The following is a 130643-nucleotide window of genomic DNA, read 5'->3' on the forward strand; positions in this document are numbered from 1 at the left end:
GCGGGTCTCCGCACCCACCTCCCACCCCGGGATGAGACCTCGGGGAGCATCTGCCCCCCTCGCACCCCCGGCCCCCTCCCCTACGTCTTCTAGGCGCCAAAGCCCTGACTTCCATCACTTGGGGGTGGGGAGGGGAGGAGGAGGGAGCGGTGGGGAAGGGAGGGAAGAGGCGGGATCTGGGCCCCTTTCCCCCGCCGCCGGTCGCGTCCCCGCGTCGCGTGACCGCAGCGCTGCGGCTGCAGCGGGGCCCTCCGCGGCCCGCGCCAGATCCCCGGGAGGGGCCGGGGCTCGGGGTAGGGGGCCGCTGAGCGCCGCTGCGAGACCCGGAGGTGCGGAGCCCGACCTCGGCGGACCCACGGGGCGGACGCGGGCCGCTGGGAGGGGGTGACGGCGCCCCCGCTGCCTCCCCTCGTTCCTTATTTCCCGGAGTTTCTCCGCCCGCGAGCGTGTCGCTGAGTCACCTTTCCGGAACGCGCGCGGGACGCTCGGGCCCCAGCCGGGGCTGACCAGGGGCTGCGCACAGCCCAGACAGCGCCGCGTGCCAGGGGGCCCCCGCACCCCGCCAGTCCAGCTCCCCAAATATTGGGAAACGGGGCCGAGCCGCCTGGGTCCTTCCGAAGAGGAGATACCCCGGAGGCGTGCCCGAGATAAGGGCGCCACCCGGCCGAACCTGCCTCTTCTCGGGCTTTAAGAGGTGATGCGCAGAGAGGGGTGCGCGGGGACGGGGCGGGGGGACGTGTGAGCCCTCTGCAGCCCGGGCCACCCCGGCCCTCCACCGGACTCCGGTTTCTCCCAAGAGGGCCCCATGTCGGCCTTGCCAACTTTCTTCACCCCGTCTGCGCAAATAAACCTCCAGGAATTTAACTCCTGGTGTTGGCTGCGGACACTTCGAGGCAGACACTTGCCTGTGATGTGTACGTTACACAAACACTGACTCCACACGCCCACTTTTGCCTGTATTAGAGCGCGAGCCCCGGGCGCCTTTCACCTTACCGCGGAGCCGGTGGGGGCGGGGGCCGGCCCGAGGCTGTGCTCTCCAGTCCCGCCCCGGCCCCTGGGCCTCTCCACACCACCAGGCTCCTCTCTGGGGCTGGGGCCGAGGGGTGCAGACCTGGATCGCCCGCCGCCAGGCGCCTTGTCTGGCCCAGGTGAGCCTCGATGGTGTCCCCTGCCTGAGTGAAGGTGCAAACTTTTGAGGTTCCTGACACGGGCCCCTTCGTCCCGCCCGCACGCGCCTGGCGGCTTCTCGGGCTGGGTAGCCCCACAGCCGAGCTGCAGGCTCAAGACGCTAAAAATAACTCTCTGCGGGATTAGCCCGGGAGCAGTAAGGAAGGCGCCGCGAGGGCCGCGGGCGAGGCGCCCCAGCCCGGGGGAAGGGTCCCGGCCTCGAATTCCCGGTGGGCAAGGGCAGGAGGCGCGGGGCATCCCGGCCGCGGGCGCCGCGGACAGCCGTGGCGGAAGTGCGGGGCGGTGAGGTCGCGGCGGCGCGGGGCGGCGGAGGGGGCTGCGGGGAGGCTGAGCCCGGCGCTGGTACCCGGCGCCCCCACCACCACAGGACGCTGCCATCGCAGCGCGCCCCTCCCGGCTGGCCAGCCGCCGTCCTCCGCCGCTTCTCCGGCTCCACCCGCCCGCGCGCCACCTCCTCGGAGCAGCCGGGGTCCGAGGCTTACGCCGTGGGCTCACGCGTGGACGAGCCGCGGGCGCGGGCTGTGCGGGGGGACCGCGCGGTGAGGCCGGGACCGCGCGGTGAGGCCGGGAGCCGATGGGCGGGGTCCAGGTCTGGAGTGCGGGGCGGGGCCTGGCCTGGCGCCACCGAGTCCCAGCGCCCTCCTCGCGGGGCGGCGCCCGGTGGCCAAGTTGAGCGAAAAGTTTGCGGCGGGCGGGAGGGAGTGCGGCCGAGGGGTCAGCGCCAGCCGGGCACTCCCGTTGTCCGGATGCGGGGCTGAAGCCGGGACTAGGTGCGTCCGCCCCAGGTCACGAAAGGGAAGGGCGGCGGCGCTTCCCCAGCGAAACGGGCCCTGTCCTCCCGCCGCTCGTGGCTCCTGGGAACTGGGACACACCACTCGCGCCGCCCGCACCCATTCCGCGCTCGGGCGAGGGCAGGCGGCGGCTGGCGACCTGAGCCGGGCTCGGCCCGCGCGACCCCCGGCGCTGCCCGCATGGGTGCGGGGCGACCCCGGAGCTCCAGACCCGGCACGCGGTGACCGGACGCAAGGCACGGGATTGCTCACCCCGAACTCGCTGCCCGGCGATGTCCGCGCCGGTTCTGGGGTGCTTTACGCAACTGGCGGGGCGAGAAGCTGTCCAGACGGAGAGAGGCACGGGGCTTTGATTCATCCCGAGGAAGGGACCCTTCGCCTCTGGGGGTGGGGAGCTCGGTCCCAGCACGGAGACGCCCTTGGTGGCACCCGACTCGGCCCCCTGTACTTCCCGGAAAACTGGGGCCGCGGTTGCAGCGATGCCGGAGCTCGCAGCGCCCAGCGCGCGGTCGCGGGAAGCCGCGGTCTCGGACCCCGCCAGCGCTGTCTCCTTTCCCTCAGATCTGGCGGCCGCAGGGAATGACGCTGGTGTCCCCACAGTCCCAGCTCGGGGCGGGGAGGGCGAGACCCACACCCGGCCCCGCGACGCCCGCCTGGGCAGCACCGATAAGGAGCTGAAGGCCGGAGCCAGCGGCAGCGCCTCGGCAGCGCCCGGGTCCCCCTGGCGGAGGGAACCGCGGGTTGAGGTTATGGATCCAGGTTTGTGGGGGGCCTGCGGGAAAGGAAGGCGGGGGTCAACTGAGCGAAGGAGAGGGGCTGGGGACTCTCCAGAGAAACGGTTTTCCCGAGGAAGCCAGAAGCCGACCGGTCCTGAGCCCAGGGCCCGGTGGCAGGGGCAACGCACTCTGCTGGGGCTGCTTCGTCCCGCCAGGCCCCTAGTGGGTCCGCCACGGAGAATTTCAGGCACCAGTTTTGCACCCCAGGGCCCCTGTCGTCATCCTCAGCCCCCCCTGGCAGGGTGGGGACAAGACCGTTTGGCGTGTTTCCCCAGCCGGCGATCCCCAGGGCCCCAGGGCACGGCTCCCGCGGCCCTGCCACGTGCTGGTGCTGCTGAACCCGAGGGGCGGCAAGGGCAAGGGCTTGCAGCTCTTCCGCAGCCACGTGCAGCCCCTGCTGGCCCAGGCGGATGTCTCCTTCACACTGGTGCTCACTGGTGAGTTGCCTCCCCCAGCAGGTTCTGGAAGGGCCCCAGCCCGGGAAGGCCGGCCCTGACAGCCACCCAACTCCCTGCAGAGCGGCGGAACCACGCACGGGAGCTGGTGCGGGCCGGGGAGCTGGACCGCTGGGACGCGCTGGTGGTGATGTCTGGGGATGGCCTGATGCATGAGGTGAGGCCTGCATGGCCAGGCTGGGACCAGGTCGTGGCAGGGACCCAGTTGGCAGGGGCGGTGGCCAGGTGCCTCCCAGGCTGAGGCGGCGAATATGTGCTCCAACAGGTGGTAAATGGGCTCATGGAGAGGCCCGACTGGGAGACCGCCATCCGCAAGCCCCTGTGTAGCCTCCCGGCTGGCTCTGGCAACGCGTTGGCGTCTTCACTGAACTATTATGCCGGGTGAGAGCCCAGGGCCAGAGACGACCTTGGATTCCCCTCTGTGCCGCTCTGCTGCCAGCCTTTCTCTTCTGTGTTCCCTCTTCTCCCACCCAAGGTTCCAGGGCCCAGTACAGGTGACCCCAATGGGGCTGCCTTCCCCACTCCGTTCCACCTATCCTCCTGGGGACCAGATGTCACTTTGCCTGCCCTCACTCCCCTGTCCCATCTGACTTGTTCCCTGCAGTTTTGAGCAGGTGACTAACGAAGGCCTCCTGACCAACTGCACGGTGCTGCTGTGCCGCAGGCTGCTGGCGCCCATGAACCTGCTGTCCCTGCACACCGCCTCAGGGCTGCGGCGCTTCTCCGTGCTGAGCCTGGCTTGGGGCTTCATTGCTGATGTGGACCTGGAGAGTGAGAAGTATCGGTGCCTGGGCGAGAAGCGCTTCACCCTGGGCACCTTCCTGCGCCTGGCAACCCTGCGCATCTACCAGGGCAGACTGGCCTACCTCCCTGCGGGAAGGGCTGTCTGCCCCGCGCCCGCCCTGGATGGGCAGGGCCCAGTGGACGAGCACCTTGTGCCTCTGGAGAAGCCGGTGCCATCTCACTGGACTGTGGTGCCCGACCAGGACTTCGTGCTGGTGCTGCTGCTGCTGCACTCGCACCTGGGCAGCGAGATGCTGGCGGCGCCCATGGGCCACTGTGCGGCCGGTGTCATGCACCTGTTCTACGTGCGGGCAGGCGTGTCTCGGGCCTCACTGCTGCGCCTTTTTCTGGCCATGGAGAAGGGCAGGCACATGGAGTACAACTGCCCCCACTTGGTCTACGTGCCCGTGGCAGCTTTCCGCCTGGAGCCCAAGGATGGCAGAGGGGCCTTTGCTGTGGACGGGGAATTGATGGCCAGCGAGGCTGTGCAGGGCCAGGTGCAACCTGACCTCTTACAGATGGTCAGTGGCTGTGTGGAGCCCCCACCTGGTGGCCACTCTCCCCAAGGAGAGCCCTCCTGATTCTGTGGGGCTCTCTGTGCCTTAGTCTCCTGGGAGAGGGAGTCAGGACCTTCCCTCCTTCCCTTGGAAGGTGGGGAGGGGTGGGAAGGGTTTCTGGAAAAGGGCTGTGCCTTGGAAGGTCAGATTTTGCCCACCAGAATGTGGCCCTGGGCCAACAGCCCAGCTGCCCATGGAAGCCACTTCATCTTGTTCTGGGAGCCCCACCCGATGAATCAAATCCAAATAAAGTGACATTCCCAGCCTGCAGGTCTTGTCATAGGAAGGGAGCAAGGGAAGTTTGGTTTTGCTCCAGCCAAGGTATTCAATGGTAGTGATGCCTGATGGTGCCCACGGACTGGTCAGTGTCTGGTACTGGCTTCTGGGAATGGCCATTTTGGAGGTGGGCACAGGACCAGAGCTGGAGTGGTAGACAGGGCTCTCCTGCAACTTTGCTTATGCCACCCGGGGACTGAAGGAACCTTAGCACTTGGCCAGCTGCCTCATTCCATACATGGGCAGTGAGGCTCAGGGCCAGCTAATCTCAACAAATCTGACTGGAGTACCAACATGGACTCTAATTCAGCAGGAAAGGGAAACCATCTCTGAGTCAGGGTATTGGGGGCAACTGGCAAGGACCAAGGGGTATGGATTTCAGAAGTCAAAATGTCAGGTAGCCACTCCCTTTTAAAAGGAGTCTGTTGTCCCCCTTGGTGAGTTCCAGGGTCCCTTCAGGCTGCCAACTCTGGTCCCCCACCTCTGTCCCCAGAGTGTTGGGTGGGAGTTACAATGGAAGCAGCCGATGCCAACCCCGCCCACTCCCCGCTCCCATCCCCACAACCTGGCAACCAAGTCCAGGAGGGTAGCACCTGTCCACAGCCAGGTACCAGGATGTCAGCTACTCCAGCAGGTGGAAGAAGCTGAACTGGTATAACTAGTCAAAAATAGGCCTCTGGTGACCTGGTGACCAGAACTGCCAGATAGTGGGCATTGCTGAAAACCGGCCCTTGAGCAATGGAACACAAACCTGCCCAAGGGAAGAACCTTGAGATCCTTATTGTCCAGCCCCAATAAGTCCCGCAAATGGAAATGCAAAAGAGGTTTCAGTGGGTTGGGCAGGAGGAAGGAAAGTTTGCAGTGGTCCCTCATCTGGCCCTAGAGACCAGGACTGGTGACATGTGGCCACAGGCCTTCCCTGGCAGCAGGGCCTTTTCTTTCCCTAGGGAGGGTGGTGTCTGAGAGAGACTTAACACAGGGTGCCCCACACGGGAAGAAAGGCAGCGGAGCCGAGGTGAATGGCAGAGGCAGGTTTAATGGTGTCACCTTGTCTTTTTTGTACATTGTAATGAGCCAACCCCCAAAAAAATGCAAGTAAAAAAAAGTTTAATCACAGCACTTTATACAGATATTGTTAAGCAATAGGCTTTCACATCTCCACATGAACAACGCACTTGGAAGCACAGCCCCTGTCACTTGGGGTGTTTCTCCGACAAGGTTCAGTCTGGGGTCCAGTGCCGCGTGGTCCGTGCGTGGTCCGGCCTGTCGTCCTGCCACGCTGCCGCCGGCCAGGTGGGGGTGGCACCGCACAGGTGTGGAGCCAGCTTAAGGCTAACAAGACGCATCATGCTTTGGCTTTTTTTTTTTTTTGTCTTTTTTTCTTAATAAGTGTTAAGATTTTTGCTTTTGAGATTTTATTTTTTTTCAACCTTAAATATTACATACATACACCCAAAGTTACATAGCTGTGGTGTGCTCAACAGCAACCTCTTAACCTGGAGCTTCACATTATCAAAAGCTTAGAAAACTTGTAAACCTCTGGGCCAGTCTCTGGGAGGGAGGAGAGGTCCTGCCAGCTACCCCTCTCTCCCCGGCAGCTTGCAGAGTTTGGAAGCAAAGGGCTGGCTGGACGCTCTGTTCTCACCGGAGGCAGGGGCCAAGCCCCAGGGTTATCATTCGATAAAGGGAGGGGCTGGTCTACGGGAGGGGCCCTAGCACTGGCCCTGGTGCTGCTGCCCCCACCCCCTTGGGCCCTGAGATGAGGCTCAGCAGGGAACAGCCATTCGCTTCCCTCCAAACAGGCGAGGCCCTTACAGCTGGAGCTGCCGACTCCCCAACCCAGGACAGGAAGAGCAAGGAACCTGCAGCTGTTTCTTTCCCGGCAGTTCCCTGGCCCTCAACTCTATGTGAGTGCATGGGGGCTTCCACTCGTCACACCCAGGGCCCAGGCCTAGCTGGTCCTGGCATTCTCGGAAAACAAGGCCAACAGGCCCCAGGAGTCAGAGAGCAGCACCAACTCCCGAGGGACCACGTCGATGCCAGAGACTAGGGGAGTCTGGGATGTCAGCAGGGGGGCCTGGGATACAGGGAGCCAAGTTGAGCTGAAGGGGTTGAAAGGGACCAGAGGAACTGCTGGAGCCACCCACACTTCATGCAAGGCACAGCCACCTGCTGCTGCTGATGTGCAGAGCACCTGGGCCACACAGAGCCCAGTGCCCGGCCCTAGGAAGACTCCATCTGAGCTGAGAGGGAGAGGGCAAGGACATGCCGGGACATTTTGCCTGGGGTGACAAATGGACAATCAGCAACACAGTTCAGATTTTCTTTGCCATGGGGACCCGCCTGTCCAAAGATTGCTTCAGAATAGAAACAGCAGCATCTCAAGAAACTTCTGGCACTTCAGCATCAAACTCACCTTGGGAGAAAAGAGGACAGTGGGGGCTTGCTTCAGGGTAGAGGAAGCAGGGAAGAGAGATTCCAGGGGAGGGAGTGAGCAGGCAGCAGCTGGCCTCTCCCGCTGTGTTGCTCTTTCTTTAGGACTGGCGGCTATTTGTCCTCTGTGCTCTCGGGCATGCCTGCCTCTACCAGAGCTGCCCGGAATTGTGTCAGGACACCCCGGATGCTCTTGATGAAACCTTTAGAAAGTGGGAAGAGGGGGAAGCCGATGTCAGGGTAGCCACTCTTCTCAGGCAAGAAGCTCCGGTAGCTCTTTCTCCGCTTCTTTGGTTTGACACTGGGTGGCACTGATGCATCCGGTGCTGCCTCCGAGGTCTGGTCCATGTGGTCCCTGCTGGCTGAGGCCGAGCCCTGGGCACCGCCCTCCGAGTCTGAGCCCTGGGAGGCCTCGCCAGGGGCCAGCCCTCCGTCCTCAGGTTCTTCTCGGCTGGAGTCTGAGAGCTCGGCCCCGGCTGGTGGCTCAGGTGAGCTGCCGTCCTTGGGGACCCCGTTGGGCAGCGCGTGGGCCCTCTCCAGCAGGGAATGGGTTTCCAGCCAGGACTCGATGCGGTTCACCAGCCGCCAGCCACCGGCACTGAAGTGCTGCCGGATCTCCTGCTCAAAGACCTCGGGGGGTCGCCGCACCAGCTGGGTCATGGACTGCACCACGCGGATCAGCGCCATCTCGTTGTAGCAGCGGCTGTTCTCATAGCCCTCCTGCAGACCCCGGTCGCTGTCAAAGCCAGCTTCGTTGTAGTACGGCTCGTTCACCAGGATGAGACCTGCCGGGTGGAAGCAGGCCCCTCTCAGAGGGTGGGAGAAGCCCACCGGGTAGGCCTGACCTTGACACCCACGAGGGTGGCCAGGGCTGCTGTGTTCCCCAAGCCCTCCCTATTACCACCCCTCTGGCTTTTGGCCCAAGTGTACCTTGGATAGAGATGAGCACCTGGAGAAGGCTAGATTTGCTCGTCCACCTCTCTGTTCCCTGAAACAAGCAGGCAGCACAGTCAGCTCTGCCCAAGCCTGGCCTGCGCCTGGCTCCCCGTTCCCAGCGGCACAGCTGGTGCCGAGCTCACCTTTCCAATCCAGGTGCCCAGGAGGCTGACGCACACTTTCCCATTGTCATACAGATTGGGGTTCAGGCGGCCACTGCACTGGGAGAGGTAGCAAAAGTGGGGGGGCACGGCTGGGTAGATGTTGGGGAGCTGAATGTCAAACAGGTAGAGGCCGTCCTCATAGGGAGTCCGAGTGGGGCCCTTAATTAGGGCCGAGAAGAGGTCCTAGAGGAGGGAGGAAGGGAAGGCTAAGGCTTGGGGGAGGCTTGGGGTGCCTGGGTTTGGCTCCTTCCCAGGGTAAGGTGCCAATCAAGCGGAAGCAGCAGCAGCATCCTGGGACTCTGGGAACTGCTGGCAGCAGAGAAACTAAGCGCAATATCTCTGTGCAGACCTACTTGGTACCTTCTGACCCTGGCATAAAAGGAATTTTCCAAACTGTTTTTTATCACATCAGTTTTTTTCCCTCATAAATCATTATACATATTCCATTCCTTGAAACACCTGCCCTGACCTCAGTGCCAACAAGGCCACAACTACAACAAGGAAAATGATGAACGACAGTTGTATGGCGAGGCTATCCTTGCTTTGGGAGGGCCGGGGGCGTGGGTGGTCTCCCCACCAGAGGGAAGACTGTCAAGGAGCAGAGTCAGAGGAGGAGCCATCAACCCCCAGGGCAACGTGTGTGTGGGTAAGCAAGGAGCTGGGAATGCGGCAGAGGGCAGAGGGAAGATGGTAGAGGGCAGAGGGCAGGGCACTAGCTGGATGCACAGGATCGTCTCGTGCTCATCCTACCGGCACCAGCCTGTGAGCCCCGAGATACATACTGCTTCCCTCGCCCTCTGAGTGAGATCCGGATAAAACAAAACCAAAAATACTGCTCCCTTCTTTCCTCAGCAGAGCTAGACAGGTTGGGAGTTTTGAAAGGAAGTTTACTAAAACCCAAGGTAAACCAGAAGCAGTATTAAGACACGTGAGCTCATTGGACTCCACGGATCCCGAGCCCCGGTTTGCTCCCCGCCGCCTAGGCTGGGCCCCTGTTGTGCCGACAGTCGGGGTCTAGCACGGTGCCTGGGTCTCCCTGGACACTAGGGAGAGGCATGGAGCAGGTACCCTCTCGTGGGATGGGAAGGAGGTGCTCACATCTCAGCCACGCTGAGCCTGGCCCACGGACCGAAGAAAACGAACAGGGCGTGCCACACGAGGGCACACTCCTCTCTGCAGCTGCAAAGGAATGAACGAGACCAACGGGACCCACTGTGGGTAGGTCTCAACACTATTCGGCTGAATGAAGAAAGCGAGCTGCAGTGCAGTGTGGACACTGGCATGCTGCTCATGTGAAGCAAATGACACAGAATATGCAGTGCTTATGGTGACAGGTGAGAACGTAAAGTAGACAGGTCTGGAAGGAGAGCTGTGCGACTTCTGACCGTCCTGACCCCTGGGACCTAGGACTGGGGGACTGAGGAGGGGGTCAAGGGCCACTTCAGCTTTTCCTGTAAGGTTCTAAGTTTTCAAAAAGAAAAGTGGTGGTTTCAAGCAAATGATATTTTTCAATAGTGCCTGGCACAGAAATCCAACCCCAGAGACCAGGAGCCAGCGATGAGGATGAATTAGACCATCATTCCGGAAGTGGGCAGTTGAAGCCTGGGCACAGCCAGGCCGTCCAGGGTGAGAGTCAGGGCCCACCTACACTTCGCTGGAAGGAAAAGGGGGGAAACATTGTCTGACAATCCCAGAAAATAATACAAAATATCGTGCATCATGACAATTTCCCCAACTACCTCTGTAGAGATAGTGAATTGGGCAACAAGAGCAAAAGAGACCTAAGCTTGGTTAAACAAACTGTTGAATAAAGTTCCTGAACTTTCCTATTTGTGGGCTTTTCAGTCTGATTAGAGAATTGGCCAGCAAATCTGTGCTCCAGTCCCTGCACAGAACTGGACTGTTAGGGGAGGAGGGCATCGTGGCTGAGGGCAGACTCTGGAGTCAGGCTGCCTGGCTTCCAATTCCAATCCTTTGCCCTACGACAGACTGACTTTGTGATGTTGAGACTTAATCTCTGTGCCTCGACTTCTTCCTTTGTAAAATGAATAATAAAAGTCTACACGTCAAAAAAAAAAAAAGGACTCAGGTAACAATATTATAATTTAAAACTAATTTTCAAGGGGGAGGGAAGAAAGAGCTGCTTGGCCCAGACACCCTGGGGGGACCTTTACCAGCCCTGAGACTGTAGGGCCTGGGGCCCTGGGTCAGCCCTCACCTGTCTGGGTTTTGCTACAGCATCTGGGAAGGGGTGGACAGCCTCTCAGGTGCCTTCCAATCCAGGGGCCCTGGACCCCGAGGCTGGTGGCCTCTTCGCACCAAGGACCCCCACGGCCCACCTGCATTTGCCCAGGCCACGCTCATGCCAGTCTACTTGCCATTCGATCTTCGAAAGTCTTGACCATTATGCCATCGGGCAGTGAGGTAGCCAGCAGCGCCATCTCCTTCCGTACTGTGCTGAAGAACTTCTTGGCTTCTGGAGGCTGGAACTCAATTTTCTTAAAAGAGTGATTTGCTGGAGGGGGAAGAAAAGGGTCCGTTAGTTTGCAGAGAGGTCCTGGGAGCCACCCTGGGGCAGATGGGCTCAGAGGAAGCAGTGGCTTGGTATGACCCCTGGCAGGTGAGGAACCCACATGCTTCCCACCGACCTCTGGGTGTCAGGCCCACCCTGGGAGGGAGGTCTGGCCACCCGGCCTCCAGGTCTGTGAGAGGGGCACACTCACAGGGCGCAGACTCCAGCACCGAGAAGACCTCGCCCTTGGCGCTGGTGAAGGTGACGCCCGGCTTGCCACCACACTGCTGGCAGAGAACCGGGGTCTCACTGGGCCACTCGGCCTTCGCAGAAGGCTGCACCTCAGGCTTGTCCTCCTTGCGCTCTGTGTCAGGCATTGCCTCCATCTTCTCTTCCTCTGCGATGGCCACGTTGTCCAGCGTCTTCTTTAGGTTTTCCTGCAGCTTCTTGATGTCGTCCAGAAATTTCTTCTCCCGTGTTGGCTTCTCGGGCTCTGCGGTGGGGGAGGTGGGCGAGCCCGTCAGAAGCTGCTCCACTGTCATGTTCTTCAGGCTCTCCAGGATCTTGATGGCCTCCTTCAACTCCCGGAAGCTCTTCGGGGGCCCGTCTTTGCCAGCCTTCTCCATCAGCCCAGCCATGGGGGCAGCCATGGCCACCGCTCCCTGGATGGCCGCCGTAGCTGCCTCTTCACTGATCACCACCCCCTTGTCTTCCTCAGGGAGGGCTGGCTGCTCGGCGGGTGGGACTGGGGGCTCCTCTATCTTGGGGTGTTCGTCCTCCACCAGCCCATTGTCCGTCTCCCAGCTGTCACTATCATCCTCCCACTCATCTGAGGAGGCCCCACTGGTGCTGCCTTCCACCGAGTCATAGTCCGACTCCTCGATCTCAGACTCGATGTTATACAAGTGCTGCATGCAGAGGAAACACAACGCAATGCAGATGGAGCGCTGGTCAGGGAGGATACCTCCCCATTACGGGGAAGGAGCTCTGCTGGAGGGGGCTCTGGGGGCACCTGATTCTCACTGCTGAGGCCTTCCAGCCCTACTCCCTTGCTCTGGACCTTGAAGCTGCCTTCACCTGCCACCCCTGTCCCCCCACCCCCCAAAGACCGAAGCCCCAGCCTGACGAGCCTATATCCTGTTCCAGCCTAGCCACCCCTCTGTACTGGGCATTTGGTCAGCATCTGCCCAATCCAGGGAAATCTTGGCAAACACAGCTCCCCCACCTCTAGGACTAAGACTCTGTGGCAGGCGCAGCCTCTGGGCCCCACCAGGGTGTGAGGATGTGTGGGTGAGAAAAGGCCTGTGTCACATCCTGTTCTCTGTCCCCGGAATAGCCGCAGGGACAAGGGGAGTGTCCCCACCCGCACCCCCACACTGGCACCAGGAGCAGGGAACCGAGTGGTGGAACAGCCAGAACAAGTGGGAGCTCTCTCGGGGCCAGCTGTTTTCTCCATTCTCTTTCTTATCTGTTAATTTTTCCCAGAAATGGAAGGAAAGGTTCAGTATTCTTTAGGAAATAACTTGCATTTTCTCAGCATAGTGAAATAAGAATCACACTCAGGCAAATTCTGGAAGTTTGTAAAAATCTCCACGCCCCTGGGGATGTAGCGCACCTGCTAGGTGAGGCCAGATGAAAGGTGGGGCTGGGGACATGTGATGCCCGATGCCCCTCACCTGGCCTTAGGCGTCACACCTACCCAAGATCGCCAATCCCCAAAAGAAACTCTTGCCAGTAAGAGTGGAGAGCTGGTCCTTTCCATCCCTTGGGGCAGGTACAGGAGATTGGCCCTGGCTCCCTGCACAGGCCTCCACTGCCATGGGTGAGAGTTTTGGCTCTGGGCAGTCTCACCTGGGGCAGGATGATGGTCTTGGAGTTGTCAGCCCACACCACCTCCACCTTGCTGCTGACGTCCACACGGGCCACCTGGCCCACTGACGGCTGCAGAGCAAGCAGGACAGAATCAAGAGCGCAGCTCCTCGGTAGGCCCAAGGGCCAGGAAGCTGGAGAAGAGCCCCAGCAGTGGGCAGTGTGGGACAGGGCTACCGGGAGTGAGGAGACGGGGGTAGAGAATAACTCACACAGAGGCGTCCCTGCCCCTTCAAGGCTCACTGCCCACGGGGTCCCTGCCAGGTGCCTACACTCTTACTCTAACAAGCCCCTGCTAACTCACAGACGCTGGTCTCTCTGGGCTACCTGCCACTTCCAGGAAGAAGTTTCCTCCCTCAATATCTTTGTGTCCACTTTTTCTCTGCATGGCAACTGCCCCTCCTCTACTCCATGCTCCTACTTGTTCTTTAAGGCCTAGCTCTACCCCCTCCCAAGCCCCAAGCCCTCCTGCAACCCTAGAGGATATTACACCACTTTGGCAGCACTTCTGACAAGGAATTTAGTCCTGGCTGCAGGAATGCTGACCCCAGCGGGGAGGCAGACCCTTCTGTCCGGGTGCTGTGAGTGGGGCTCCGGGCCTGGGGGAGGGGCAGCAGTCCCTGTGGGAGGCAGGGAGGACACGCAGGTCTTGTCTCCCGGAGCCACCTGGTGGCAACACCCGGAACTGCAGTTGCTGCAGAACCTGCACTTAGAGGTGAAGGAGAGCCAGGTGTGTGTACCTCGTCCTCCCTGGGTGGTGCCCCATCCTCAGTGTTGCCGATGCGGATGACAATGTCGGTTGTGCGGAACCGGAAGTCGGGGTGGTCAGCGATGTCGTAGACGCTCACGTCTTCCTCCTCGCCAATCAGCTGGGGCACAGGGTGGGTAGTCCTAAGCGCAGGGCCCAACACCTTCCCCACCCCAGCCCACGCTGAGGACAGAAGGGACTGCACGTGCTCACCTCCACATCGTCCCCACTGGGCCGAAGCTTGAACCACTTCACCATGCAGGTGCGGCCGGTGTGGTCCCCGGACTGTACCACACCGTAGACGGCAGGGTCCGCGCAGCCCTGGACTGGGATAAGCAGGGAGAGACGTGGCTGGCCCCTCCTGCCCCAACCCCCTCAAACCACAGCAGGGCCCAGAACCCAGTCTTTCCAGGAGCCCATAAAAGGCCTTGCCCCAGGCCTTGAAAGAGCAAGACAGCTTTAAAAGGGGCACCCCCAAACTGACCCCAGTGTAGTTTTGACCCTGACCCTCTACTCTGTTAAAACAACTTCTCTCCCCTCCTGCCTGCCCCCTCTGCTGGGCTCTCAATCTCCCGGAGCTGGCACTACCTCGCTTGTCGACCACGAAATCTCCAGGGCAGAACTCGTTGTTGTCCAGGTGGTGCACAGGGAAGAGGTCATTGGAGCGGATGTTGCGCTCCACAGAGCCGTCCTGCCACGCCACGTCTGCCGAGGTCATTGTGGTCACCACCTCCACGGCTACCCTGCAGGGACCAGGGGTCAGGCTGTGCCAGGGGCCTCTGGGAGGAAAGGCAGACCTTTCTCTTCTTGCCCCACCCCACCTCCCCTGGGCCAGGCCACGTGAAACTCCTGAATCCTCAGACAACACGGTCAGCAAAGTGGGTGGTGGCGTGAGCATTCCACAGGCACAGTTTTCAGGCACCTGCGTTCTCAGAGAATGCAGTTTGGGAGAGCCCAGGTGAATGTGGTCCCAGAAGGCCAGGCCTGGGCCAATCCCACTACCCCACCCTCCACAACACCCGCTCACCAGGGCCCCTGAGCACCTCCACACTACCTCGAGGGGCACCCCTGAGCCACTGCAAGGCTGGCAGCCGGCGTGCTCTTGTGTGTGTTAAGGGGGTGAGCTCTGCTCCGCCTTGGGTGGGACGCTTAGCCAGGGAGGGGCACCTGCTGCATCTACCTGTCCCCGGGCTTCAGGTCACGAGTTATTTTATTCTTCTTTCTCTTGTGTTTCCGCTTTAAGTTCTTGATGGACAAGGGGATGCTCTTCTTGCGGCTGGCGCCACTCCCGCTCTGAGAGGAGGTGGTGGAGCTGGCAGAGGAAGTCACCGAGCTGGTGTCGTCCGTGTCATCAGCAGCCTCGTCGTCTGCATCCTGCTCTGCCGAGTGCAGCCTGTCGTCTGTGCCTTCCTTTAGCAGGAAAGGGGGCAGCTGCTCACTGGCGTCGTGGGGCTCCTCTGGACCCTCATCCTGCAGCTCCACGGGACTGGCAGAACCTTCAGGTGTCTCCTCGGGGCTGGCTGACCCCGGATCGCTCTTGGTTTTGGCTTCCCCTTTCTTGTCTGGATCCTCCATGGAATGGTCCCTGGAGCACTGGGTGTCCGGGGAGCAAGACATGATCCTCACAACCTGCTTCTTCAGGAGGCGCTTCACCTGAGCGAGGGACACAGAGGGACAGCTGTGGGCTGGGCAGCAGGGCAGCTTCGCCCAGGCACCCTGGTCTGGGTGGGTGACAGCTATTTGCACCTAAGTGGCCAGCAAGGGTCATCACAGCTGCCCACTGGGAAGCACAGACCGTCCTTCCTGGCTGTGGAAATGGTTGAAGGCCAGTTCCTCAAATGCCCACCGACTCCCAACCCCAAGGACATACCTTCTTGGCCATAGAGCCCTCCCCCTGGGCGCAGTTTTTTTCTGGACATTCACAGGCAATCTTGGCCGGCTCTACCTTGGCTGGGAAGACATACAGACAGCGCTCCCCAAGCTGCCGCTGAGCATGGTCAAAGCATCCGAGACGCTTCACCCTAGGAGGGGAAGAAGCAGGGCTGGGCCAGGCTGGACTTCTGGGAGGCAAGCACCAAGACCTGGAGGGCCTGCCACGGGGACAGGGGGTCCGGGGGACATGCTGGAGAACTCACCTGCCTAGATTTTCCTGGGTGATGACAGAAGGTGGGGGGCTGACGCTGTCCGTGCCCCCTGGACAGAAACTCTTGGTAATCCATGTGACTTTCAGCTCTACCACCTGCACCTGGAGACAGTGGGGATGGTGGGTGAGCCAAGACAGGTTCTAACTCAACCTCTCAATCAGCTGGGTGGGAGATCTGCTGCCCACAGCCCACCAGACAGCAGGGCAGGCCTCTGAGGTGTAGCACCACACCTGGAACATGCCCTGTAACTACAGCCTCCTGCCTTGAGCTTTGGCCAACCCCCCTACACAGGAGTACACAACTCTTATTGTCCCCAGAGCCAGTCACCTCCTCAGCAGCAGTTGGGGCCCAGAAGGACTGTCACTCTCTGTCCTTCTGGCTCAGTCTCTGTCCTTCTGGCTCAGTCTGTGCATGTCAGGGTAGGGGGTAGCTGACTATTGGTCACCCCATGGCTAAGGTCTGGGTTCCCTTCATCCTTTCAGGTCAACAGAGCCCAGAGGCTGAGGAACAGGGCTGGGCAGAGCTCGGCTCTGGGGCATGGAAGCTGAGGACTGCATCCCTGTCCCCAGGGCCCTACCTCTTCTACCACCACGCGGAACTTGCTCTTGGTGCTGAGCACGGGCTTGACCCCCGACAGCCACTGGACACTGGAGAAGATCTTGGCAGGGCCAATGAGCACCTGGCCTGGGTAGAAGCCATAGGAGTCGTCGAAGAAGAGGCCCTGAAAGATTGGGGCAGGAGGAGAGGCCTTTCGAGTGGTGCCTCCTCTGCAAGATGTACTCCTGCCTGCCCTCTGCCACCGTGCCCATGCCCCGGACCACCCCCTACACTCCTGCCTGCCCTTTGCCACCTCCCCCGCACCACCCCCAAAACTCCTGCCTGTTTTCTGCCCACCCTAACCCACCCCTGCACAACCCCACCCTCCACTCCTAAAACAAGTCCTAAGGTTCTAGAACAGCAGTTTTCAAACCTTTATGTGCATACAAATCACCCAGGGGTCTTGTTAGGATGCAGATTCTTATTCATGCTACATCTCTAACCAGCTTTCACCGATGTCAGTGCTGCTGGTTGAGTAAAACTCTGGAGGGCTGTAGTCCCCAAACATGTTTGATCATATATCGTGCACCCCCGAAGTACATTCATTCATTTGCAAGTTGTGCACAGGTTCTACTGTGCTAATATACTGTCCTGTACTAAGACACTGTATACTCTCTAAGACAGAAGGATTGAGATTTGAAAAGGATGAAATAAAAGCAAGCTAAATGCAAATTAAACTCCTGAGTCTCTGTTTAGAGAATCCCTGGCACTCACCGACCCCTTTTCTAGGAAACCGCCTGGCCTAGAAGGACCACTTAGCGAGGGACAACTGCTAGCTACTTGCTAGGCAGTGTTCCTTCCCCTGTAGCCCAGAGCGCTGAAAAATGAGAGGGGGGTACATCTGAACCCTGGGAGGCCTTCCTGGGTAGGATAAACGTACTGAGTCACTGACGTGGGGGCAGACATCGTAGAGCTTGGCACCATCTTCAGTGTTCATGGAGCACCTAAAACAGTGAGCAGAGGCTAAGTCTCCACCAGGGGCCCAGGCACTGGAGCCAAGAGAGCTGACAGCAGGGACACAGTGTTTTGCTGATCACTATCCAACAGTAGTTAGCCAGAGGAGCCAAAAGGGTGACATGATTCAGACGGCACAATGCATCCTCCATCAACAGCTCAGCCTCTCAGCTGGTGAAGTAGCAACTCTCTTAAAACGTACGAGACCCTAACCCCAGATCTGAGGGCCCACTGCCATTCAAGCATCTGAAATAAAGCACTAGTCCCTAGCAGATACCCTACACTTCTCTCCCTAAGCCAAGACAGAGCTGAGCCCAGGAACTGAGCAAGATAATTAGATGAGATGGAGGGCCCGGCACCAGGTCAGGTCCTGAAAGCGAGGCCCTGAGAGGCCACCACACTCGCCCACAGGCCCATTAGACAACACTCTCTTTTCTCCCGATGGGCGCCCTTCCCAAGCCTGGGGACCACCCTGTGGTGTGCTCTCTACCTGGCACCGTTGGACAGCTTCAGGACGATCTGGTTCTTCAAGTCGTAGACCTTGCCAAGCCAGCAGTCATAGGCGATGTAGTCCCCATACATGAAGGGCTGCAGGCCGAGGGATGGGCAGTGAGGGATGGCAGAAGAGGCCGGTTGCTCAGGGCAGGCATTCCTCTGGGGCCCACCAGGACAGGGAGGAAGGCTCTAGACAGCTTACTGCCAGGACAGGCCAACCACTGTGGACCTAAGTAACTGCAGCAGCAGGTTTCCCCTAAGAATTCCAAGCTCTCCTGGTGGGCAAGAGGCTGCAGCAGCCCGCTGTCTGGGGGGTGGGGGGTAGAGAGGACGGCTATGTGGTCTGGAGGCTGGTTACACTGACAAATAAGAGTTATTTGAGTAAATGGGTGAATATATTAAGGATAACGAAAGCCAAGTGAGAAGGTCCTCAGGAACACGGAAAGTGGGAAGAGAGAGAAAACCTGAGGTGTTGAGTGCGATCGGAAATAGCAGGATGAAGTCACGTATTTTAGTGCAGAAGCAGAACAGGTGCTGACATATTCAGACCTGTGTCACATGTACATATGAACGCCTAGTCCTAGTGCTGTCCTAAAAGGGCTGAGCAGCAATCAGTACTTAGACTCTAGGTCTCGTGCTCCTAATCCCACTCTCCTCTGAAAGGAACCAGGGCTCTTTGGAGAAATGGCCACGTCCAGGGCTGGGGAAGAGAAAATAAAAGATGAGACTGGAACATCCCTGAGCTGGAAAGTAAGAAAGTGCTCAATAAGGGGGACGTTGTAAAAAGAGACAGTGGCCACTTGAAGGGGCTCTCACTGGTCAAAGATGGGGTACTGTGAGCAACAAAACAAACAATGGTACTGACAGATTTCAAACAACTGAATAAAATAGGAATCCATGAGTCCATAATGTGGTGATCTTTTTTTTTTGGCATGGGCAGGCTCCAGGAATCAAACCCAACTCCCTGGCATGGCAGGCGAGAATTCTGCCATTGAGCCACCGTTGCACCGCCCAGATAACAATATTAAAGAAGGACTAGATAAATGGGAAAGAAGACAAAGCTCTCCTAACAATAGAATGCTAACTTCTAAAAATGAAGACAGCATGATGGGGTCACAAATCGCCATTTCAGCAGCCATCAGACAGGGGCTGTTCAGCTGAGAACAGTCCATGGAGGCTGCAGCTGGTGGAGAGGGGGTTGACATGGAGCAGGATATGACAGTCTTGGAATATCTGCCTGCAAAATATAATCAACGACAAAGGGGGAAATGGCGACTTTATGCTGTAAAAACCTGGCAGACACCAATGGGACCAGGGATCAAAGTGAACAGCCCCAGAGGGGGGCCCCAGGCTGACCAAGATGGAAGGTGGGATCATCCTACTGATGTGACAGTGTCCAGGACATGGAAGAAAGGGAACAACTGTGGGGACTGAAAACTGACAACTAAAGGCAGGCAGTGTTCCTAAAGGGGGCTCTGAATCCATGAGGAAAAAGGATGTTGCTGGGACAGCTGAGTGAGGTCTGTGCATGCAGCAGTCACGGACTCGTGTTGATTTCCTGATGTGGAGGCTTGTCTGCTGGTATAGGAGAGGGTCCTTGGTTTGGAGAAATACATGCTGGAGCATGCAGAGGTCCTGGGGCATCACATCTGAAGCCTGGTCTCAAATCTGAAGTCCAGAAAAAAGGCTAAAGAGAGGGAGAGGAATAAAGAGTGGAAGAGGAAGAGAGAGGAGGAGGGCGGGGGAACAAAGGGAGTTGGGAAACCTGGATGAGGGGATATCGGGATTGTCTGTACTACATTTACAACTCTTCTATAAGTTTGGAATCATTTGAAAAAGTGTCAGAAGAGGATGAAAAATAGATGGAGAAAAGCAGGTCCGCACTCCAGGCTGGGGCTGGAAAAGGAAGGGGGCCAAGCCAACGTCTACCACGGCCCTGCACCAGGCGAGCTCGGGCAGGAAAGGGGCAGCGGGGAGACTGTGCCACTGAGCGCGCCACGGGCCAAGGGCGGGAGGCCAGGAGCGCGGCTCACCCAGATGTGCTGGAGGTCCTTGCTGTTGACGGGGTAGATGATGCAGTTGGTGCCAATCAGCTTCACAGCGCAGTCGATGTTGACATCTATCACGGTCCCACACTGACTGTCCTGGGGGCAGAGGAACACAGTGTCTGGACACGGCCCAAAGGCTAAATCTCAGGCCCAGAGCCTGGGTGGGTATGGACATGGGTGGGAGACCCAGCTCCTGCTCCCGCCCCCGCGGGCCAGCCAGCTCTCCCACAGAAGACAAGGACACAGATACCAGTCCCTGGGGGCTACCATGGGGCAGGGGGCTGGGGGCTGGGGTGGGAATGCAGAACTCACCGTGGACCGCATGTGTCGGACCACATCCCGGGGCACCACTGAGCGGTCCTCTAGCTTCAACTGAAAGAGGAAATGGCTGTGAGAGAACAGCCCCCAGGTCACTGTGGGGGACCCCTGTCTTTCAGCTTCTTCCCAAGAGTCACAGACATACGGCAGAGTACACAAATCCTGAGTGCTCAGCTCAGTGCATTTTTATGAATGGCACAGGCCCTTTTCACCAGCAGAGCATTATCAGCTCTCCAGGAAGTCTGCTGGTGACCCCCCTCCCTGTCCCTGCCTCCTCCCACCAAAGGTAAACCATGTGTTTACTCGAGGTAGTTTTGATCACGCTGAGAAGTGTGGCTAAAAGTGATCACCCAAGGCCTCATTTCAGCTAAAGATTTAACAGTCTGTTCTAAAGAGAGCAAAACGCTTTGCTGTAAGTTGAATCCTTTTATCGCCTTCTGCAAGTGCAGTACTACAGATGACCCAGATGACAAGTGCTGAGAGAGGAGGGGCTGGGGCAGAGCAGGACCAGGCCAAGACGGGTCACCCTGAAGTCCTGGCGTCTAATCTGGGTCATCCTTCCTGCCCAGCTGTAGTCGCGCCCCTATCTGCAGCCCCGCAGGCCCGGCGGCTGCTGAGTAACACTCAGGATGGCTCACTTCTGAAGCCAAATGTGCCCGAGCACCTGACCTGTCCTGTCACTTCACAACCACCCAGCCACTAGTGGCAGCAGCTTCTGAGCGGAGAGCTGGGGCCTCCTCCCTCTGCGGGCACTGCCTGGTGCCCCTCCACCTCGGCCTGGGCGTCTTCTTTTCTGCTGCTTCCCCTGACTGGCCTGCTCCTCCGTGGCTCCATTCTCATGTCATGGTAACGGGTGGGTCTCTCTGACTGCCCACTGCCTCTGGGTGCCAAGACTCCAAACGCTGGGTTGCAAGAACTGTTTCCTCAAACAGCACCCAACCGAACACTCCTCAACTGCACATTCTCCCCTCTCAACCCCTGGCTCGGGAAGGCAACATCCACAAAAGAAGTGAAACACTGAAGGAGGAGATGTGGCTCAAGGTCCCCGAGGTTTTGACAATGAAGATGAAACTCTCTTAGTAGGATGTGATGCAAAAAGTTAAAGAGGGAAACAGTGGACTCCACGACCACACAAGCAGTGGCAAATCTCCTATGGGGAACACAGCTCGCTGCCGATAAGAACCAGCCTCATTATCAGATGTGTGGGTTCTGGAGGCGGATGCTTGGATGGGGCAGCCAGGGCACCTCAGGCAAAGTGCTGGCGCCACTAGGCCCTAGTTCCTACGTGGATGAAATCTCAGAGTGGCCAAGAGGATTTTTTTTTTTTTAATGTTTTTTACTGTGAAAGGTATATACAAAGAAAAAACAATAATTTTCAAAGTACACTTCAACAAATTGTTACAAAACAGTTTAGAATTTGTTATGGGTTACCATTCCACTAGTTCAGAGTTTTCCTTCTAGCTGCTCCAAAACACTGGAGGCTAGAAGAAATATCAATATAATGATTCGGCAGTCACACTCGTTTGTTAATCCTATTTTCTCTGTTATACCTCCTCCTCCTCCTCCTCCTTTGATCCTTCTCCCAATCTACAGGGAACTTTAGGTAATGCCTGCTCTGACTTTTCCATGTTGAGAAGGGGTGTCCACAATAAAGAGCATGTGTAATTAGTTGATAACCTCGGAGACGCTGGTCCCTCTGGGTTTCAGGACTTATCTGTTTTAGGAATCCTCTGGAAATGATAGGTTCCAAGAATGGAAACTCAGTGCATTACAGAGTCTCAGTTTGAGCCCTACGTGTTCTTAAGAGTTAAAAGGAGTGATGCTGGTTGGGAATAGGCAAACCATGGCAATTAGCACTATCTAACTGAAGCTTGTATCAGGGTAGCCTCCGGTATAGCCTCCTGCCTCTGTGTGAACTCTCTTAGCCACTGATACCTTATTTTGTTAAATTCCTTTTCCTCCTTTTGGTCAGGAAGGCACTGTCAATCCCACGGTGCCAGGGCTAGACTCATCCCTAGGATTCATGCCTCATGCTGTTAGGGAGACTTTCATCCCTGAATGTCCTGTCCCACATAGGTGGGAGGGAACAGATTTTTCTTGCAGAGTTGGACTTAGAGAGGGGTCACATCTGAGCAACAAAAGAGACTTCCTGGAAGCAATTCTTAGGCCTTGTTATAGGTAGTCTCAGCTTCTCTGCTATAGAAATAAGTCTCATAGGGCAAGCCTCAAAATCAAGGGCTTGTCTATTTTCTTGGGAGTCCCCAATGGTTGAGAGGGAACCCAGGGCTTAACAGATAGGAAAATTTAATAGTTCTCTCTCTATATATTTTCCTTTGGCCCCTCAAGGGACTTTTTAACTATCAGCACACCACAGTCTGAGGTGTATCCTGATATTACATTAAGCTATACAGAACTCCAAGGCCTCGTTCCTGTACTGGATTCCAGGAGCTTGGATCGTTTAAATGAGCTGTCCAGACAGGTTGATTTAGACTGTGTGTTACAGAAGATTTAGGTCCTAGACATGACACACCTCTCTGCTTTTGGTCTCATACAGCAGGTGAAGGTCTGGAGCACACACTGTTATCTTTCACCCTGTGTCCTGATTCACCTCAGTCCCAGCCGGACTGGCTTCATTTTCATCTCTAATAGAGTCCTGATCTTATTTTTGGTTACTTTAACTGTTATTGTATGTAGAGATGCTAGCTTTCAGGGCTGCAACACTCCATTTCTGGGTCTTAGGTGCCACAGAGTTATTCAAAGTTCCAGGAATATACCAGCTGATACACATACAGCTCAGGGTCTCAGAATCTAGACACATACTTACAATTTCAGAGGAAGCATGGCTGCTATAAAGGTTTACAATCTTGGCTCCAATTTTCTTGTAAGTATTTTCTGAGAGAGGACTCAGCATACTTATACTTTTGTTTCTGGCTTATTTTGCGCAATTATTTTTACATGGTTCTTTGCGTGCCTCCTGATGCCATATTCCATTGTGTAACTGTATCACAGTTCGCAGTTCTGCTTCTCAGTCATTGTACCCTTTGGCTCCCTCCATCTATTGAGCACCACGGATAATGTCCAAAATAAACAAACCATGTCTTACAGTGTCCTCACTTGGTTGTACCATCAGCAGCACTCTCAATTTTAGACAACGTTCACTGGTTCAGAGACAACTGACAAACACAGCATCACCAAATATCAAATCAAAACTACCCCTTATCACTTGTCCCTCCCTGCCAATTAGTTATCCCTGGTAGTGCTGTGGTACTGCTGATGTCTTCCTGTTAACTACTGGCCACAGCATGCAATTTTAGTTTCCCCTATACCCCACTACCATTGACTCTTTCATCCAACATCAAACCTTTGAAATAGTTCATGAGAACTTATTTATGACTGTAGATTTATTCAGGGGGATACATGGCACTATACATCCCCTTTCAGTCATATGCGCCTCCAGTATGGCAATGTTACTTATAATACCATTAATTAGTTACCATCACTTCTATCTGTTCCCTTGCATTTCAAACTCATTGGGTAGACTTTCCCATCTCTAGCTTCTGTGTTCCTCTAGGTCTGCTATATTCTACAGTATAACATCTGAGATTACCTTTACCTGAATCATAAGAGCAAAATCATATAGTATCTGTTCTTTTGTGTCTGGCTTATTTCACTCAGCATTAAGTCCTCAAGCTTCATCCATGTTGCCATATGCTTCGAAACCTCATTTCATCTTACTGCTGCATAACATACTATTGTATATATTTATGGCTGAGAGGATTTAACTGGGCCTGGAAAGCAGACACAGGCATGACAGTAATAAGGCCCCTGCAAACATCATCACCACTGGACCTCACCACCCCCAGGTTGTGTACACTGAGGACCCTCTGAAAGCTCAGACTCTCCTTACCTCTTGTGCAAAGATCCTAGGAGGCTGTGGGAGCCACGTGGTACTCTACTGAGGGTGTTCACTTTTCTGTAACTCCAGGAACTTTCTATCCTGTAACCCCCAGTGCCCAATTCCCTGGTTTGGGACATGGTATTTTCTGTGCTGTCCAACCCTCTCCCAAAGCCCTGCTCTCATTTTAGACTTCAAAAAACCACAATTGCTGAGCTTTCCAAATTGCAGTACTAGGAAATCCAATGAAAGGGGTGGGATATGTGGGGTGGAAGGAGAAGCCATCCTTGGTCCTAAACCAGAGCAATCATGGAGGGGACTCCCCACCCGCCACACTGTATCCTGAGAGCACAGGGGCAACTGAAGGTCCGGCTCTGGGGCAGGGACAGGCACCTCCTTAACGCTCCCAGGGGAGGGAGCCTCTTTAGCACAGTGGTCTACTGGGCAACCCTCCCACCCTGCACCTGGCACTGGGGCCAAGAAGACAAAGGTCCTTAGCATCACCTGCCCTGTGGGGCGTGGCCTTTTGGAGGTGGGTTGGGTGGGGGGCTCCAATCTTCCCATGACATGAAATTGCTCTTCATTTCTCCAAGCCTTGGCGGTACTAGGAACAGAGTGGGAATGACTGGGAGAAGCTGGCTCCATTCCCTTTCCACTGGAATTCCAGAAAAAGGGGAAAAGGGTGCCGTCTGGAAGGGTACAGAATGACTTGCAAGGCTCTCCATTCTTTCATGGCTTTCCCTCAAAATTTCATATGTTTCACCCATGCTGGGCACTGCCTCTCTCCTCTCCCTACCCACCTCATGTGCTAGCCATATCACGGAGCTCCGTGGTCTGCCCCCAAGCTGGAAGGAACCCCGTGCTCTGGGACCCTGAGGCTTACAGTCAGTCCTCTGCCTCACAGGAATGGCACAGTTGGGGCTTAGTACGTGTTGGGCAGTTACTAAATATCTTACATGCTTTAACTTAGGAAATCCTCAACCACCCTATGAGGAAGGTATTGTCATCATCACCCCCATTTCATAGATAAGTAAATAGGCAAAAAGAAATGAAGTAACTCACTCCAGGTCACTTAGCTGGTAAGTGGAGGAGCTGGGACCTAAACCTGGCAGTCTGGCCCCAGTCCATTCTCATAATCACATAAAAAGATTATTCCTCGCGAAAACTGCAGAGATAAGAACAGAGCAAACCATGCTTCTGGCAGGCCCACACAATACAAAGCCTCGAGTGACTCTTCCCAATCATCACTCCTCTGAACACATGGAAGATAGCAATGATCCATGGTGACATCAGTGCAGGCCCTGAGCTCGGGCCGAGGCCTCTGTGGGCAGGGCCATGCACCACTGTGGGGCTCCGGGGTCAGCAGCCACCCTCCACTCCCACCCCCTTTGTAGAACCCAATTACGAGCACCCGAGTGCCCTGGGAAGGCCAACACTGGAGGGCGCTGGCCGACTCTGGAATCAAACTGACCCACGAAGCAAAATCCATGTCCCAGTTACGACCCCCACCCCTCCCGTGCACCCTAAAGGTAGGGGGGTTTTTATACCATTGTCAGGTAGGTGGGATCTGAGGTGGGGGGACAGGCAGGGTCCATTACCATTACAGGTTCTAGGATTCAGAGCTGCCTTGGAGTCAGTGCTCTAACCTTTAGTTTGTCTTAAGAACAGCTGTCAGTTATTCTGATCAGAAATAAAGGATGAGAAAGACAACACACCAAGATGTTAAGTGTTTCTGAGTGAGGAGCTGCTGTGGATGATTTTTTAAGAATTTTGCATGCCTGTGTTTTCTAAAATGAACATATATTACTTTTGATACTTTTGTAACAGGCCATGTGCCTTGCATGATGGAACCCCAGAACCCACTCCTTTGTTCTCACTGCCCTTGTGGGAGACAGGAACAAGCAACAGACCTGCCCTGCATGGTGAGGAGCCCTTGGTCCCTGCCACGGGGCAGGAGTTACTCATCTGATGGCCATCACGTGCGCCTTCCACGGACTGGGTGCTGGGTGGGGCGAGCAGGCTGACCGGCACCCACAAAGATTGGGAGGTGCTACGTGTCTTACAGAAAAACAACACAATATTGGGGGGGGGGGGGCATGAGTGAGTGATTTCAAATGTGTGGTCAGGAGGCCAGTCGGAGGTGACATTTGACCAGAGGGAATGAAATAAGGGAAGAGCTTTCCCAGCAGAGCGAGAACTAACCACGAAGCCTGGGGACAGACTTGCCCAACACTCAAAGCAGCAAGGAGGCCAGTCCAGGCCATTCAGGCCTTATTAACCATCAGGAGGAATCAGCCAGAGGAAAGCCCCTGCAGGGCTCTGAGTGGAGTAAGCTGAGCTCGGCCATGATGTTTAAAGGATCATTCTGGCTGCTGGGTAGAGAACAGGCTGCAGAGAGAGCAGCAGGGGACCGGTTCTGGGGGCAATGCTGTCCCCTCAGGGACATGTGGAAATGTCTGGAGACATATTGGTTGGAGACATTTCTGGCTGGCACAACTGGAGTGTGTGGTGTGCGTGGTATGTGCGTGTGTGTGTGCGCACATGCACTTGCACACTTTTGGCACCTAATAGGTAGAGACCAGGGATGCTGCTACCCCATGAATAAGAAGGATCCCACCCAAAGCGTCAGAGTGTGGAGGTCGGGAAGTTTTGCACTGGGCTGTTCCGAGATGGTGCGGCCAAGTTCAGAGCCCTGGTGGAGAAGGGGAGGAAGGACCACCCTCTGGGTACATCTTGAAGGTAGTGCTAGCAAGGGCTTCAAAGTCGGAAAGCAACACAACAGCCCCGAAGGACAACCCCAGGGTGAAGGCAGTGTGGCAGGGAGGCTGGGCTCTTGCACCTTGCCCACTTTGGCACTCAAGGAGCTTAGCTAAGGCCGCTCCTCCATGTCCAGCCCTGTCCTGGCCAGGAGGACATTCTGTTCCTGGCTGCCCTCGGGGTGCCTGAGGCACAGAACAAGCAGCATAGCAGAAGCAATTGGCTCGTCCCACATTCTTGGTCCAGAGTAACATCCCTCCTGACTGACCCTGGAAAACACAAATCACTGTAGGAAATATCCCAACAAGAGAAAAAGGGAAACTGAGGCTGGTAAACAGACTGAGAATACAACGAAGCTGCTTTCGACTTTCAAGTGGTTTTGCATGTCTCATCACTGCACATCAGGGTGGTCCCTACAGGCTGGCCTGCTTGGCAGAGGCCGGCAGGGAAAAGGCAACTTTATGTCTGGTCACCAGCACCATGACGGGGCTCGTGACATGAGAGCAGATGCTGCAGGAGGCCCAACAAAAGGCAAAGGCACGGCCCTAATGACAGCTGGGCACTGACGTCACCAGGCTGCAGGCCGCCAGCCACACTACTGTCGTCTCCTGCCCAACATCAGAGTAGGCCAAAACGCAGAGGAGGAGACGTGGGTGTTCTCCTCCAGCTTCACGGGAAGGAAGCCACCCTGGTCTTTTCTGGGGTCAGTGATGTTATTAATACCAGACTGTCAACCCATAACTGGGAGTAGTTCGAACATGAAAGGCTTGGCACCACACTAAGCACACACTGAAGCTTACTACACGGTCTTGGAGCTCAAAGACAAGCTGACTGACAGCCCCAATCTGTGTCAAGAGAAGGGAAACTGGGGGCCTGCTCTCAGTGGTCCCGGCTGGGTTTCTGTTCAGAGTGAGGCCTCTTCGCTGAATCCAACCAGGCCCAAGGCCTCTGGAAGCCTTAGAGCTCTCAGCAAGGAAAACAGAATCCTTTGGAAAAGGAAAACAAGCCACCCCTGCTTCTTTGCTTGGTGAGGGAGGGAGGGAGCGGAAAGTGGCAGACAGGGCCCAAGTGGTTTACCTGGGCTACGGCTCAAAGAACAGATTCCTGGAAACGATGTGAGGTCACACCAGCTTTGGAAATTTCGAAGGCCTCTTTACTTCCCAAGGGGAAAGACAATGTGAGAAACAACAACCTCTTCCCCCTAAGAACTCCCGCACCCCACCCCTTAGGCTGATTTCTAGATATACTGAAAAAGGGGGAAATAGAAGAGCAGTCAGCAAAGCAGGGGTAGGGGTGGAGGTGGGGGACCGACCTCAGGCCTCCTGGCCAGCCCCTCCCACCTCAGCTGAGGTCTCAGGCACTAAAGGAGGCCCCTGCAGTTCTCACAACCTCATCCTCAAGCTTCGCCCTGCCTTGGGCCCACACCTCGCTGCACCATCCGGCCCAGAGGGACTGGGTGTGGCTGAGGCTGGAGGGTGTGGGGGGCAGTATGTAAGGCACAGATAGTTGCTTTTCTGGCTGAGAAATCCAACTCATTGGTCAGGAGTGGGAAGAGAGGAAACCATTCAATAGGAACTTTGCTTAAACCCATGATTGAGGTCAATCAAATATTTTTTGAGTGCTTCCTATAGATTCAAGCCTAGGCAAGAATACAAATTGAAAATAAGACATGTTGTCTGAAGAATTTACAAGGATCTGGCACAGAGATGAGTGGGGAGGGAGTGGAGCAGGCCCAGCAATCTTCACCCTCCCCTACGTGCTCTTGGCCCCCCCAGTGATAACATACCTTTGGTGGCCAGATTCAAAAGTTGACCCCATAGTGTGGAGTTCAGAAAGCAGTGTTTTCAAAACTGGGTCGTGACCCATTAGTGTGTTATGGAATCATTTTAGTGGGTCATGGCCAATATTAATGGAAAAAATAAGAAAAACACCAGAGTGCACTGCAGGTAGTAAGGGTAAGCACTGATCTGAGCAAACTTTCTCAGCTGCACATATAACATGTCCTGAGTCACAGCGTAAATGCAAATCTTACTCTGGGTCATGGCCAGAGAGCTTGGAGCTGTCAGAAGGTTAAGCCCCTGCCCACCCCGAGGTGTCTGTGCAGTCCCTGACCCGGCTCTGTGGGTCCTGTCTGGCGAGGGTTTTGGCCAGTTACGTCAGACCCCTTCTCATCAGAAGCTGGAGCCAAGAAACGAGAAAACAAATAAAAAAACTCAGTACCAATATATTCACATGGCGACACTTTTTTTGGAGGGGACGGGGGGCTTTGAACTCCTCCTGACGTTACTTAACATGTCGACAGGGTGGCTGTGACAGTACACCGGGAGGACGGAGAGTGGTGCTGACTGTGGCTTGAGACTCGGTTCCTCCACCAGCTTCTTCCCATTGGTCTCCAGCCCATACTGGACTTGGGGAGGTGCCTGTCAGCAGATCCAGTCCGAGCCAGCCTACTGAATTTTCTCTGAGCGCCTGACAACCCAGCCATCAGCTGCTTACCAGGGAATGGAGGTTTAACCCGAGTGGGGAGGATGACAGCCAGGAATATCAGCAGTGTGGAAGTAAAAGATGCATGCTGGTGCACCTAATTAGAGATTCTGTCAGTCATGTGCTACTGAAACCACTCAGTAGGAGCTCTGCTAAAACCAAAGAGTGAGACTGTCAACTCGATAGTTTTTTAATGTTTTCAATAGATTCAAGGCTAGACAAGTATGCACATATAAGGAATGTGCACAGCTTTAAAGAGCTTACATTCAGATGGGAAAGCAAAATAAAAATCTCTCAAAACAACTACACACAAGGGGCTCTAATGCTGAGCCTTCTGCATGATGGGTGGGAGGGGCGTGAAGGGCCAGGCTGCACAGGAACCTGCACACAGACATGCAGTGGAGCGGCAGCGATGGAACGCAGCCCACCCCCTTGGCTTCGTACCTTCCACCCCCAGAGGCTACTCTCCCTGAACTCACTGCAGACCAGACAGAACCTGCAATCGGGGCCAGACACTGTAGCACCGTCACCGTCGCATTAATACCTGGAAACTGCCATTGAACTCTGAACTTGTGAGCTTCGGGTAACGGTCTGCCTGGAGGCACAGCCTGTTGTCAGGGTAGAGTAAGGGGACTGTGGCCAGCTGCCTGCTACAGGAGAGGAGGGATCGGAGCTCTGCAGATGCCGCAGTGGCTGGAACGCAGCATGTGCACCCCTTTATCTTGGCCCTGGGCTTGTTGACCTGGCTTAAAAAGGACAAGAACGGCTTGAGATGCCAGGGCTTGAAGGGAGGGGACAAACGGGCATTGTGAGGAGGTCTCTCTCCTGAAGAAGTACGTATAAAAGGCAGGAACGAACTCATGGTCTTGTGGTCTGTTCTTGTCTGGTCTGACCAGAAGGCCTGGGCTGGACCATACCACATGGGCTGGGTATCCTGGGGTCGCTAGGCATCCCTGAGTCTGAGCAGCAGGGAGAGCCACCCAAGGTCATCCAGGCGCTACTGGACGGCTGCGCCCTAACGCTGCTGTCTGTGCCCAGGGGGCTGGCGGCTGATCCAGCACAGCCCCCGCGCCCTGCAGCAATGCAAAGCCGCACAGCTGTGCAGCACCAGCCTCACCTGGGAGCGCCTTGGAAACAGTCTCAGGATACACCCTGGACCTACTGAGCGGGAAGGTGAGTAACCCTAACCCTGGCTATTCCTAAACCCTGGCTATTCTCACAGATGTTTTACAAGCAGCAGAGGAGGAGGAGGAGAAACAGTAAAAGGGGACTTTATCTTCCTCGAAGTTACGTCTGGGAAAATTCTAGTTTGGGGGGAAACACTGGAGTTCTGTTGCCCCACAGGGATATGGCCCCCAAGAGATGGGGCCCTGGGAGGGGCTTGGGTCTGAGCCCAGTAGGTCAGGCCAAGCCCACTCAGCTTAAGCAACCCCAGTCGGGGAGAAACACATGGGTAGGACCTCCCTGAATCCAAACCAACTGCCCAGGTATCTATCAAACACCTGCAGTTACTATTTCAAATCAGATGAAACAAATACCACACTGGGACCTTGGCACCACTGGGCCACCAACTGGCCTGGCAACTCAGGCACAGACCTGGTGGCTCCTGGGAGGTGGTGTACCTCGCGGTTTGACCTTCATGCCCTATAGGCAGGGACCATCCACCTCTTCCATCCCATTTTTCCTAAGACTCAAGCAATTTCTCATCTCAGGACACTGAGCCAGAATTAAAATACTGAATAAATAAAAAGCAGAATCACTGAGACAGTCCAATTCTACAGCCACCAGTGAGACAAGGCTGAAGCCAGCACTTTTGGGGAGAGACGCGCAAGTCCCAGGGCGAGGGTACCACAGCCAGGGGTCTGCAGGGTGTGGCCACTTTCCAGCTGCAAGCCTGAGTGAGTCACATGGCGGTCCTGGGTCCCCGATGCCTCAGAGGACCAGGAGTGCTGGACTGACGAGTTCCAGCCCCTTCCAACTCCAACTCCAGAGCTCACCTCACACACGGTCTTTACCTGCCATTCTTCTCCCGGCCGAGGCCAAAAACCTCTGCTCTGCCCGCGCTGGGTCAGCTGCAATGCAAACACCCCCCACCCCAAGGATCCCTGGTCAGCAGGGCCTGAGGAAGCTCCCATGGGGAGCACCAAGCCAGGGCCTGGACAAGGCTCACGTGGCTTCTCTCCTGAGAAACTACGGCTCAGCCAGTGAAGACACTCACACGAGAAGTAACATTTACACATGGTAAAACCAAGCAAAAATTAAATTCAGGGGTACCTCGTTTAGATGCACTGCTAAAAGTGCTATGTAAATATATATTGAAAAAATGTATAGTTCAATATAAATATACAAAAACACAGTAAAATAAATCTTACAGCATGTAAATAACCACCTGTTTATATAGCAAAAAGGCTGCCCCTTTTCCCACGTCTGGAGTCATCTGGGCACAGCCACACCAAGTGAGGAGGACGCACGAGTGAGGGGAGAGGGCAGGGGGTCCGGGCTGCGTCTTGAGAGGTGCTTACTAACAGGTCACTGACAGAAGGTACCGGAAGGGCCTTAGGCTGAGGACGAAGCAGCCCAAGAGCAAGTCAGCCAGGGACTCAGCCAGGCTGGGTCAGACCCAGGCCAAGGAGGAGGGAAGGATGAGAGACAGGAAACCAGCGCCACTGAGGTGAGAAGGGGCAAGTAGGACACAGGTTTAAGATCCAGGGGCCTGGCTTTCTTATTTTTTCTACATTGAAGCATGAACTTTCTTTCCTCACCGCGAGAGACAGAATTTCAACTCAGCTACACCTCAACCCGGCCTTACTCATCCCGACCCCATACTCCACAGCTGCTCCCGCAGCCCCGTACGCGGGGGGTCAGAAAGAACATGAAACCAAGTCACTTGGCAGCGATGTGAGTGTCACCCCTTCTCAGGAAGTGGGGAAAGAGGCCAAGGCTTAGCATAACACCGTCCATGGCTTGGAGACGGCTGGGAGAAGCTCATGCTGAGGGGCCCCACTGGGCTGCCATGGCGGGCTGAGTCCACAGTCGCAGGGGCCCCAGTGGCCCTCACGTAGGGGGGCTGCCAGCCTGAACCCATTTCATCACCAGCCTGAAGGACACGTCTCCTGAGAACAATAGGAAGTTGAACGACTGGGCACCCCATTTCTAGGTGCCATGCCTTCAAGCAGCAACAGCAGGTGCTGCAAGGCTGACTCACACTGACAGAAACCAACGAACAGCCCCATAACACAGGAAAGGAGGAACTGTGGACGCTTAAAGAAGCCTCGTGGAAAATGCAGAGAAATAGCGGAGCCAATCTTGACAGACCATGGAAGGAGGACTGGGCTTTAAATGTGTGTTCTATTGGAACTTCCAGGAGTGCCCTTTAAAAATACAGAGTCCTGATTTTCTACCCCAAATCCACTGTAAGAGACTCTGGCTGATGCTCACTGGGTGGTTCTAATAACCAGCCTGATTAAAATGGTCCTACTTAACTACTTTCAACATTTCTTTTAAAACAAAATATAGCCTGATGCTCCTTTTATCTACCTTGTCAACAAACTAGTAGAACACATGGAATAAAAATAAATAATAGGGGGAACAAATGTTAAAATAAATTTAGTTTGAAATGCTATTGATCAGCGAAAGCGAGGGGTAAGGGGTATGGTAGCTATAATCTTTTATTTTTTTGTGTCTTCGCTTTATTTCTTTTTCTATTGTCTTTTTATTCCTTTTTCTGAATGGATGCAAATGTTCTAAGAAATGATGAATATGTAACTAAGTGATGATATTGTGAATTACTGATTATGTTAGTGTTATAATTCGTTTGTTAATTTTTTTAAATTAATAAATAAACAAAAACAAAAAACAAAACACAACTTACTTAGGGACATTTGTTTTTAATTGTAAAATATTAAGATACAAATCTGGAGGTCACAACTCTGCAAGTAAAATCATCACTCTCCCCACTATATGGGACATGACATTCAGGGGTGAGAAGCCTCCCTAGTAATGTGGGACATGACTCTCAGGGATGAGCCTGACCCCAGCACCCTGGAATTGACAATGCCTTCCTGACAAAAAGGAGGAAAAGAAATTTTGTTAGATACTTAAGAAAATAAGGTATCAGTGGTTGAGAAAATTCAAATAGAGCAAGAGGCTACTCTGGAGGCCACTCTTACCAGCTTCAGCTAGATATTGCTAATTATCAGGATTTGCCAAACCCCAACCAAAACCATTCTAGTCAACCTTAAAGAACACCAAGGACTCAATCCGAGATTCTACAAGTTTCACACACTAGGGTTACTTTCCAGAAACCTACAATCTCCAGATGGTTCCTAGGCCAGATAAGACCTGAAATCCAGAGGGGCCAGCCTCTCCAAGAGCATCAACCCCCATCCCATATCACCAACAGCCCTTTCCAACATGAAAAAGTTAGAATGAGCATAGCCCAAATACCCCGAAAGACTGGGGGTAAGATCCAAGGACTAGGAGGAGCTATAATGGAGAAGATAGGATTTAACAAATGATTACGAACTGCTGAATCATTACACTGAAATTTATTTTAGTTTCCAGTGTCTTGGAGCAGACAGAAGGAAAAACCTGAAATTGTGGAACTGTAACCCATACCAAACTCTGAAATCTGTTCTATAACTACTTGTTACAACATACTTTGAAATGTATTGCTTTTTGTATATATATTTCATAATAAAAAATGTAAAGAAATTAAATCTGGGGGTTAAGGTCTAAAAGCAAAGTGGCTTAAAACAATTCACAGAGCTAGCTATGATTGAGGCCCACAGCCTCCTCTGACATGACCCTGACATAATCAAGTCTTTGGGACAGACACACAGGCTCCATGTCCTCAGAGTGATGTGGTCCCAATTCTGACCCAACCTCTATCTCAGGTTATCTAGGCTGAGAACAAAGTCCCAGCTCTGGGATAGCCCTGGCACGTGGCCCTATTGCCCCAGGGAGGCAGCCCCTCACCCTCAGCTGCGCCCAGTGGCACAGGCCAGGTTGTGGCAGCACGCTTCCTGGGGAACGGGAGAGAGTATGTTTGTCTCCTTAAAGAATTCCAGGCAGGAAGGGGGCGTCCTAGGCCCACATTGGGTGATTGAGAGGAAACAAGCTGGTGTATAAACACGGCTCTCCCAGAGCGTGAGAACTCACATTCTGGGCAGAGAACACACCTGCCTCGGGCTCTGCTGGGTCCAGATCCTCCAAGGTGGCAGGACCCCACTCACAGAGGCTCCCTGCGCCCCTCTGTCCACTGCCCCCACTGCTCACCCACAGAAAAATGATGTCATCTTCAATCAGCCAAGAGCTGACGCCTCACTGCTGCAGTGGCTGGTGACAGGGAGCCTCACCTCCACCCAGGACATCTGTGGCTGGCTTTGGCCCACACTCCCCAGGGCTAAAGAATCAGCTAATCAATAGCCACACTCTGCAAAATGCCTTCCACCTTCCCAAGCAGACTCAGACTGCAAGGGAATTCGCTCAGCACTACTATTTTTAAAAATGCAAATATGGCAGTAAATGGCAGTAAAAATAAGACAGGAGAGCCCTGATTCAAAGCTGATTCTTTCTTTAGGGGCCAGGTGCTCACTGCGGTTGGGGAGCAGGGGATCTGGTCTTCCTGTAGAGATCTTGGTTTCTTCCACTGTTCTGTTTTTGTATCTGTGAGCTCAGACCAATCTCAGTGACCAGAGAAGACTATACACACTCACCCAAGTCTTTGCACAGACACGTGGCTAAGCAACCCGACAGGCAAAGAGAATTCACATAGCAGAGTGACTGGCAGATTTCATGACCCACCTGGGAATGACTACGGAAAAGCAAGGCCAGTTCTTCAATTTTTTATAATTCTGAACCATGTCTTCTCAGACAAACTGAGATGGGGTGCTGTTTAACCATCTTTTTCACAGGGAAGCAGGAGACCGATAAAGGCACGGATGCCATGGGGAAAAAGACAGACTGCTGGGATGGGAAGAAAGTGAATGAGGTCTCGCAACTCGGTCATGCTGGCAGACTTCAAAGGCACAACATCCACGTGTCCGTGACCGTGACTCCAGGGACTGCACAGACAGGTTGATCCAGACCTCACCACTCACCCTCTGGGCTCCCAGGGCCAGTCTCGATCCCAAGTCCCCAGAATTAGATCGGCACAGGATCAGTGGCCTTCCTTCTAAGCAAAGATCTCTAACAGGAGTGAACACAAATATTTAGCAGTTTCCCACGGGCAGAGCATGTGGTAAGCGGCATGGCTGGGAGCAGAGAAGGACTCACCACCTCCGTGTGGGAAAGGAGGTGCGAAGAACGCCAACAGGCATGGCAGAAGACTCTCCAACAGGCCCTATGGGCTTTCTCTGACAGGAAGTGGGGTCAATCACAGCAACAACCAGCCCCCCACTGCTGGGTACAACTGTACACTAAGAACATGCCACCAACTGATGTGTCAGCTGCCAGCAGCTTGTGGCTGACACCACACAGTCCCCACCTGAGCCAGGAACGCTAGCCTTCCTCACCAGCCACCCCAGCACAGAACCAGACTTGGGCGACTACTTCCTGTTCTCCAAGGCTGGCGGTAACGTGCACGACTGGACTCGCGGGAACACGGCGGTGGTGCACTGGGCCTAGGGACCCCCGGCTGAGAAGGGCTGATAGGCTTCCAGGCACATGTGACACCGTACAGGGACTGAACAGAGGCCATTTCCTGCTCCCCTTTGGACTCGTTCAGGCTCCCTTTATTCCTGGATCCCAGGAGCCTGAGGAAGAACCAGAGGCAACCCCAGATTAGGCTCGGGAAGGACCCTCCCATCTCAGAATGAGAGGTGTTCCTATGTTCTCAAGGACTACAAATCCTAACTGGACAAAGATAAGGGCAAATGAGGACCTCTCGAGGGCTATGCTAGAGTCCTTCCTTTAAGGGACACACAAGGTGAGGGAAGGCCTGAGGCAGGTGGTCTTTAAATCTCTATTTTGGGTGCAAGAAGCCAGGAACACCCACAATTTCTCAAATAAAGGAAAGAAAAATAGCCGCAGAACACATCAAGACATGGAGGCCCAGGGAGGTTATGGAAAAGCAGCTGTCCTTGTCCTCCCGCGTCCCCAAGCCTCCTTCAGGTATTTTCAACTGCTGCAGCGCCGTGTCCTGAGCAGGCATTTGAATTGTCCTGAAATGGGAGCTGACGCCCAGCAGCCCAAGGACGAGGGTGTGAGAAGGCAGCTCACAGGAATTCGGCTCTTCTCAAGCTTGAGCTCAACCCCCACTTCTCCATCTAGGAGGAGCCTGTGCTGGAAGGAAGTCTGAGCTCCCAACAGTTTGCTTCCTTTGGCAATTACTTCATCTACTGTAGCACATTCATTCATTCATTCAACACACTGAATACCTACTGGGCTCCATGCTAAACAACGGCAGGAAAGAAGGCAGACTTAGCCCTCCCAAAGCCGAGGGTGGGATGGGCAGACCAGGAAGTCCAACAGGTCATTAGTATTGGAGTACCAGGCTGCGGCATGACACCACAGGAAACAGACTGCCACGGCCTTCACACCTGCCCTTCTCTGCCCATTAGACGTCACCATCTCAGAAAGGCCTTCCTGTCTATTAGAATGTCAGCTCCACGAGGGCAGGGGTGGGCCCTAGCACAGTCTGGGGAACAAGGAGGTGGTTAAACGTGTGCTGATGGAGGGAAGAAAAGGAGTGGTCCACAAGGCCTGGCGCTGCTGAGAGACCCACTGCCACAGGGCAGGCTGGCTCCAGAGGCCTAGTTGTGTGAGGAGGGGGCTGCAGGGCGGACCGCTCGCTCAGGAACTATGAACTAGGAGATGAGGGGGACAACAGGGAGGAAGTAGGTGGGGAGACGTAGGGCCAAGGAAGGTCAGGGTCGGCAGGAAGCCGCAGAAGCAGTGGTGAGGACCGATGCCCAAGAGGTGACTGGCAGAGGTAGCCGGCAGAAGATGCTGCTGCGAAGGAGCTGGAGCACAGGAGGGAGGGCCTGGCCGTTCGGAGAGCCCTCTACATCAGTGGGCTGGGTTTTCAAAGGGCCCTTTGATGGATAAGCCCCAAGCCCTTTTCACGCACAACCTCCTCTGCCATCTGTTGGTGGCAGGTGGCGCCGAGGGGCCTCTGCACTGGTTTCCTTCGCCTTGCTTTAGCCTCATTCGCTTATGAGCCACCAGCTCCCAGCAAAAGACCGTCTGCCTGTAGCTACCTGTGAATGCACACACCGTCCTCCCAGACTGACCACACACGGCTTTAGGGGAGGGGTCCCGCCCACCTCTTCAGTCCCTAAGGGCTGGCTCTAAGTCCACAAATGGGGGCGCACACAAATATTCTCACACCACCCATGGCCATTATCCCGGCCCAAGCCCTCTGCTCCCAGACCACAGCAAGGGCGGCTGGGTGCTTCAGCATGGCGTGCGGTCTGGGGCCCAGAGGTGCGTGCACTGCATGTGCTGTCGTATTCGGGGCCCAGGGGCAGCCTCACCCGGGGCCCAGAGGGGTGGGCCTGAGAACAAGCAGTGGGGACGCACCTACCCTGCCATGCTCTCGTGCACCCTGATGCCTTTCCTTTATCCCGAGCTTCCAGGTGAGAAGGTCCTTACACAGTTTTTATGAAACCAGGTTTTTATGGGAAAGAGTGGAAGGGAGAAAGAAAAATGAAAAAGGTGCCTAAGGAGGGATTATTTCCACTGTGTGTATGTGTATATATGTGTGGTGACTGATTATGTGGAGCCACGGCTTTCCTGATTCACAGAAGATATGTAAAAAACAGGGTAATGAGAAAAAAAAGGGGGATTACACACAGCTTTAAAACACAAAGCAATGTTAGCAACCATAAAGCATGATAAAAACTTCATAGCTTTCCACTGATTTAAATCTGAGAGCTGAGTTTCAGGAATCTAAGTAGAATTACAGTTTAAGAAGGGGATTTTTAAATATTAATACTCGACTTTACCCTTAATATTGCAAACTCAACTTTATGCTAGCACAGCCAAGAAAAGATCATTATCTCTGGAGGCTCTGAAGGCAGCTAAAAAGAGTCTTGGGAGGGTCCTGCCTGGTCAGATACTGCAGGCATAGCATGCCCACAGGTGAGCAAAAGGTGTTGTTAGCCAAGGGCTGAATATCAAATGTGGGGACTGGAAATATGTCAGAAGGCCAATGGAAATGGATTTGGGGGAGGAAGTGCAGCAGTAAGGAAAACCTCTTCTGTGGCTGATTCACACAGTTTGTGAGATGCAGAGCAGACAAGAAGAGACAGGCGTCTGCAGAGGGGTCGGTAACCATTCTCCCTAAGAGGCACCTCTGCTCTGGGCTCAGAGAACGGCCTTCATCTATGAGTGTGGGCCCATCTGCAACTGGCCTGGCAGGGAAGAATCAAGTTGTGCTCCTTTGATGAGGACTGCATGGATAGGGGCCAAAGCCTTCAAGCTAGAAATCGGGCCTGAGGGCTAACCCTGGGGGGGCATTAGGGTCAGCTGAGGAGGGACGACCTGGTCCATTAGTCGCGCAAGCTCAACGCAGTCCATTCCCTTGCACAGACAGACGGTGTGGGATGTCTGAGATGGTCACATGCCACCCTCTCGGGCCAGGATGGGCCCCCAACGTAACCTGGAGGGAGCTGGGTGCTGATACACTGACTGGCCGAGTGGCTCAGGGCCCATTGCAAAGCCCCCCAAAACGCTGCTGCGGCCCTAAATGCTGGCAAGGACCGCACGCAGGGCCTTTAAGCACACAGCCTGGCGCACTCCTCTTTCCTGGTGGCCGAGATCGCAAAACCAGCCATCAACCGAACGCAAGGGCCCTATGCGAGGAGGCTGGCGTGGAAAGTCACTGCACTAACAGAACGTGGAAGAATCTGAGAACTGCTGGACACAGGACCCAGGAAAGAGGAAATACGTTCTAGCAGAGAAAAGTGACACCCAGGGTTGTTATCTCTGTTTTCAAATACACGATCTCCATGAGGAGGCTGAACAATTCTTAGCGTCTAGAGAATTTATATATTAAAGGCAGAAGAGCTGGGCAAAAGGAAGAACTCTCGGCCAGGAGTGAACTGAAATGAAATTCCAGAATGGGCTCCTTGAGTATAACTTCGTATTCCTAAAGACCCCTCATGGAAACAGACACTTCTCTCTGCTTCACGGCTTAGATGTGTGCTGCCCGGCAGGGCACCCGAGAGGCGGCTGGCAGGCAGCGAGGAGGATCTCAGAGGCGGGGCAGAAAAACGTAAACTGCCTCAGGAACATTTTTCATATTCATTATATGTTGAAATATCTTCAATGCATTGGGTTAAAAAAATACACTACTAAAATTAATTTCACCTGTTCCTTTTCCTTTCTTACTGTGGCTACTAGAAAATTTAAAACTACTTATATGGCTCACATGGTTATTTCTATTGGACAGCTTTGCCAGTTTAAACTATGAATTCTTAAAAAAAAATTAATTTACTTTTCTTTGCATCAAAGTAATGCAAGCATAAGTTAAAAAAAAAAAGAGGCTGAATAACAAAAATCAGCAGTCTCCTGTCTTACCCTCTCAAACATGCTCCCTCCCTCGAGGCACCCTCTTTCTAATATTATAGTTTTTTTGCGTATATACTTCCACATATACAAGCAATATACTTACATATGCATATATAAGACTTAGAACATCTGTGATTCTTAAATTTTTTATTTTAGACTTTATCTAAAGTCTTTCTGTTTTGGTGGCTATCTTAACTCTTACCCTCCCTCCCCACAACACTCCCTTAATTATCCCATGCTCCCCCAAATTCCATTGCACTGATCAAAACAAGACACACGTTCTGATCAAATAAATGCAGCTCTACGAATGCTGCGTCCTTTCTCAGCTGGCCTATGTACCTACTGATAATTTTGTCAAGGACCTGTCCCTAACTTTTCCAAACTATCATCAAATAGCCTACCCCTTGTTTGAGGACTTTTGTTTCTTTTTCTTGCAGATGTCCCTCCTGCAGAATTCCACCTTCTCCAAGCTAGACTTTCCTTTCCACTCTCTGGCTTTGGATCCTTTATTCCCTGGATCCTAGGAAAACTCGATGGGAGAAAAAGCACCATCCTGCCATTTCCCCCCCACCCCAGCTTCCTGAGAAAGGGTCCACAAGAGACACATTTTCTTCAGTCCTTGCAGGAAAATAACTTTTTTCCACTCTTACTTGGTTGGTAACTTGGTTGGAAATGGAGTTTCAGATGGAGAACAATTTTCATCAGAATTCTGGAGACTCTGCTCCACTGTCTTCCGATCCAAGAGCCTGTCTGAACTGGCCAGTTTAATCTGTTTCTATTGCTCGCGATCCATGTGGCTTTACTTCTACCATCTTTAGGGCTTTCTACCTACCATGCTTTCGCTTTGTTCCTCTTTCTTCTAGAGGTATGACCTAATGAGTTCCCCCTCCCCCACCTTCCACTCTGTTTGAGAGCTTTAAATGCTAATGTCGCTGCTTAAAAATGTGCTGAGTTTAGCAGTTACCCTTAAAATTGAATTGTGTCCTCTTGATTCACAAAGTGTAAAGCAAATCACCATCGTTCCCACTCTTCCCAAACAGCTAAAAAATCTTAGGATGTGTTTGTTCAAATTACACCTCTCTCATTTCCATTTATTGTCAGGATTTTACTTACGAATCCTCCCCAAATTAGTCAAGATCACTGCTGTAGAAGTCAATGCTTGTTTAGATTTACATGCGCATCTTCGAATGTCTTTGCACTTCATTCCTTCTTGCATCTCTCCTTTCTCCTGGTTTTAGTTTCCTTCTTCCTGGAGTACAATGAAGACTGGCTGGTGGATAAACTCAGTCTTCTACCTGTGAAATGTCTTCATTTTATTCTCACTCTTTGAATGAAAATTTGTTGGTAGCTGAAAATTAAGCCAACAATTTATTTTCCTGAACATTCTGAAGATTTTATTCCATTGTGGTGTGGCCTCTACTGTTGCCGCTTAGAAATGTACTGAGTTTAAATATGCTGAGTACCTTTGGGGTACTCCTCTTCTCTCATGCTGCTTTAAAATGCTATTCTCTTCTTTGGGAACCCTCATTAGGCATACGTTGGGCCCCATCATTCTATCCTCTGCTCTGGCTCTAAGTGACTTCTATGTTTGTGGCACTTTGAATATATTCCTTTCCTTTCTTATAAGCTAAGCTATATATTTTTAATCACTTTGTTATATTTTCGATAGCATTTCTATGTGCTGTTGTAGTACATAGTTTATATTAGTTCAATCTACCACATTACTGAAATAGGGAAATCCATTTCCTTGCCTTCTGGCTCCCAAAGTAGTTGAAAATCAGATGTCATCTTTACTTCTGTTTTTTTTATCTGATCTGTTTTCTCTCTTGGGAAGCTTTAGCCCCACTGTTCTGGAATTTCACAACGTGGCACGGTCAGCACTCTTTCTATTCACCATTCTGGAACCTTGTGATCACCAATTCTGGAAATGTCTTATTTCTGCCCTTCATTTTCTTTTTCTCTCTTTATAAATCTCCTAGCTGTTAGGTGCTTTTATTCTATTTCCTGGAAGACTTAGTCAACTTTTTTAAAAAAAAAATACTGTCTTTAATTCCCAAGAACTCTTTCTTATTCTGATTTTTATAATACCCTGTTTTTGTTCAATGGATAAAACACTGGCTTTCATTTCTCTGGGCATATTATGTGTTCTGAGGGCTTCTTCTATTTGCAGTATCAAATCTGTTTTCTCTGAGGTATCTTTTTCTATTTGCTTCTTCTGGCCTCTATCTTTCACGTTAGAAGCTTTCTGAATATGTCCAGCAAGCCTTGGCTGTCCATTTCTATTTAAAAGTGAGGCAACACCTCCCCGCTATGTGGGACATAACTCCCAGGGGTGTAAATCTCCCTGGCAACGTGGGACATGACTCCCGGATGAGCCAGGACCTGGCCTCATGGGATTGAGTAAGCATTCTTGACCAAAAGGGGGAAGAGAGAAATGAGACAAAACAAAGTTTCAGTGACTGAGAGATTTCAGGCAGTTGAGAGGTTATCCTGGAGGTTATTCTTACATATTATTTAGATAGTCCTTTCTAGTTTATGGTGCACTGGAGTAGTTAGGGGGATGTTCCTGAAACTGTTCAGCTATGTTCCAGTAGCACTGATTCTTTAAGATTACTGTATATCTATATAGCTTTTACAATGTAACTGTGCGATTGTAAAAACCTAGTGGTTGATGCTCCCTTTATCCAGGCTATGCACAGATGAGGAAAAAATAAGGACGAAAATAAATACATAAATAATGGCAGGGGTAGGATAAAGGGAAAAAAAAAATTGGGTAGATTGTAATACTAGTAGTCAATGAGAGGGAGGGGTAAGGGGTATGGTTTTTTTCTTTTTCTGGAGTGATGCAAAGGTTCTAAAAATGATCATGGTGATGAATACACAACTATGTGATGGACATAGTGAGCCAGTGACTGTATACTTTGGATGGAATGTAAACTACCTGAAGATATCTCAATAAAAATGTTTTTTTAAAAAGTGAGGCAACAGGAAATCTTTGTGGGACGGAATAGTTCTGCATCTTGATTGCTGTGGTGGTTACATGAATCTCCACGTGTAATAAAACGGCATATTATATACCAAGTTCATTTCCTGGTTTTGATATTGTCTATGGTTTTTTAAGATGCAACCATGAGGGGAAACTGGGTGAAGGGTACAGAGGACCTCTCTGTACCATATTTGCAACTTACTGTGAGTCTATGATTATTTCAAAAAGAAAAAAGAAAAGCCATAAAAGGATGACTGGAAGCTTTGTGAACTCCAGCAAAGCTGTGGAGTGCTAAGGATCGTTGCAGGGTTGTTCTACATTAGCCAGGGCCATAAAATGCTAGCAATTTTGGAAATGTTTCTGATACTGTTAATTTTTTCCAGAGAAGATTCCGCCAAGTCCATGTGAGAGCATGGATGGGATTCCATGAACCCTCTTACAGTCAGTCCAGTGTCGCCATCCTTCATTACACCCAAGGTGCCTCAACCCAGAGTCTCTCTGGATTCAGCTTCTGGCTTCTCTCTGCCAGCGTAAAGAGCTAACATGGGGAATCTAATTTCTCCTTATAAGATTCTCAAGTAATCCCTCTCTCAGCCCCAACCTCACTCCCATTCTGAGTGAAACCAGATGCCTCCAACTCATGAGGCTTTCTAAAGTGTTGCAGGGTGAACAGATTTCCTTTCCATGGTCTCTCTCTGCAGGCACCTATGCTGCAGCCCCTCTCCCTGCTCAGTCTTCCATTCACCTTCCATCTTCCCAAACTTGGAATCTTTCGTCTGTTGTCTTCTCTTCCATTCTTTGTCCTCATAGATTCATACATTAAAAAAAATTAACTTCCATATTAACAGGACTTCTGGAGGAGGTGTATATAAATGAACATATTCAATCTACCATGCTTATCTAAAGCATAGCAAGCAATTACTTTTAATCTTAACTTTACAAAATACTTATGACAGCCATGGGACACATTTGAAGGAGAAATGATGATAAGCCAACAAAAACAGGAACTCACAAATTCAAATATTAGAAATCCTGAGTTTGGACATTCACCTACTTAATTTGGAGACCAGGCCAATTTTGAAGGTCTTTTCTAATTCTGATATTCTAAGATTTGATTGAGATGACGGGAGGGAGAAGAAAGGACACAACTTCATTAGAAACTCTCTCCAATCATCCACAAAAGTCACGCATCTGCTCCTACGACTGGTTTTTTGTTTCAAATGTCCAAGAAATGTTAAATTCTATGGAGTGCTGTGATTCAACCCTGACCATCAGATCTGATCTAAGACACAGCTGGGTTCTGGATGAAAGAGAATCACTGCCAGTGTCACACGGCAGGCATGGGTAATCAACACCTTACACACTTACAAAATTAAACTAGATTTTAAAATGCTAAACTAAAAACAACCACTGAGAAAGTCACAAAACATAAATAGCAGCACATGTGCCCCTCAGCAGACAACCACACTGTTTAAGGAGGGAGGCTCTGGGAAGCAACAGTAGCCGAGATACACTCAGAAAATGCAGGGGCACCGCCCGGCACACACACAAAGCGCCCTCTTCTCACGCTTCAGCAAAACCATGCCTTGGCCTCTGTAAAGTTCTTAGAGGTGATGGAACCCCTGATCCATGCTCTGACTTTGGTTTCTGCATTTGAATTTATAAGAAATATTCAACTATAATTTTCCATTCTTGAAATGTACTTAATAAGTTGTATATCTAAGTTACATTTTCTCATGGAATGAATTCAAAATGTTTTATGACTTTACTATCTGGAAACAGAAGTTTGGCTATACATACATACATACACACACACACACACACACATATATATGTTGGAATAAACAGCCTTTTGTTGAGATATATTTTCATTAAAATAATGGAAAAGAAAAAAAAAGTTTTTCTTAGTAAGTTAATTTTTTCAGAAACTTAAGGCCTCCAGATTATTCCTATGCCAGATAAGCCCCGAAACCCGGAGGTATTAGTCTTTTCAAGAACATCAACCAGCTTCACTCCCCTACCCCATAAGGCCAACACCCCTTTCCAGCACACAGAAGTTAAAACGGTCATTGCCCAGATATCTCAGAAGACTGAAAGATCAAATGAGAGGAAGCAGGTATAGCAGAGAAATTATGATTTAGAAAATTATTATAACTACTGACTCATTATATAGATTGTTTTTGTCTCTAGTATATTAGTGTAGCTAGAAGGAAATGTCTGAAACGGCTGAACTGCAATCCAGCTGCCCTGATCTTTGATAATGATTGTATAACTATATAGCTTTTATTGTGTGACCATGTGATTATAAAAACCTTGCAACTGACATTCTATCCAGGTATGGGTAGTGGAGTAATAAAACAAAGACAAAAGAATAATAATGATAGGGGGAGGGGGGGGATAGGGGTATGGAATGTTTTGGGTTTTCTTTTTTATTTCTTTTTCTGGAGTAATGAAAATGTTCTAAAATTGATTCTGTGATGAATGCACAACTATATGATAATACTGTGAGCCACTGATTGCATACTTTGGATGGATTATATGGTGTGTAAAAGCATCTCAATAAAATTGCATTAAAAAAGCCCTCAAGCCTAGGCACCACCAAACAGTTACAGAAACATGATTCAGTTACCAAAGTGTAGTCATGTCAGCTAGCAAGTACATCATCCTACCGCATACAAGTAGTATTATATTCCATACTAGAAGAGAGATCTAAAAGGAAGAAAAGGCTCTGAAAAGCTTAAATTATAATTGGCATACCATGGTTCAGATGACAAATGACTATAAAGCAGGTAAATATTTTAAAGTTTGCCCAGCTTACGAAGAAGACCTAACTAACGCTTTTCTTATTCAAGGAGGACTGTGGAACCCCAGATTTAAACAATTAGAACTTTGTTTGGAAAAACTTCAAGCATAAAGTCCTTTCATTTTATAAGAGTCTCAAATCCACTACAGTATAAACTGGAAAGGAATTAAATTCCATAGAAATGGACGATGCCAGGAACAGATTCAAATGACACTGAGAGGGCTCCTACCACACCTGCCAGACACTACAGGACAGAAAGAGGACCCAAAATGCACAGTTGAAAACTGAGCCAACAACTAACAATTAAAAAAAGGGGGAAAGGATTTGATTATACTTCTCTCCAAAGAAGATATACAATGGCCAAGGAGCTTATGAAAAGATGTGCAACATCATTGGTCATTAAGGAAACGCAAATACAAACCACAATGAGATACTATTTTATACCTAATAGGATAATTACAATTGAAAAGACTGACAATAACCAGTGTTGGTGAAGACATGGAAAACTGAAACTCTCATACACTGCTAGTGGGAATGTAAAATGGTGCAGCCACTTTGGAAAACTGTTTGTTAGTTCCTCGAAAGACTGAACATAGAGTTACAAATGGCTCAACAATTTCACTCCTGGATGTACTACCCAAGAGATCTGAAAACACGTTCACATAAAAACTTGACATTAATGTTCAGAGAAGAATTAGTTACAATAACCCCGAAGTGGAAACAATCCAAATGTCCACCAACTAATGATCGAATAAACAGAATATGGTCTATCTGTATAATGGAATATTATCCTGTCATAAAATGGAATGAAGTTCTGATACATGCGGCAATATAAACTTTGGAAAGGGCTTGCCAGGGGCTGGGGGCAAGAGAGAATAAGGAGTGGCTGCTGATGGGTATGGATGTTTTCGAAGGGTGGTGACAATAAAAATGTTCTAAAATTAGATTGTAGTGGTTGCACAATTCTGTGCATATACTAAAAACCACTTGAATTGTACACTTAAAGTGATTAATTCTAAGTATGTTGAATTTTATCTCAATAAAGGTATTATTTTAAAAAAGACAAGCCATGTTAACATCTCAGATATGATTTGTAATTAGAAACTGCCTGATTCTACAGATTTTAGTAGGCCATTTTCTAGGATTAATCTTGCGAGTCACAGTGTCTTATAAATCTCTGTATTATAGATTTATTTTTCAAATCAAAGGCTAGAGTCTGTCTCAACTGTAAATCACCAGGAAACTAAAATCAGCACTACTGAAACCTCCTACTCTTAGAAATTAGACATGTCTCCTCCTTTGGACTTTTCTTTCCTAAGCCTTAGTCTTCTTCGACCATTTCTGGCTTCCATCAACCTTAATCCCAATCACTTCACAGGAGTCCAACTAAATCATCTCTAGGACCACTGCCAGACCCACTACTGTATGCCTAGACATACTGTGAAATATAACAACACACCCACTATCATCTCAGGGGCTGGGACCTCACAGGAAAGAGCCTTCCACAGCTGAGACTCCTTGACACCAACATCACAACCACAGAAGAGGGGAGCTGGAGTGCCAGGGCCCACAGGAGAGACAGAGAGGACAGAGACCTTGAAGTGTAGGAAACACACTCCTCCCTTGGGACTATTAGGTGCCTACAACTTCCTGGAAACTGTACGTGGAAAGGACACAGTCATAATCCTACTGTGAGCCGGGGTCACCTGGGAAGTTTCTCACTGAAGTCACCCAAAAGAAAGAAGGATTGCAGGTACTTGCTAGGATAACCCCATCCTGGGGAGGGGAGACAGATCCACTTGATTCGGCCAGTTTGCATTTGAGATATGGAAGGGGCCTTTCTGTTTTGCTTCTGCTTCTGCAAGGAGCTCCAGGGGTACCTCCAGCCTGAAATCTGACACCAAGTCGACAAGTTCTACTTGGGCAAAATGCCAGGAGTGGGGCCCTTAGGGGTGTTTCTGGGAATTCGTTTGCAATTGAGTTTTTCTTTAAAAACCATCTTTTCTTTCCTCTTCCAAAAGCCTTTTGATTGGAATAGCTCTGTGTGCCCCCCACTACCCTTATCAGTGACACCATCAGTTCCTGGGCAAACCAAGTCCTGACGGAGGGGCTCAGCTGACCTACTCTACCCTCCAACAGCAGAACTGGTCTTTCCTCAGGGGGCCCTAAACTGAACTCAACACCTCGCACGGAGGACACCACTTTAGAGTGAGGGAAGAAGGGAAGTGACCTCAATGAATCAAAACCACACACCAGGGATGGTACCGAGCCCCACAACCCCCTGAGAGCAGATCCTCATGTCAGGGGGGGCCAATGGAGGCTCAAATCCGGCTGTTCAGTGGCACAAGGCTAGTAAGGAGTAAGGTCAGAATCCATACCTAGGTATGTCTGAATCCAAAGCTGTTACCTAGCAAAGTGCAGAACAGCTAACAGAAAGCTACAATTTATGCTAAATAAAAAAAAAATCTACCTACACACACACACACCTATATGCTAGTACGTGCACAGGATGTATCTGGTCATAGTGACTGCCTCTAGGAAGTGGAAAGGACAGAAAGGAGATTTCAACATTACTCCACATACTCTTTCAATCCTTTGGAATGCTGTATCATCTCCATATACCATTTACTTAAATATATAGAGATACCCCACCCCCAAACACACACAAAGATTTAGATTTAAAGTCAGCTTTATGTGACAGACAAGCTAATTAGCAACACATTCCCCCTAAATCTGTCATCATATTTATTTATGGGCTTCCAACCAAGATGGGGAAACTGAGGTAGCGCCGAATGGGCCCCCAATCATTAAGGTATCAGTTAGGAGTTACTATTGGACAGGTGCTATGATAACCACCTGACAAAGGGGGTCTCATACCATTCCCAACAACCACAGGAGATGCTGCCCTACTCTTCCAGATATGGACGCCCAGCAATCTCAGGTGCACCTGCCACCTCCAAGTCCTGCATCTGAGCCACCACCTGCCACTCCAACTTCTTTAATGGGTCCAGCCCCCTGCTTAGGGAACACAGCCCAAGAACTGAAAGCATAGCCTACAAAGCTCAGGGGACACTCTGTAGCATAAGAGGGGCTTATTTCCCAGCAGCAGTAAATGACAGAAGCTGAAGGGATACAGATTGTGCAACAGGACTGAATATAAAAACTCAGAAATGGACAGCACAATATTACCTAACTGTAATACAATTAACAATTATGTTAAAACACTGAATGAAGCTGAATGTGAGAATGATAGAGAGAGGAGGGCTGGGGGCACAAATGAAATCAGAAAGAAAAATAGACGATAAAGACTGAGATGGTATAATCTAGGAATGCCTAGAGCAAATAATGATAGTGACTAAATGGACAAATTTTTCAAATGTTTTTGCATGAGGAAGAACAAAGGAATGTCATTACTGCAGGGTGCTGAAAATAGATGGTAATTAATATTTTAAAATTTCAACTTATGTGTGAGACTAAAGTAAAAAATGTTTATTTGGTACAAAATTTGTATTTTGACTAGTGCATTTCCTAATATAACTTCTGTAGATAGCTTGGTTGAACACCATAAGTGCATGGAACCTTGGGTAGGACATGAGATTTTGTTGGTTTGTCCAGAGTAATGCCCCGATGAATCCCAGAGTGGTTCAATCAGTGAGTGGAAAAGTATTTGCAAAGTCCCCTTCAGGGAATGGTGAGAATGGGGGAAAATTCAACCTCTCCAAGTTGAATTCTTGATATTCTCACAAGCAGTGTGGACAAACAAAGCTATAGGCTGAGCCCCCAGTCTTGGGGTTTGTTCATATGAAACTTAACCCCACAAAGGATAGGTCAAGCCTACTTAAAATTAGGCCTAAGAGTCATGCCCAAGAGAGCCTCTTTTGTTGCTCAGATGTGGCCTCTCTCTCTCTCTCTCCAGCCAACACAACAAGCAATCACACCACCCTCCCCCATCTACGTGGGACATGACTCCCAGGGGTGTGGACCTTCCTGGCAACGTGGGACAGAAATCCTAGAATGAGCTGAGACTCAGCATCAAAGGATTGAGAAAAACCCTACAATGAGCTGAGACTCAGCATCAAGGGATTGAGAAAACCTTCTCAACCAAAAGGGGGAAGAGTGAAATGAGACAAAGTGTCAATGGCTGAGAGATTCCAAACAGAGTCAAGAGGTTATCCTGGAGGTTATTCTTACGGATTAAGCAGATATAACCTTGTGATTCAAGATGTAATGGAGAGGCTGGAGGGAACTGCCTGAAAATGTAGAGCTGTGTTCCAGTAGCCATGTTTCTTGATGATGATTGATAATGATATAGCTTTCACAATGTGACTGTGTGATTGTGAAAACCTGGTGTCTGATGCTCCTTTTATCTACCTTGTCAACAGACGAGTAGAACATATAGAATAAAAATAAATAATAGGGGGAACAAATGTTAAAATAAATTTAGTTTGAAATGCTAGTGATCAATGAAAGGGAGGGATAAGGGGTATGGTATGTATAAATTTTTTTTTCTGTTTTCATTTTATTTATTTTTCTGAATAGATGCAAATGTTCTAAGAAATTATCATGATGATGAATATGCAACTATGTGATGATATTGTGAATTACTGATTATGTATGTAGAACGGAATGATCATATGTTAAGAATGTTTGTGTTTCTTTCTTGTAATATTTTTTTAAAACATTTAAAAATTAATTAAAAAAATATAGAAGAACATACCCAGTCAGGAGACCAGAGTTCTAGCCCTCTATATGCTGCTAACTGACTGGAGAATCCTGCAAAAATCACATAAGATCTCCCATCATGCTGGGAAAAAAGGCGTTCTGAAATGGAAGTGCAAATTGAAATGGAAGTGCAAATTGATACCACTTTTTCTGGATGACAGTTTGGTAAAAAAGAATTCTTTTTTCGTAAAAAAAGAATTAAAAATAAGTTTCTACCCCTTGACTCAGTGTGCTGGTTTGAAGGGAAGTATGCCCCCTAAGAAAAGCCATGTTTTAATATGGATCCCATTTCTTAAAGGTAGAATAGTCTCTACCCAATGCTGTGTATTTGGGACTGTGATGGGATCATCTCCCTGGTTGATGAGATTTAGTTAAGAACGGTTGTTAAACTGGATTAGGGGATGACATGTCTCCACCCATCTGAGTGGGTCTTGATTAGTTTCTGAAGTCCTATAAAAGAGGAAACATTTTGGAGATTCAGAGAGACTCGGAGAGAGCAGAGAATGCTGCAGCACCACGAAGCAGAGAGTCCACCAGCCAGCGACCTTTGGAGATGAAGAAGGAAAACGCCTCCCGGGGAGCTTCACGAAATGGGAAGCCAGGAGAGAAAGCTAGCAGATGATGCTGTATTTGCCATGCGCCCTTCCAGCCGAGAGAGAAGCCCTGACTGTGTTCACCATGTGCCGTCTCACTTGAGAGAGAGACCCTGAACTTCATCGGCCTTCTTGAACCAAGGTATCTTTTCCCAGATGCCTTTGATTGGACATTTCTATAGACTTGTTTTAATTGGGAGATTTTCTCGGCCTTAGATCTGTAAACTAGCAACTCATTAAACTCCCCTTGTTAAAAGCCATTCCTTTTCTGGTATATTGCATTCTAGCAACTAGCAAACCAGAACACTCAGTAACTCCATTTAGGAATTTGTCCTAAGAAACTTGAAGATTAGACAAAGACACATGTATAAGGATGTTAGTCCTATTAATCTAAAAATGAAAATCTGGAAACAATTTAAATGGCCAAAAGAGGAAATTAAACAAATACTGGTTCATCTATCTGACAGAATTATATGCGCTCATTAAAAATCATGTCATCCAAAGAAGTTTTTTTAATGGGGAGAAAATGTTATGACAAAGAAACATATCTATCTGTGCATACTGCAGACAAGACTAAAGCCATATTCCAGGACAAAAACGGTCCTACCTGGGCGGGCAATGGTGGCTCAGTGGCAGAGTTCTTAGCTGTCATGCTGGAGACCTGGGTTTGATTCCCAGTGCCTGCCCATGCGGAAAAAAAAAAGTCCTACCTGGCCTTCCTAATTGGTGTTTGTATTTAGTTTGAGTGTGTTTCACAAACAGTAACCCCGACACATCTGTAAAGAACAAAAGTGGTGGGCATTAAAACTGCAGATAGAGAAAGGAATTTGATTATGAAGGTCTCCAAAGTACAGATGACATTAATTGCATTTAAAAAAGCAGAGAGAACATGATGAATATTCCAAGTGTATAAGGAACAATCTACAGTAGGAAGGATGCTGAAGGGCAGAGTGAGTCCCTGTGGGTGTCCCCACACTGTCCTAGGCCAGGTAGGCCACACAGTAGGCGAGGGAGAGTGATGGATGACTCAAGCACCAGCCAACAGAGAGCACCACCTTAGCCTAATGTTACCTGATCATTCAGGAGGAGGCTCGAAATTGAGACCCTGAAGCCCATGCAACATAAAAATGGCAAAGAGGTTTTGTTATTATTGCTCTTTGTTTTAAAAATACAAGCCAGGAATGATTCTTTAGATTCAAGCCCATTTGAATACATGTGACATTAAAGTGAGTGAGGATGTCAAGTGTGGGTTCTTCGGTGACTGAGGGGTCTCTCCTGGGACACCTGCAAAGGTATTAAGGAGGAGGTCACTTGCACAGCAATACATCTGATGGATTTTGAATGCAGATGACACAGGCTGTTTGGGGGAAAGAGATACCTTGGCAACACGTATCAACAAAGAGAAGACTATGTCTAGTTTTAATACGTTCACTATTCAGTGGCAATACATATGGCTACTTCAAACCTGAACCCCTCTGGGACACCGGCAAATAGTTTTTTGGAATCGAACTTGTTTGTAAGCATGTTGAGTGGGAGTAGAAAAACTAAAGTTAGCATAGTATGATATTTATATAAAAAAAAATTTATATACTTATATAAGACTAGAATAACCATCCATTGAAACAAAAAAAGTAGTTATCCCTGAGGGATGAAACTACAGGTGACTTTTTGTAGGTTCCTCCATGCTGCAGTAAGCATGTATAACAACTCTGCAAAGAGAAAAAAAGCTATAAATCTAAGACTAACGAGAGAATGGCCCCAGCCCTTTTACTGCAGTAGTATTAGCTCTTCAGCGACAGAACAGGCCATCAACTTGCCTTGGGCATGCCAATGTCCCCCAGAGAGCCAGTCGCCCACCTCCCTGCACACACCCAGATTCGGCGAAGCACTTGGCTGTGTAACACACCCTTTGCTGGTCATTCCCCAGTCCTTCCCGCCTCTGCATCTGTGAGCCCTTATGAGAAACCTTCCCAGGGCCTGCCATCCTCCAGTATCCACCGCACTGACTCAAAACTTTATTACCACTCTCTTAGAACCAACAGCATCCAAATTTTACTTGGGGGTTAGGTCCCAAGGTGAAACCGAGCATCATCAAAATTATCCGTGAAAAGTCCCTGAAACCTATCAGTAAGTCCAACACAAGTTTTTCCTCTCACATTGGAACAGATCATTGTTTCTTCCATTAAATACTGGATGGAAAAAAAAATGTTGAGCTGTGTTCCAGCAGCCTTGATTCCTGAAGGTGACTGTATAAGCATATACCTTTCACAATGTGACTATGTGATTGGGTAGATCGAAATAGTAGTAGTGGTCAATGAGAGGGAGGGGTTAAGGGGTGTGGGATGTATGAGTGTTCTCTTTTTATTTCTTTTGCTGGAGTAATACAAATGTTCTAAGAATGATCATGGTGATGAATACACAACATGTGATGATATTGTGAGCCACTGATTGTATACCATGTGAACTATATGTGCGTCAATAAAAATATTAAAAAAAACACAGCATGTAGCTGTTGGTTCACATTTAGAGGCTACTCTGTATGAAAAGTAAGTTCTTTCAGCACTCAGTGTCAAGCACACATATGTAATGTCATGCAAAAAAATACAACTCACCAGCTATAAAGGCCTCTAACTGGTCTCCAGGCTGCCAGCTCCCCATTTAATCCAAGCTGTCCACTGCTGCCAGACACTTTGAAGCAGCTTCTTTTTATGTACCAAAACAACTCCCAGCTCCCTGTTCTACCATTCAAAGACCCTGACACCACATGGTAAGCGTGATGCAAGGGGCAGGTGATCATGCAACTACGCGAAGGCCTGCCTGGGTTTCTCAAGTTCTTCCACTTAACTATGTGACTTTGGGCAAGAGCCTCAAATCCTCAGCCATACAAGCAGCACTTACTTTGAAGGTTCTTTCAGTGAAGTTTAAAAGACTTAATACACAGCAGGTGCAAGGGTAGTACAGTGGTAAAATTCTCAGTTGCCATGTTGGAGACCTGGGTTTGATTCCTGGTCCATGCACTTCCCCCCAAAACCAAAACAAAACAAACAAACAAGCGAAACAAACAAAAAACAAAACAAAAATTCAACACATGGTGCTGCAATAACGGGATACTCACATGGAAAAAATAACAAAATGTGACCCTGCTATACAGCATACAAAAAAAAGAAAAAATAAGACTTAACACATGTAAAGTGCTGACAGTAGTGTCTGGAACACAGCAGCACAGCAAATGTATATGTCATTCTTTCCAACAGGACCCCAGCCTTGCTTGCCACTCTCTCTCTGTATTCCTACTTCTCGTCTCCAGCAGGGATCCCCGAGAGTCCCTGATGTCCTCTCAAGAGGTCCCAAGTCAAATCTTTCTTCACAACAATACTAAGATGGAATCTGCCTTCCCCCCTCATTCCCTCACAGGCCTACAAGGGAACCTTCCAGAGGCTGCATGATGTGTTATGACACCATCACTCAGGAGGCTGACAGACTGTGCGCCCGGGTAGGCTTGAGTTTTAAACTTTGTCAGTTTTGATTTCTTATACAGTAAATATTAATAGATATAACCATGTAAACAACTCATTGCAGTCTTCAATAATTTTATGTTTATAGGAATTCTGAGGCCTAAGTTTGAGAACTGCTGCTCCATCTAAAGTGAACTATCTCCCATGCACTTCCTACGGCTTTTCTGCCCCCATTCCTGCCTCAGTTCACTGGGTTTTCTCATTTAGGCCGCCTTCTCTCCCTCCACTGCTGTCCCAAACTGTTCTGTCATCCGAGGGCTCATGCAAACGCCACCTCCAAACTCTCTCAGAATTCTGACTGAACTCTTCAGACGAGCTTGGCACTTTCTGCCCCGTGGATTAATTCATTCGCTCATTAAACAACATCATAAGCACCTACTTTGGGCCAATCTCTGTCCCAGGCAGGGACGACGGAGCACTGGATGAGATGCTGCTGTCCTCCTCTGACCTTGTGAGGGGGGACAGGAGGCAAGAAAACGCAATCACAGAATACCAGCAGGTGCTGGGAAGAGAGTGACGCTGAGAAAGCAACTGGAGGGATGCTCCTCTCTCCTACAAGACTGAGCTTCCGGAGCAGTGCTCTCCAGGACAGCAGCCACGAGCCCCATGGCTAGTGCTACTGACAGGCTCCAATTCAACATACATACAAGATTTTGAAGACTTAGTATGGAACAAAGAGGAGCAAATAACTCAATTTTTATATTGCTTATATGCAGACATAATAGTTTGGATATATTATAATTATATTATATATTATTTGGGATATATCATAATTACATATTATTAAAATTAATTCTACCTGTTTAATTTTTTAAATCGTGGCTACTAGAAAACTTAAATCCAGCCTGCCACTTACTATTTTCTCAAAAAAACATTTCACTGGAACACAGCCATGCCCCTTTGTTTGCTTATTTTTTGTGAATGCTTCTTTACTACAATTGTAAAAGCTGAGTAGCTGTGATAGAAACAGCATAGCCTGCAAAGCTTAAAATATTTACCACATGGCCCCTTACAGAAAGGTCTGCCAGCCCCTACTTTGGAGGGAAGGGCCTTTGTTGGGGAGGGGAGGAGGTACTGCTATGGTCCCCACAACCCACCAGCGGGGGGAACAGCATGTGGCCCAGTGGGAGGGTGGGAAGGGCCGTGCCCTGGAACAGCAGGCCTGCTGGAGCCCACCTCTGCCACACTTGGGCTGGGCGACCTTGGGCAAGTGACAGCATTCTCTGGTTTTCCGTTTCTTCCTCTTGAAAATGGGGATACTTGCTACTTTGAGGAAAGGCTCAGATAACATGCAAAGCATGCATCATTCTGCCTGGCACAGAGCAAGCAATCCACTGAGATGGGTCTGGATGAAGGAAAGCAATTTTCACTAAAATGCTGAATAATCATATCCTCCTGGGCTAGAGACATTTTACTTGTAACCACCACCGTATTTTCATCCTAAAGAGAGGTAAATCCAACAAAACTTTTTAACTACTGTGTCAGTAGACAGTGGGTAGGGAGAGGAGGCAGCAGATTTTTCTAGCAAGAACCAGGTGCTGAGGGGCCAAGGATGTGGAAGGACTGCCTGAGTTTAGGGCCTGCCTAGCTTCTCCCCTTCTGTGGCCCACTTTTTCAGTTTCTGGTTTGTCGCTAGAAGAATAAGCAAAGAGAAGACAAAAACCTCAGATCAGTCTTAAATTTAGGGGATACCAAACTGAATCTACTGGACTTCCACGAAGACAGCCGACTAGAGCAGCTTGAGATCAGCCCTGCTCCATGGAAAAGTTAGAGAAGAGACAGGAGGGCGACTGAGGTAGCAGTTCGGGAGTGCAGCTGACCTGGGAGAGCCTCCTGCCCCCCCTGCGGCAGCCCTGGTTGCAGAGGCCGAGGAACTGAGAGGCAGAAAGCTGGAGCCTGGTGTGGAAGCACAGAGCCCACAGGAGTGCACAGTCGGGTACATGAGACTAGAAGTAAGCCAGGCCGTGTTCCTTAGGCACACTACCCTCACCAGTGCAGCCTCGTGACCAGCGACTCACCCCACACCCCACACACCTGAACCCCATCACCTGCTCCCATTCCCTATGCTCCAGATGCCCCCACCCCACAAGCCCCCAGTACATGTCCCTGCCCCACATCCCCACCCCAAGTACAGCCCAACCCACCTCTCCTGCACCCCTCCCGAGCATTACTCCCCCCGCCCCCCTTCCCTGCAGGCTGTTACCAGCACATAAAGGTTGCGGGCACTGACCTCCATACCTAGGCTACCCCTGCCCCCACCCTCACCCACAGTGTCACACAGCCTCACCCCACCCCCCTGAGCTCAGGGCATCCGTTTACGGCACTCCCAGGCCCCACATGTGCATGGGCCCCCAATCACATCATTCAGCTCTGGGAACTGCACATTACAGCAGTCCTAGAACCGCGCATGTGCACAGCCCTCAGCCTCACTTCCCAACTCTGAGAAAGTGCCGACCTGTGCAGCCAGCTCAGAGCTCCCCCAATCCATGAAGGCCTAAGACCAACCTGCTGCCACAGCTCCACGCCTGTGCACAAAGGGCCCCGTGCCTTAGACCAGCACACACCAGGGTTACGTCCCCCAGACCGGGGACAGCTACAACCTCCCTGGACACTGGGTGCCCACATTCCAAGCACCAGCACAACATCCCCAATCTGTACCTATCCCTGCCCTGAAACACATCACCACACTGAGTGCCCACCCCATACTCTGCTCCCTAATGTACAACCATCCCGCAAGCACAAGGCCTTAGACGACTGAAAGAAATCAACTCCCAAAGTAAATCAATCAAGATATCTACATGCAACGAAGACAGCAGAAGACCACTAAGCATATCACGATGCAAACAGGTACAGCCCTGCCTGATGACCAAATTAAAACACCAGAGGAGACACAGACGTTGGAACAACTAATCAAAGATGTTCATACAACTCTATTTAATAAAATAAGCAGGAGAGCAAATGACAGAAAGGAGATCAAGAAGACAGCAGAAGAGCACATAGAGGAATTTGAAAGAATAAATAGAAAAATGGTGGAAATCACAGAGATTAAAGACTGTTGACCAAATAAAAAACATACCAGAGGCACACAACACCAGATGTGAAGAGACCAAAGAAAGAATCCTAGAGGATAGGATAATTGACTTTGAAGATTCAAAACAGCAAATGGCAAAAAAGATAGAAAAAAGTTGAACGGGAACTCAGGGGAATGACAGACAAAACAGAGCACACAAATACAAGAATCATTGGTGTCCCAGAAGGAGAAGAGAGGAGTAACGGGCTAGGAAGAGTAGTTGAGGGTATGACAGGGGAAAACTTCCCAACCCTCATAAAAGACATAAATATAAAAGTCACAGAAACCCAAGGAATTCCAAACAGAATAGATCCAAATAGACCTTCCCCAAGGCACATGCTAATCAGTCTGTCAAATGTTGAAGAGAAGCAGAAAATCCTGAAAGCGGCACGAGAAAACCAATCTACTACATACAAGGGAAACCAATTAAAACTGAGTTCAAACTACTCAACTAGCACCCTGGAGGCAAGAAGGCAGTGATATGATATATTCAAGATCCTGAAAGAGAAAGACTTTCAGCCAAAAATTTTGTACCCAGCCAAACTGTCCTTTAAAATTGAGGGAGAGATTAAAGCTTTCACAGACAAAGACGTCTGAAAGAATTTGTCAACAAGAGACTGGCCCTACAAGAAATTCAAAAAGGAGTTCTGCCAGCTGAAAAAAAGACGGGAGAGGGAGGTCTGGAGGAGGGCACAGAATTAAAGAGTACCACTAAGGGTAATTTAAAGAATACAAAGAGAAAGAGGGAAAAGAATATACAGATTTGACAAATAAAAAAGATAAGATGGTAGAATCAAGAAACGCCTTTTCAGTAATAACTCTGAATGTTAACAGACTAAACTTACCAATTAAAAGATACGGATTGGCAGACTGCACCTCAAAAGACTTTGTCAAAAAGGTGAAGAGGCAGCCAACTCAATGGGAGAAAATATTTGGAAATTACATATCAGACAAAGGTTTGATCTCCTGTATATACAAAGAAATCATAAAACTCAACAACAAAAGAACAAACAATCCAATCATAAAATGGGCTAAATAAACAGGCATCTTTCTGAAGAGCAAATACAAATGGCTCAAAAGCACATGAAGAGATGCTCATTTTCACTGGTTATAAGGGAAATGCAGATCAAGACTACAATGAGATACCACCTCACACCTATAAGAATGGCTGCTATCAAACAATCAAGTAACTATAAATGTTGGAGAGGATGTGAAGAAACCGGGACACTTATGCATTGTTAATGGGACTGCACAATGGTACAGCTAGTATGGAAAACTGTTTGTCAGTTCCTTAGGAAACTAAATATCAAGCTGCCCTATGACCCAGCAATAGCACTACTTGGTATATACCCAGAACAGCTGAAAGCAACAACACAAACAGACATCTGCACACCGATGTTCACAGCAGCATTATTCACAATCGCCGAAAGATGGAAACAAACCAAATGCCCATCAACAGACAAGTGGATCAACAAAATGTGATATATACATACGATGGAATATTATGCAGCAGTAAGACAAAGTGACGTCCTGAAGCATGTGACAAGATGGATGAGCCTTGAGGACATAATGCTCAGCAAAATTAGCCAGAGACAAAAAGATGCATACTGTATGGTTCCACTTTCATGACCAGCATAAAGGTAGAATCAGAGACTTATAGTATAGAATATAGGGGACTTAGAGATACACAGACACTAGAGATGGGTGAACTGATAGCTAATGAGGCTGAACTCCAATGTAAGGGAACAGATAAGAGTGAAGGTGATTCTCTAGTGGTTCTAGAAGTAATATCACCATATTTAAGATGAACAAGATTGAAAGGGGTTGTGCAGACAGACCTAAGTGTCCCACTGACTCACATTAGAAATATGAATGAGTTCTTACAAGAATTACTTCAAAGATATGATTCTTGTATAAACAGTGTTTAAGTACAGGGTACGGGGGGAAAATTGCTATTGCATGCTACGAGCTATGTTCAAAAGGAAACCATCAGCACTACCACAGCAACAGCAGAGGTAAATAATGGGGTGAGGGACAAGAATTAAGAGGAGGTTTAGATCTCATATTTGGTGAGAATGTGTTATTGGTTTTCTGTCTCTTGGGAACAACGAAATTATCTAAAATTGAGAATACTGATGGACTGTGGACTTTGGGCCCTCTAATGATACCGAATGAATGCAGGTGACTGAAGAATGCACTAACCGAGAAGTAGAATGGCAAACGGTGTATACTTACGTACGAAGGAACAACGTAGTGAGGCACGCAAAGATGTGAATGAACATGTGGGACATTTGGTGAAACAAAATAAGCTAGAAACAAAAAAACAACAATGGTATGGTCACCTTTAGAAAATGATTATAAGAAAACAGGGGCCTAGACTGTAAGCTTTTAGAGCAGACATATTTTAAATCTGGAGTGGTGATTATTATTTCTGGATTTTGAGAGGCTGTTTTATATATATAACCTGATATTTAGAGTTAAGAACAAAGCCGAACAGGTTGGGGTTAAAGCAATTCAGAACACAGGAGTAAAGAAGACAGTGTCTATATTTTAGAACTACACATACTCTTTGAGACCAAAGGAAGAAAGGTTTATTTGGTCTGGAACTGAAATTTTCTGTAGTGCATAATCTAATTTAACCTATCTATACAGCTCATTTGAACAACTGAAACACAGAGCACAAAATGAGAAAGAAGTCCTTTAATCCTGTATAGATTATTGTAATGCCTGGAAAATATCCTAGAGTATATTAATCAGATAACCAAAAAGCAAAGTCCTTTTTGGCAAAGTCCTCTGAGGAGGGGAGAAAGACTATGGAACTATTAAGCCTCACCATCAGGGAATCCTCTAATACCGTGTCAAACTTAAGGGACACCCAAATCAATAGGCCATGCCCTCGATCATGAGGCTTACTCTTGTGAAGCTTATGTAGGTAGCATAAAAGCCTAGCCTACCTACAGGCATGCCTAAGAGTTACTTCTGGAGGACCTCTGTTGTTGCTCAGATGTGGCCTCAGTCTCTCTAACCCCAACTCTGCAAGTGAAATCATTGCCCTCCCCACTACATGGGACATGACATCCAGGGGTGAAAGTCTTCTTGGCAATGTGGCAGATGACTCCCAGGGATGAATCCAGACCTGGCACCATGGGATCAACAATTCCATCCTGACCAAAAAGGGGAAAAGAAGTGTAATTAATACAGTATCAGTGGCAGAGAGAGTTCAAATAGAGTCAAGAGACTACTCTGGAGGTTGCTCTTACACAAGCTTCAGGTAGACCGTGCTACCTATCATAACCCGCCAACCCCCAACCATGACCATTTCAACTGATCCTAAAGAACACTGAGGGCAATTTATAAGATTCCGGAAAGGTTCTAGGCACTAGAATAACTTGTAGAAACCTACAATCTCCAGATGGGTCCCTGGTCCAGATAAGTTCTGAAACCTAGCCCAGCCTCTCCAGAACATCACATAGTTCCATCTCCCTACCCCGTATTAGTGACAGACACTTCCAAAATATAAAAAATTTAGAATTGCCATAGCCCAAACAATCCCAATGAGAGGTACGGAAAGATCAAAGGTGATAGTAGAATTTTACATAGAAGATAGGACTTAACAAATGAATACGAATATTGAATCATTAAACTGATATCTCTTTTAGACTCCAGTATTTTAGAGCAGCTAGAAGTAAAAACCTAAAACTGTGAAACTGTAACCCATGCCAAAATCTTAAATATGCTCTACAACTAATTGTGGTGTTGCACTTGGAAATCTATAGTTTTTTGTATATATATTATTGTTCACAAAAAAAAGAAGGAAAAGAAAAGTCGATTGTGATGATAAAAAAGTAAAAAAAAAAAAAAAGTAAGTCTTTGATAGAGTATAACAGAGAAGACAGGGTTTACAAATGGGTAGACTGCTGAATCATTATATTGCTATTTCTGGTGTTCTCCGGTATCTTGGTGCAGCCAGAAGAAAAAAACGAAAACTCGTGGAACAAACTTTAAAATCTGTTCTATAACTGCTTATTAAAATGTATTTCGGAATTTACTGGTTTTTTTGTATATTTGTTATATTTTACAATTAAAAAATGATAAAAACAAACAAGCAAACAAACTGAACCTACTGACATCAATGGGGTTTTTGAAGGACTTCTGTATCAGCGCGACTCAAAGGGTAGTCAAGGACCCTGGCAGCACTCGGGAGAATATTAGAAATGCAGACTCCTGGCCCACCCCAGGCCTACTGAATCAGACTACCTTGCATTTAGCAAGAATCCCAGTGAGCCCATGGCTGGTCTGGATTTCATTTAGCCATGCTTTCCTTCCTGCCTCCACCACTGCTAAACAGGGCAGGTTATAGCCTTTTTACACAGATGGTGCCTGATTCCTTCAAAGTAATAGGCCAGCCATAAGAACAGAAGGGCAGGGCTCCCTAGGACTTCCCGGGGGGTCTGGCTGTGCCGGTGGTTTGGCCTGTTACTGCAGAATGCAACCATGCCCCAAAGGTGAGGGGTGAGTGCTGCTCATCACTCACTGGACTTTCCTCTGGGTGGGGTTCCTTGCTGTTAGGTATACCCCCCCCCACAGCCCTGTGACACAGTTAGGGTCCAGGTGTGATAAACTAAGAAGGAGGAGTCTAGAGAGGGTAGGTGGTTCCACCAAGGTCTTGGCATTACTACGGCACTAGAACGCAGGGGGCTTCTGAAAATTAAACTGATGCTTTTTCCAAACCATTCAGGGTTGCAGTGTGAGTCCGGGAAACTGATGGTAACCCAGAGTAGCAGCAACCAGGGAGATCTCATTGGCTTCAGAAGACCTGGCCTCCCAGTTCTCACTCCTGCCCGAGCTCCTGGGGAAATCTGTGGCCAGGAGAGTGTCTCAGTTACTGCTGGGACTTAACCTTAGATTCAGCTGTATGTCAACGACACGTACATGACCAGCTCTGTTCTAACCCACTGTGCATGCACATTGCCTGGGGGAGCTTCATGTTGGAAACTGCTAAAATAGTAGCTACAATAGGGTGTATTCTCATTAATCTGCTCTACGTAATACTAGGAGACCCATCTGTCCTAAGCTTGGAGCAATTATTCATAGTGTTCTCAGAAGGGTTCCAGTTTGGGCAATAAATTATGTAGTCAGTCTACCTAGTACTCTGAGAGCAGAGGTGTAGGGGTGGGGGTGCCAGCTTCTTTGGTAGGTAAGTGGGATAAGTGGGAAGGAGCACACTAGCCACTCAGATGCTTCCCAAGATTCTACCTGCGTACTGCTCCAAACACAAGCTTTAGATTAGAAGTCTCTGTCTTTTTAGTTTCTCAAGGGGCATCCAATCCAGACAGAAGCCCACATGTGTCTTGTCAGTGCCGTGAGACTTCAAAGGCAGGAAAGAGCATGAAAGACTTGGGGAAAGCAGTCCAGGTGGGCTGGTGTCCACTGAGAAAGCAGGAGACAAAGCTTGAAACACAGGCAAGAGGGTCTTGAGACAGACTGAGGCATGACAAGAGGCTGGGTCCTGAATGCTCTGAGTAGTGACTTAGGGGGTCAGCCTGCCGTGGTGTATGCTGGGCGAAGGGAGATCTAGAAGCAGGGAGACCTGGAAGAAGACCAAACCAGCCCAGGAAGGAGGCCATGGGAGGACAAACCAGTGTTGTAGAAAGGAAACACAAGCACAGTATGCAAGAGGCATTTCAAACAAAGAACTGATGACAAATCAGAATGGGGGCCCAAAGAAGGTAAAAGAAAACTGATCCCAAATGTTCTTATTTTTAGGAGATGGAAGCTTACATATCTAGGGTTGGAGTGCCACAATGTCTGCTACTAACTTACAAATGGCTCAGGAAAAGACAACGTTTACCCCTCAGAGACATACACACATAACACACAGAGCCAACACGGTGGAATGTTAACAGTTGCTGACTCATAGTGGTTGGGAGGCAGCAATCACTGTTCTAGTCCTCCAACTTTTAAACATTTTTCTAAGAAGTAGAAAAACTAACCAGGGGAGCCCTTTAAAAGAAAAGGTAGAGACTCTCTCCCACCAGCCTTGAAGAAGCAAGATGGCATGAGTTTCCCAGCTGTGAGGGCTTTAATTCTGTCCACCTTCCCCCCGAGCTGGAGAGAGCAGGCGCACCTCAGAGGTGCCTCTAGCCCCAGCCCACCCTGATGTCAGCCGGGAGCCCCTGAGTGGAAGACCCAGCCAGGTCAAGGCTGGACCCCGTGGAAACTGTCAGATAATAAATCAGAGTTGTTTTGAGCCACAAAAAGAAAAAGAAAAAAAACAAAAGATCACCAAAATTGGGGGGAAGGGGCGGTGGCCACAATCCTAAGACTTCATATCTGCAAAGTCTGAGGTTCTAGATGACAGACTGGAGCTATCAGGCAAGCAGGTGAGACTGAGAGGTGCTGCCGAAGTCATCTCAACATGGGCACCAGCTACAGCATGGACAAGGTCGCTAAAGAGAAGACAAGGAGTTGAGAGGTGAGGAGAAGAGATGGGGGGAGGGAAGGCATGGACAGGTCTTTGGAAAGTCTCACATTTAGGGGCAAGAAGATGGCAAATGGCGAGAGAGGGAAAAACATTCAGTACAGTCTGGGGTAATGGAAGCAAAGAGAAGTTTCCACCAACAGGGCATGATCAACCTTGTTAAATAAGGGTGAAGGGTCAAAAGGAGGACCAGGACTGAGAAAACAGTCACCAAGAATTCACTGGTCATTTGTGACCTTCAGGAGAGCTGTTCACAGCTAGGTGTGTGAGAAGGCCGAGGGAGAAAGGCTCAGGGGCGAGCAGATAATGAGGAAATGGAGACAGTAGTCCATTTCCACCAGCGGGGCAGAGGTTCCCAAAGCATGCAGGAGGTAGGGAAAAAGGCTCTTTCTTCCTCGGCTTAAAGATGATGTCATCAACCTTCAGGGCTCTCAAAATCCCCTAAGTGATTAAACAGTCAGAGCAGACAAATACGTGATGCTTTCTGCACTGCATATGTCAAGTCTTGATACTTTCAGAAGCCACACAGAGTCACAGAGTTGTGTGTCTGAAACTTCTCATCTACACTTAAGGGGGCCCGTCGCCCTCCCCACAGCAGCATCTCCCTCAAAAAGAATCAAAATTAAAACCAAGGGGAAGAACATCATCAGAGTTGCTGAATGTGAAAGACCAGCTTTCACTTGCAGGATGCAAATGAAAGATCTTTAAGGGTGACTGCAGGAAGTCTCTCCTCAGTGCTAGCTGAGAGCTGTCACTGAACTGTTAGGGAGGACTGACAGCTCTTTTTTTTTTTTTTTTTTAAGTATGACTAAGTATCTTAATTTTTAATTTTGAAATGTCATACTTAGAATCTTTATGAGACAGAGCTATGCTAACAATTTAAAAAGTAACCGGGTAAGTGCCATACTCCTTTGACTTAGCAGCCTTCAATTAAATCCTGGGGTCTCTCAAAATATTCAAACAAATAACTAATCAGATTTAACCCAAAAAGGACAATCATTTCAGTATTTATTGCCGAAGTGAATACTTTTGAATGTTATATTGTTTGCTTGCAAAATTTAAACTATAAATTTAAATTACAATTTAAAATATACATATATAAATGATTTGCATTTTGCATTCCAGCTTCAGCGGAAAACAGTACACCTGTGTCTCGCTGGGGTCCTGGGTGAATTGGATGAAACTGAGCAAAGGATCCACTCAATACAGTCATGAGTCGAAGGACATTAAATCCTCAACCACAGAGTGTAGCTAAAGAGCAAAACAAGAGCAAATAACCTTGCAGTAGATAAATTGAGGGGGTTATCCAATAACATGATTGAATTTTATTCTGAACTATAAAAATTCCAGTAAGCAATTTGCTTTTCCCTGTCTAGCCACACATATGGCAGGTGGTCCCTGAGAGAGCCCTGGGAGGCTGGCTGCAATGTTAGAAACAGAAGCAATCCTGAATTTGCATTCCCGCTCACTAAAAGCTGCAAATAAGGATGCGACAGCAGTTCTTGTTAAAAACACCAAAATCCTACGAACCTTGTAAACTGGTACTTTATAAAGGTGCCTGATTGTCACTTTTCCCCTTTCAATTAGCCGTTTAAATTACAGCCCCTGCCCCCACCTATCCAGAAGCAGGCTAAGAACTGGGAAGGGGGCAGGAGCCCAGGTCATGTCCTCCCAGGTCAAAACTGCAGGATGGCTCTTTCAGAGAACCCACGTGTTACAGAACCCGCCCTGCCTGGCACTGATCCCATGCCCAGCACTGCTGGGATGGCAATTCACATGGCACTCTGGAGCACCAGCTCAACCTTTTTAAAGTACCAGCCCTACAGGTTCCAATGAATTCCATGAGGCCTATGGGAAAACAAGTAGAAAGGAGAGGAAAGTTCCTCTGGCTAGAGCAGGAAGAGGAAAAGAGAAAAGCACGGGTAGCAGTGAAGTGGGATGGGGAGGTAACAGAGGGGCCGTGAATGTCCTAAACAAAAACACCTAGAGAGCAACAGTTGGACACGGGAAAGTGGCCCAAGCAAAACTGAAGGGCGAGAGATGGCAGTGTCAGTGAGGGTGAGGCAAAGGGTGCTTGCTGTGAGCAGGCGCGGCAAAGGGGGTGGGCACCTCCGACAGGGGGAGGGGAGCATAAGGCCCAAGGAGGGAAATCATGAACTGGGTACCCCTGTCAAGGAAATCTTAACTCTCAAAATCTTAACAAGAAAAACTAATCAACTTCCAGAAGCAGAAAAGAATCTATTTCAACAAATATTGGCCTTACTGTTGTTATCAGTGGACTAACAGCAAGCAGCGTGTTTCGGTGTGTCTTCAGTGTGACACAGGCTCGGGCAGCTGCCAGCTAACCAAGGGCAGTGATCCCAGTTTTGACAGCACATGTATCTCCCAGAGGTTTTGTAAGCTGACTTTTGAGGACACACGATTTGAACTGTGAGACCTGTCCTGTGGGCTAGTCGGTCCTGTACCGTTTTCTTGGCTGTACCTGTGAATGTTAGCTTAGCGGCAAGCTATGTCCCAGTCATACCAGAGAAAGGAAACATCTTAACTGACTGAATGAGGATTTCTGGGCCTGTCTTTAGATGTTGTTTCCCAGCTTGCTCCAGACTGCGTTTTCAAGTGTTTGCAGTTCACCTTGGATCTAGACAGGGTAACTACTGCAGTTACCTGGACCTGGCCTAGAAGTTCACTGATCTTAAGCAAAGATGAACACAAGAATAAAATGGTGCAAATAAACAAACAAATGAAAAACAAGAAAACTTAAGGGAAAGGGAACTGGCAAGAAGGAAGACTGGAGCCTCTCTCTGAGGGACCTTCCAGAACCTGGTTCCTGACTCAGCATTCCCAGCAGCAGGATGACAACAGCAGCTAGGGAGGGAGCCAGGAGGTCTCCGGAGGCAGCAGGTCAGGCCTGATTTTCTCACGTGGCCTATTCTAAGAGGGATGGGTCTCTGCACATTCATTTTGCTCTGGGAGGTGGAGGTGGGAGAAAAACCCAGTGTTGACATGAATCAGACTACATCGACGGCTTTCATTCAATATCTAGGGCACTCAAAATTTCTCTGGAAATACAAAGCGTTTTTTGAATGAAAAATGGGGAACAGCAGGACACAGCCAATGTGGTACTTCGTCCATACCAACCCCTATCCATGCTCGTCCTCCCTCCTGTCCACTGGTACAACTTCCGACCAGCGCACAACCTGCTCCTTTCACTCTCCTCACCTGTGGCTGCTCCTGCTCCATTAAGACTTACAACTGTTTAAAGACTGAATAATTAGTGTCAACCCAGGGTTTGTGACCATGTCTAAGCAGGGCACGCTGGCACAGTAATGACCTGTGAATCCTCTACTTAAACATTCTCAGGGGAGAACAAACAATATACCCACTTCACTTGTATGCAGGTTCCTCCCTTTATCATGAGTGTGACACTGCACAAGTTACTTAACCTGTCTGTTCCTCAGTTTTCCCCTCTGAAGCAGGATACAAGAGCACCTAACTCACAGGGTTGCAGAGAATAGCACACACTAAAGGAGTGAGTATTCATACCCAGAGCTTGGAGTGCCCAGCATAGAGTAAACACAGTCACACTTGTTCTCATTCCCATCTGAACATAAAAAAGCAGCAGTCTACCATCCTTGTAATTCATAATCTCATTATCTGTCTTTTGGGAATTTCAAAAGATGTCTTCTCGATTCTGGAAAACAGACAGACATGCATACATACACTCATACATATATATTCATTCTTCCCCCACCCCTTTGGCAGGTGTTACTTTAAATGTGCATTACTGAACTTATAAAGTACAGAGGAGTGAAATTCATGAATACTTTTAATAGGCCTAATAAAGAAGAAACCTATTAAAAAAAAATCTGTAATCCACCTGGTCACAAGGAACAACATAGCCAGATGGGAATTTCTATACCACTGAAACAAACACTTCTGTTGCACATTTTGCTTTCGAAGGTACCACTTTGGTGTAAGAACACCATGTGACACCGGAAGTGATTTCCTGAAGGGATGGACAGGGCTGGCACTGTCTATCCTACAACACAATACATCTGCTGATAACCAAGCAGTAACAGCAGGCACAACTCTCTGGGTTATTTCAACAGCACAGGCGCATTCAGGAGCTAGAAAGACTTCCATATTTCATTGCGGAGAGAGAAAATGAGGCAGTGACTTGGCCAAGGTCATTCACAGTAGGTGATAGCCAAAAGGGGTATCAAGAGTTCTGACTTTCAATCAGACACATTACACAAACACCCGCCCCTCAACAGACAGCTGGCTTTGATCAAAGTGCCCTTGAGTCAGGCGGTCACCAGCCAGCGACACCATCAACTGACCGAGGTCCAGGAGTTAGAAGGGGAACAACCAAGGGACAAAGAATAAAATCACAGAACAGCTGTTTGAGTTGAAAAAAGCTCTGATACTATCTGGATAAAATGCAATTAGATGCACTGAGTCCTACATCTTGGTTAACCTTACATAACTTCTTCCTATTACATCACTAACAACAATTGCATTTAATGGGCCCGGCACTGAGACCAGTGAGGCGAAATTCACGTGTCTAATGCTCCACCTAAAGAGCTTCCCCATGGAGATGCTGGCCTGAGTGGGAGCCAAAAATAAACCAAAAAGCCATCCCTGAAGGACCTGTCATCAGGGGTGCTTTACACACACACACAGCCTCACACCCTCACAGAGCAGGGAGATCACAGACAGCTTTAATTTAGTGTCATTAAGTCTCAAACCAGGAGAGACCCTGAAGGCTGTGGCAACTTAAAGTAAAAGACAATGCAAAAATGATGGGAAAGCAAAAGAAAGGTAAAGCAGAAACAGGAAGCCTTCAAAAGAAAAGACAAACCTGAACTGTGGAAGTGGTCCAGGCCCACTCTATTCTTTATAGAGGGACATTCTGTTCAGTCGTGACAGGCAGGGACCAAAGAACCAAAGAACCACCATGCCTCACCAGGACTCAAGAATATTTCAGGGATGACCAGCATTTGGCTTTATCCCCAAATCTTACTCAACAAATGAGCAGTGACAGGAAGGGGTGAGCCTCCACAGAGGAGCTCAGAGGTGAGATGGGAAGTTTCAAGTGGATACAGGGGTCAGAAGACTGAGAAAAGGAAGAGCCATATAAAGGACACTGGCCACCTAATTCTTTTAAGTCCTAGAGGAGCTCAACTCTGGAAGCCCCAGGATTTGGGCCATAATTTCTGCAGTTTCAAGGAAGAATGTATTATATTTCTGTGGAAAATTTTCATGGAGGTGGCAGGGATAGGGTAGGACTTGCTGCCCAGCCCCTTCATCTCCTTGTGAAATTGTTCATTAAAAACTTAAAAGAATTAAGAAACCAGGGCGGGCCGCGGTGGCTCAGCGGGCAAAGTGCTTGCCTGCCATGCCGGAGGACCTCGGTTCGATTCCCGGCCCCAGCCCATGTAAAAAACAAACAAACAAACAAAATACAATAAAACAAGAAAATGTTTAAAGATGTTTCCCTTTCTTCCTTCCTTCCATCCTTCCTTCCTTCTCTCTGTCTTTCCTTCCCTTCCTCCCTCTCTCTTAAAAAAAAAAAAAAAAAAAAAAAAGAATTAAGAAACCAATATTAAATCTTTACTCACTGCCCTCCAAATTAACATGAAACTACAAAAATAACCATAACCTACTAAATATTTCACATTAAATGGGCATGATTAAAAAAGAATTCCAATAGGTGGTGGCTTTAAAAAAATAAGTTTCCCAGGACTGTCACTACATTACTATCAATAACTGGGTTCTGCAATCTCACAGCCAGCTAAGCGACAGAGAGATCAGTCTTGGTCAAAGGGGCTCTCTTTTACCATGTACCCTGTCACCTCCAGGGAATTTACAAGGAGTGGGAGGTGAGAAGGAAAACCTCCCTAGGCTACTGTGCTGCAAAATCCCAGGACCCACCCTGCTACCTTAGTCAGAGGCCAGAAGCAAAGCAGGAAAAATGTTCAGCTGACCTGGGTCATCTGTCATGATGGCTGGGAGCCACTCATCAGGTATAAACATCTGGGAGAATAAAAGTCCTCATCCCCTTCCCCAAATAAACCTACCCACAGGTCCTAAAAGAACTGGGTTCTACCACCCATAAATGGGCACTGCAGGCCGGCCCTTTCTTGGAATTCCTATGAGCCCTGGCTTTTGCTAAGCACAGAAGCACAGACACTACAACAGCCAAGGAACATCACCGCCCAAGTCACAGGATGCATCTCATCAAGCTCAAAGTCAAAAGGGGGTAGCTTCAAATACGTCCAAGTCATTTTCTACTTAGCTCCAAAACAAGTATTTTAAGTCAAACGCTGTATTACACATGGTGGAGAAGGCAGGCAGAACACAGCCGTAAACAAAGTTAACCACCAAAGTCAAGATGGGCAGGAAAGACAACTGATAAACGCAGCAGCTTCCAGCACCGAGCTGGGGTGGCCTCAGTCAGAGTCCCAGAGCCGGAGGCCACCACATACAGAAAGCAAGACTCAAAGTGAGCTGCATTCCAAAAGTCAAAACCCCCTACAGAAGATGGTTGGAGGAAACATTTTTCTTTAAATCCACAGAAAGATACCAGCAATCGTGTGCTAGTAAGACAATACACAGCGTGTGAAGCAACGATCCCTTCCTCCTGACATAGCAATGCTGGTGGTAGTTTTAAATCAGCATTCTATGGAAAAAAATATTATTTTTCAAATATTTTTGTAATTGCGCTTATAATTTCCTTTCTGCACCTGAGAAGCTATGGCCTGATTTACATTTTTCAGAGAGGATACGGGGGTCATGGGTGTGGATTTGTGTCTGGAGATGCATGTGCATTAGAGAGAAAAAGACCCTGCTGGTATCAGCATTCACTTCTGCCACCGGGAAATGGATCACAGGCTCTTCCCCAGAGCGGGGCCTTTCTCCCTACCAGGAGTCTTCGTCACAGACCCCCTTTGTAGTGTGGCATGATGCCCAGTTCCTCCGTCTCCTTTGTCTCCCAGTGTGTGAGAAACCCAGACTAACTTCTAAAGTGCTGTGCCCTGAAATCAGACCTCTCAGTATCCTTGGCAGCCATGGTCCAGGCCTGATTCCTGCTTAGAAATGTCTTCCTGAAAGGGAAGGGAAGGGAAGGAGGCGAGGAAGAAGAGGCATGAGATAGAGGGGGGTGTGTGTGTGTATGTCTGTGAATCACTGATAGGAATTCGCTCTCTGAAAAACAAGACATGAAAAGCCACCAAATCAACCTTGGCTCAAGGTTTCAGGTTTATGACGATAAACCTTTCGCTGTGTAAAACTGCTATATGCACCACCCTCACCCCAATAACATATGGGGATCTGATGTTTGCCTAACAGCCCTACACAAGAAAAATCCTCCAGGTTTCCCAATTGGTGGCTCTCTATAGTATTTTTCTCAAGAAGTCCAAATGTACTCAGGAGTCATCAATCCTGTGGAAGCTGTCACATTCTCCCCCAGTCTATTAATGTCGAGGTGCTGAATGTTAATGATTTTACTCCCAAAGTTCCCCGCAGCAATTAGATAAGGCAGTAAGGTCAACCATAAACAGCTCTGAATTTCTTCACCAGAACGAATCCGTGAATTCTGTAACCTAGTGAACTTCTCCGGTTTTTCCATCGGCCGTGATTTCCCCCTCGATCTCTGCTCTGGAACGCCCACAAGCCCTCCCCGCACCGACACCGCACGGCCTTCCTTTTGGATGCACAATGCGGTAGGTAGCTCCTTGGGGGTCAACAAAACGCCGCACTGGTGTAATGCCGAACGCGTCCCAGGGCCTGAGGCGCTCCCCGCGCCGCAGCCCGTCCTCGTCTCCGCTTCTGCCGCCGCCAAGACAGCACGGCACGGTATGAATGTCCCCTTCCAGCCGGGAAGCCCAGGGCCCGTCCCCGGCCAGCAGTGCACAGCTGGCGCGTGCTCCCGGGGCTGGTGCAATGACTTTGCACGGGCCCACTGCACCGGAGCGTACCCTTCGCTGAGGTTCGTCCTGCCCCCGCGGCCCACTGCAGCTGCACCATTCCGGGCGGCGCCTGGCACACCTACCCTGCCACGGCCTGGGGTTCAGGCAGCGGACTCCCCGCTTCCCGCGACCTCCAGCCAGGGGGCCCCCCGCTCCCAGCCGCCCGAGGCGACCCTCGCGCCCTTCGTGCTGCCTTCCCGCACCCCACCGCGGCGGCCACGCCTCGCTCTCCCCGCCGGTCGCCCCCAGCCCGCACCTTGGTCTCCTTCACATGCTGCTTGACGCCCTCCGGGTACCACTGGACGCGCACGTAGCCGCGGCGCAGCGGGCTGGCCCGGCCCTCCTCGTGGCCCGGGCCGCCGGCCTCGGAACACCCCGAGCTCCCGCGGCCCTCCTCCTCGCCCTCCGAGTCCGAGTCCTCGCCGTGGATGAGGCGCACCAGCCCGAAGTGCACCGATCCGCGGTAACGGCCCGACACCAGGTCGTGAGAGAACAGCAGGCGCTGCGAGCCGGCTTCGGGGCCGGAGTCCGAGGACCGCCCGGAGGCCGAATCCGGGGCGGGAGCCGGGGCTGGGGCGGGGACCGCGTCCGGGGCCGGGGCCGGAGCCGCGTCCGAGGCCGGAGCCGGGACTTGGGCGGCAGCTGGAGCTGCGGGCGCGGGGGCTGCGGGATCCGCCATAACTGCTCTGCGCGAGTCTCGGGCGGCGGCGGCAGCGGCGGCGGCGGCGGCGGCGGCGGCGGCAAACGAGGCATAGGGGGCGGGGTCAGTGGCGCCGGGGCGGGGCCACAGCGCGCTGACGTGGCCCTACGTGCCGCCGTCGTCAGGGAACCGAGATGCGGTTGCTAGGAGCGACCGCCTTGTCGCTAGGGGACGCTGGAGATGCTGCGGGGAGCCCGGGGCAGGGGGGGCGGGGCGGAGAAGCAGAGGAGGAAGGACGAAATCCACGAGGGAGGGGCGGGGCCGGAGGGGGAAAAGCAATGGGAGAGGGCCACTGAGGGAAAGGGGAGTGGCCGAGGTGGGAGGACGGTGGAGTCTGTCAACAACATTTAATGAGATCCCTTGGCGTCTTCAGCCTTGTCCTGGGCACTGTGAGAGAATAAAGAGAAAGATACTGTCCCTGTCCTCTAGGTGTTTACAATCTAGTTGGGGAGGTAAAACAAATATACATTAAATAGCTAAAAAGCAACCCCAAGACAGCTTGTAAGCAAGGCTATAATAGATAAGTAGAGTGTATCTAGAGTGTATTGTGTGTATTTGGTGATTTCAAGCAAAGCTTGGGAGGTCATGACCCCGTGATAGAACTGGTCCTGGAGAGTTGGTCAAGGGGCCCAGCGTAAGGACAGAAAGAGAAGTATCAGTGGCCCCTATGGTTTGGCTTTAGACCCAGTGAGATGAGTTCAAACCTTCTTAAAATAGCATGCCTGGCAAGAGGTAGCATAGCAAGGTGGTTAAGAGTGGAAGCTATAAATTCCAATTCTGCCCATTTCCACTTACTAATGTATAAAGGTAGGCAAGCTGATAAACTTCTTTTCACCTTAATTTTCTCGCCTGTAAAATACGGAGGATAATAGTAATAATTGTCTCATCAGTCAATTGGGAGGATTCAATGAGAGAGAACAGTGCCTGGCATGTAGCTTGCTCAATAAACCATTGCTACGTTTCAAAACACCCTGCCTAGACCAAAATTTTATATTGGCAGAACTGACACATTTATGGTCTGTTCCATATTGCCATTTAAATGTAAATATATTATATAATAGTATATATTATAATACTGATTTAACATGCCACCTAAGCAAATTACAAAAGATTTAGATACATTCTCAGAGGACAGATTCATGGGTTATTAAAAGGACATTATACTCAAGATATGGCCCTAACCTTTCTCAGTCAAAATCATTTTTTTTTAATTTTTTATTAATTAAAAAAAATTACAAGAAGCACAAACATTCCCAACACATACACTCAGCAATTCACAATATCATCACATAGTTGCATATTCATCATCACGATCATTTCCCATACATTTGCATCAATTCAGAAAAAGACATAAAAAGAAAACAGAAAAATAAAACAAAAACAGAAAAAAAAATTTTACATACCAAACCCCTTACCCCTCCCTTTCATTGGTCACTAGCATTTCAAACTAAATTTATTTTAACATTTGTTCCCCCTATTATTTATTTTTATTCCATATGTTCTACTCATCTGTTGACAAGGTAGATAAAAGGAGCATCAGACACAAGGTTTTCACAATCACACAGTCACATTGTGAAAGCTATATCATTGTACAATCATCATCAAGAAACATGGCTACTGGAACACAGCTCTACATTTTCAGGCAGTTCCCTCTAGCCTCTCCATTACATCTTGAATAACAAGATGATACCTACTTGATGCATAAGAATAACCTCCAGGATAACCTCTCGACTCTGTTTGGAATCTCTCAGCCATTGACACTTTGTCTCATTTCACTCTTCCCCCTTTTGGTTGAGAAGGTTTTCTCAATCCCTTGATGCTGAGTCTCAGCTCATTCTAGGGTTTTTCTCAATCCTTTGATGCTGAGTCTCAGCTCATTCTAGGATTTCTGTCCCACGTTGCCAGGAAGGTCCACACCCATGGGAGTCATGTCCCATGTAGAGAGGGGTAGGGTGGTGAGACTGCTCGTTGTGTTGACTGGAGAGAGGGGCCACATCTGAGCAACAAAAGAGGCTCTCTTGGGGGTGACTCTTAGGCCTAAATTTTAAGTAGACTTGACCTATCCTTTGCGGGGTTAAGTTTCATATGAACAAACCCCAAGACTGGGGGCTCTGCCTATACCTTTAGTTGTCCACACTGTTTGTGAGAATATCAAGAATTCAACTTGGGGAAGTTGAATTTCTCCCCGTTCTCACCACTCCCCAAAGGGGGCTTTGCAGATACTTTTCCACTCACTTTTGCAGATACTTTTCCACTCACAGTCAAAATCATTTTGTTCCACATTTTTCTGCAAGATCATCAATGACAGACTGGTAGGACGGTATGATTTTACAATATTTAGGTTCTCCATAAAGGTAGGGTCCCTCCCTTTGGGTAGTTTACAGTATGCTGGGGAGCAGAACTACACTTGGGAAAAGTTACAAGAACATGCCCAAGGCCCAGATGGCATGGGTATGCTTCGTGCAGACTGTGTATGTAAGCTGTTTTGGATTAAGAACTTATGGGGTATTGATGGATTGGGCTGGGGGTGGTTTTCAATGGACCAGATCTTTAAAAACTCATGTACGAAAGTTATAGGGAAAAAACTGAGGCTAAGTGAGCTGAAAGGGAGTTAGGCTAATATTTAGGGGTAAAGCTGGATTCTCAGCTCATTCTCAGCTTGTGGCCTTCCCCTCCAGACCACACATCACATAATTGACCGCGTGAAATTTCTGCTCCAAGGACACTGTTCCTCACTCTCTCTTTTGCCCCCATAAAGACCTGGGAGGCTTACCAGCAATAACCTAGAAGTTTCCATTCCACCTACCATGTCCCTTTAGCTTTGTCTCCTCGGCCTCTGATAATCTCACGTTTATTGAGCACCTGTAATTGACGAGGCACTGTGTTAAGCAGTTTCACATACATTATCATACTTATCACCGTCTTGCATGTAGATGCAAAAAACCCTATTTTACCAATGAGGAAGAGAGCCCCAGTAATTCAGTGCGGAGGTCACAAGCAGTGCCAAGATCAGAACCCAGATCCCTTGACTTCAAGTGCCGGGGCCCTTCCAGTTACCCGTTCCTCCAGATTTCCCTCTGAGGAGCTTCTGACTGCAGAGGAGAGAGTTCATGTATCCATGTGTGCCATGTGTGCCAAATAGGCTGAAGGACAGGGCAGTGCAGCCCCAGGCATCTTTATGTCAAAAATCCAAATGTGTTTGTTTGCGCTGGTTTGAAAGGAAGAATGCCCCCTAGAAAAGCCATGTTTTAATCAAAATCCCATTTCATAAAGGTAGAATAATCCCTATTCAATACTGTATGTTTGAAACTGTAATCAGATCATCACCCTGGATGATGTGATTTAGTCAAGAGTGGAGACGACATGTCTCCACCCATTTGGGTAGGTCTTGATTGGTTTATTGGAGTCCTATTAAAGGGGAAACGTTTTGGAGAATAAGAGATTCGGAGAGAGCAGAGAATGCTGCAGCACCACAAAGCAGTGTCCACTAGCCAGCAACTTTGGAGATAAAGAAGGAAAACACCTCCTGGGGAGCTTCATGAAACTGGAAGCAAGGAGAGGAAGCTAGCAGATGACGCCGTGTTCACCATGTGCCCTTTCAGCTGAGAGAGAAGTCCTGACTGGGTTCGCCATGTGTCTTCTCATCTGAGAGACAAACTTTGAATTTCATTGGCCTTCTTGAACCAAGGTATCTTTCCCTGGGTGCCTTTGATTGGACATTTCTATAGACTTGTTTTAATGGGGACATTTTCTCGGCCTTAGAACTGTAAACCAGCAACTTATTAAATTCCCCTTTTTAAAAGCCATTCGTTTCTGGTATATTGCATTCTGGCTGCTAGCAAACTAGAACATCGTTTTAACAAAAATAATGCCCTTTCCTCCCTAATTGCTCTATAAAACAGACTTCTTATAATGATGGCTAAGAAGAGCTACCATTTATTGAGCTGTATCTTTATGCCTGTACTATAAGAAGTGCTTGACATGGATTATCTTACCTGGTCTCACACAACCCTGTAAGGGAGGGAGGGATGATCCCCTTTGCATGAAGTTCCATGCCACGCTGCGTCCTGATCCCCGCCTCCAGGAGCCTGCCAGGTTGTAGGTGACAGTCCCTGAGTTCAAGGGCTGCCCTTTCCCTCACTGGAATGGGCTCCTTTTGAGCGCATGGACCAATCATTTTCAGGAGGGTAAACTCGATGCCTAGGACAGTGCCTGGCTCTGTATCGACACTCAGTAATGTGGCACATTGGTAGGTTTCAGAGCCCTGAGAGTTCTGTGCCTGTGTGGGCAGCCCCCTGCCTCCACACACCTAACCAGTTGAAGCTTGGGTTGGAGGGAGAGAAACCTTCTAGTCCTTCCTGCTGCTGGTCTCTAAACTCTTCACCTGCCCCCACTTCAAGCTGCATCTAAATCATTTTGGAGGTGTGGGGAGGGGGATCCTCAGTAAATTCCCCCCACTCTTCAGTGACCTCACTCAGACCAGGTTGTGGGCCCAGCCACTCTCTCTGCTTGCGCAGCCAGGCTGGCTGCTGCTGGAGCAAGGGTGGATGGAAGCGCCTGCTTAGTTTTTCCTTTTCATTATTGTTGCAGGTTGGAAGGAGGGAAAAAAAAATACCTCTTACTTCCCCAGTGGCAAAACCTCTCTTATCTCATGGCCCCAACACCCAGCCATTGGTGGGTAATGCAGAAGCTTCTTGGAGAATTTTGCTTATTCCTTATGAGCATGCTAGGAACTGAGCCAGCCTGACCATGCCCCTTTGTTAGTGAGGGGCTAGCTGGGGGCAGGGGGCAGCAGAGCCAGCAGCAGAGGGAGCAGACCCAGGGGAAAGCAGGCCCTGACTTATCTCCATCCTGCTGGCCACAGGGCTGCCTCTCCAACCGCGGGAGTGGCAGTTGGAGGCACTGCCCCAGCCTGCTCGGTCTCTCCAAACCCGGGCTGGCCCAGAGAGCTCCTTCCACCGGTTCCCCAGGGACTGCACCTTGGGAAGGTGGCAAGGGAAAGGAGCAGAGCTCTCCCCCAGCCCCCGGGGCCTGCTTCTCCTCCGGATCTGCTCCCTCTGCTGCCCCAGCCTGGGGTTCCAGGTGACAGCTGCTCTAGAATCCTGGACTTTCGGAGTGCAGGGGACCCTTCCTGCCCCGGGAGCCTCACTCCTGCCTTTCCCTGATGTCCTGAGACAACCACGGGACTTGCCCAAGGTCGCTGGGATCAGGCCCCGGACCCCCACGCCCTCAGCCATTCTTTCTCCTGACCTTAAGGAACTGCTTGGATTCCAGGGGTGAAACACTCTGCACTGGGGGCAGCCGTGGAAACATTGAGCAGTACGGGAGGGCCCAGGGATGGCCCATGCTCTTTCCCTCCTTCCAGTAGATTCAGAGGAGAGGCTTGGCGAATCTGCTGGGTCTGCTTCAGGATAACAGGGCTGCAGTCCCTCATCCTTGCCCCCCATCTGCTAAGAACTCCCAGATGGCAGACCCCACCAACTTGTGGGTGCCACAGACTCAACTCATCCCCTTCTCCCCAGACATGTCCTGGTCCTGGGGGGATGGTAACCTCACTGACCTGGGCACCCCATCGGCCACTTGAGGGTGAGCCCCACCCACCCACCCTTAAGCTGCCCGTCTAATCAAAGACTAGGTCTCGGCCCCTCTACCCTCCTCACATCTCTTGGGTCCAGAGTTGCTCCAGGGCAGCCCCATGGGGAAGCGGGGTGGTGCAGTGGCTAAGGGTGGGTTCCCCAGGTCAGACGGTTTCAAGCTTGTTTTTGAGCTTGGGCAAGTTATATGCCTTCTCTGAGCCTGTGTCCTTTCTGTAAAATGGGAGTAACAATTGCACCGACTTCCCAGGGCTGTCGGTGTTTACGTGACATAAGAAATGGAAAGCGCTTCGCCCACCGCCTGCACCCCGGAAGAGGTGGATGGACGCCCACTGCGGTCTTTCACGCGCCCCAATCTCACGCTGTGGCTGTGGCTATAGTCTCGCCATGCCCCCGGCCACCCAATCTAGCTGCCACCTGTCCCTGGGGTGATTGGAAATACTAATGCCATCCTCAGACTTCCGCGGAACATCTTCCCATGACTCCTGTGGTCCACAAAAGAACAGCCACCTAACCCCTCCTGGGCCAACTCCCTATGCCGCCTCGGCTGCCCACCCTCCCTCACTGCCACCAGCATGCATGCTCCCCCTCGGCCACTTGCTTCTAGGACCCCACCCTGCATGCGCATCCCGCTTTTGCGCTTCCTTTACCATCTGCCTGGAGTTCTCTTCCTTTACCCCCATGCCTGCTTTTACCCAAAGAACTCCTTTTCATCTTACAAGACTTAGCTTGGGCCTACTTATGGGTGAAGTCTTCCAAATGGCCCCATGCCTCCACGTCTTCCACCTTTTTCCCTGCTGTGTCGGCAGGGCTCCCAGGGGACAGAGCTATAGCAATTGGCTCACATGACTATGGGGATGGGCAAGTCTGAATTCCACAGGCAGGCTGCAAGCTGTGAGCTCCGGTAGGGGTTTTCCATGAAGTCCCTGGGAGAAGCTAGCTGGCTGAAGCAGAGATGGAAACTCTCCCTTCTCACTGCTGACATTGTCACTGCTCACTTGAAGGCCTTCAGCTGGTGGGATGAGAGTCTCTCAATGAAGGCCGTCTCCTCTGTTGATTACGGATGCAGCCAACCGCAGATGCAACCAGCGGAGTGATGATTTAAAGCCATGGGCTATGCTCACAGAACCATCAGCCAGTGCTTGCTTGACCGAACAACTGGACACCACAACTGGCCGAGCTGACACATGACCTTCACCGCCCCGCCTGCTGATCCCCACGGCCCCTAGGTTTATTACCCTGCATTACAAACATTTGTCTGCCCTCCCTGCTCTTCCTGAGGGCCTGGGAACGCCCTGAGCACAGGGACCATGCCTTTTTCATCTCTGCATCCCAGCTTCTAGGACAGGCCTGGCACACAGTAGGTGCTCAGTAGATTTTTCTTAAATGATTGAATAAAGCAAGACAACTTCTTCCGGCAGTCCTAAATGTCGGTCAACAGTTGACCTGGACCCAGCTCTCTGTTTTTCGTAGATATGGAGAAAAACATGCACATAGTCCTATTACATGCACCCACCCACAGGGACACACAGCACACATGCACATGCAAACACACACCCCCACACAAGCCCACACTCATACATACCCCAACTCACATACATATACACCACCCACACACAACCCACTCACACCCCACAAACATATATCCACATGCACGTATGCACACACACATACACACACAAACGCACACACAGCTGCTCTTCCCTCTGCCTTCAGCCTCTAGCTCTGCACTATCCAATACGGCGGCCTCTAACCACGCATGGCTGTTGAGCAATTGAAATGTGGCTGGTCTGTGTTGCAGTGTGCTGGAGGGTAAAATGATACACCAGTACAAAGAAAAGAGTATAAAATATCTCAATAATTTTTATATGGATGACTCCTTGAAATGACAATAGTTTATGTATATTGGTTTAAATAAAATATATTATTGAAATCAACTTCACCTGTTTCCTGTTGCTTTTTCACTCTGGGCAACTAGAAAATTCTTAATCACATATGGGTCTTGCAAGATTTTTCCATTGACTGAGCAGCTCCCGGGGCTCAGGGAGCCGCAGGTCCTCCTTTCCCCAGGAGGTGGCGATCCTCCCCTGCCTTTGATACCTTCAGTTCCAGAAGGCTCTGGAAGGTTCCTGAGGAAACTGCCAGTCTAACAGGCAGATATTGAACCCCAAATAAGGATGGGGCCCCCTCAGTCCTGCAGTGAGTCAGCTTATCTATGCAAAGTAGCTTCAAAAGAAGCCCACAGGAAGTCAGGAAGCTGAGTGCATCCTCCTCGAGGAAGGAATCGATGCTCAGTTAGCAGACTTCTGTTCTGTGTGGCACGATGCCCCACTTCCAACACGGTAAGCCCTTTCCAGGGGCTTATAAGCCTGTGGGGGCAATAGGCATGGTGGTTGCTGGGGCTCCCTGAGGCACCCCTTCCTCCAGCTGACGAGCATTGGCTGCTGCTGGCTCGCCTTTGGTGGAAGGAAGGTGCCTCCCCATTCAATGGCTGTCTATGAAGGGAACAGATCCTGGCCCTCTCCATGGGGACATCTGACCAGTGAGGGGCCAGCCAGATTCAGAGCTCCTGATGGCCTCCGCTGAAGCATCTGTTGCAATTGCATCATCACCGTTAAACGTCCCCTCTGTCCGATTCTGCTTGCCTTGCTCCCTCACAGGTGCTGTCCTGACAGGGCTCCCCAAGAAGCCCCTGTAGGCGAGTCACAGCCTTACAGTCTGCTTCCTGGGCAATCTTGCGGATGAGAAGTGGAGCCAGGAGCGGTCCCTAGGTAACAGACTCTAACTGGGGTTCAGAGCTGAATCACTTACCAACTAACGAGAACTCCATCACTGGTGGCAGGTGGCGAAGGGAGGACCCCTAGCCAGCTGCAGCTGTGCAACTGTTAAAACCTTTACAAGATGGATGCTCACAGGATAGGGTGCACGGGTAGGTGCAAACTCTCAGATGCCTGAGAGGTTGGGGGGGATGATTATGGAATCAGATGGCTGTTGGGGACAATCATGCATTGGAGAAAGACCCTGAAAGGCTGTGCATAGGTGATGAAGCACCAATGGAAGGCCAAGTTCAAAGGCCAGAGGGTCTCCTTGGCAGAATGCAAAGAAACTTGCTTCCCGAAGTTAGAGGGCAAAGGCTGAGGAGCAGCTCTAATAAGAGCAGCCAAGCTCCAGAGAAGGTTGAATACCCACCTCAACACTGAAAAGGGAAGTAGACACATATACCATAATAGTTGGAGACTTCAATTCACCACTCTCATCAATGGACAGAACATCTAGACAGGATCAATAAAGAAATAGAGAATTTGAATATTACAATAAATGAGCTAGACTTAACAGACATTTATAGGACATTACATCCCACAACAGCAGGATACACCTTTTTCTCAAGTGCTCATGGATCATTCTCAAAGATAGACCATATGCTGGGTCACAAAGCAAGTCTTAACAAATTCAAAAAGATTGAAATCATACACAACACTTTCTCGGATCATAAAAGAATGAAGTTGGAAATCAATAATAGGCGGAGTGCCAGAAAATTCACAAATACGTGGAGGCTCAACAACACACTCTTAAACAATGAGTGGGTCAAGGAAGAAATTGCAAGAGAAATTAGTAAATATCTTGAGGCGAATGAAAACGAAAACACAACATATCAAAACCTATGGGACGCAGCAAAGGCAGTGCTAAGAGGGAAATTTATTGCCCTAAATGGCCATATCAGAAAAGAAGAAAAGGCAAAAATTCAGGAATTAACTGTCCACTTGGAAGAACTGGAGAAAGAACAGCAAACTAACCCCAAAGCAAGCAAAAGGAAAGAAATAACAAAGATTAGAGCAGAAATAAATGAAATTGAAAACATGAAAACAGTAGAGAAAATCAATAAGACCAGAAGTTGGTTCTATGAGAAAATCAATAAGATTGATGGGCCCTTAGCAAGATTGACAAAAAGAAGAAGAGAGAGGATGCAAATAAATAAGATCAGAAATGGAAGAGGAGACATAACCGCTGACCTCACAGAAATAAAGGAGGTAATAACAGGATACTATGAACAACTTTACGCTAATAAATACAACAATTTAGCTGAAATGGACGGGTTCCTGGAAAGGCATGAACAACCAACTTTGACTCAAGAAGAAATAGATGACCTCAACAAACCAATCACAAGTAAAGAAATTGAATCAGTCATTCAAAAGCTTCCTAAAAAGAAAAGTCCAGGACCAGACGACTTCACATGTGAATTCTATCAAACATTCCAGAAAGAATTAGTACCAACTCTCCTCAAACTCTTCAAAAAAATCGAAGTGGAGGGAAAGCTACCTAATTCATTCTATGAAGCCAACATCACCCTCATACCAAAACCAGGCAAAGATATTACAAAAAAAGAAAACTACAGACCAATCTCTCTAATGAATATAGATGCAAAAATCCTCAACAAAATTCTAGCAAATCGAATCCAACAACACATTAAAAGAATTATACATCATGACCAAGTAGGATTCATCCCAGGTATGCAAGGATGGTTCAACATAAGAAAATCAATTAATGTAATACACCATATCAACAAATCAAAGCAGAAAAATCACATGATCATCTCAATTGATGCAGAGAAGGCATTTGACAAGATTCAACATCCTTTCCTGTTGAAAACACTTCAAAAGACAGGAATACAAGGGAACTTCCTTAAAATGATAGAAGAAATATATGAAAAACCCACAGCTAATATCATCCTCAACGGGGAAAAATTGAAAACTTTCCCCCTAAGATCAGGAACAAGACAAGGATGTCCATTATCACCACTATTATTCAACATTGTGTTGGAGATTCTAGCCAGAACAATTAGACAAGAAAAAGAAATACAAGGCATCAAAATTGGAAAGGAAGAAGTAAAACTATCACTGTTTGCAGACAATATGATACTATACGTCGAAAACCCGGAAAAATCCACAACAAAACTACTAGAGCTAATAAATGAGTACAGCAAAGTAGCAGGTTACAAGATCAACATTCAAAAATCTGTAGCATTTCTATACACCAGCAATGAACAAGCTGAGGGGGAAATCAAGAAACAAATCCCATTTACAATTGCAACTAAAAGAATAAAATACCTAGGAATAAATTTAACTAAAGAGACAAAAAACCTATGCAAAGAAAACTATAAGAAACTGTTAAAAGAAATCACAGAAGACCTAAATAGATGGAAGGGCATACCGTGTTCATGGATTGGAAGACTAAATATAGTTAAGATGTCAATCCTACCTAAATTGACTTACAGATTCAATGCAATACCAATCAAAATCCCAACAACTTATTTTTCAGAAATAGAAAAACCAATAAGCAAATTTACCTGGAAGGGCAGGGTGCCCCGAATTGCTAAAAGTATCTTGAGGAAAAAAAACGAAGCTGGAGGTCTCACACTGCCAGACTTTAAGGCATATTATGAAGCCACAGTGATCAAAACAGCATGGTATTGGCATAAAGATAGATATATCGACCAATGGAATCGAATAGAGTGCTCAGATATAGACCCTCTCATCTATGGACATTTGATCTTTGATAAGGCAGTCAAGCCAACTCACCTGGGACAGAACAGTCTCTTCAATAAATGGTGCCTAGAGAACTGGATATCCATATGCAAAAGAATGAAAGAGGACCCGTATCTCACACCGTATACAAAAGTTAACTCAAAATGGATCAAAGATCTAAACATTAGGTCTAAGACCATAAAACAGTTACAGGAAAATGTAGGGAGATATCTTATGAAACTTACAATTGGAGGTGGTTTTATGGACCTTAAACCTAAAGCAAGAGCACTGAAGAAAGAAAGAAATAAATAGGAGCTCCTCAAAATTAAACACTTTTGTGCATCAAAGAACGTCATCAAGAAAGTAGAAAGACAGCCTACACAATGGGAGACAATATTTGGAAATGACATATCAGATAAAGGTCTAGTATCCAGAATTTATAAAGAGATTGTCCAACTCAACAACAAAAAGACAGCCAACCCAATTACAAAATGGGAAAAAGACTTGAACAGACACCTATCAGAAGAGGAAATACAAATGGCCAAAAGGCACATGAAGAGATGCTCAATGTCCCTGGCCATTAGAGAAATGCAAATCAAAACCACAATGAGATATCATCTCACACCCACCAGAATGGCCATTATCAACAAAACAGAAAATGACAAGTGCTGGAGAGGATGCGGAGAAAGAGGCACACTTATCCACTGTTGGTGGGAATGTCAAATGGTGCAACCACTGTGGAAGGCAGTTTGGCGGTTCCTCAAAAAACTGAATATAGAATTGCCATATGACCCAGCAATACCATAGCTAGGTATCTACTCAAAGGACTTAAGGGCAAAGACACAAACGGACATTTGCACACCAATGTTTATAGCAGCGTTATTTACAATCGCAAAGAGATGGAAACAGCCGAAATCTCCATCAACAGACGAGTGGCTAAACAAACTGTGGTATATGCATACGATGGAATATTATGCAGCTTTAAGACAGAATAAACTTATGAAGCATGTAATAACATGGATGGACCTAGAGAACATTATGCTGAGTGAGTCTAGCCAAAAACTAAAGGACAAATACTGTATGGTCCCACTGATGTGAACCGACATTCGAGAATAAACTTGGAATATGTCATTGGCAACAGAGACCAGCAGGAGTTAGAAACAGGGTAAGATAATGGGTAATTGGAGCTGAAGGGATACAGACTGTGCAACAGGACTAGATACAAAAATTCAAAAATGGACAGCACAATACTACCTAATTGTAATGTAATTTTGTTAAAACACTGAATGAAGCTGCATCTGAGCTATAGTTTTTTTTGTTTGTTTGTGTTTTTTTATATATATATATTTATTATTATTATTATTTTTATTTTTTCTCTATATTATCATTCTATATCTTTTTCTGTTGTTTGCTAGTTCTTTTCCTAAATCGATGCAAATGTACTAAGAAATGATGATCATACATCTATGTGATGATATTAAGAATTACTGATTGCATATGTAGAATGGAATGATTTCTAAATGTTGTGTTGATTTTTTTAATTAATTAAAATAAATAAATAAATAATAGGGGGAACAAATGTTAAAAATAAATTTAGTTTGAAGTGCTAGTGGTAAATGAAAGCGAGGGGTAAGGGGTATGGCATGTATCATCTCTTTTTTTCTGTTATTGTTTTATTTCTTTTTCTGTTGTCTTTTTTATTTTTTTCTAAATTGATGCAAATGTTCTAGAAATGATGAATATGCAACTATGTGATGATATTAAGAATTACTGATTGTATATGTGGAATGGAATGATATCTTAATGTTTTGTCTGTTAATTTTTTTTTAATTAATAAAAAAATTTAAAAAAAAAAGACCCCCCATTAAAAAAAAAGAGTGGTTGTTAAACTGGATTAGGTGATGACATGTCTCTACCCATTTGGGTGGGTCTTGATTGGTTTATTGGAGTCCCATAAAAGAGGAAACATTTTGGAGAATAAGAGATTCAGAGAGAGCAGAGAATGCTACAGCGCCACGAGAAGCAGAGTCCACCAGCCAGCGACCTTTGGAGATGAAGAAGGAAAATGCCTCCCGGGGAGCTTCATGAAACAGGAAGCCAGGAGAAGAAGCTAGCAGATGACACCGTGTTTGCCATGTGCCCTTCCAGATGAGAGAGGAACCCTGACCGTGTTCACCACGTGCCTTTCCAGATGAGAGCGAAACTCTGACTGTGTTCGCCGTGTACCCTTCCACTTGAGAGAGAAACCCTGAACTTCATCAGCCTTCTTGAATAAAGATATCTTTCCCTGGATGCCTTAGATTGGACATTTCTGTAGACTTGTTTTAATTGGGACATTTTCTCGGCCTTAGAACTGTAAACTAGCAACTCATTAAATTCCCCCTTTTAAAAGCCACTCCATTTCTGATATATTGCATTCTGGCAGCTAGCAGATCAGAACATTCCCTGTGAGCCAGGCCATGGGCTCTGTTGCAACAGCGGCACAACTCAATTTCTCCCTCTGCTCAGACCTGCTTCCCTGGCTCCCTGACAAGCATTGCTCCCAACAGCCCTCCTCAGAACATTTTTGCGTGTGTGCAAACCTCCGTCTCAGTCTCTCTTCCCCAGGGAAGCTGCCATGGAACAGGATTTAGGTTTAAAAGGTCATCGTGGCAATCAGGTACGGTGTGCTCAGTGCCAGGTCTGTGGAGCAGAACTTGAGGAGTAGAGAGAAAAAACCCACCCTAAGATCCCCAGAAATGCAACGAGGGCCTCAGTGGAGTGCTGTCTTCTTGCCTGTTGGGCTGCACACAGCAGCCACTGTGTGTCGTGAGTTGAATTGTGTCCTCCCCGCCTCCAAAAGAAGTATGCTGAAACCCTGACTCCTGGTCCCGTGAATATGGCCTTATGTGGAAATGAAATGAGGTGCAGCCACTGCTGATGGGCATGCAAAATGGTGTGACCTTCCCATAAGACAATTTGGCAATGCCTACCCAGAGTACAAATGCTTTTGCCCATTGACCAGCAATGCTTATGTGAATACACGTGCATCATTTGACAAATCTTCATACACATGCAATCCATACATGGTATACAATCAATGACTCACAATATCATCACATAGTTGTGCATTCATCACCCTGATCATTTTAGAACATTTGTGTCACTCCAGAAAAAAACATATAAAGAAAGAAGTAAAAGCTCACACATTCCATACACCTTACCTCTCCCTCTCATTGAGTGTGCATGTGTTTTAAATGAAGTATATGCCTGAGTACTTGTTTTTGAAACAGCAAAAGACTGGAAACAATTCAGGAGCCTTTTGAGAGGAAACTGGTGAAGGGAATACTAAGCAGCAGTGAAAAAGAATGAGGGAGCTGTGTGTGAACTGATAATGGAGTGACTGCCAGGGTATATCATTAGGTTAAAGAAAAGCAGGCTGTGGAATAGGTTGTGTGGTATGCTATCTTTTATGTAAGACAATGTAGCAAATATGGTAATAGGGTAGGAGTGAGTGTTTGCAATGAGTCTATTTGATTTTTTGCATATGTGTATTTGATTCTTGAACTCTGAATCTATCAGTGCTTCAAAGCAAAAAAAGTTTTGAATTTCTGAGTCAAAGTTCCTGGAGGAAGTGCACAGAGTGTGATGAAGCAAGGTCTTAGGTCACAATTTTGAGGACATTAACTTTTTATTTTAATAGACTTTATTTTTTAGAGTAATCTTAGGTTTACTGAAGACTTGCATGAGAAGTACAGAGAGCTCCCTACCTCCCAACTCCCCATCCCCTTGGTGGGCACTTTCCCCTCTTATTGACATCTTGCATTAGTGTGGTACACTTGTCACAACTGATCGCCCAATATGGATACATCACTACTAAATGAATCCATGAGGGCCCACTCTGTGTGCAGTAGAGTTCTATGGGTTTTGACAAATGCATCAGGTCATGTACCCACTATTAGCATCATACATAACAGTTTCATTGCCCTGAAAATCTCCTGAGCCCCACTTAACTCGTCTCTACCCCTCCTGAATCTTTTTACTGTCTCTAAAGCTTTGCCTTTTCCAGAATGGCATAGAATTGGAATCATGCAGTATGTGGCCTTTTCAGACTGAGTTCTCTCATCTAGCAACATGCATTAAGGTACCTCGGTGTCTTTTCATGGCTAGATAGCTCATTTGTTTTCATTGCTGAGTAATAACCCATTATATGGGTGTAGTCACAGTATGTCAATTCAGCTATTGAAGGACATCTTGGTTGATTCCAATTTTCAGCAATTATGAATTAAGCTGCTATAAACTGAGTACAGGTTTTTGTGCGGGCCTCAGGTTTCTCTTTTGGGTAAATGCCTGGGAGTGTGATGGCTGGACCTCCTGGTAAGACTAGGTTTAGCTAATAAATTTACAAAGTTTCTTTGTAAGAAACCTCCAAACTGTCTTCCAAAGTGGCTGGGTCATTTTTCATTTCCGCCGGCACAGAGTGAGAATTTCTTTGCTCCACAGGGACGTTAACTTTTTTATTTTAATTTTGATTTAATTTAATTTTTTTAAATACCAAAAAACACGTAACAAAGGCAAACATTCCTCTTTTGATCATTCCATTCTACATATATAATCAGTTGCATGTTCATCATCATGATCATTTCTTGGAACATTTGCATCTATTCAGAAAAATAAATAAAATGAACAGAAAAAAAAAATTTATACATACCATACCGCTTATCCCTCCCTTACATTGATCACTAGCATTTCAAACTAAATTTATTTTAACATTTGTTCCCCCTATTATTTATTTTTATTCCATATGTTTTACTTGTCTGTTGACAAGGTAGATAAAAGGAGCATCAGACACCAGGTTTTCACAATCACACAGTCAGATTGTGAAAGCTATATCATTATCAATCATCGTCAAGAAACATGGCTACTGTAACACAGCTCTACAGTTTCAGGCAGTTCCCTCCAGCCTCTCCATTACATATTGAATAACAAGGTGATAGCTACTTAATGTGTAAGAATAACCTCCAGGATAACCTCTTGACTCTGTTTGGAATCTCTCAGCCATTGACACTTATTTTGTCTCATTTCACTCTTTCCCCTTTTGGTAGAGAAGGTTTTCTCAATCTGTTGATGCTGAGTCTCAGCTCATTCTAGGGTTTTTCTCAATCCCTTGATGCTGAGTCTCAGCTCATTCTAGAATTTCTGTTCCACGTGGCCAGGAAGGGAGGACGTTAACTTTTAAGGGGCAGACAGAAGAAGGGGCATTAGGAAGGATCCCGTGAAGAAAGAGTCAGAGAAGGAGAACCAGGGGAGGAGTGAGATTAAAGAGGGAAGGATGGTCAGCCATGTCTGTGGTCCTACATCCTGAGTGACCATAACAGTCCACCCGTCTGCCCCTGCAGTCCCGAGGTTAGTTGTGTCCCTTCTCCTTTCCCCCTCCAAGGTGGCCCGGCTGAACAACTTGTTGTATGGTTCCCTGAGAGTGCTAGAGAGGCTGGGTATGCTGAGAACAGAGCCGAGAGCCCCTTGGGTTTGTCTGCTGAACATCCTCACAGGGGGTCTTTAGGGAGCGGGTAGGGGGCAAGCTCGGTGACATCAGGTTGGAGGTAAGTGAAGGCGGTGAGGCACCGAAGGCAGAGAGCAAAGATCTCGCCTGCTACAGGCATGGTGGGTCTCTCTCTCCAGATGACACTCTTCTCATGCCCTGAGCCTGGGCAGAGCCCCCGAATCCTCCTCAAAAAAAAACAGAGCCAGGTCCCGGCAGAGCAGGTGCAAGAGACAAACACTATTATCCTGCAGGAAAGGCGAGTAGGGGGGAATATCCTGAGAGGAATGCAGGGTAAGGGTGCTTTATAGGGGGCTTGCATCTCCCTGTTGGGGTCTTTACTGTCCCCACCTCGTCCCTGGCAGGGCCCTCCAGGCACCTACACATACTTCTCAGCAATTTCCATCAGCGGCTCTTGATCTGTTTTATGTACTAGATCTGTGCCAAAGACAGGATGCAAAATGGCCAAGAGCTGCTTGGAGAGATGCATTTACAGCAGCGGCTCTCAATCCTGGCTGTGTCTTAGAATCACCCGGGGAGCTATTACACGCCTGAGGCCGGGACGTTTAAATCAGAGTCTCTGGGGGTCACCCAGGAATTGGAATTTTTTAAGGCTCCTGGGTGATTCCAAGTGTGCAGCCAGGAATGCAAACTGCTGGTTTGAAGCAGGGAGAGCCGCAGAGGGCACAGTAAAGGCAAACCACAACACACGCGGTTGTGTGCACCAAGGACTTTGGAGGCCAAGGGCTGGGACCTTTGCCCCAGGCTCAGCCACCCCCTCCCCTGTACTGTGCTGCAGACACGTGGCCCTTCCTGACTCCCCAGCAATTCCCCCACCACTGGGTCAGCACTTTCTCAGACCTCACAAATGCGGCTGCCAGACACAATACAGGACACCTAGTGAAATCTGAATTGCAAATCAACAACGTGCAATTGCATGGATCAGATATTGCATGGGACGTACTTATATATAAAAAAAATAACAAAAAAGCTTGTTGAGCTGAAATTCAAATTCACCTGGGCGTCCTGTAGGCTTGTTTGCTACGTCTGGCGACTCTCTTCACAAAGTGCATTCCATGACGCTGCTCTTGTCCAGATAAATTCGAGTACAGCCCCCAGGAGAGGCGCCCTGAGGCGGGAGGTGGCCTGTGTCCTGGAACGCTTCAGCCAATGGTCACTCAGCACAGCTGGCCGGACCCGGCCGCTGTCACTTTGGTGTTGCTGATTCTCTCGGTTTCCCCTCAGGGCTCCCCTACCCCCGCGCCCTCACCCCTCGCCCTCCTGCCCGCCTTGTGGGTAGTGTGCGGACATTTCGTCCAGTTGGCCAGGAGGAGGCCCCCTGTCTGCTCCCGCCCCGTGGGGGGTCGTGCCCCCCGGTTTAGCCATGTTTAGCAGACCGCCTCGTCTCGCTGTCTGAGCATCTGGTGTCTAGTGGTGTATTCCAGAAACAGCAGGGCCTCGCAGGGGCTGGTCGAAAGGACGCCGGTCCAACAGGCCACTTGCTCGGGCCGCACCCAGAGGCTCTGAGTGGGCACCTGGGGGAGCCAGAGGGCCAGAGAAAGGATGAGGTGTGTGGTGGGGGGCTTTTCCTGGGCCCCCAGGTGTCCCTACGCTGACTGGGGGTGTGCAGTGAGATGGTGGGTCTGCTGGGCCTCAGACAACTGAGTGGGACCCTAGGAGAGGGGCCCCTGCACACAGGAGAAGCGTGGGTGGTGGGTGCATGGGGCAGCTGGGCAGGTCCTGGTTCACCCAAGGGCCAGGGCCATGTGCGCCCCTCCCTGTGGGCTGCACAAGAGCAGCTGGTCCCCTCTGCAGTGGGCGGTGGGAGGGCGCTGGCTAGACAGCAGCTCTGGGGCCCCATGGCACTGGAGAGCAAGCAGGGGATCTGAAGTGCCCCCACATTAACACATGGGGTGCAGAAGCCTTGGTCCAGGCTCGGGGTGGGTATGATATAAGAAGGGGGCAGGGCTGGCCAGGGAAGAACTGAGACGTGCAGTGGGGGGGTTAACTGGAGGGGAAAGGGAAGTGGGGGTGGGAGATGAGAGAGGGGCCTGGGAGTAAAGGGAGGTGGGAGAGCAGGAGGCAGTTTGCTGGGGCTCAGGGTTCCAGAGGGACATGTTATAATCCAACTGCCCAATGCCAAAGAAAAAGAATTCTGGAAGCTGCAGGAGAGAAGCAATGTGTCATGTACAAGTGAGCCTCAGTAGGATTAAGTGTGGAGTTCTCATCAGAAGCCATACAGGCAAAGAGTCAGTGGGATGACATATTTAAAGTGCTGAAAGCAAAATATTGCCAGCCAAGAATTCTATATCTGACAAAACCATCTTTCGAAAATGGGGGGTGAGGGGGGGGATGAAGATAATCCACATAAACAAAAGCTGAGGGAGCTTGTAACCACCGGACCAATTCTACAAGGGATGCTAAAGGAAGTTCTGCAGGTTGAAAGGAAAGGACAGCAGACAACTGACCAAAAACACATGGAGTATTTCTATCCCTATTTATATGTACACGGTAACTAAAAATACCAGTACAATTATATTTTTAAATCTGTAACTCTACTTTTTACTTCCCACAGAGTCTAAAAGGCAAATGCATAAAAGGTAATAATAAACAAATGATTTTGGACTCATAATGTATAAATGCTTAACATGTGTTAAGAACTATATAAAGGTGGGGGGACAAAGGGGTATAGAAACATAGTTTATGTATCCTATTGACGTTGTTGAATTAGTATCAAGCAAACAAGACTGGAATAGATTTAGGATGTTAAATCTAGGCCCATGGTAACCAGAAAGAAAATACCAGAGAACATGCAAACTCACAGGGACAGAAGGTAGAGCACAGGTTACCAGGGGTGGGGGGCAGGGGCAATGGCGAGCTAATGCAAAAGGGTGTAGGGTTCCTGTTTAGGATGAGGGAAAGTTCTAGTAATGGATGCTGGTGAGGGCACCGCAACCTTATGGATATGATTAATCCCACTGAATGTTATGCTTGAGAGGGTTTGGGTTATGTTGTATATAGAAAGAAGGAAAGGAAGGAAGGAAGAAGAAACTAAAGAGATAATGACAAATACAATACATGAGACCCCAGACAACATCTCTATTTGTACTGACACTTCCAGCGCCATTGGTCTCCTGGATCATATGGCCAAAGTGGCAGAGCAGCTTGCACAGCAGCCTGGACATGTTGCAGAACCTCCTCTTGTTCCAGTCCAGGAAAAAAAAAAAGAAAAGCCCGCAGCTTTTCTGGTCACCTGGTAAACAGGCCAGAGTAGCACACCCAAATTAGGGATATGTTGTCTCAAAAAGCCAAGGAAGCCATCTAGGCATTGTGCCTCTTTTTTGGTCATAGAAAGGGCCAGATGCAGCAGCTGATTCTTCACCTTAGAAGGGGTGTCTCAACATGCCCCAGACCACCTGTGATGGTTAGGTTCAGGTGTCAGCTTAGCCAGGTGATGATGCCTAGCTGTCTAGTCAGGCAAGCACTGCCTAACTGTTATAGTTGATAAACCAGAAGGCTGGTTTAGTCAATCATCAGTGATTTGATTGCATCTGTGACTGATTACATCTACATTCACCTAAGGGTATGTTTTCCACAAACAAGATAGTCCAATCAGTTGGATTTGATCCAATCAGTTGAAGATTTTTAAGGGAGAAGAAAGAATTTTCACTCTTTAGCTAGCCTCTTCCTGTGGAATTCATCAAGGCCTTCTGTCGGAATTGCTAGCCCCATGACCTGCACTATGGATTTTGGACTCTTGCATCTCCATGATTGCATGAGACACTTTTATAAATCTCATATTTACAGGTATTTCCTGTTGGCTCTGTTTCTCTAGTGAACCCTGACTAGGACATACTGGACACCTAGAAATTTCACTGAGGTGGAAAGTCCCTGTATTTTTGTTAGATTTGTCTCCCATCCTCTGACATGTAAATGCCTTACCAATAAGTCTAGAGTAGTTGCTACTTCTCACTAGATCCAAACAACAATATTATCAATGTAATGGACCAGTGTGATGTCTTGTGGGAGGGAGAAATGATCAAGTTCCCTGCAGACAAGATTATGACATAGCGCTGGAGAGCTGATATACCCCTGAGGTAGGACAGTGAAGGTATACTGCTGGCCTTGCCAACTGAAAGCAAACTGTTTCTGGTGGTCCTTGCTAACAGCTATTGAGAAAAAAGCATTTGCCAGATCAATGGCTGCCTACCAGGTACCAGGCAATGTGCTGATTTGCTCAAGCAATGATACCACATCTGGAACAACAGCTGCAATTGGAGTCACCATCTGGTTATGTTTGTGATAATCCACTGTCATCCTCCAAGACCCATCTGTTTTCTGCACAGGCCAAACAGGAGAGTTGGATGGGGGTGTGGTGGGAATCACCACCTCTGCATCCATCAAGTCCTTAAGAGCAGCAGTAATCTCTGCAATCCCTCCAAAAATCCGGTATTGCTTCTGATTTACTATTTTGCTAGGTAGGGCAGTTCTAGTGGCTTCTGCTTGGCCTTTCCTATCACAATAGCCCTCACTCTATGAGTCAGAGAATCATGTGGGGTTTCTGCCAGGTGCTAAGTATGTCAATTTCAATTATGCATTCAAGAACTGGAGAAATAACCCAGAAATATGGTGGTTATTATAATTAACCACTTATATGACCTGGGCCCACTGTGAGACATACTTGAGTTAGGACTCCCTTCATCACCTGACCTCTCTAAACCCGTTCTGACTGGTAGACAAGAGTGACGTTTTACATTTCCTGGAATTAATATCACTTCTGAGCCAGTGTCTAATAATCCCTGGAATAGCTGATCATTTTCTTTTCCCCAGTACACAGTTACCCTGGTAAAATGCCTAGTTCTTCTTAGAGAAGGCTGGGAGGAAGGTCAACAGTGTAAATTTTGGGGCAGTGTAAAAAAGTGTTTCCCCAAGGGTACCTGGCCCTCCCCTCATTCAAGGGGCTCTGGGTCTGTAAACTGTCTCAAATCTGAGAATTAATTAAGGGACCATGACTCTCTGTTTTTTTTAATTCAAGTTAGACTTTTGTTCACTTGACCTAAAACTCTTCTGCTTATACAGCTCAAACAAGAATTTAGTGGACTGCCCATTTATTTGACTTCTAGGTACCCCATGATCTACTAGCCAGTGCCACAAGTCTCTGCAAGTCAGATTATTTTGACTGCTGCTTTGTGTCTGCTGTCTGACCACACCCACCTTGTGATGGTGATTACCTGTTGCCACCTGGTTTCTGCCAACTCGGAATCTGATCATCCCCATTGTGTTTAAGGATTCCAGCTCAGTGTCAGCAGTTCCCACGGTAATATCTGACCAAAGAGAAGGGTGACTACAGAGCTCTTCAGGGATGATGGAGCTCATCTCACAAATTTATTTTTCATAGTCTTGGTAAAAGGTGTGTCCTCTGGACATTCCTGGGGTGTGTGGTAATGATACCACACATGATAAATGCACTCTAACATTCCAATCTTTCTAAGCCTTTATATCCTTTCCTCTATATTATACCAGGGCAGTTTGGGCATTTCAACTTCAGGTAATGACGGCCACCTTTGGTCCATGTTTTAGCCAACCACCTAATCAAACTGTTAGCCCCCTTTCTAACCCTATGAGCTAAAATATTGAATGCAGAATCTCTGCTTAGCGGGCCCATATCAATAAATTCAGCCTGATCCAACTTTAGATCCTTTTCACTATTATCCTTTACCCTTAATATCCATTCCCACACATATTCCCCTGATTTCTGTTTATATAAATTGGAAAACTCATGCAGTTCTTTTAGAGTATAGTATACCTCATCAGGTGCCACACTTCATATTTCACCTTTCGGGGTCTGTTGGGACCTTAGTCTGGTTATAGGCCTTGAAGAAAAGAGGTGGGGTGGGGGTGGGTCATGAAAAGAAGTAGAAGTGTCTTTCAAGCCAATTACCTCAGAGCATTCCATTGCAGTTTCATCTGGTGAAACAGGATTAATCTCTCCAGACAGAGGAGTGAGGACTGTTTCCCCAGGGGAGGTGGTTACAGGTTTAGCAGGCACTGAAGGGTTAATCTCTTTAGGTGGAGGTTGGATGGCATTCTCCTCAGGGCAGACTGGAGGCTGGGAAGCTGTTTCCTGAGGGCAGGCTGGAGGTTGGGAAGCTGTTTCTTCAGGACAGACCATTACATGTCTGTCTAGCAAAGGCTCAGCAGAATCCAGGGTTTCCATGTCCCCATCGCCATCATTCTCAAGCCATATGTTCCATCCCCAGTCTCAGGATCCCATTCCTTTCCAATCAAAGCCCTTACTTAAACAGCAGACACCCTGCAAGGTTGAGTTTTTAGTTTACATTGTAAATCTGCTATGCACACAATGAGGCTCTGTGTCTGGTTTTCAGAGACCTCAAATCTGCAATCACAGGAAGTAAAATTTTCTTTCCCGGCACACAGAAACTTTTACATCTCTCATATGGCATTTAAGTTGCAAATCTGAAACTTCAGCTCATCCTTTTCCCTCATAACTGTATCAAGCCTATTCAAGAACAAAAACAGCCAACATCATTATACGTCTTAACTCCACAAAAGTCTGTTAAGGTGCCAAAAACACTCACCCAGAGCCTTGCCTTGTATACACATACGATGAACAGAATCAAATGGTGATATTTTGCATATCTTTATTGCCAACTCATGCCATGGACTGTCAGTGCCATCTTGATGATTGGAAATAGAGTCATTAGTGCCTTTGAGTCTAATCAGTGTAGAAAACCAAGTGAAAAGAACCACTCCCAGTACCAAATTGTATTAGTCAGGGCTTTCTAGGGAAAGAGAACCAACACAAGTGATATGTAAATATGAGATTTACAAAAGTGTCTCACGCAACTCTGGGGATGCACAAGTCCAAATTCCATAGGGCATGCTGCAAGCTGGCAGCTCCGATGAAGATTCTGATGAATCCCCCAGGAGAAGCCTGCTGGCTGAAGCAGAGAGCGTGATTCTCTCTTCTGACTTCTCCTTTAAAGGCTTCAACTGATTATATTAAATTTCACTAATTGCAGGAGACACTCCCCTTGGCAGACTGCAGACGTAATCATCCATGGATGCAATCAACATGCTGATGTTTAATAAACCAGCCTTCTGGGTTATTAACCAGCCATGAAGTTTCCTCACAGTAATAGTTAGACCAGTGCTTGCTTGACCAGACAACTGGGCAGCATCACCTGAACCTAACCATCACAGATAATGATGATTAAATGTAACACATGAGACTGGATGGGAGCTATGAATGGAGGAGTAAAGACTCAAAGGGACATTATTAGTACATAAGAAAAACTGGAGTACAGAATGTAGGCTTTATGTCAGAGTTACATTTCTTAAACTTGATAACTGCACTTAAGGTGGTTACTTAAGTGGATATCCTTGTTCTTAAGAAATGTCCCTGACTGTATTATGTGTTTAAGGAGCATGATGTATGCAACCTGATCTCAAATGTTCAGAGAATGGATAGGCAGACAGATAGACAGAATGATATGGCAAAGGTGGCAAATGTTAAAATGGTGGACCTGAGTACGTGGGGGTGGGAGTATATTGGAGTTCACTGTATGGGGGGGTTGTGTCATTTTTACAAGATTGAAATGATCGCCAAAAAAAAAGTTGGGTCTTTTTGTTTGTTTGTTTCTGAGAGATGAAAAGATCCTGAGGGAAAGCTCACACTAGGTGCTGACCAGGCCCAGGGTCAGCCCTGGAAGTGGGGTGGAGCCAAGGTCACTGGTGGTCAATGACCTTTGGAACGGAGATGTTGGAGGGAGCGACCTCCGTGACATTTAAGTAAACTGTAATTGAAATTTTCACACTTCCAGATAACCAGCTTTCAATTCATGCAAATGAACATTACATTCATTCCCCAGCACCCCACAACAGAACACACCCCTGCTCCTCCCCCAGGCAGCGCTGTCCAGCTTCCAGCACATACATGGAGCAGAGTCAGCCCCCTGGAACCGCACAGAACCCATGCTCGTTCCCTGGCCTCTCCCGTCCCGTGCGCTGCTGGTATTGTCATTGTGTTGCCATGCGCTGTTACTGTTTGTTCTCGTTGCTGGACTGAGTTTTGTGTCCATCTCCTATTGTCGATGATGGTCATGTGGGTTCTTCCCAGTTTGGGGCTGTTATGAAAAGGGCTGCTGGAAGCACTTTTGCTCTTTCAGTGTTGGTTCGGGTACACGGAAGTGTGTGTATGCAAGTGAAGGCCATGGGGATGCCCAGCTTTAGCAGAAACTGCCAGAGCATTCCAGAGTGTAGCAACCTCCTGGTTATTTAGGTGCCTCAGGGGGTGGTAGGCCCTGGGGACGGGTGGGCCAGAGTGGGGGGTGGCAGGACTTTCTAACGACATGGTTATGGATTCAAGTGTATCCCCCAAAAGACATGTTCAAATCCTAACTCCTGGTCCCATAAATGTGACCCTATTTGGAAATAGGGACTTTAAAGATGTGATTGGTTAAATGAGGTCCAACTGGATTAGGGTAGGCCCCAAATCCCATAAGACTGATGTCCTTTAAGGAGGGAAGAGAGAGGCAGAGAGAGAGAAAAGTCATTTGAAGATGGTGGCAAATGTTGGGGTGATGCTGCCACAAGCCAAAGGGCACCAAGGATGGCCGGCCATCACTGCCAGAGCCAGGAAATGGATTCTTCCTTGGAGCTCTCAGACGCAGCCATGCCCTGCCGACACCCTCCTTTCAGGCTCTGGGCTTCCAGAACTCAAGGTGAAATGAGAAATTTCCATTGTTTTAAGCCACCCAGTTTGCGGTTGTTTGTTACGGCGACCCTGGGACCCTAAGATATTTAGCCCGTTTGGATTAGTTTGTGCAGCAGATGGAAGTGATAACAACGCAGCGGGGGTAGGTGCTGGGTTTGGGATTTCCCCAAGAACTCTCCAGAAAAAGATGCTCATGGGGGAAATCAGACACGATGGAGGAAGCATTCTGGGAGGGAGGACACAGAGGATGGATGCTCAATGATCATGCCCGTCAGTGGCTCGCTACTATCTGCACAGCAAGCTCTGAATACCACCACCAGCACGCTGCCCTGTGCAGTCTAGCCCTGCCTGCCCCTCCAGGCTCACAGGCTCCTTCCTGTACATTCTGGAACCCCATCTGGGCCTTCCTGCAGCCGATGGATCAGTGACTGCGTTTGCAGACCCCAGCTTGAGGATGTTGTCAGAGAACCAACTGGAGACTCGTTGTAGACTGAAATCCCAGGGGACCGTGATGCAGTCACAAGTGCATGGAATAAGGGAGAGGAGGGCCTGCGCTAGCCTCTCCCACACTCCTAACTTGCTGGTGGCTTTGAGCAGGTAATTTAACCTCTCTGAGCCTCGGTCTCCTCTATAAAACCAGGTTAGTACTCGCTTACCCAGGCCCCAGCCGTAGCGAGCCCTATAACTGGGAGTACGCTCTGTGGGGGCTGGCCTGACTCCATGGGACAGAGGGTGAGTTGCCTGTGCACCAGCCTGTCAGGGCCAGATCAGGGATCAGAGCCCAGAGGCCCCAGGCTTAGTGCAGTGCTCCTTTGCCCGAGCCCCGGGCCGCATTCTACTGCCCGGAATCCCTCCCGCAGCAGCAGTGCTGACGTGTGGCCTTGGGGGAGGGAAGCCGACAGGCGCCTCCGGCCTGGTGCAATGCAGGGTTAGGAACCTCTGAGAACATCATCACACGCGGTCCCCGCCGCCCGCTGCCGCCTCCCCGCGCGCCCACCCCCTGGTCCTGGCCTTTCCTGGTTCCTGCATCTGCGCACGGGCCCTGGGGTGACCAGCTCTGTCGGGGGGCGCCAGGGCCCGAGTAGGTGGGATACCCCCCACTGGCTTTCAGCTGCCTTGCTCAGGGCTTCTAGATGTGGGGAGAAGGGGAGGTGGGCGGGGGACAGTGGGAGCCATGGGGCTTTTTAGGTGACTCGAAAGTGGGAGTTGGGGTGGCCTCTGCTACAACTGCAAACCTGAGGATGTCACAGAGAAGCACAAAAAGGGCCACACAATGCTCGATTCCGAGACCATGCACTTTCCAAACAGAAAACCAACCAAACAAAAATTCAACAAATGGTGCGGCAATAAGGGAACAGTCACAGGGAAAAAGAATGAAATGTGACTCCCGCCATACAGCATACAAACAAAAGAAAAGAAAGAAAAATGTGCCGCAGGGTGCATCTGATGAGCTGGGAGGGGGCTCGTGTACCCTCCGTGCCTGCGCCTCCCCTCTAGGCTTCGATCCTGGTTACTCCCGGCAGCCCTGATACCCACCCCCTAGCAGACTTTGAACCTGAGGTTGCCCCTATGCAGCCCTCAGACCGTCCTTACACCCGCCCCACACCATGCTTCGACCCCTGCGTCAATGCCCTGCAGCCCCATAGTCCCCGCTACACCCCCTCACGGGGGGCCCCTCTGCAGTCCCCAACAGCACCCCAACCCTGTAAACATGGAGGCTGCCTGGGGGCCCAGCTGCATTAAGGGTCTTCTCTCCAGGTCTGAGCGCTAAGTTTGCCTACAGAGCTCCCAGGCACACCATCTCGCACCCAAGGCACCCGAAAGCACCCTCGGGGAGGGTAAGCCATGCCAGACAGCCCCGAGTGCCAGTGCGGGAGCCCAGGCACCCCCACCCACAGCTGCAGCAGAAGCGGCCCGTGCAAGCCCCATTCCCTCTGCCCTACCCCCCACCCCCGGCCTCCAAGGGGTGCACTGGGCGCGCCCCCCCTCCCGCCTCCTCCCGGGACTCACGTGCATGCAGAGGCGGTGTGGCCACAACATCAAGGGCAGGAGGGAAAGAGGTGGGGGCCCCGGCATTTGCACTTCTGGAAACCAGGGGCCAGCATCTGGGGGTCTGCCCATCCCACTATGGGCCCTGGCCTCACTAGCTCCAGCTCGAGGCCAGATGCCATCAGCATGCCGGCTGTCGCCTCAGAGGTGAGGATGCGACCCCTCAGCCCCTTCCCCCCGACAGGGGCTCGGGCCCCTCCTCAACTGCGCAGGTTGTCCGCGCAGCGCACGTCCCCCCTGAAGCCCGGGGTCCTGGGCTCCCCCCCCCCCCCCCCCCCGCCGTCGCCAGCGAAGCCACACGCTTCTTGCCGGTGCGTTCAGCCGCCTCACCCCGGAGGCTGCCCACTGCAGCGCAGTGAGCTGCAGCAGGAATCTGCGCGGCCCTGCACTGGGGCTCCAGTCTCACCGCCCTTTGGGGGACAAGACGCCATCCCACTCCCCTGCTCAGCTTCTGTCCTTAGGGGCTGGTCCCCAGCACACCAGGCCGTGTGCACACGTGCACACGTGTGTTCACAATCAAAGCAAGGAAGGGGGAAAACAACAGCCCTTAACCCTTCCTTGGCTTTCCTATGAGGGGTGGGGGTGGACCCAAGGCTGCCCCCCCAGCGCCCACACAGCCTTCCTCTAGGCCTCGGGCGCCTGCCCCTCCCTGTACCTGGAGGAAATGTGGCAGTACCTGACCCTGTGCCCGCCCCATGGCCTCCACCATCAGCTGGTTTTGGGACAAGGGCAGACTCCCTGGTGTGGGGGGCTGGGCAGGGCATGGGGAAGAGGGGCTTGGGGCTGGCCTTCCGCCCCTGGGGGCGTCGGGACCCCTCACGAGAAGCTAGTCCTGATTGGAGGACCCTGAGGAAGCCCGTCCTTGGCCCCGGTTGGGGGCAGATGTCGGCGATGTGCCCTGGCGGCCCAGGCCCTGCTGGCTCTCTCTGGGGAGTTGCTGGCACTGCCCAGGCCTGACCGTGCCCGCTGGCCGAGCACGGCGGTGCTGCAGGCACACCTGGGTTGTGGGCACTGTGGGGAGGCGCTGGTGCCCTCCGGCGAGGCTGGGCTTCCACACGGACCCGGGTGCTGTCCCCACATTGCGCAGAGCAGCGGCTGCCAAATGCCCGCCTTGGGGTGTCCATGAGCCGGGTGGGGGCAGGAGCGAGGCAGCTCAGACCAGCCCCAGTAGCCTCTTTGCCCTGGCCTCACCCTAGTCCGAGTGGCAGGGGAAGACGGCAAGTTCCTGTCGGGGTGGGGAGGGCCAGGGCAGAGAGAATGACCTCCCCCTGGGGGCTTTTCCCAGGCCCAGCCTGGCCCAGAGCAGGAGCGGCATGTCCTCCAGTCTGTCCTCTCCAGGTCTCGTGGACATCCGCTTTCCACCCGAATCGGGCTGGGTTTGGTGAGTGGGGCAGGGCAGAGGTGTCCTTGAGTCCGTGGCTGAGCTTGGCCCTCGATCCCTGGAACCCTGCAAATCCCCCGGGCAGGCCCCCTCGGGCAGGTGGGCAAAAGGGGCTCGGCCTTATGGAGGGGCCCAGTGCTTAGGGCGGCCCCCAAAGCAGGGCAGAGAGGTCTGCAGCCTGCAGGGTGTCACCTCCATCCTGGGACCCTCCTGGCTGCGCCCCCAAACTGGCACTGGCCCCTGCCCTCAGTCCAGCTGGGATCCTCACTGCCCCACTGTGGGTGGGGTCCCTGGGGCTCACAGGACTCATTCTGCCATCTCAGGGGCCCCTCCAGAGCCTGGGTGTGGCATCTGACCCCAACCCAGTTCTGGTCCCACCCAAACCCCCGCAAGCCCCACAAGTTTCCTCTGCCTTTGAGCTGGGCAGCTACCCCAACCTCCCGTTGAAAGCCCCCACCTCCCTCCTCCACGGCCTTAGAGTCCGAGTGTGGCACTCAGCCCTTTCCACAAACAGCAGCCTGGACACTTTAGGCGATGTCCATATGGTTAGTATTACTTTTAAAAATCACGACTGTAACACAGACTGGTAAAAAACAGGCCTGATGGAGCCTTGTACAGCCCTGGGAGCAGGTCCTGGGGTGGCCCAGCCTCCACCCCAACGTGGGTGGTGGGTGAGGTAGAGGGAGGTGGGGCCAGGGTGGCTGGGGAGGGGGTGCAAATGACCCCCGCCCCCCCCCCCGTTCTGCTGAGAAAAGGCCGGGGCTCCTGGCGCCCCAGCCTAGCCGCCTCCTGGGGATTCTCTGCCCCCAGACCAAGGCTGAGCCTCCCCACGCTGTCACCTGGGCACCTCGGGGCACGAGGCACAGTGGACGCGGGCGTGGGGTGTGGGGCTCCCAGGGAAATGGGAGGGGCCCGTGGAGGAGGGTCCTAGACTGCAGCCCACCCTGAGGTGCTCCGGCAGGAGGACACATTCACAGTGACAGCCAAACAGAAGGCAGCGGCCCGGGGACCCCCACCCCCAGGAGGCGGGCCCCGAAGGGGGCGTGTAGGAAGGAGTGGGGGTGGGGCCTGTGACCTGAGCTGCTGAGAACCAGGGGCTCTGGGGGGGGTCCTCCGACCTGGGCCGGGGACATGGCCAGAGAAAAGGGGGTGCCTTTGCTCCCCAAGAAACCTGCCACTGTGGAGGGCCGCCCCAACACAAGCAGCAGCCGGGCCCCAATGCCTCTGGGCTCGGGGTGGGCCTGGCCCCCGCGACCAGCGGTCAGTGCAGCACCTGGTCCAGCTCGTACTTCTCGCAGAAGCGGCTGGTGAAGGGGAGGCAGGTGAGGTACTCAATCCAGGGCCAGTGCACGGGGCAGACGTAGAGCCAGATGACGAGGGAGGCGAAGAGGCCGCCGAAGACGAGCAGCGACACGAGGATGAGCGCGCGCTTGCGGCAGGCGTCGCTGGTGCCGAAGGTGATGTAGGGCAGGAAGGCGAAGGCCAGCAGCAGGCCGCTGATGAAGCCGAACACGTGGGCGATGTTGTCGATCCAGGGCAGGAGGCCGCACACGAACAGGAAGAGCACGACGGCCGCGAGGTTCAGGAAGGCCTTCCAGGGCCGCTCCAGCAGCTGCCAGCTCTGGAAGAGCTCGACGAACAGGCAGGCCAGGAGGCCAAACTGTGACCCGGCCGGGCCCACCTGCCGGGGAGGTCGGGGGGGGGGGGGGGGGACACGGCCTGTCACTGCCGGGGCCTGGGAAGGGGAAGCCGGGAGGCCCGGGGCAGGGGAGGGGTCGCAGCACCCTGTCCTGTCCCATGGACCTGAAGGCCGCTGGAGCTGGGGCTGAGCAGACTGACGCTGGGCCTGCTCTGTCCACTATTTCAGCACATTTGGAGCACCTACTGCATGCCCAGCGAGGGTCCCAGTGCAGGAACACTGGCACGTGTGCTCCCCGCAGTTCACAGAGCAGAGGAGGCAGAGGCTGGACAAGCAAACTGGATGTTAGGGTGAGGAGGTCAAAACACTGCAGCTTCTGCAGGTCAGGGAGCTGGCCATCTCATAGAGCTCAATTTATAGATCGTAAATTGTCAGTTGAACTGCATCCCCCCAAAAGGATGCTCTGGGTTCTAACCCCTGCTCCTGTGAAGGTGACCCTGCTTGGAAATAGGACCTTTGAAGAGGTGTGCTGCTTTGACTCTATTATGTACCCCAGAAAAGGTATGTTTTCATTCCAATCCAACCCTGCAGGAGCAGCCGTTTCTCCTAAATGCTGATTCAATAATGTAGGTTGAAATCTTCTGATTAGATTATCTCCACAAAGACGTGACGCACCCAACTGCAGGTATTAACCTTTGATTACAGGGAAATGTGACTCCACCCATTCCAGGTGGGTCTTGATTAGCTTACTGGAATCCTTTAAAAGAGGAAATATTTTAGAGAAATGACAGAGCCTACAGAAGTCTCAGAGCCAAAAACTCCAGAGCAGAGCTGACCCAGATGCAGACAAGAGGAGAACAGAGACATGCATGTCTGGAGATGCCTGGGGCCCAGCAGGCGTGGCCATGAGAGGCACTCAAGCCACAACCTGGAGAAGCAGATGCCAGCCACGTGACTGCCCAGCTGACAAAGGCACTCCTAACCCTTCCTTGAATAAAGGTAACCTCTTGTTAGTGCCTTAATTTGGGCATTTTCATTGCCTTAAAAATGTAAACTTGTAACTCACTAAATTCCCGTTTTTAAAAGCCATCCCAGTTCTAGCATTCCAGCAGCTAGCAAATGACCCAACATGAGGACCCAAGGTGAAGTCAACCTAGATTTAGGGTGGGCTCTAATCCCATGACTGACCTTATAAGAGAGGAAATGTGGACACAGCTGGACAGAGGGAAGACGGGCTTGTGACAGGACAGAGATAAAGGTATGTCATGAGCCAAAGAAGGCCACGGGGCCGACACAGCCTTCACCAGAACCTACAGGCTTCCAAGGGCACGTGGCCCTGCTGACACCCTGATTTCCAGCTTCCAGAATAAATGCTGCTTTTTTTTTTTTTTTTTTTTTTTAAAGACAGAGAGAAGGAAGGAAGGATAGAAGGAAGGAAGGAAGGAAGAAAGGGAAACATTTTTAAACATTTTCTTGTTTTATTGTATTCTGTTTCTCCGTTTTTTGTTACATGGGCTGGGGCCGGGAATCGAACCGAGGTCCTCCAGCATAGCAGGCAAGCACTTTGCCCGCTGAGCCACCGCGGCCCGCCCAATGCTGCTGTTTTAAGCCCCCAAGTTTGTGGTACTTTGTTAAAACTGAGACAGAGGTGTACTGTCAGGTGGTGGCAATTAGGGAGAGAGATCAAGCAGAGACTCTGGACAGTGGTCAGAGAAGCTCCCTCTAGAAGATGATGTTTGAGCAGAGAGGGGGGTCAGGTCTCTGGTGACCCCGGGGCATTGGCTGCTCCCCGCTCCCCTGGGGATCAGGGATGGGCAGTAGGACCCAGCTTAGCCATGTGCAGCAGGGCCTGGCAGGGGACACAGTCCCTCTGGCGGGCAGACGGGCAGGGAGCAGCAGAGGCCACAGAGCTTCCTGCTAGAGAGGACAGGTTCCATCCTCTGCCCCCACCCTGTCCCCCAGGCTCCTACCTCAGCCCGGTACGGGAGGAAGATGGCACTGGCAAGGTTGCCCGTGATGCCGCTGAGGATGAAGATGATGGCAATGCGGTGCCAGCCAGCCAGCTTCTCCAGGTCCCGCAGGATGGTCATTTGGAAGACCACGGACACAAGGCAGTGCACCACCCTGGGAGAAGGAGATACACACCTCCTACAGCCATCAGCTAGGCACTCCGCACAGTGGGGTCTGGCAGCTCGTGCTGTGTCACAGCTGGGGGTCCAGTGGGGTGGCCACCAGGGGTCCTGGGTGGCGAGAGGCCTCTTACCCCGCGTGGAGGAACAGGGACAGCCAGAGCCTGTAGAACTGATCGGGGACCTCAGGGTTGAGGAATGGCAGCAGCCCACACACCTTGTCCAAGCAGTGCACCTGGGGAAAGCGCGGGCCGGTCGGTGCCCTGCCAGGCCGGGCCCAGCCATGCTGCCTGCTGAGTCTGCAACCCTGACGTGCAGGCCGGGGCCAGAGGGGCACCTGGGCTGATGCAGATACCTGCAGCAGGTGCAACCACGCATGCCCTAGCTCAGGTAAGCTGCCGGGGCCCCAGCTCACCTGGGAGCAGAGTGTTGCCTCTTCGTGGAAATAGCCTTGCATGAACTTGCAGTACTCCCGGGTGGTGATCTCACAGCTGGGGGGCGTGGAGGCAAGGGGGGTATCATCCCTGAGAATCCCTTGCCTCTGCCCACCTCTGGCAGGACGTGAGTGTCTGGTGCAGAGCCTGGTGTGGGACCAAGTGTACACCAGGGGCACCCGGGGCTGGGGCTGGCAGGGAGGGGGAGGATGTGGCTCCTGGAAGGTGCTGACCTGCCCTTGGTGCCGATGCAGCAGGGTCGGCCCTTGACCTGGCAGTCCATGTGCAGGAAGCCCGTGTGGTTGCTCCTGGCCTGCTCTGTGCAGATCTGCAGGGAGGGGCGGCGACCGGGAGGGTGGGCCTGGGCAGCAGGCAGCACCCCACCCCGACCCTTCCTGGACCCCGGTCGCCCACTGGTGCTCACCGGCCACTTGGTGATGTCATCGGGCCAGATGTGGGCTCCACTGGAGGCCGGCTCCTCGCAGGTCCTGGAGGTCAAGATCAGAGGGGCCGAGTGAGAGGCAGCGGCACCCCCCAGGCACCGCACACCCACCAATGTCCTGGGGGTACACAGACGGTGATGCGACATGTCAGACCCCATCCTCTCAGGTGGGGGCAGGTCCAGGCCGCACCTGGGGTCCTGGTGGCACACGGCCCCTGAAGTCCGCTTCTGGTCCATTTCAGACTTGTCCATGGGGGGCTCAGTGTCATCCTGCCACTTGACGAAAGTGGCCAAGGTCTCCTGGAGGACGGGGGAGGGCTGGTCAGGACAGGCAGGCTCTCTTTCTCTAGGTCGGGGTGTATCTTGTTTTCCAGGGGTCAGGTTCGTCTCCCAGACCCCCACCCCTTGCTTCTCTGGGGCTGCGGAAGGTCGGGCCCATTCCGTAGCAGGCAGCTCCCTCCAGAATGGGCCGCTGCGGGGGCATCGGGGGCTTGGGGGCACAGAAGAAGCAGGGAACGTGGTCCTGGCCTTGAAGGGGCCCGTCCCCAGCGCGAGGATGAGAAACCCAGCCAGGGCAGGGCACTTGGGTTCTGGAGCGGGGCTGGGGGGTGTCGGAGTCCCAGGGGGATGATGGCCCCCAGCCCCCCACCGAGCAGTCCTTTCGCTGCGTCTGGATGCAGCCCGAGTGGTCGTTCTGCACGCAGCAGCCCGACTCCCGCTCCAGGTCTCGCTCCCGCAGCACCAGCTGCTCGATCTGCTGGTCCTTCCGGATGCAGGGGGAGAACTTGGCCCCCAGGTGGATCAGGTCGATCTGGGGAGAGCAGGGCAGGGGGGTGAGCACGGGCCCAGGTCTGGGAGGGTCTCCCCTGAGGCACACGGCTGGGGTGATGGGCAGAGGGGCCCCTGCTTAGATGCTGGCCCTGGCCTGGCCCCTTACTGAGCTGGGGCCGATCCAGAAGTTCTCCTGCTGGATGTACTTCACGCTCTCGTACACGCCTTTGTTTCTCAGCACCTGTCGTGAGGGAACAGGAGGGAGGCATGAGCACCGTGAGGTCCTGGTGGGGGAGGCCCTGTCGGGAGAATTCCCCACTTCTGGTTGCAGACATCTGGCAAGGCCCTCCTGCCTGGGGAGGGGACCATCTGAACAGCAAAGGGATAAGTGGTTCTCGGCCAAGGTGGGGCCAGGCTGGCACCTGGGAAGGCCTGGGTGGTCCGAGGCAGGGTAGGGCTCCCCTTCCTGCAGCCTGACTCACCAGCTGGGTGGTGACGTGCTGGGCAAAGCCCACGGGCGCGATTCCGTATGTGCAGATCACCAGCAGTGTGACGATGATGTGGACAGAGGTCAGCCAGTAGGTGAAGTAGGGCCTGTGTGCAGAGCTGAGCTTGGGGCCCGGCCAACAGCCCACCCCCACGGCCACCCTGGCACAGCTGCCAGCAGCTCTCCTGGAGGCTCTGCACTCATCCCATTCCTCCAACTCATCCTTCACCAGCTGCTGGAGCTATTTTTTAAAACATACCTCTGAAAATATTCAACCTCCCTATTTGGAGAATTTCTGATATTCTTGCAAGCAGTGGGGACAACCAAATCAATAGGCTGAGCCCCCAATCTTGGGGTTCATCCCTATGAAACTTATTCCTGCAAAGGATAAGCTAAGCCTGCTTAAAATTAGCCCTAAAGTCACCCCCAGAGAATCTCTTCTGTTGCTCAGATGTGGCCTCTCTCTTTAAGCCAACTCCGCAGGTGAACTCCCTGCCCTCCCCCCATGTGGGATGTAAATCTCCCTGGCAACGTGGGACAGAAATCCCTGGATAAGCTGCAACTCAGCATCGAGAGACTGAGAAAACTTTCTTGACCAAAAGGGGGAGGAGACAAAATAAAGTTTCAGTGGCTGAGAGATTTCAGTTTGAAGAAGTTATCCTGGAGGTTATTATGCACTATATAGACATCCGTTTTCTAGTTTATGGTGTATTGGAGAGACTGGAGGGAGATACCTGAAACTGCTGAGCTGTGGTCCAGTAGCCTAGATTCTAGAGGATAATTATATAAAGATACAATGTTTACAATGTGACTGTGGGATTGTGAAAACCTTGTGTCTATGGTCCTTATATCCAGGGTATGGACAGATTAGTAAAAAAAAATACGGATAAATAAATAAATAAAAGGGGGGACACAGGGTAAAATAAATTGGGTAGATGGAAACACTAGTGGTCAGTGAGAGGGAAGGAAGGGTAAGGGGTATTGTATGTATGAGTTTCTCTTTTGTCTTTTTATTTCTTTTTCTGGAAAGATGCAAGCGTTCTAAAAAACAATCATGGCGATGAATATACAACTATGTGATTTAGTGTGAGCCACTATTGCACACCAGGTATAGAATGTACGTGTGTGAAGATTTTTGAATTTAAAAAAAGAAAAAAGAATAAGCAATTAAAAACAAAACGCACCTCTGAGCATCTCTCTCCCTGGCTTAAAACCCTTTGAGGGCTTCCTGCTGCCCTTGGGATCAAGTCCTGAATCCCCCTGCTGCCTGCCAGACCTTGCTGCCTTCACCTGCCACTCAGGCTCCTTCCCACCTTTCCTTCCACAGTACCCGGAACACACCTGTTGCCCTGCACCCGGGGCCTCTGCACACTGTTTGCGGTGCCGAGGACACCCTTCCAAGCTCCCTTTACCCGGCGGACCCTGCTCCGCCCGCCTGCACCATCCTCACCAGCTGTGCGCCCCCTCCTCTGGCCCCGTCTCCAGGACACTCACTGTACCTGCCATTACCCAACTTTGTGATTTGGGGTCCGCTGTCCTGGACAGCTGCCAATCGTACACTTGGTGAGAGTCACCCATCCCACCCCATCTGCCCTTTAGCTTCCCCCGGTGCTCCCTTCACTCGCGGTCACGGCTTCTAACCGCTCCACCCCGCTGGGGCTCTGCTCCCGGGGCGTGCGGGGTGAACCCGGGCTGACGGCTGTCGGAGGTGGCTGGCCCAGGAACCCTCCCCCAGGGCCCTCCGAGTCCCCTGCCCGCCCCCTGAAGGCAGGGCGCACCCTCACGATGGTCTCCCGTCTCGGGGTGCGCTTCCGGAGAGGCCCGAGAGACTTCGGAAGCTTCCAGACCTCCTGGCCCTCCGCCCCCGCCTGATCTGTACGACGGCGCCCCCCCCCCCACCCCGCGCCCCGCACCTGTGACTGTCGAAGGCCTCCAGCTGCCGCTGCACCGTGCTGCTGATGCTGCGGCGGTAACTGCGGTTGAGCCAGGCGCCCACCACGCCGAGGCCGTAGTGCCGCTTCTTCCGGTCGAAGGCGAAGTGCTTCACCTTGGAGGCGATGCGCCTGCCGCGCCGGGCTGCGGGGACCGGGGCGCGGCCCTGCTCCCTCCTGGTGCGGACGGCACCGCCCGTCACAGGTGCACCAGAGGGCTCGGCTAGGGGCTGCGGGCTGGGGGCTGTCGTGGGAGTGGGCGGGCACGGCTGCAGGCCCCGGGGGAGCCCCTTTCCCCGCTGGCCGCCTCCCTCCACCTGGAGAAGGGACTCCCCACCTCCAGCACTCACAGCGGGATTTGCACCCCATCAGGGGAGACAGGGGAGACCAGGTGTGGGGCCCCGCGGAAGTAGCTGGCTGAGAGTGGGGGGGACTCAAACACATCATCGGGCATGGAGCTCATTTCTTCCTGGGGTAGGGTGGGGTGGGATGGGGGCATCAAATGAGACATGTAAGGAGTCACGAGCCCCAAGTACTGCCCAACACCCCAATGTGAGGACAGACTTGGCTTGACCTAGCACAGGGCTGGATGACAGGCTCTTCAGGAGGAAAGTGGGAGTTGGTGGGACCCCCCTGCAGCTGGGATCCTCTTCCTCACTGCCGGGCCCTCTACCCCTAGCTCCTCACTCTGCCTGGGTCAGAAAGATGGGGCCCAACAGCTCCATGCGCTGCCCCCTCCCCACTGGGGCCTTTGGATTTCTTGGGGGCTCCTGGCAGGACACACACTAGGCCAAGGTCCCCCTCCCAGCCCAAGGGGGCCCACACTCCATGCTTGCCTTACTAAAAAACGAGGAGTCAAACGTGTCTGCCCCATCAACCGCGTCCTCTTCCAGGAAGCTGGGGTAGGCAAAGCTGCGTTTGACCAGCCGGGGCCGCTGGCCAGTGGCATCCAGCACCGAGCGCCCCTGGACAAGGGACAGGGACCCAGGCATCAGGAGCCCAGGCGTGCCAGGCCTGCCCCCACAACTCAGGGTCCCCAGCCTCCCACGCCAAAGGAAACTGTCAAGGGGAACGCCTTGGCAGGGAGAGCCTGCCCAAAGTGCAGACTGTGCCGGAGATGGAGATGGTAAGAGGCATTCCAGAGAGCAGAAGCCCCGGCAGGAAATGGGGCACCAGCTTCTCTGCTGGCCCTGGACATGTCACTTGACCATGTGGCCCCTGCCCACCTTTCTGACCTCATCTTCTGCTACCTCTGCCGTCACCATCTCTCACTAAAACCTCACCAGCTTACAAACTGCTCCCCCTAACTCCAAGCCTTGGCACATGCTGTCCCCTTTGCTTAAAACGCCATTCCCTGCAATCCTTTCCTGCTGAACTTGTCTTACTTTCTGGGATTCAGCTCAAGTATCACCTCCTCCATGAAGACTTCCCTGTTATGAGCCCCTCTCCTGGGGGAGATGAGGCAGTCCATCCTTCGGACAGATCCCAGCACTCACCACACTAAATGGTGACCCCTGCCCCTCACCCTTGGCTGGGAGCTCTTCCCAGCAGTGACTCTGGCTCATTTAATTCTGCACTCCACCCCCCTGTGCTATTATCCCACGTAATAGGTGCTCAGTAAACATGGGTGAATGGGGGGCAATGAACATCTCACCTCCTACTTCCCCAGCTTATGGGATGGTGCAGAAACCAGCTTCTGGAACTAGAGAGGCAGTGGGGGGATCCAGAGGGAATTGGGAAGAAGATGAGGGCCTGGTTGCTGCCTCAGCGGCCCCTCCCTCTGCCCAGAGATCCCAGCACATTCCCTGCCCCTGGCACAGAAAGCAGAGCCAGGGGGAGCTCTGAGGAGAAGGAGAGATGGAGGGGAGAGCTGGGTGGAGGTGGAAGTGGGGGATGCCCTCACCTTGAGGAGGGCAGCAGCAGCCTGGAAACTCATGTGGGCTACAGACATCCTCTTGCGGCGGGGCAGGTGGGAATAGGCTGAGCGGACACTGGTGAAGGAGGTGAGGGACAGCACCCCTGGCGTCAGTGGGGGGTGGGGGGCGTGTGGCCGGTCCACTTCGTCGGGGTGGCGGAAGGCCCGGCCCCTGGCCAGTGGATCCACAATCTGGAAGGGATGGAGGTGGTAAGCAGAGGTGACCCAACCCCTGGCCAAGCCTCCCATCGGCTGTCGCTTCCTCGAGCCCGGACTGAGCCCCAACCTTGGGCATCTTGCAGGGCTTTGGAGACTCGGTGCCCTGGAAGGAAGGCACCTCCTGGCTGGGCAGCTCCAGGTCCCGCTGGCACGAGGCCTTCAGCTTGCCGTAGCGCACGCTGCAGTGGTGCAGGCTCTTGCGGTGCCAGTTCTGGCGCTTCCCTTCCCAGTCGTCGCTGACCCCAAACCACTGGGCTGTGCCCCTGCAAGAACAGAGTCAGAGTGTGTGCAAGCTTGCACACCCAGAACGAGCCTGAGTGTGTGACAATGCATGTAAGCATGTATGTGCACATGGGGAAGTGACATGAAAGGGTGGCGGTGCACAAATACACACATGTGCATGTGGGAAAGTGAGGTGAGAGGGTGACAATACACTTATGCATGTGTGTACATGTGGGGAAGCGAGGTGAAAGGGTGACAATCCAGGTGTGAATGCATGTGCACGTGCGGAAGCAAGGTGAGAGGGTGACAATCCAGGTGTGCATGTGTGTGCACTTGGGGAAGCGAGGTGAGAGTGTGACGATCCAAATGTGCACGTGCGTACACATGGGGAAGTGAGGTGAGAGGGTGATGATCCAGGTGTGCATGTGTGTGCACGTGCGGAAGTGAGGTGCAAGGGTAATGATCCACGTGTGCACACAAATACATGTGTGAAAGTGAGGCGAGACGTTGACAAAACACTTATGCACATGTGTGCACATGGGGAAGTGAGGTGAGAGGGTGAGGATTCAGGTGTGTACATGGGGAAGCGAGGTGAGACGGTGATGATCCAGGTGTGCACGTGGGAAAGCAAGGAGAGAGGGTGACGATTCAGGTGGGCACATGGGAAAGTGAGGTGAGAGGGTGACAATTCAGGTGTGCACCTGGGGAAATGAGGTGAAAGGGTGGCGATCCTGGTGTGAACGTGTGTGCATGTGGGGAAGCAAGGTAAGAGGGTGACAACCCATGTGTGCCCATGTGTACCTGTGGGGAAGTAAGGTGAGCACATGACGATGCAGGTGGGGAGTAGGAGGGGATAAAGAGCTCCCCTTGAGCCACTGCTTCAGAGCCCCATGACCAGATGGGCCGAGGCATGGCTGGGCCCCAAGTGTGGGGAGCTGGGCTGGGGAGGCTGTGGGAGCCTCTCTGGAGGCCAGTGGTCCCCCAACCCCACCAGGCCCCTGAACCCGACCCCTCTCAGCCTGCATGCTGATTTCCTGTAAAGCTCCCATCCTGCTGGGCCACTCTCTCCCCATCTGGGAGTGCTGTTAGGGTTTTCACATTTCAGTTCTGCTGCTGGCCCTACCTGCTCCCTCCGGAAAGATGGGGAGGCGGGCGGCTGGGGCATGGGGGGCTCACTTGCGGATGCTCTGTGACAGGGAAGCCTGGCGGCGGAAGCTGGGGGGCCTCTCCGAACTCTCCTGCCATCGTCCCCGCGGCTCCTGGAGGCTGACACTCTTCAAGTAGGCGGGGTTCCTGGGCCTCTGCGGGGGGGGGGGGGGGGCGGGAAGGGAGACAGAGAGGAAGTGCCTGAAAGCTGTCACCTCGACCGACCGAGCCCAGATCAGGTGGCCACGGCTCTGTGACTTCATGGAGTGCAAAAATACTACAGGAGCAAACTCGACCCCAGTTTGGAACCCAGGAGCTGCTTTCATTTCAAATTTCCAATCCCCAGGTCTGATGGCTTTCAGGGAGCCCCAGCGCGCATTTCCCTCCTGTGCAACCCAACACGCCTGCAATACACCATGTATGTCTTTGCATGTCCTCAAAAGCTCTCTGGGGGAGGCAGCACCAACACAGCTCCCCTTTGTGCCCCAGGCTGTGCAGAAGCCCACGCTGCTCTGAGCCTGGTCCCAATGAGCTCTTTATGGAGCAACAGTCCAGACTGTTGGAAACGATGATTCATTCCCACTCCACCAAAGGAAGCAGCGTGGCAGAATCAGGCTGCTGCTGCTGAGGTCTTAGGCCCCCACACCCCAGCTCACACAGCCCTCCCCCCCGGGGGCTAAACACTGGGCCCAAGAGGTGAGATGAAAAGGGCTTGTCCTCAGGCTGGGCCATCCAGGCCACGGCCAGCCCCTGGGTTAGGGCTTCCTCCCTGGGGTGTTTTGGGCTCAGTGAAGGTCCACACGCAGCTCCGGCTCATGGAGAAGTGAAACCACCCAAGACGGGGGACCTGGGCACACCTGTCCCCTGGGGCAGGGTGGGCAGGTGGCCCCCTTACCTGGGGCAGCATGCTGTCCTGCTCGCCAGCGACCTGAGTCTCGGCTGGCGGGATGGTGATGGACAGATTGGGTGGCTTCCGGCTCTGCAGGCGGCTGCCGGACCCTGAGGGGACGCTCCCACCATTCTGGTCAGCCGAGGCCATGGTGGGCAGGCAGAGGGGGCTGGAAGGAGACAAGGCAGGGGCCGTGCTGAGAGAGGTGCAGCCCTGGCTGAGAACCACCTGCCCCCGGACCCGTAACTCCAGGGACTGAGCCCTGTGACAGGGAGACCACAGGGGTGGGTGGAGTACAGCGAGAAGGTCTATTTCTGTCCTCCTTCATTTGCATCTCACACCAGGAGGACTCTGGGAGGTCCCCAACTCTGCATCTTGTTTAATTTCTGGTCTCTGTAGTCAGACGAGAACCAAAGCCAGGGAGGGGCATGAGGGCAAAGGAGATGGAGCTGGAGACGGAGCTAGAGAGGTTCCCGCCGCCTCACCAACCTGGCCAGGGCCAGTGGGGGCAGCTTCCAATAGACAAAGCGCTGCCTCTGCCTCTGTCCTGGAGCAGAGCTCAGGGGGGGACGAGCAGGCCCAGGGCAAGCTGGGGAACTGAGCCACAGCCGGCACCCGCCGTAGCTCCTGGGGCCAGCCGAGTAGGGCGCACAGGGTCCCCAGGGGAGCGCTGCCAGGGTACAGGAATCTGCAGCTCAGCCTCCTTCCCAGGTCCAAGGGAAATCTGCTGTGAGCTCCCTGTCCCCTGCAGCTGCTCACAAAGATGAGTGAGACTGATATCTGTTTGATACTTTTTTCTTTTCATGGTGGAAAGATACGTTCACGATAATGATGATACGTGCTCACTGCCAAAACAAATGCAGAATACAGAGCAGAGTGAACTCCTGGCCTGCCCGTAACCTCATTCACTACAGATGTGAGCTCTGTCCACAGATTCTTCCAGATGTCTCTCTGATGTAACTCTGAAGTGGACACACCCCTGCACTCTCTCTTACTTTTTAGCTCTATATTGTGGCCCTCTTTTCCCTGTCAACACCCGCAGGCAATTCACCTAGCATTGCTGATGAGCCCACTGGGTGGGAGGGACTGTGATTTACTTAATTCCCTGCTGATGGTCATCTAAGAGGTTCCCAGGGTGAGGTTCGTGTCCAATGTGGTCCTCAGTGGCCCTTGCTGAGGTCACGTGTTTGCTTGCACATTCTCACAGGACAAAGTTCTAGAAGTACAATTGCGGGGTTGAAGGTAAATGCGTCTTGAATTTCAATGGCTCTTGCCAAATGGCTCTGGCGAAGGAGAGTTGGCAATTTGCCCTCTGTCCAGGGCTTTTCCACCCTCGTGCCACCAACCTCCCTGCTCCTGTCTGATCACCCCTCGCCCCCCACCCCTGAATTAACACACTCGGCCTCTTTTGAGTCTTCTCTTCATCTCCTGCAGCAGGACTCTTCTCTTGTTAAAATCCCCAACCATTTCCTCCCCCCCACTCCACTTCCCAAAGCTCCTGGGGGCAGGGCTGGGTTTGTTTCTGCTTCTCCTCCCAGGAGGCCAGAGGCAGCCACTCCCCTCCCCAGGTGTGGGTGCCAGGCCTGGGCGTGCACATCTGGGGGAGGGTCACGCAGAAGGCCCTCAGCTAGGGCGTGGGGGCCAAGGAGCAGACAGGCAGGTGGGAGCCGCTGAGCGTGGCTGCCGCTCCCCCTCCCCCCACGCCGACCTGTCCCCCCAGTGCTGCCACCACCCCTCAGAGGGCAGATCTCAATCCCCAGGGCTTCCCGGCCCATCACCTGCTGCCCTACACCCCCTCTAGCAACCATCCTGCACGCAGCAGGGGGGTCACCTCTTCCCATCATGTCACCGGCTCGCTCAACATCCCAGGGTTTCCTGTTCTTATTTCAAATAAAGTTCAGACTTCTCAAAGGGCTGTCTCGGCCCCATGTGGCCATCTCCTCCCACACTTGTCCTTGTCCCCCGAGACCTAGACATGCAAAGAGACAGGGAGGTGGAGGGTTGAAAGCACAGACACCCCCCTCGCAGGGATACCCCCAACCTAAAGCAGGACTCAGGCGGACACCAGTGTTCAGCCGGGGCAGCTCACACCAGCCGAAAGGCAGAGGCAACCCAACTGCCCATCAGCAGACGCCTGAACAAACGTGGTCTGCACACCTGGTGGGAGATCATCCAGCCGTGAAAAGGAGTAAAGCACTGATACATGCTGTACTATGGGTGACCCCTGAGGACATAACGTTGAGTGAAATAAGCCCAAAAGACAGATGGTATGATTCCCCTTATAAGAAACATCTAGAATAAGCAGATTAGCAGAGACAGGAAGTAGATTAGAGGTTACCAGGGGCTGGGGGAAGGGGGGCATGGGAGTCGATGCGTAATGGGACAGGGTTTCTGTCTGGGGAGAGGAAAGCACATTGGCGATGGCAGCACAACATTGCGAGTGGGATTAATGCCACTGAGGCATGCACTTAAAAATGGTTAAAATGGGAAATCTGTGTTAATTTATGTTCCCACAAATAGAACAAAACTTCAAAGAGGCTCAGACTGGAGCTGGCAGCCTGGGCTTGAGGTCGGCTCCAGGACGCGCTGGCAAGGGTGTCACTGGCCTCCCGTGGCCTGGTCCTCCCAGTACTACAGGGGTCATAAGAGCCCCTCCCTCGGAGAAGCATTCGGAGGGTCAGATGAGTGAATGCACGTCAGACGCTCAAGCAAGGGCTCTGTACACGTTTGCTGGCCCTTTGCCTCCAGACTGTCCCACTGTGGAGTGGGCTGCTCCTTCTCACCACTCTGGTCCCAAGTGGCATGACCCCTCCTCTGAGAAGCCCTCCCTGACTGCCTGGAGCAGCCTCGTGCACCCTCTCTCCCTCCATCACTTCACCCTGGTTACTGCCCGTATTCACTTGCTGCCGTATTCACCGCTTTATCTCACGCCAGAGAAGTGCTGGCCCACAGCAGGCATCGGTATTTATTGAGAAAAGAACGGGATGAACGAAGTGGACAGTACCTCGGCCCCGCTGCCCAGCTTCCTACCTTCAGAGGCTGGGCTCGATCCACAGCTTCCTCAGTCTTGTGGTGGGTGTCTTTACAGCATGTTCTAGTCCTTTCTTCACTTGGCACAGGTGCTCTGGGCTTAGCCTTGGATGGACAGCTGGATGGCAGGAGGGACCGTCGGGCCTCAGGTCAAGCACAGCAGCCTCCCTGCCGCTCACTGCCTGTAGGAAAGGAAGTTTAGGCTAAAGAGGGAGGGCGGTCTGGGGAGCCACGGGAGCTGGGAGCACGACACCATTGTATCCTTTGGTCCTCTGAGCATCAGTCTCTCCAGCTACAAAATGCGGCTAGTCCCACCTGCCCCCAGACCATGGGCTTCTCATGGTGCCGAGCTTGGCACTTCAGGGTGTCAGCCAGGGGCACTTTCATCTAATCACCTACAACTGGCTTTGGAGAGAATTGCTGGGTCAGAACCAGATTGCAGCTGGCCATAAAAGTTGGCTGGTCTCTATCTGCCTTTCAGAAGTCATGAATGGGGCGGGGGTACACTTTGCCAGCAGCAAGCCTGCAGCAGTTCCTCCCTTGAGTCAGACCCCAAGGGCTGCTGGGAAATGCTAAGGGGGCAGGGTGGGTTTCAGGGCTCTCATGCACGGGCCTTGTCTGGCCCTTTACCACATAAGCCCACTTGGCCCTCCAGGCCCCTCCCAGGCAGATGTTACCATCCTTCCATTTGTAGGAGAAGAATGGAGGCTCAGAGAGGTTAAGTAAGTTGCCCAAACTCACCCAGCAGGATGGAGTACAGTAGGGACTCAAACCCAGGTCTGTCAGTCTCCAGAGCCTGAATTCTCAGGAAACAGGGGCCCTCCCTCCCTAAAGTGGGGTACACTTGGGCTAGCAGGTCCCCCTTAAGGAGTTGGAGGAGAGAGTCCAGCCTGGATGGGAGCTTGGTCCAGACCACCAGTGCCTTCCAAAGAGTGTTCCTTGGAGCCTGGGGTTCCCCAGAGGTGTCCGAGGGAGTACTGTGGGGTGACCAGGAGGCTGGGGTCAGGTCTAGGCCCCCTTCTCATTTCGCTGGGCAGCTCCCCTTGACGCTGGACCCGGGCCTCCACTGCTGCAGGTCTCATCCATAGCTGAGAGGAGCAGAGGATGCAAGAGGCACCGGGGGTCATTCACAGGGCAGAGCTGTGGCCCCAGGACACTTCGGGTTTCTTTAAGGCTAGACACACAGGTGTGGGCATCGCTTCCTCGAGTTCTACAGCGCCGGGGGGTCCCTGGCCCGACACAGGGTGGACTCGCCATGGACAAGGACACTTTCAGGGGCACGGATATGGCTTCAGGCAGCCGTGGACCACGGCGTCGCGCAGGGCTGGCCCTCCCCACCCCAGGAGCCCTGAGGACGCCACTCTGCCGTGTTTCTGCGCATCCTCTGGGGACAGGGCTAAGACAACAGCCGCGCCTGGGACCTCGGTACGGAAAGTTCCTCAGCTCGGCCTCCTCTGGGACCAAGGCACAGTGAGAGGGCACCAGCCGGGCACTGCCCTGGGGAACTGGCACTAAAGAGAGGAGGTAAGATCCATCTGGAACTCAGGGCTGATTGCCCTCCCCCAACCCCAATCAGCACTTGGTGCCCCCATCTGCACCTGGAACACCAGTCTCCACCTCCTCTACCTCGTCAATACCTACTCCTCTTTTAAGGAAAGTGCTGCCTCCTCCAGGAAGCCTGCCCTGTCATCACCTGACCATCTCCTTCTCACCTGCCCTTACACAGTACCCTGCAAAGATCTGCCTATGTGAGTATGTCACCTATCTAGCCCCAGGCAGCACAGGGTAGCCCCACTAACGACTCACAGCTGGGAGCAAGGGAGCAGGGGTGCATGGCTGGGCAGTGGGATGGAAGGTCAGGCTGCACTGACCTGGACAGAGGCTGTCTCCCCTAGTCCTGCAGCCGGTACAGGAAGCAGGTCCCCTGGAAGCTCCACGTGAGTGCCACCTGCTCCCCGTGGCCCTGGGTCGGCACCCACTGCAGGGCTGAGGACAGAGGACTGCCCAAGATGAGTTGCCAGTGGGACCCCTATATGCCCCAGCCCAGACCCCCCCATCTGGCTCCCTAGCCCACCACCGGCACTGCATTCATTCTGGGGTGCAGCACCCCAGAATGCAGTCGGTCCCCCCGCCCACTGCAGAGGCCATGCTGCCCCCTGGCTGCAGCTCCTCATCCAGCGCCCGTTTGCTGCTGGCATCTGTGCCAATTTCCCCAAGGGAAGAAGGGCAGACACACCCAAGGTCGGAGGGCTGGGGAGACTAGGCAAACCTGGCCTGACCGGAGCCTTAAAACCACCTTTGTAGGGTGGTAGCAAGAGCCGGAGGTAACAGCCACAAGCCTGTAAACGGCTTCAGCACCCACTCCTCCAGGCCTCAGTTCCCACCTCTGTTAAATGAGGGATTTGGACAAGGTGATGGTCCAGTACTAAGATCCATGGAAAATATTACTTCTCCAGGGCAGAGGGAAGGCCCTACTCACAAGACTACACACCACCCACTTTTCCAGAAATGGGTGGCCAGGGGAGAACGGGGCCAGAAGCCCAGCCCCTTCCTGGAGCAGTGGTGGGCTGGCAGGTGCCTGGAGCAGGGGTGGGGGCTGTGGCCCACTCAGGGCCCCCCAAAGCTAGCTCCAGGGTAAGGAGAAGCCAAGATGGCAGACACCAGGGAGAGAAAGTTCCAGAGTGTTGGGAGTTGCCAGCCCATACTTACCTCCCACACCCAAAAGGGCTTGCTCACTGCAGAGGAAATTGTGACATCCTGGGACCAGGCTTTCTGACCCAAAGACTCATATCCGTTCTCTCTGAAATCCCCAGGCTCGCCTCAGCACCCTACTTGGTGGTACGGGGAGGTTGAAGGCCCACCCCACCCCCAGCCAGACCCCAGCTGGCTGCCACCTGCTCAAGCTGGATCCTGTCTCAGTTGGGTCTCCCTAGAAAGGGCCTTCAGCCCCAACTCTGGGATAGCCAGGAGACCTCCAAAGTAGCCTGAGTAGAAGGGCTAGGGGTTAGGGTGGGCTAGTCCCTATTTCCTCCTCCTTCAGGGTGGGGTCCAGTATAGGGTGGGGATGGGGCAGAGCCAGAGAAAAAGCAAAGTGCAGACAGAGCTCGAGTCAGCTGCCCTGGCTGGAGTCATCTGTACCCCACCCCACCCGAGGCCAGAAGCCCACCCCCAGCTCTCCAAGTAGCACTGAAAGGCTGTGACCCAGCCAGCAGCACCCAGGGGCACAAGACAGAGGTGCAGACTCAGAAACCAACTAGCCACTGGAGAATCCAGTTCTCCCACTAAGGGCGGGGCTGGACACTCCCAACCATGCCCGGCCCCAGTCCTGCCGGGGGAGGCAGGTGTCCCAGCACCCACACAGCTGCATGCCCACCTGTGCAGGAGGGGTCAACTCCCCCAGCCCAATGCCCGGCCTCGCTAGTGACCGACAGAGTCCCCACCACCCCCACACCACGCAGAGCAGAGCACAAGCAGCAGCTGAGGCCCCGGGTGGAGGCAGGTGGGAGTTGCCACCAGGGCCAAGCCTGCGTGTAGACAGAAATGGGGACGGAAGGGAGGGGACACACACACACACACAAAGAGCTAACCCACTAGCTGTAGCCAGGAAGTTAAGGGGACCTGAGGGGAGGGGTCAAATCCCCAAGGAAGTGAACACACCAAAAACCTGGCCCCAGAAGTTACCTCCAGCCTGGCTCGTGCAGGTGCTGGGGCTGTGGGCAGCTGCGTGTCCCCAGATAGCCAGCGGTCAGGAGGGGCGGGGGGCGGCCACCGGGGCTGCTTGGGACCTGTCACAGCTAAATCACCCGGTGACAGGGTCGGGGGCCAGGACGCGGCTGCCCTCCCCTGCTTCCCTGCCACTGAAACCGAAACCTGACTCTCCCTGTCTGTGCCCCTTCTGGGAACCGGATCATTTTTAGAAAGCAGCAAAGAGGAAGCAGGGCCTTCGCCCACTGTGCAATCCCCGGCAGAACCCCTGGTTCTGCTGACCTCGGGGAGTGGCCCCCGCCCCCAACCGAGGCCGGGGCCGGAAGGAGCAGCATGTTTCAACGCTGCCGTCTATACCCGCTGCCTGCACCTTCCCTTCCTGCAAAGGGCGGAAAGCGGAAAGCAGGCAGGCTGAGGGTCTGGGGACAGGATTTGATTGGGGGGGGGGTGGAAAAGGAGAGAAAAGAGGGAAGGAAGAGGAGTGAGCAGCTGCAAAATGCCCTGGCTGGAGCCAAGGGGAAAGGGGACTCCTGCAGTGGGAAGAGCAGCTCTGTCTCCAGAAACCAAACAGAAGCTCTGCCCCTCCCTCCTGGCCACCTCCCGGCCACCTCCTGAGTCCCCTGCGAGGCTGGGGCTGGTGGCAGGTGGCAGGTTGGCGCTGACGCAGCACAGCCCATCGGCTGGGACTCAGTGAGGGAAAGTGAAACTGCCTGGAGGGTTGGCACTCCACCCCAGGCTGTGTGCCCCAGACCCCTCCTTGCCCAGAACGCCCCCTTCTCCTGGCCCCCCCCTTAAGGGCTGGCTCCAGAGCCAAGCCAGGCGATGTAAGGACAGCCACCCACTGTTTCTTCGGTCTTTCTCCCCGCAGACCCAGGGCCCCACGCTCCCCTCAACCCAGTTTAGGTGCTGTGAGCTGACCACAGATGTGGGAGGTGGGAGCTGGTTCCAGGGAGCAGGGTGTGAGCGTGGGGGGTGGGGCACCTTGTCCCAAGAATGGCTCAGACCCCTGGCCCCTCTCCCAGATGTCCTCCCAGCTTGTTACCAAGCATTCGTCCTGTGCTTAGGGCCTGGGCCCGGGGAAGCCAGCTACGCTGGGAGGGCTGGGCAGTACACCCACAGCCCAGGTGGCCCAGGGGTGGACAGGGCAGGTGCCACAGGGGATGGGAGGCATGGGAGCTGGATCCGAGATGCTGCTGGAGGCAGGCAAGGGAGGGTGGTGAGCAGAGAGAGGGGGCCACTGGTGGGCCCGGGGACCGCAGCCCTCCTTTCCCCAGATGAGAGGCCACAGCGCCCTGAGCCTGGGGTCAATGGCAGGTTTTTAGCGGAGGGCAGACGGAGGCAGAGGCAGTGGCCCTGTGGTGGGGTGCAATGCGCGCAGCCCGGCCTCCTTTAGGGAAGCTGCATGTCCTGCCCTAGCCCTACCCTCCGAGCCGCCTCAGGGAGGGGGTGGGGGGAAGCAGAAGCCAGCCCTGGTCTGTACCAGCACCAACCCCAGGACTCAGTGGGGTCTGCAGAGGGCTGTGCTTTGTTCCAAACACTCACGGGATTTGCCTCTCCTAGGATATTGGGAAGATGGGCTTTTGCTGTCTTTGAAAACAGCAGCTGCCAGTGGTCGGTGGCAAGATGGGGTGTAGCATGAGGGATGGGGAGCGGGGGAGGGGGGCGTTTCACTCCTGCCGGGGGCTCCCCGACACCAAGGCTTGACCACCCCACATCCAAGGAGAGTGGTTTGTCTTGTGTTTTCAGGGTAGGTGTCCACCACACTACAGCCTTGCTTGGGGTCGGGCTGCAGACAGGGAAGATGAGGTGAGACAAGGCAACAGTCCCTGTCCTAACTGCTGTGTGACCTTGGGCCAGACACTGAATGTCTCTGAGTCTAAATCTGCTTAGGTATAACATGCTAGGTAAGCTCACAGGGGTCTCGAGATGACCCTGCCATGTGAGGTCCCTGAAACCTAGGTGGCTTTGTCACCACTATAAAGGGAGAGGGACAGAGCCTCGCCCAGCATCGCCCAGCAATCAGGCTGGGGTCTCTCCTGCATCGTGCCCGAAACTCTGGGGAGCAGACGGCGGCTCCCGGGTCCCCCACCCCGACTCACCCAAGATGGAGCACTGGGTGCCCCTCACTTCCAGAGGCCAGGTCTGCTCCTCTCTATACGAGGCCCTTCACAGGGAGGGAACATGCCAGGCAAACACTTTTCAGCTTGTAAACGATCATTAAGGAGCTAGTAAACCCGATTTCCCAGAACCCTGCCCTGGGGCTCGCTGCTTCCTGGGAAGCCGGTCCCAGCCCTGAATGGCTGCCAGGGCTTCAGGGCATCTGCACGGGGATCCCTGTCGGTCGGTCCCCGGGCAGGCTCGGGAAGCCACCCGCCATCCTGTGCTTTGGGCCGCATGGGGTTCTCTCACTGAGCAGAGCTGGGGGGCAGAGAGCGGGCCTTCACCTGCCCACGGGGAGACCCTGGGCAGATTGGCTTCCACTGTGTGCAAGGGACACTGCTCGCCACTCAGTTCCTGGGCATACAATAACCGGGACCATCAGAACCAGCAAGTGAAGTGCCAGCAATGAAGATCAGATCATTGAAGTACTTAACGTAAAAATATGTAAACATATTTGTGGTAGTGATTTGCTTATCTTTTTTCAAACTGTAAGTTAGACATTCTAAACTTCACAAAATTAATGAAAGAAAAATTCTGGGTATTCTAAAGACAGTTTCAAAATGTGTCAATATCTGTCCAGTTTTGTATCATCCACTCCAAATATCTCCATTGGCCGGGAGAACAGAGCTGGAATAATTTTATACAAAACTTTTATTTATTTAATTTGTCTCAAAAATAATATATTATTAATGATTTGTACCATAAATTAACCGTTCATTACTAGTTAATAATGAATCTGAAAGACAAAACAATGCCCACCACACTATTAAAACATGTAATGAGTAAATCTTAAAAAAATAAAAAAATAGCTGTTAGCAGCTTCTGGTCCTGGCTGACCTCTGCCCCCAGAACTCACTGGGTCTCTGTGTCCCCATTCCACAGATGTGGAAGCTGAGGCCCAGGTGGTTGTTATCTGCCCAAGCTCCCATGGTTGGGAAGTGGGGGGCTGCAAGCCCAGCCCGGGTCCTGTGTTAACTCCACATCCTGCAGCCTCCTGTTCCCCTGAACCTGGAGAGGGCTGTGGTACACGAATGGGCCAGGGCTGGCAACTCTGAGAAGTTCAGGGGCTCACAGCAAGTTGGGGGTGCAAGGAACTCACAAGTTCCTTCCAGTCACCCAAGCAGAAACGACACCCTCTAACGTCTGGGGAGCAGCTGTCACTTTATCAAACCACTTTCCGTTTAATCGAGGCGGCCAGGAGGCAGGGGAGCAGAAAGCATCCTTCCCGACGCGATAAGTCAGAAAGCTAAGGAGGAGGCTGCTCTCCCTCCTTCTCCGGCGCCAAGGACCACTCCTCCTGGACCCCACGGTGCTTCTCCCAGCCCTCTCTTCAGGACCTTCGGGAGGACACCCTGGAGGTGACAACCCAGGCACGGCCATTTAGAGTGAAAGCTGCTTCTGGCCAGGGACATCGGGCACAAGGCCATCCGGCCACCACACGGGGAGGCCCTGGCACAGGCTCCGGGGCCACCGGCGGAGGCAGAGGGAGAAATCCAAGGCACAGTAGCCCAGCCAGGGGACCAGAGCCGAGGGCAGTGCCTCCCTGGCACCACCACACTACCACCAGCGACACCTACGCTACCAGGAGTGGGCGAGCCATCCACACCCTGCTTCTCCACTCACGCACGGCCCCCGCAGATACAGCCACCTCTGCAACATGACACCCACGGGGGCTCCCAGGAGGCATGGCTCTGTGCTGAGTCTGTGCCCAGGGCTCACAGCTTCCCAACAGAAGCTACTGCCATTCTGCTGCCTGACGGTCCTGTCGCCCTGCTCGGACCACAGCCAGGGGCCGGCCTAAAGGCTTGCCATCAATTACTGCTGGGACCCGCAAAGCCCTCCCAGGTAGATGATTGCTTCCCTACCGCACAGCTGGGGAAACTGAGGCCCTCACCACGCTCTCGGAGATGTTGGTGCCTGCCAGCCTCTGGGACTTGCTTCTTGGGTCCCAAGCTTGGAATTCACTCTGCCCCCCCCCCAGGGCCCCCTCCCTGCTCTGCGGACACCATGCCCCCTCCACCTTCCAGGCCAGCACCCCCGATGGGCCCACCTGGTCTGCACTGTCCACTCAGCTCAAGCCACGTCCCTTGACGTTCCCTCCGGCAGCTTTTCAGCTGTCACCAACTTGGCGTCTGGGTTCCTGGATAAATACACTTAATGCAAAAATGTGGACACTGGGGCTCTCTGTACTTCCCTGAAGATGACAACAAAGACCAGCTTTACTTGATACCTGGCTATTTCTCTTAAGAATTCAGGGAGGCAATCATCATTTTCTGGGCTCTTGGGGAAAAGCCCTCATTTCCCCACTGCCAGTGGGCAGCTCCACCTGGCCCACGGCCTCCGCTTCCTGCCCCATGAGTGAGGTCAGCCTGCTGGGTGCACTGTTGTCCCGGCTCCTACCCCCGCCCGTCCGGCTCGGCTGCATGGGAAACCTGGAGCCACTTCCGACAGCGCAGACGCATGAGCTCACCCTGGAAATCCCCACGGTGACCAGGGCAGCATCGAGGCCTGCTCCAACACCGTGGGTGCTGGGACCAAGGGGAGGTGCAAAGGGTGAGGGGGCAGCCCAGTGCCTGCGTCTCACCTGCTGCTGTGCCCTGGGCAGGGCAGGAGGCTGGCGCCCACCCAAAGGGAGCAGCTAGGAGTCCATCGAGTCAGTGGGATGTGAACATGGACAGGAGTACATGTACACACACGTAGGCACAAGTGTGGTACACACACACACACACACCTGACCTCTTTCTGCTCTCATCTGGGGTACAGTTTATCCAGAAGGAGAGATGGGAACCCAGGAGAGGCCATGGCCGGGTCCCGAGCTCGGGCCACCGGAGGAGTAGCCAAACAGCAGAACCGAGGCCCAGGGCCCCCACCGTGCATTTGGGGTGCGATTTAGTCCTCTTCTTACAGGAACCCAGGTCCCTCCCCTTGGCAGTTGTGGGTATCTGGTGGTTCTGGGGGAGGGGGAGTGGAGGGCCAGGCAGCCGGGGTTCAAACCCTGGCTCTGCTTCTCACTTCCAGAACAGCGGAAGCCTGGTGCTCAGCCCGTGCCATGGGAGACTCACAAGTGGGAGTCATTAGTCCTATTTTTCATTCAACTGGCAACATGGGAGTCTCACACCAGCCTTGTATAGTTAGTTAAAAGACCAAAAACACACATACAAAAGGCAGCATCCCCACCTGCCATCCCCCAGGCAGGATATTATAGAGGACAAGGCCGGGTGGGGAAGCCTGGGTCCTGAAGTGAACAGGACAGGGGGTAACAGATGGGGTGTGCGGTAAGGAAACGGGAAGGCAGGCAGTGGGGTGGTCCCAGCTCTGCCCACAGACAGGGCCGGTTCACCTGATCTGGCCCCCACTCCTGGCAGCAAGTGGAGGGCATGCTTCTCGAGCCCAACGCAAACCGTCCTGGGTCATTGCTAATGGGGGTTCCTCTGGCCTGTGGCTCTGGGGACTGCTATCTGTCATCCTGCTCCCCCAGTCATCACGAGCAGGGGGTACCTTGCTCGGCTATGAGCTGGGCCCACCCTGAGCCACTTGTCCAACCTGGGGGATCCCCCAGTCCCAGAGGAATTTTTTACTGCAGGAGGGAAGATTGGGGAGGCACAAGGAAAGATTTAGGTGTGAGTTCGGAAGGGAAAATTCCAGCAAGTCACATGGACTCAGGCATCTAGCGCTCGTCCCAGCCCTCTCCCACCCCACCTGGGGACATCTGAGCTCAAGGTCTGTGCCGCCTCACACGGGAAGCTGACCTAGGGGTAAAGCATATTCCAGGTGTCAGCTCTGAAAGGACCCCTATTTCCAGGCCTACTTCCCCTCTGCACCCAAACCTGTCTCCTGCAGGCTCCGAGGTGGACAGGGCAGAGGCAGGTTTACTGACCAAGGCTGGACTCCTGCTAGGGTAATAACTGACCTCTCCCACCTTACTGCATAGCATGTGGGCTTATTCCAAGTTCCTGCCTTTAACTTCTAGGGAAACTGAGACAGGGAAGGGACCTCAATAAGTAACTTGCTGAACCAGGTCCCGGTTTCTCAACCCTGGCACAGTACTATCAGTATTTTAGGACAGAACATTCCTTGTTGTGGGGCCCTCCCGTGCACTGTAGGGTGTCCAGCAGCATTACCAGATGCCAGGAGCACCCCCCTCCCCAAGTTGTGACAACCAAAAACAGCTCCAAACATTGCCACATGTCTCCTGGGGAGGAAACCCGTCCTCCTGGCTGAGAGGCGCTGCTCTAAAACAAGTTGCACTTTCCACTCCTCCCTCCGCCCTATGGAGAGTGACAGTAACAGGACACAGATGCTGAGCTCGTTATTTTACAGCAAATGTCACCCACTGTGGGGTCCTAAGTCCGGCCATTTGGGAAACAGCATCAGTCCGCAGATGGGGTCAACCTCTCAAGCCTTCCATCCTCAGACACACTGTGCCCCTACCAGCTCCAACTTTTTAGCTCTCTCTGTCTTTCATTGAGTTAGGGGCTAAGACCTGGGTTCCACCTCGGCCCTGAGGGGAGAGTGTCCTTACCCTAGGGGACACAGTCCTCCCAAACCTCTAATCCAGTGCATTAGAGGGGGCCAAATAGGTAAAAGGCAAACCAGGGACCAACTGTGCCAAGCCCCGGAGTCCAGGAAGCCAGTACTCCTAGGTCCAATCTCTGAGCTCCAGTCCTAGCCTTGCTCTGTGCGTCTATTCCACCTCGACGAGGCTGAACCCACAAACTGGAGCCCCTGCTCCCCAAGGCACACTCAGGAGAGAAGGGAGGGCAGAGGAGGGTCTGAATTCCAGGGGTTTCTCCGAGGAGGTCTAGACTGCGCTGTCCTCCCCTGGGCAGTCCCCTCTCCTCCTCCCGAGGTGTCCAACTTCAACCGAGCGTCGTGCGCGCACCTCTGCTGACCCCGCGGCCTGGGGGCCCTTAGGCGTCTTGCCCGCGTCCACGTGGGGCCCCGGCGCTCCGCAGAGCGGACGCCCTCGCGGGGCAGCGCAGCAGTGCGCCGTCGCCCTGGGGCTGGCTGGGACCCGATCCCGCGGCCCCGCCCGGCCCGTCGCCCCGCGCTCACCTCCCTGCGGCCCCACGTCCCCGGGACACAGCTCGGAGCAACGCCGGCAACCGCCACGGCAGGCGGCTCCTCCCGGCCGGCCGCCGCGCTCCGCCTCTTCCCTACCTGCGGGCAGGCGGCCCGGGGGCGGGGTCTGGAGGCCGGAGCAGAGCCGGGCGGCCCGGGGCGGGGCAGGGAGGTCCTGAGGCGGGACCGGGTGTCCGGGGGCGGAGCCCGGAGGGCGGAGAGGGGCCTGGCGGTCCTGGGGCGGAGCTGGGCGGTCCTGGGGCGCGGCCTGGAGGGCGGGGCGAGGTGTCCCGTCAGCCGTGGACATAGGGTCTGCCTCTGCCGCCCGCCGCGCGGCGGGTTCCGCGTGGACAAGACCCTGTTTTGCGCCGGAGTTAGTCTGTCGCGGGCGCCATCCTCTCCAGTCATTACGCCTTTAGGCGTCATCACCTCACCGCCCCTTCCCAAGAACCGAAACATCCCAACCACGGTCTCCATCCTCCTCCGTCCGGCGCCCTCACCCTCAGCCCACGTCGGCCTTTTAGTCCTCCCCTTCCCTTGAAACATTTCCCAGCCCCGCCTCCGGGAAGCCCTCCCGGAGCCCTCCCGACGCCCGCGGCTGGCCGCCCGCCTCTGCATCCATCCCCGCGGGCCGAGGCTCTTTCCGCGCGGAAGCTGCGGTCGGGCTCGCCCCCAACCCCGGCCGACGGCAGAAGCGAGCGCGGGCGGGAGGCTGGGAAAGTCGCTGCGGGGGCGCGTGCGGGCGGCGGGCCTGGGAGGCCTCACAGGCCGCGGCTCTGCGCTGACTTAGTGAGAACCCGCCTTGGCCGAAGGCCAGACCACACCGAACCTCCTGGACCCGGCCGGGGTCTAGCAGCGGACGCGGAGGAAAGCTCGGGAGGGGGGCTGGAGGACGGGGCCGGCCCACGGGTCGGAGCCTCTGCCCGCGGGGCTCGCCCCGAGCCTCCGCCCTTGCGCTGCCTTCGGGTCGCGCGCGTGGCCCCTGGGCACCAGGAACGCGCGGGTCGGGCGCTGGCGGGTGTTAGCTCCGGGTTATGACCGGCCGGGAGGGCTCTGGCCCGGGCCACCTAGTTCTAATCCCAGGCCTGCCGCTTCCTACCTGTGCGGTCTTGGACAAACCCCGCAAGACCCCTGAGCCTCGGCTTCCTTCCCCGTAAATTGGGATTAGTGACGCCACCCACGGGGCAGCGCGGGGCGCCCCCGAATCTCTAGTCGCCCACAGCACAGAAAAGCGTTGACGCCTGGTCTCTCTCCTCCGCTCCGCAGCCCCTCCACTAGCCCCTACTGGGCTGGAAACTCTGGCTTCTTCAGGAACCTCCGGGCCCCAGCGGTGTAGAAAGAATCTGCTCATCCCGAGTCTGTCGGCTCGGGTCGTTTGGTCCCTCCTCCGGACACCAGAGGCCAGACCCAGCCTCCTCCCTCGGACTAGCTGACCAGCCCGTTTCCCTGGTGGCTGGACTGGAGCCAGAGGCGTTCCTGGGGCGCGGGCCATTCTCAGCAGCCTGGCAGGGCCCTGGGGAGCCGAGGCTAAAGGGTGACTCCGGGGCCAGGGAGAGGTGCCCTGTGAGCACTAGAATTAGCAGTGGGCCAAGCCCTTGCAAGAGTTCAGAGGCACCCTCCTTCCCAGGGCAAGCTCCTCCCCACCCTCACCCTTTGCATTTATCACTTCCCTGGGTGGGGAAGGGGTGAGAAATGGAAGAAAGAGGGGGAGAGGCTGCTGGTTGGCAGGGATTATCAGAGAAACTGGCTTCTCCTCCTCCCCCTCCCCCAGGCCCACACCCACCCGTGGGGAGGATATGTGCTAGGGGGTGTGGGGGAAGCAAAGCTGGGGAGCTGCTTCTCAGTGACAAATGCAGGAGCCAGTCATTGTGCCCTCGCCACATGCCGGGCACAGGGCCAGGCACCATGGGGCATGGAGCTGAAGAAGTCCAGGGCCTGCGGGGGAAGTTCTGGCGCCTCAGGTGCTACAACAGAGAGGATATGGGCAGCTAGTGTTTCCGGGTCCTTTCATGGTAAGTGCTTTAATATGCATTTTATCTACTCAGGACAATCCCATAAAGAGTGTACCACTAGGAAAGTGAGGCAGAGGGAGCTATAAGTGGAGCAGCTGGGGTTTGAATCAAATGGCCATCCGGCTTAAGCCTAGCAAACACTCCAGACGCCTTTCCAAGGAAAGCCCTCTGAGTCCCCAGGAGGGGAAGGACATGTGTCAAGGGCAGAAACAGAGGATTTATGGTGACCTTTAAACCCAATGGCAGGGATTTGTCCCTTAGAAACACTGGCACAAGTGCCCAGCGGTGAAGACGCAGGGATGCTTGTCACAGCTTTGGCTGCAACAGCAAGCACTTTTCGGGGTCAGCGGTGGGAGGGTGGGGGGTTTTGAAGAGAAGATGGCGGTAAGCTGTGGCAGCGTCACACAGCTGTTCAAAGCAATGAGGCCGCTCTCTATTTCCAAGATTTCTTAAGTGAAAAAGAGCAAGGTACATGTTTAGTATAATCCTATTTACCTAAATTTTAAAAGAATGTGCATACAAGTCCTGCTAGTCCCACAGAAAGTTTCTGGAAGGATATTTATGGAGTATTTCTGCATGTGTGTGGGCGTCGGTGGGGGGGGGGGCAGAGACTTGCTTTTCATTTCATATCCTATGCGTGAATTAGTTTTATAACTTAAAAGAACACAATTAAGTTTTTTTAAAGTCAACCTAAAAGTGTAGAGAAGATTGTGATAGGGGGAAGGGGTTCCCAGGTGGAAAGACCTACAAGAACAGACACAGGAGTGGGGGCCCCTGGAGAAACTATTAGTCCCCTGATGTGGCTGCATCCGGGGACTTTCAGGAAATGGTGGGAGATGAGACTGGGGGAGACACTTGTGGATAAAAATAAGGGTTTCTACTTTATTCTGCAAGCAACAGGGAAACATGGAGAGTTTTTAAACAGGAAAATGACACCCCAGCATTTCACACTTGTGAAGCCCTCTTTAAGACGTGTGTCCACAAACACCATTTCACTTTTTAATTCTGACCACAGTCCTGTGCAGGACTGGCCAGGGCAGATTTTGCAGATAAGGAAATCAAGGCTGGTGTGGACCCAGCGTGGAGTTTTACAAGAAATCTTTGCCCTTTAT

At 51.5% G+C, this 130643-nt stretch overlaps 3 protein-coding genes across 10 annotated transcripts; 1 reads left to right on the top strand and 2 right to left on the bottom strand.

The window, feature by feature from the left end:
• The first annotated feature begins 2646 nt into the window (after nt 1-2646).
• SPHK1 (sphingosine kinase 1) lies at nt 2647-5787 on the top strand. The gene is made up of 5 exons (XM_077163921.1): nt 2647-2738; nt 3031-3192; nt 3273-3367; nt 3476-3591; nt 3815-5787. The coding sequence occupies exons 1-5, from the start codon at nt 2729-2731 to the stop codon at nt 4572-4574; spliced, it is 1143 nt and encodes a 380-aa protein (XP_077020036.1). The 5' UTR covers nt 2647-2728; the 3' UTR covers nt 4575-5787.
• Nucleotides 5788-5842: 55 nt separating this feature from the next.
• UBE2O (ubiquitin conjugating enzyme E2 O) lies at nt 5843-72514 on the bottom strand. The gene is made up of 18 exons (XM_077163920.1): nt 72092-72514; nt 20039-20098; nt 19712-19822; nt 17674-17771; nt 17110-17173; nt 16210-16353; nt 15624-15733; nt 15359-15509; nt 14669-15141; nt 14077-14231; nt 13702-13814; nt 13481-13609; nt 12723-12812; nt 11083-11779; nt 10738-10874; nt 8339-8542; nt 8190-8247; nt 5843-8044 (listed from the first exon to the last, which is right to left on the bottom strand). Exons 1-18 carry the CDS (start codon nt 72512-72514, stop codon nt 7374-7376), a joined length of 3888 nt encoding a protein of 1295 aa, XP_077020035.1. The 3' UTR covers nt 5843-7373.
• A 28600-nt stretch (nt 72515-101114) lies between these two features.
• On the bottom strand, nt 101115-129076 carry RHBDF2 (rhomboid 5 homolog 2). 8 transcript variants are annotated; one of them, XM_077163930.1, is made up of 20 exons: nt 127514-127622; nt 124509-124598; nt 116594-116771; nt 113570-113732; nt 112705-112829; nt 111374-111569; nt 111076-111279; nt 110009-110137; nt 109523-109641; nt 109155-109349; nt 107237-107348; nt 106921-106995; nt 106633-106794; nt 106174-106283; nt 105966-106029; nt 105775-105869; nt 105523-105598; nt 105242-105342; nt 104949-105102; nt 101116-103020 (listed from the first exon to the last, which is right to left on the bottom strand). In XM_077163930.1, exons 4-20 carry the CDS (start codon nt 113711-113713, stop codon nt 102601-102603), a joined length of 2481 nt encoding a protein of 826 aa, XP_077020045.1. In that variant the 5' UTR covers nt 113714-113732; nt 116594-116771; nt 124509-124598; nt 127514-127622; the 3' UTR covers nt 101116-102600. The 8 variants fall into 8 exon arrangements, with proteins under 8 accessions (XP_077020038.1, XP_077020045.1, XP_077020040.1 ...); XM_077163925.1 differs by having other exon boundaries at nt 116594-116775; XM_077163923.1 differs by lacking the exon at nt 124509-124598 and having other exon boundaries at nt 101115-103020; nt 113570-114779; nt 116594-116775.
• Nucleotides 129077-130643: the final 1567 nt, after the last annotated feature.

Source organism: Tamandua tetradactyla, chromosome 6, assembly GCF_023851605.1.
Source record: "Tamandua tetradactyla isolate mTamTet1 chromosome 6, mTamTet1.pri, whole genome shotgun sequence".
NCBI classification, from domain to species: Eukaryota; Metazoa; Chordata; class Mammalia; order Pilosa; family Myrmecophagidae; genus Tamandua; species Tamandua tetradactyla.

Excerpts from the sequence above, each read along its gene's own strand:
- SPHK1 (XM_077163921.1), top strand. Across the intron at positions 3,193-3,272 it reads CTTCACACTGGTGCTCACTG|AGCGGCGGAACCACGCACGG; the intron begins GTGAGTTGCCTC and ends AACTCCCTGCAG. Across the intron at positions 3,592-3,814 it reads TCACTGAACTATTATGCCGG|TTTTGAGCAGGTGACTAACG; the intron begins GTGAGAGCCCAG and ends TGTTCCCTGCAG.
- UBE2O (XM_077163920.1), bottom strand. The coding sequence starts at position 72,514 with ATGGCGGATCCCGCAGCCCCCGCGCCCGCAGCTCCAGCTGCCGCCCAA. Across the intron at positions 17,174-17,673 it reads AAGCTGTCCAACGGTGCCAG|GTGCTCCATGAACACTGAAG; the intron begins GTAGAGAGCACA and ends TCACTGTTTTAG. Across the intron at positions 12,813-13,480 it reads CACCACCCAGGGAGGACGAG|CCGTCAGTGGGCCAGGTGGC; the intron begins GTACACACACCT and ends CTTGCTCTGCAG.
- RHBDF2 (XM_077163923.1), bottom strand. The coding sequence starts at position 113,713 with ATGGCCTCGGCTGACCAGAATGGTGGGAGCGTCCCCTCAGGGTCCGGC. Across the intron at positions 110,138-111,075 it reads CTGCTGCTGCCCTCCTCAAG|GGGCGCTCGGTGCTGGATGC; the intron begins GTGAGGGCATCC and ends TCCCTTGTCCAG. Across the intron at positions 105,599-105,774 it reads TGCATCGGCACCAAGGGCAG|CTGTGAGATCACCACCCGGG; the intron begins GTCAGCACCTTC and ends CACGCCCCCCAG.